This window comes from Lynx rufus, unplaced genomic scaffold (genome assembly GCF_022079265.1).
Source record: "Lynx rufus isolate CCGP_SWC_20201006 ecotype Redwood Valley unplaced genomic scaffold, mLynRuf1.p SCAF_5, whole genome shotgun sequence".
NCBI lineage: Eukaryota > Metazoa > Chordata > Mammalia > Carnivora > Felidae > Lynx > Lynx rufus.
Window position 1 is genome coordinate 53877717 of NW_025814867.1, and position 144179 is coordinate 54021895.

Consider the following 144179-nt stretch of genomic DNA (forward strand, 5'->3'; position numbering starts at 1 on the left):
CGGTTCTAGCTAGCATAATGTGGCTTCCTAGTTTAAGACAAAATACGTTACAATATCGCCACAGACTGAATGTTTGTGTCCCCTTAAAAATCCTATGTTGAAGCCCTGCTCCCCAATGCAATGATATTTAGAGATGAGGCATTAGGAGGTGAATTAGGTCAGGAGCATGGAGCCCTGATGATGGGATTAGTGCCTTTGTAAGAAGAGACTGGAAGAGGAGTGCCTTGGTGGCTCAGTTGGTTAAGCATCTGACTCTTGCTTTTGGCAGAGGTAATGGTCTCATAGTTAGTGGGATCAAGCCTCGTGTGAGGCTCTGTGCTGACAGCAGGGAGCTTTCTTGGGAGTCTCTCCCTCTCCCTGCCCCTTCCCCCACTTGCATGCACATGTGCTCTCTCTCTCTCTCTCTCCCTCTCAAAATCAATCCATAAAAAAATTAATAAAAAATTTTAATTAAAGAAAAAAGAGACTGGGAGAGACCCTCTGACCCCCACATGAGGACACAGTGACGGGTGGCTGTGTACAAAGCAGGATGAGAGCCCTCACCAGATACCAAATCTGCCGGCATCCTGATCTCAAACTTCCCAGCCTCCAGAACTGTGAGAAATGAATGTCTGCTGTTGAAGCCACCCAGTCTGTGGTATTTTGGTGTAACAGTCTGAGCTGACCGAGAAATCTATTTTAAATAAAAAAAAAAAAAAAAAACCAACCACATTTTCAAAAATTGATTTGTATCCATTTTTTTGGTTGAAATGTATTTGGTGAGAACAAGTCAAAAACTCTAGTTGTATTTATGTTATCTTTCAATATGGTATTAAAAATACAAATGTGGAGAAGCATATGGTTGGTGCAGTCAGTAGAGCATGCAACTCTTGATCTCAGGGTCATAAGTTCAAGCCCCATTTTGGGCACAGAGCTTACTTAAATATATGAATGTGAATTAGGACATCAGTATAACATCAGAGCCAATATATTCATGTAACCTTTTTAAGAAGCAATATTAATGCTTTCTGGGTGCTAACTAAATGCCAGGTGTGTTTCTAAGTGTTTACCACAAAATGTATAAAATTCCCCCAATAATCCTACAAGGAGAAACTACTATCTGCCCCCCAACCCTTTTTTTTAAAAGTTTATTTACTTATTTTGAGAGAGGGAGTGCAAGTGGGGAAGGGGCAGAGAGAGAGAGAGAGAGAGAGAGGAAAAGAGAGAATCCCTAGCAGGCTTTGTGCTGCCTGCACAGACCCCAACTCAAGGCTCGAACTCACAAACCATGAGATCATGACCCAAGCTGAAGTCAGACACTTAACTGACTGAGACACCCAGGCATCCCTACCTTCCCCTTTTTATCTTTTTTATTTTTATTTTTTACATTTTTTTAACGTTTATTTATTTTTGAGACAAAGAGAGAGCATGAACGGGGGAGGGTCAGAGAGAGAGGGAGACACAGAATCTGAAACAGGCTCCAGGCTGTGAGCTGTCAGCACAGAGCCCAATGCGGGGCTCGAACTCACCACTGCGATATCATGACCTGAGCCGAAGTCAGACACTTAACCGACTGGGCCATCCAGGCGCCCCCTACCTTCCCCTTTTTATAGACGAGGAAACTAAGGTAAGAAACCATATAATCCCGCATGATGAGTAAGTGGCAGGCGTTGTGATTTAACACCAGGAGGCCTGGTTCCAGCCTGTGCAACCGTTGTACCCTTTGCCTTTGGTTATATTAAGGGCCCAGTGAGTCAAGGGACATCGTTGTCATAACCATACAAACATCACCAGGGTTATTTATGTATCTTCGCTTCCCCTCACTATACCATGCAAACCTCAAGTATGGAAAATGTCACGTTACTCATGTCTATATGTTCTCAGGCCCAGGCACTTAAAAGTGGTAGAAAGAGAGAGAATGGCCAATCTTCATGGGTTCCCATATGTTTCTCATTTCTTTTGCTAATCTAGGAATAAAGAGAAAGTCTTCTGTCTTTAAAAATCATAGCATTTCCAATTACCAAAAATTTTTTTTTCTCCTTTAATTATAAAATGCATATGTTTGCTTGGTTCAAGACAATCGTACATGCTTAGACTGGGGAAAAATCCAAAATTCATAAGCCTGTTGATTTATGCAATTCACGTATCTATGGTTTGGCATGATGTGGTCACTATCCATTAGAAGCCATATGCCAACACTTCACACTGGTGAACCAAAGAGTGGTCTACTTCCCCTTGCACGTGACTTCCACACAAACCCGTCAATGGTAGTTCCAAGAGGCCCAGGCAATCATCTCATCGGCTGGTTCTCACACTGCCCCTGACAGGAGTGGGCCACAGGTCCAGCCAGGCTCCTCAACACCCCCTCCAAATCCCTTGGTAAACCCCTCCTGGAGAAACTCCACTTCTGAATGCTTTATCGATGCAGGTTACAGATAAGATCTCACAAATGACCTCTATAGATCAGGGAAAGTTAAAAACTCACCAAACTAGTCCAAGTCCTGCCTGCAGTTAAGTTTTTATTAAGTAACAAAACCATCTCTTAGACTTCCCAACTTGCTTGAACATAAAACGGTCCTATAAATGCACAGAGCATACCCTAATCTAAAACTGAACGCAAGCTAGAGGTTCCAGCAGACAGCAGGAGTGGACGGCCACAGGATAAAGATGTCTGACTAACTCCAGGCTGTCTTGTCTAACCAGGAATCTACATCACCCTGGAAAAGACTGGATCTAAATCCTCCAGCAGGCTTCAGGGCAGAGCTGGAGGTCCCCAGGACCTGAGGAAAAACCTCAGAACCCCATGCTCAGAAATAAACCCCAGGGCCTCTGTGTTAATATCAGCAGCTTACAGAGCCCTTATTGTAAACACTCAAACCTCGGGATGTGGGCTGGAAAAGACACAATCCCGGCAGTAAATCCCTGGTCACCCAGTTGGGATCACACCCTCCAGCAAGCAGTATGCTGCTTTACCTCAAGAAGGACTTCCAGTAACAGGCAAAGGGCTGGGCCAACGGCCTCACCGAGGACACCTTATCAGCAAATATGATGTCCTCTTCAGGAAATGGAGTGAAAATGTGTTTCCACATGACAATGCAGGGGAGGAAAATTTGCCCCTAAAGCAATTCAATAACATTAAAAAATGAGCCTCAAATGTGCAGGAAAACCCCTTTAGAGAGATGCACATGTGAAGAACTAAGAGGAACCCACCTCGTTTTAAAATAAAAATGCACCTTCCAATAACAAGATGCGGAGGGATGTAGTCATACACTCAGTCATTCCTGGAGTGAGGACAGTTAAGGGCACGAGGGGATGAGCAGGTTCTTCCAAATTTCCGCCAACTCCTGGGTGAACCAGCCTGCCCTGCTTTACACTCAGCCCCCGTCCATGACGTGGAGAGCTGGGAACAAAACCCACTAATGCCCAAATGGCCAAGGTAACAGAAATCAAGAAATAAGATGCTTTAAAAAATAATTGATAAGTAAATAACAATACAAAGGACACATATTAGTACTGTACAAATGCAGATTTATTTTTCTTCCTTTCATTCATACTATGAAAAATTGTTAGGAAACCGGCTTACATACAAAGCACCTCTGGAATTATGTGTTTCTTCGGAAAACTTATAAAAAATAATGAACATTTAAAAATTCAAGTCCTTTAAGTATTTTACATTCCTGAATGTTAAAACTCCATGTGTTTCCTAGTGTATAGTACAATTTAAAAAAAAACTCATAAAGTGACACTGACTTGAATTCCACAGGATCCCTGACAATTAAAAATATGTTCATCCCTATAAAGTGAATTTGTTCTTCACAGGCAAAACAATAGTTAAAGTGTATTTCTCTGATTAATTCATTGAGATTTATTTTATTCTCCAGCTAATTCCTACAGAAGACCAATGGTAATTTATAGTTAGTTCAAATAAGTTAACAAAACATATCCGAAATGTTAATCGCCACGTGCATGATTCTAGGAGAGTGACAATATCTATACATACCCAAAAAACCATTTCACCAATTAACAAGAGCCAATGTGGCTCATTATTCCCTGGGGCAAGTCTTCTTCAAGAAGACATGACATTTTTCCCTTGGTCCTGCTCTGGCTATTTCTGAGTAGCATCTCTCCCCCCACCAGAAAGTAAACGATTCCAGGCTGAGAGTCAAGAAATGTAGTGCTTAGCCTTATGATTTTTGGAAGGTTAATGAAATTTGAAGGGACTCTCTGACCATCCATCCAGTTGAACTTCCCCACTGAGATGAGATCACCTCTGAGCGTGCACCTCAACATGGGATGGGGACTGGATTATATTCCTTTCTCATCACTCAAGGACAAGGTAACACGATTGGTTTAACGGTTTAACAGACCACTAGCCAGACAGGTTGGTAATGTGATCTATAGAAATCATCCCACATAAAAAGATACATTGTACCCAGGGGCATGTATGCCTGAGTGGGGGCTAAAAGAACAGGAAGGTATCTCTCATTATTAATGTCAGTATGAGAAAAGCTCAACTACATTGGCGCAAGTTTAAGCACACTACCACTGAGTTGCTAAAAAGGTTTCAAATACTTGATATGAATTTCATAGTTCACAGACTCCAAAAGGAAAATTACCACATTTCTCACCTGACTGAGTCCTTTTAAGCACCTTTGTTAAGGACAGATGTTGGGTGGGGAAGCAGGGCAGGATGGTGTGAGTAGGAGGTGCAAAAAATTTTTTTAAATCTAGAGGTTTTTTAAGTTTTCCAAATATTTTACATTTTCTCTACCCCTGAATAATGCGAGCTGCAGAATGGCCCCCAGTGAAAGGAGCTGCCTCCACAGACTGTGAAGTTCAAGATCTCATTAAGTCCATACCCAATTACCAGTTGAAGTTGGTCTTTACAGGTAAAAGTTCCTGAGGCTTTCTTTTTCAGTCCATCTTCCAAACTTCACCTTTCCTGTAAGAAACCTAACAAAAGAGAGAACACAAACAAATTCAGGGATTCACTGTTAGGGGAAGACAGAGGCATGCTTTTAGAGAAAAATCACCCATCCATTTCAAAAAGGAACTTCTCCAAGTGGCTGGGTTTTCCTGAGCTGAAGATAAGCCACTGTAATTTAAAGACTAGTTGCAAGATGCTAAAACATCCTGATAAAAATACAAAATTCCACCAATTTCTGGCCACAAACGGCACAAAATATTGGTAAATTTTGCTTTTTTTTTGCTTGTTTTTTTTTAACTCACAGAAGAATTTTGTTTTCCTATTTAATGAGGGAATTGGACTAATAAGCTAGCTTTCATGATTTTTTTCAAGGCTAAAAAAAAATTTCACAAACCCCTTTATGGTTCTAACATATCAACAAGTCAAGTGTCTAGTGAGATCAGGAGCAGACACAAACAGAAAACAAAATAACCCATTATATAGAGTTTGTGAGAGACATTTTTTTCAAGGTTGTTTTGATAGAAGAGGCTCTGATTATTTGGTTATCATAGCACAGAGGCCATTATTGTCAATAGGCAGAAGCGTCTATATGCAAATAAGCAGATTTCCACATGTAAGCCTTAGTAATTTACAAAATTTCAACATTTCCAGGAATATGAATGAAAAATTGGCACTAAAACTAGATATTCTATTTACTTGAGGCTTCTGCACCCAAAATCTACAGGGGAGATATGCCCACAAGATCTCAAAAGCATTCTGAGTGATCACAGAGTGATTTTACTTTTCATACAAACCTGTGGGGCATATACACATTTTTACATTCTTTTTGGAATAAAAAGTCCAACTAGAATTCCAAATAAAAACCTCTCTCTGACTTACTGAGGCTTTTGAGAAGTAACACTACATTTGTGAACTATGGTAAGAATGTATAATAAAGTTTACAGTTGGTTTCACTGATGTGCTAGATCAAACCATACACACAAAAAAAGACGAGCTTACACACAAAGGAAGGAACCTACAGTTTTCTGGATTGAGACTAGAAACTTGAGCCCTCCTCTGGGCTCCACTTTTGCCACTTGAGGTTCACTGGTGCCACCCAGTGGCCTCCCCCGGCACTGCTTCAGTGCCACGGGAGGCCTAGAAAGCTGAATGTCTCAAGTACCATAATGACATTTTTAACTACCCCTTAGAGAGCCTTACTACCTGCCTGGAGCTTTCCACGCATTATCTTTTCTCATTCTCACAATAAACTTAGGACACAGGGGTTTTTGCATCCATCTGCCAAAGCGGAACAGAGAGGCTTAAAGTTAGGTTGAGCATTTGCTCCGTCACAAAGCCAGCCAGCACTTGAGATGGGATCTCAACCGTTCCTCTGATCCCACACACAAACCACTCACCTTTACTTAGATTGTGGCAGCCCACGTGCTTACCCTACATTAACATAATTCTCTGAATCCAAGCTCACAAATAAGCAAGCAACACATTCTATCATAGAAACTGGCTCTTTGAAAGACAGAGCTTGATTCGAAGTAAAACGACTAAGAGAATTTCTTGCTCACCTTTCAGCACTTCTTGGACTTCAACGGAGATGCTTTTCAAGCAGTTGTATAAATTCTGGGCTGTGGCATTACTCTGCTCCTTTTCTTGCCACTTCTTCAGCACCCTAAAGTTATAGATCGTAACATCTTCTTTCTTCTCCTGGATATCTTCAATATCGCTCCTCTCCAACTCCAAGTTGGCAATGGCCATTTTCATCCACTCCTTCCCCAACTTCGCAGCAAGGATAATCAGCTGTGTGTCTGTTAGCAGGTTTCTGGTCTTCGCTCCGTCTAAAAGCAGACAAGGAAGTCTGCAGTTGCTCTCAACACATCATTTATAGCAATTTATAATGAAAATGCATTCTCCTTATATCTGTGATTTGTAACTTCAAAATATATTTAAGTGTCAAAAACTCTCTCCTTTCCAAACTATTATATGGACTAAAGGGAACTATTTCATATAATAACATTAAACCAGGGTACAACGTTCACAATGTTAATTCAGTAATTCAGGGAATGAAGCTGTTTTACAAAGCAGCACAGATTGGGTTGGAATAAAAAGATCGGACACCAAAAATAATTTATATGGCTCAAAAAGAAAAATACATAGTTTTGCCCTCGCCCAGCTCGTGCCTTTACCTGAATGTTAGTGCCACATATAAATGCTATCTTAGTGGTCACTAAAGACACAGCAAGACATCTGAATCCCAATTTCTATTACGCCATCTCCTGGCATTATGGAAAAAAGCACAACTTACAGAAAAGTCATGAGATGGTCTGTAATGTCTATTAATCTCTATGAAACAGAATCATAATCTTGGAGGGACATGTGTTTGCCAACGTAAACTACTGGCCCCATGAAAAATATTAGCCCTATCACTAATCTAGATTTGCTACTTTTATGTTTTGTAGTTAGTTGCACAATAGTGTTGCAAAGCTCACTGGTTGCCTAGATTCAGTCAAGGATCATAAAGGCATTACAAAATACTGGAGGCAAAATTAGAAGGGAGTGACAGGCAGAATACTTTCTGCCCCTTCTTCAGGATCACAGAACTCTACAGCCAACAATTTACTAATATGAATCTAATCTCTGTACTAACCCTTCCCCACTTCACAGATCCCTTCCAGATTGAAGAAAACGTCTAAACAATGGCCCGCGCTCTCTAGTGGTTTCTTGAGATGTGGTACCCTGCTCCCAGCTCTCAACAGCAGCAGCAATGAAAGCTGCACAGGCAGCCTATGAAAACTGCCAGTTGTCAGGACCATCATAAAACTTATTGCTTCCGATCCCGAACCTAAATTTTAACAAGACCACAAGGTGATTCTATTAAGACTGAGTACTGGCTATATTTAAAAAGCATCACACTGATGCACTGAGTCTAAAACTACCAGGACAGTGACTCAGTATCTCAAAGAATGTTGTGAAAATACCTTAACAGAAGTAAATCTTTATTAACTTATTTTTTTTATTTAAAAAAAAATTTTTAACGTTTATTTATTTTTGAGACAGAGACAGACAGAGCATGAATGGGGGAGGGTCAGAGAGAGAAGAAGAATCTGAAACAGGCTCCAGGTTCTGAGCTGTCAGCACAGAGCCTGATGCGGGGCTCAAACTCAGGGACCGTGAGATCATGACCTGAGCCGAAGTCGGACGCTTAACTGAATGAGCCACCCACGCGCCCCTTTATTAACTTATTTAGACACCACACTGTCAACTCCAAAAAGGTTGGAAATCCTTAATCTTTCTAGGTGGCATTTAATAATTTTATTTCTATTTCTAGCTGCTTGCTATCGGAGCTCATTTTAAATAGCCAAAAGTAACTGCATGTAACTAGAGAAACTTTTCCTATATATCAATTTAATATAAAAGTGTGGCCCCGTTATAAGATGAATACGGTCTGAGGATCTAATGTACCGCATGGTGACTACAGTTAATAATACTATGTTGTATATACTTGGAATTTGCTGAGAGTAGATCTTATGTACCATCACCACCAAAAAAAAAAAAAAAGTGAGGGGATGGATGTGTTACTTGACTTTATTGGTAAATATTTTACAATGTGTAAGTAGATCAAGTCATCACATTATATAAACAATTTTATTTTTCAATTATATCTCAATAAAACTAGAAAAAATTATATTCCAGTTATGTTTTAAAAGTAATTCTAGAACCTCATTTATTTTGCTGTTTACTTAGCAAAAACAATATGCGTTTCTGTAGTGATATACAGTAAAGGCATCCACATGTCGTCCTCACAGTCTCCTGCTCTAGAAAGTAGAGAGAATCTTACATCACTTTATAGAGGGCTTATCTGCTTTCAGAGATTCATATCTTACAATAATAGTAAAAGAAAAGGTATTCTGAAGAAACAGCTAATTTAGGGAGTTATATGAGGCCCTTGAAGCCTTGAGACCTTGAGTCTCATATAATTTGAGTCTGTTTTTAAACTTAGGTTTGTAAATTCTGCCTGGGCTTGAATTTTGAGCTACATACTCCATCTTCTGGTGCCTTGGAGTACTGTTGTTAGACATTTTCAGTATCTATTGTATTTTCACAATGATCAAGCCTTGGTCTATGCCATTTATTTGGAAGAAATTGAGACTCGCCTCCAATAATTGAGCTGGAGGCTCTTTTCCCCAGATGTAGCTAGTGACCATGACACCAATGAAGGCATACACGGACATTCACAATTTTATTCATTCAATCAGCATCCATGATCTTCTACATAGATGGCTCCATGGTCACTGCTACAGAAAATGTAAAGATGGACAGTTCATGGCCCCTATCCTTATAGACTGTAAGGGAGCTCCCCCTGGTGCCCCCTTCTATTTAGAGTGAGTGAAGGGGTGGAGTGGGGACTCAAGCTGGAAACAGGGTGGGGCAGACCCAGGAGGACCCTTATCCGGGCCTGAGGAGGAGTTGGGACACAGAGGGAAGATATCTGGGAGGGCAGGCTCAACTAATGTGGCTCCAGAAGACTGGCCCAACAGCACGGGCTTGGATAAATATTAACGGGGGGAAGCAGGGAAAATAATTTACAGCCACTGATGACATTTTTACAAACCTGAAGTATCAACCTGCTTCATTCTTTTGTCATAGACTTCCTCATCAGATAAGCTGCTATTCATTTTTCGCCGCCTGTTACCTTAAAAAAAAAATCAACAAATTTGCTTTCCTTATATTATTTTCTACCCACCCTTAATCTGGATTTTAAAAAAAAATCATCATCCAGGTACGAACAAATTGAGAATGAATTCAAAGTTTGTTCAGATGATTAAGAGAATTACAGAACACTTAGATCTTTTTATAAAAAATTTTTTTATAGTTTATTTTTGAGAGAGAGAAAGCAGGGGAGGGGCAGAGAGAGAGGGAGAGAAAGAGAGAATCCCAAGCAGGCTCCAAACCGTCAGTGAAGAACCCGATGTGGGGCTCGAACTCACGAACCAAACTGTGAGATCATGACCAGAGCCAAGATTAAGAGTCAGACACTTAACTGACTGAGCCCCCAGGTGCCCCAGCAGATAATGAAGCCACATTTGCACAGTAAAATAAAAATTCTAGTAGGTAGAAGGAATAAAGGAATAGATTAAAACTCGTTTAATGTCCAGTTAACTAGTACTTACCACTTGTGCTGCTTTTCGAAATGTTCTGATTCTGATCATGCTGAACCCAGTCACCTGTTAAAGTATAATACGCATCAACTGGAAATAGTACAAAATTTGACTTAAGTCAATTTTTTGAGATAAATAACAAGTACTCTTTTCAACAGGTCCTACAGGGCAAATGTTTCCTACCCTCCAGTCATCCACTGCAACTGTCCTGATTTTTGCCAAACCCATATGCCAGGTGAAATGTTACTTACTCAGTATTTCTTTACATCTCTAACCGCTGTAAACAGACCACTGGTATCACTTGTGGTATGGATAAGGAAGACATAAAGATAAATATTTCTTATTTTAAATGTATTTATATGTACTCCACCGAAAACAATCTCATATATTATCATTCTGCACTTTGGGAACACCATACATGGGGAGTTCCTTCTGAACATATCATTGTGACTTTATGCCACCTTCCCTGTTTGAAATGCAATCCCTGCTCCACGAAGAGTCTATGCCTCATGCAGGCCTTCTTTGGGTCCCTTTAGTGAAGATGCCTTAATAGTGACGAGCAATCTCAATTAACCATTAGTTTAGCCATTCCTCCCCCCCAAATACAGTGGAGACCAGAAACATCTTACAACAAGAGTATCTTATAAAGTTTTTTAAAAATGTTTATTTTTGACAGAGAGAGAGAGAGAGCACGAGTAGAGCAGGGGCAGAGAGAGAGACACACACACAGACTGTGAAGCAGGCTCCAGGCTCTGAGCTGTCAGCGCAGAGCCTGATGCAGGGCTTGAACCCACAAACCGTGAGATCATGACCTAAGCCAAGGTCAGATGCTCAACCAAGTCACCCAGACACCCCATAATGCAGAGCACTATTAAATATGTTTTTAAAAACCAACATGAGAGGTCTTATAAAGTGGTCTTTAAAACTACCAAGAGATCTATTCTTAGTCCAGAGAATATGGTATTCAGATTGCTACATGTTAAATACCTCTCTTACAGTGGCATTAGCGGTGACTAAAAAGTAACATTTTTCAGGTTCATTTATCTGAACAAATAACGAATACCAAGAAAAACAACACAATCCCCCCCGCCCACAGTCCCAGCTAAGACTATTTACAGGTAAATAGTTTTTGCTCAGATAAAAGGGCCTGTTTCAACTACTAACTTAAGAGTATAATATTGAGGAGGGAGTTAAGATGGCAAACAAGTAGGGGGACCAGGATTTTCCTCATCCCTCAAACACAGCTGTACGGAGGTCAGATCACTTGGAACACCCAGGAAATCAGTCTGCAGAGTAACAGAAGGATCTCCACAGCAGAGGGAGACAGTTTGGCAGGATCAAGGTCTACCTCAACAAACAAATCAAAGCACACGTGTTTGAAGGTTCAAACACTCCACCACCTCAAGCAAGGAGGAGCTCTGCAGAGGACTGACCAGCGAGACAGAGCAGCCAAATACGCAATAACAGAGTGTGCTCAACCCACTCCACAAACACTTCCTGAAGTGCCAGGACCTGGGCAGTGTTTGACGCCTTTTTAATATAGTAGTACTCACAAGTGCAGGACACATAACAAGCTTTAAAACACGCAAAAGACAGAAACTTAGCCAAAATGACAAAACGGAGGAATTCTCTCCAAAAGAAAGGTCAAGAAGAAATCACAGAGGATTGCTCAAAACAGATATAAACAATATGCCTGAACAAGAATTTAGAATAACAGTCATAAGACTAATAGCTTGGCTTAAAAAAAGCATAGAGGACACCAGGGAAACTCTTGCTGCAGAGATCAAAGACTAACTAGTTAGGATGAATTTAAAAATGCTGTACCTGAGATGCAAAATAAACTAGATACAGTGACAGTGAGGACGGAAGAAGCAGAGGAGAGAATATGTGAAATAAAAGATAAAATCATGGAAAATGATGAAGCTGAAAAAAGAGGGAGAGAAAATTACTAGATCACGAAGGGAGAATTAGAGAACTAAGTGATTCCATAAAACAAAACAATATCCGGACCACAGGAGTCCCAGAAGAAGAAGAGTGAGAGAAAGGGGCAAAAGGTTTATTTGAACAAATTAAAGCTGAGAATTTCCCTAATCTGGGGAAGGAAACAGGCATCTACGTCCAAGAGGCAGAGCGAACTCCCTTCAACGTCAACAAAAACAGGTCAACACCATGACATATCATAGTGAAACTGGAAAAATACAAAGACAGAGAATTCTGAAAGCAGCTAGGGACAAAAAAGGGTAGACATATAACAGTAGTAGCAGACCTGTCCACTGAAACTTGGCAGGCCAGAAGGGAGTGACAGGAAATATTCAATGTGCTGAATAGGAAAAATATGCAGGCAAGAATCCTTTATCCAGTAAGGCTGTCATTCAGAATAGAAGGGGAGATAAAGACTTTCCCAGACAAACAAAAACTAAAGGAGTTCACAACTGCTAAACCAGCCCTGCAAGAGATCCTAAGGACTCTGTGAGTGGGAAGCAGCAGCAGAGATTACAAAGGACCAGGGAACATCACAACAAACATGAAATCCACGGATAACACAATGGCGCTAAATTCGTATCTTTCAATAATCACTCTGAATGTAAATGGACTAAATGCCCCTATCAAAAGACAAATGGTATCATAATGGATAAAAATAAAAATAAATAAATAAATAAAAAACAAACACCAAGATCCATCTATATGCTGCCTAAAAGAGATACCTGCAGATTGAAAGTGAGGGGATGGAGAACAATCTATCATGCTAGCGGACATCAAAAGAAAGCTGGAGTATCCATACTTATATTAGACAAACTAGATTTTAAAACAAAGATTGTAACAAGAAATAAAGGGCACTATATCATAACTAAGGGGTCTATCCATCAAGAAGAACTAACAGTTGTAAATATTTATGTCCCCAATGTGAAAGCACCCAAATATATAAATCAATTAATCACAAACATAAACAAACTCATTGATAACAATACCATGATCGTAGGAGACTTCAACACTCCACTTATAGCAAAGGACAGATCATCTAAACAGAAAATCAACAAGCAAACAACAGCTCTGAATGACACACTGGATGAGAGGGACTTAACATAGATATTCAGAACATTTCATCCGAAAGCAGCAGAATACACATTCTTCTTGAGTGTACATGGAACATTCTCCAAAACAGATCACATACTGGGTCACAAAACAGCCCTCAACAGGTACAAAAAGGTTGATTTCACACCATGCATATTTTCAGATCACAATGCTATGAAACTTAAAATCAACCACAAGAAAAAATTTGGAAAGCCCCCAAATACATGGAGGTTAAAGAACATCCTACTAAAGAATGAATGGTTAACCAGGAAATTAAAGAATAAATTTAAAAAATACATGGAAGCAAGTAAAAATGAAAACATGACAGTCCAAGCCCTTTGGGATGACTCAAAGGCAGTCCTAAGAAGAAAATACATTTCAACTCAGGCCTATTTCAAGAAGCAAGAAAGGTCCCAAATACACAACCTAGCCTTACACCTAAAGAAGCTAGAAAAGAAGCACCAAATAAAGTCCAAAGCCAACAGAAGGGAAATAATAAAGATTAGAAAAGAAACAATAAAGAATCCAAAAACAAAACCCAATAGAACAGATCAATGAAACTAAGAGCTGGATTTCTGAAAGAATAAACAAAATTGATAAACTCCCAGCCAGACTCCTCACAAAGAAAAGAGGACCTAAACAGATAAAATCATGAATGAAAGAGATCACAACTAACACCACAGAAATACAATTGTAAGAGAATAATATGAAAAATTATATGCCAACAAACTGGACAACCTGGAAGAAATGGACAAATTCCTAGACACTCACTCACTACCAAAATTCAAACGGGAATAAATAGAAACTTTGAACACACCCATAACCAGCAAAGAAATTGAATCGGGAGGTGCCTGGGTGGTTTAGTCGGTTAAGCGTCTGACTTTGGCTCAGGTCATGATCTCACAGTTGGTGGATTCAAGCCCCACGTTGGGCTCTGTGCTGACAGCTCAGAGCCTGGAGCCTGCTTCAGATTCTGTGTCTCCCACCCTCTCTGCCCCTCCCCTGCTCATGCTCTCTCTCTCTCAAAAATAAATAAACATTAAAAAAATTTTAAAAGAAGAAAAAAAAGAAATTGAAACAGTTATCAGAAATCTCCCAACAAATAAGACTCCTAGGCCATATGGCTTCCAGGTGAATTCTATCAGACATTTAAAGCAGAGTTAATACATACTCTTTCAAACTGCTCCAAAAAGTCAAATGGACGGAAAGCTTCCAAACTCATCCTATGAACCCAGCATTACCTTGATTCCAAAACAGACAAAGACCCCACTGAAAAGGAGAATTACAGATCAATATGCCTGATGAAGCTGGATGCAAAAATTCTCAACGAGGGGCACCTGGGTAGCTCAGTTGGTTAAGCATCTGACTCTTGATTTTGGCTTAGGTCATGATCTCAAGATTCGTGAATTCGAGCCCCTCATCAGGCTCTGCACTGACATGTGGAGCCTGCTTGGGATTCTCTCTCTCTCCCTCCCTCTCTGTTCCTCCTCAACTTGTGCTCTCTCTCCCTCTCTCAAAACAAATAAATAAAAAATTAATAAAACAAATTCTCAACAAGATACTAGCAAATTGAATTCAACAGTACATTAAAAGAATTATTCATGGGGCACCTGGGTGGCTCAGTTGGTTGAGCGGCTGATTTCAGCTCAGGTCATGAACTCACAATCTGTAAGTTCACGGCCTACATGGGGCTTGCTGCTGTCAGCAGAGTCTACTTAGATCCTCTGTCCCTCTCTCTCTGTGCCCCTCCCCTGCTCATTCTCTCTCTCTCTCTCTCTCAAAAAAGAAATAAAAACATTAAAAAAATTAATTGAAAAGAATTATTCACCGTGATCAAGTGAAATTCATTCCTGGACTGCAGGGCTGGTTCAATATACAAAAATCAATCGATGTGATATAAGACATTAATAGAAGAAAGGATAAGAACCATATGATCCTGTCAATATATGGAGAAAAGGCATTTGACAAAATACAGCAAATCGTTTCTTGATAAAAACCCTCAAGAGTATCAGGATAGAAGGAATATACCTTAACATCATAAGAGCCATATATGAAAGGCCCACAGCTAATATCATCTTCAATGGGGAAAAACTGAGAACTTGCCCCCTAAGATCAGGAACGCTAGAGGGATGTCCACTCTCACCACTGTTGCTCAACATAGTGTTGGAAGTCCTCAGCAATCAGACAACACAAAGAAATAAAAGGCATCCAAAGTGTCAAAGAAAAAGTCAAAACTTTCACTCTTCACAGATGATTTGATACTCTACATGGAAAACATGAAGACTCCACCAAAAAACTGCTAGAGCTGATACATAAATTCGGCAAAGTGCCAGGATATAAAATCAATGTACAGAAGTCAGTTATTTCTATACACCAATAATGCAGCAACAGAAAGAGATATCAAGGAATCAATGCCATTTACAATTGCACCAAAAATGACAAGTTACCTAGGAATAAACCTAACCAAAGAGATAAAAGATCTGTATGCTGAAAACTATAGAAAGCTTATAAAAGAAATTGAAGGAGACGCAAAGAAATGGAGAAACATTCCATGCTCATGGATTGGAAGAACAAATGTTAAAATGTCGATACTACCCAAAGCAATCTACACATTCAATGCAATCCCTATCAAAATAACACCAGCATTCTTCACAGAGATAGAACAAACAATCCTAAAATTTTTATGGAAACACAAAAGACCCCAAATAGCCAAAGCAATGTTGAAAAAAGAAAACCAAAGCTGGAAGCATCACAATCCGAACTTTAACCTGTATTACAAAGCTGTAATCATCAAGATAGTGTGGCACTGGCACAAAAACAGACACGTAGAACAATGGAATAGAATAGAGAGCCCAGGAATGGACCCACAAATATATGGGCAACTAATCTTTGACAAAGCAGGAAAGACTATCCAATGGAATAAAGACAATCTCTTTAGCAAATGGTGCTGGGAGAACTGGACAACAACATGCAGAAAAATGAAACTGGACCACTTTCTTACAACATACACAAAAATAAATTCAAAATGGATGAAACACCTAAACGTAAGACAAGAATGAATCAAAATCCCACAGGAGAAAACAGGCAGCAGCCTCTCTGACCTCAGCCACAGCAACTTCTTACTTGATATGTCTCTGGAGACAAGGGAGATAAAAACAAAAATGAACTACTGGAGGGGGGCAGGGTGCCTGGGTAGCTCAGTCAGTTAAGCGTCTGACTCTTGGTTTTGGCTCAGGTCATGATCTCACAGTTTCATGAGTTCAAGCCCCACATCAGGCTCTGTACTGGCAACGTATAGCCTGCTTGGGATTCTCTCTCTCCCTCCCTGCTCCCCCCCATTCAACGCTGTCTCTGTCTCTCTAGAAATAAATAAACTTAAAAAAAATGAACTATTGGGACCCCATTAAGATAAAAAGCTTTACACAGCAAAGGAAACACTCAACAAAACTAAAAGACAACGGAAAGAATGGGAGAAGATATTTGCAAATGACATATCAGATAAACAGTTATTATCTAAAATCTATAAATAACTTACCAAACTCAACACCCAAAAAAGAAATAATCCAGTGAAGAAATGGGAAAAGACATGAACAGACATTTTTTCAAAGGCAACATCCAGATGGCTAACATAAACATGAAAAATGCTCAACATCACTCATCATCAGGGAAATATAAATCAAACCACAATGAGATACCACCTCACATCTGTCAGAATGGCTAAAATTAACAACTCAGGAAACAACAGATGTTGGTGAGGATGCAGAGAAAGGGGAACCCTTTTGCACTGTTGAATGCAAATTGGTGTGGCCACTCTGGAAAACAATATGGAGGTTCCTCAAAAAATTAAAAATAGACCCTAAGTAAGTACAAAAAGATGGAGATCATACCGTGCATATTTTCAGACCACAACACTATGAAACTCAAAATCAACCACAAGAAAAAATTTGGAAAGGTAACAAATACTTGGAGACTAAAGAACATCCTACTAAAGAATGAATAGGCTAACCAAGCAATTCAAGAGGAAACTAAAAAGTATATGGAAGTCAATGAAAATGATAACACCACAACCCAAAACCTCTGACACGCAGCAAAGGCAGTCATAAGAGGAAAGTATATAGCAATCCAAGACTTCCTAAAGAAGGAAGAAAGATGTCAGATATACAACCTAACCTTACACCTTAAGGAGCTGGAAAAAGAACAGCAAATAAAACCAAAGCCAGCAGAAGACAGGAAATAATAAAGATTAGAGCAGAAATCAATGCTATCAAAACCAAAAAAAAACAGTAGAACAGATCAATGAAACCAGAAGCTGGCTCTTTGAAAGAATGAACAAAATTGATAAAACACTAGCCAGTTTGATCAAGAAGAAAAAGGAAAGGACCCAAATAAATAAAATCAGGAATGAAAGAGGAGAGATCACAACCAACACAACAGAAACAAAAATAATAGGAAATTATTATGAGCAATTATATGCCAATAAAATGGGTAATCTGGAAGAAATGGACAACTTCCTAGAAACATATACACTACCAAAACTGAAACAGGAAGAAATAGAAAATTTGAACAGACCCATAACCAGTAAGGAAATCGAATTAGTAATAAAAAATCTGCCAAAAAACAAGAGTCCAGGACCAGATGGCTTTCCAGGGGAATTCTACCAAACATTTAAGGAAGAGTTCACACCTATTCTCTTGAAACTGTTCCAAAAAATAGAAATGGAAGGAAAACTTACAAACTCTTTGTATGAAGCCAGCATTACCTTGATTCCAAAACCAGAGAGAGACCCCACTAAAAAGGAGAACTATAGACCAATTTCCCTGATGAACATGGATGCAAAAATCCTCAACAAGATATTAGCCAACCAGATCCAACAATATATTTAAAAAACTATTCACCACGACCAAGTGGGATTTATACCTGGGATGCAGGGCTGGTTCAATGTCCACAAAACAATTAACGTGATTCATCACATTAATAAAACAAAGGACAAGAACCATATGATCCGCTCAATAGATGCAGAGAAAGCATTTGACAAAATACAGCATCCTTTCTTGAAAAAAACCCTCAAGAAAGTAGGGATAGAAGGATCACACCTCGAGATCATAAAAGCCATATTGAACGACCCAATGCTAATATCATCCTCAATGGGGAAAAACTGAGAGCTTTCCCCCTAAGGTCTGGAAAAAGACAGGGATGTCCACTCTCGCCACTGTTATTCAACATAGTATCGGAAGTCTTAGCCTCTGCAATCACACAACACAAAGAAATAAAAGACATCCAAATTGGCCAGGAGGAGGTCAAACTTTTACTCTTCGCAGATGACATGATACTCTGTATGGAAAACCCAAAAGATTCACCAAAAAACTTCTAGAATTGATTCATGATTCAGCAAAGTTGCAGGATATAAAATCAATGCACAGAAATTGGTTGCATTCCTATACACCAACAATGAAGCAACAGAAAGAGAAATCAAGGAATCAATCCCATTTACAGTTGCACAAAAAAACACAAAATACCTAGGAATAAACCTAACCAAAGAGGTAAAAAATCTATACACTGAAAACTATAGAAAGCTTATGAAAGAAATTGAAGAAGACACAAAAAGATAGAAAAAGATTCCATGCTCCTGGATAGGAAGAACAAATATTGTTTAAATGTCGATACTACCGAAAGCAATCTACATATCCAATGCAATCCCTATCAAAGTAATACCAGCATTCTTCACAGAGCTAAAAAAAATAATCCTAAAATTTGTATGGAACCAGGAAAGACCCCAATAGCCAAAACAATCTTGAAAAAGAAAACCAAAGCAGGAGGCATCACAATCCTGGACTTCAAGCTATACTACAAAGCTGTAATGATCAAGACAGTATGGTACTGGCACAAAAACAGACACTCAGATCAATGGAACAGAATAGAGAACCCAGAAATGGACCCACAAACATATGGCCAACTAATCTTTGACAAAGCAGGAAAGAATATCCAATGGAATAAAGACAGTCTCTTCAGCAAGTGGGGCTGGGAAAACTGGACAGCAACATGCAGAAAAATGAACCTGGACCACTTTCTTACACCATACACAAAAATAAACTCAAAATGGATGAAAGACTTAAATGTAAGACAGGAAGCCATCAAAATCCTGAGGAGAAAGCAGGGAAAAACCTCTTTGATCTTGGCCACAGCAACTTCTTACTCAACACGTCTCCAGAGGCAAGGGAAACAAAAGCAAAAATGAACTACTGGGACCTCATCAAAATAAAAAGCTTCTGCACAGCTAAGGAAACAATAAGCAAAACTAAAAGGCAACCTACAGAATGGGAGAAGATATTTGCAAATGATCTATCAGATAAAGGGTTAGTATCCAAAATCTATAAAGAAATTATCAAACTCAACACCCAAAAAACAAATAATCCAGTGAAGAAATGGGCAAAAGACATGAATAGACACTTCTCCAAGGAAGACATCCAGATTTTCAACCGACACATGAAAAAATGCTCCACGTCACTCATCATCAGGGAAATACAAATCAAAGCCACAATGAGATACCACCTTACACCTGTCAGAATGGTTAACATTAACAACTCAGGCAACAACAGATGTTGGCGAGGATGCGGAGAAAGAGGGTCTCTTTTGCATTGTTGGTGGCAATGCAAGCTGGTGCAGCCACTCTGAAAAAAAGTATGGAGGTTTCTCAAAAAACTAAAAATAGAACTACCCTACGACCCAGCAATTGCACTACTAGGCATTTATCCACGGGATACAGGTGTGCTATTTCGAAGGGACACATGTACCCCAATGTTTATAGCAGCACTATCAACAATAGCCAAAGTATAGAAAGAGCCCAAATGCCCATCGATGGATGAATGGATAAAGAAGATGTGGTATATATATACAATGGAGTATTACTCGGCAATCAAAAAGAATGAAATCTTGACATTTGCAGCTATGTGGATGGAAATGGAGGGTGTTATACTAAGTGAAATTAGTCAGTCAGAGAAAGACAAAAATCATATGACTTCACTCATATGAGGACTTTAAGAGACAAAACAGATGAACCTAAGGGAAGGGAAACAAAAATAATATAAAAACAGGGAGGGGGACAAAACAGAAGAGACTCATAAATCTGGAGAACAAACTGAGGGTTGCTGGAGGGTTGTGGGAGGGGGGATAGGCTAAATGGGTAAGGGGCATTAAGGAATCTACTCCTGAAATCATTGTTGCACTATATGCTAACTAATTTGGATGTAAATTTTAAAAAATAAAATTAAAAAAAAAAGCAAAAAAAAAAAATTAAAAATAGAACTACCCTACAACCCAGCAATTGCACTACTAGGAATTGATCCAAAGGATACAAAAATGCTCATTCGAACGGGGCACATGCACCCCAATGTTTATAGCAGCACTATCAATAATAGCCAAATTATGAAAGAACCTAAATGTCCATCAACTGATAAACGAATTAAGAAGATGTGGTGTTTATATACAATGGAATACTACTTGGCAACGAAAAAGAATGAAATCTTGCAATTTGCAATGATATGGATGGAACTAGAAGGTATTATGCTAAGTGAAATAAGTCAGAGTAAGACAGATATCATATGATTTCATATGTGGAATTTAAGAAACACAACAGATGAACATAGGGGAAGGGAAGGAAAAATAAGATAAAAACAGAGAAGGAGGCAAACCATAGAGACTCTTAAGTATAGAGAACAAACTGAGGGTTGCTGGAGGGGGGAGAGGGTGGAAGGATGGGTTAAATGGGTGACAGGCATTAAGGAGGGCACTTTTCAGGATAAGCACTGGGTGTCACTATGTAAGAGATGAATCACTGGATTCTATTCCTAAAGCTAAGACTACACTGTATGGTAACTAACTTGAATATAAATAAAAAAAGAAACAAACAAACAAAGAGTATAATATTGAGAGTAAGAATCAATCCCATCTACCAAAAAAGGTTCACGCTTAAACTAGGACTGAGAATTCCAAAATGCTTAAATCAGGTTTCATTTCTAGAGTATAAAACATGACAAGAAATACAGACTCTAACAGACAGAAATCTGTATTTTGGAAAGACATGAATATATGACCCACACACAGCACTCATTCTGTTACCATTAGCAGTTACCAAATTCCTTTGTCTACACATAACCCAGTGGATACAAAAGAAAGTAGCTGAAAATTGATTCAAATGTTGTTCAGATGATAAAGAGATTTATAGAATACTTAACAGATCCTCATTGTTATTACATTTGTACAACAAAATTAAAATTCTGGAGAATGAAATTAATAGGAGAGTGGGTTAAAATCCAGCTAGTGGCACTTACCAACTTGTGCTGCTTTTTTGAAATGACACTGTATTACATATACCAGGACAGAATTAAGGTATCATAATCCAAAATGCAAATGATGCAAAAATAATTTCTACTACAAACACATGGCGGTGGCAGGAGGGACCTCAGTGCCATTTGCAGATGAGGATACAGCCACAAGGGGGTTGGGAGACTTGCCCACACTCCCACGTACAGCTGGTCAATTCCAGGGCTGGAACTAGAACCCATAGGACCTCACTCCCAACCCACTGTTTTGCCTCCCTTCTGGGTCCAAAATGTGCTCACTATACACATTTCTGCTGTTTTAATAACTCCCTTCAATAGAATTGGAGTTAAAGCTCAGACCTGCCTGAGGAGGAGGCCAGGGGCAGATCTGGGGTATCCCCCTGAGTCTCCCCTCTCCCAGAGGCGGTCCTCATCAGCAGCAGTCCTCTTCAACTCCTCCCAGAGCAGGAGAGCATGTTGAAAAGGTGGTTGTCAGAGGACTTCCCAGCACCAAAATATCAGAACAGGGAAATGCATTCCCACAGCACAGCTGTGATCACACCCAGCAGGAGCCGCCACCTCGTGAGGCAAACGAGACAGGCGGTCGGACAAAATATCGATGTACCTCCAGGTCACGAGAGAGACTTTGTCAGGGTACCCCTAATTCACATTAAAATATCTGAGACCCATGGGGCGCCGGGGGTGCTCAGTTGGTTAAGCATCTGACTTCAGCTCAGGTCATGATCCCGTGGTTCATGAGTTTGAGCCTCGCTTCGGACTCCATGCTGACAGTTCAGAGCCTGGGGCCTGCTTCAGATTCTGTGTCTCCCTCACTCTCTGCCCCTCCCCACCTCTTTCTCTCTCTCTCTCAAAAATAAATAAACATTAAAAAAATATATATATATATATCTGAGACTCAAAATATATATATATATATATATATATATATATATATATATATATATATATATCTGAGACTCAAACCTCAGAATGGTAAGGGGGAAAAAAACAACACTCTATTGGCTACGCCTACCCACTGCCTGAAGTTTCCACATACTCACTGAACTATACCCACTGACCGAGGGGTCTGGACATTGGTGCCTGAGAATCAGAGCCTAGCTGGGGTTTTTGTGTCTCTTAATCACATTTTTAAATGTTATGGTAATGAAACAATTACTCTATTTGTCTTCCCACCCCAACCAACCCACAAACCAGAGTTTTCATTCAAGACACAAAACACTTACATTCTCTCAGCTTTGCTTTCCATACAATTTCCTCAGAATCCATTTCAACCAAAAGTAATTTAAACTCCACTGGTTGCTCCAAATACACTTCAATGTAACTTTTCAATTTTAAAAGTGAACCGTCAACAAATTCGATTTCCTTAAAAAAAGGGGGGGGATTTTTAAAAATAAAAGTTGCATTAGTTGACAATAACAAATGTCAAATAAGGAATACTAGAAGGGTTAGTGCTGACCTGAATGCTTACTGAAACTCTGATGCTCAAAATGCCACTCCTTAATCACAGACCCTCTTATTCTCTTGCTTCTAGACCCTCATTACTCCAACCTGCTTTTCTACTTCATTGAGGCTTCCAGTATGTTGGCCCTATTTTTTTTAAGATGTAACTGTTCAGCCCTTTCTTGGTTTCAGTGTTTCACGTTCCCAAACTAATCACCCTTTTGTAGGTGCTTTTAAACTTCCTCACCATCTTTTGCTTCGATCATTCCACAGCCTGGAATTGATTTAAAACATTGACAGAACTACACTGAGTGTTTCAGCCACACTCTGTCACTGAATACCACCTTTCCCCCAACAAACCCTTTCTTTGCTATTTTATGGATAAAGAATCTCAGAGAAGCTAATAAACTTGCCTAAATCCACATCTAGGAAATGGTGGAAGTGAATTTGAATCCACACCTTCTGACTCCTCATTTTTTTTTTTAAGTTTATTTATTTATTTTGAAAGAGAGAGAGAGAGAGCACGTGCGCATGCTCTCACGAGTGGGGGAGGGGCTGAGAAGGAGAGAGAAAATTCCAAGCAGGTTCTGTGCCATCAGCACAGAGCCCAATGAGAGGCTCAAACTCACAAACTATGAGATCGTGACCTGAGCCAAAATCCAAGAGTCAGATGCTTAACCAACTGAGCCACCCAGGTGCCCCACCTTCTGACTCCTCTTAACTACTACAGAGACTGATTCCTGTCCTGGACCTCCTCTGCTCCTCTGCAGACTGACTCACAAGCCTAGAGGGAGAAGTCTACTTAAAAAAAAAAAAAAAAAAAAAAAATCACTGGAATGTACTAGGCACCACCTTTAAAAACCAGGGATCTTAACCTGCCCCTCTCCCTTCCCATTACAAATCACTAGCATTATCCTCACAACCTTTAATAGGTCACCAAGGCCTACAAAGTGAAGATCTCTCTCTCTCTCTCTCTCTCTCTCTCTCTCTCTCTCTCTCTCGTGGCCCCACTTTTCCCAAAGCCCTTTGCATTCCCATTTCCTGGAACTATTCTGGTGCCCTGAGCCCAGCTGCACATCCCATCACCTCACTTAGGCACTTATGGTTTCCTCTTCCGGGAGAGCTGTCTCCCCGGTGAATCTCTCTCCCTTCAAACCCAGAATAAATGTCACCACATGGGAACCCTTCCTGAAATTCACCACACCCATCTCTATGGTAATACCACATGACATGTTAAAATTATTTCTTTACATGAATATAATCTGTCTCTTTCTATACTGGCATCTTTTGAAGGAAAAGATCATGACACTCTTAGCTCTTATCCCAGACTGACTTTTAATAGGCAATTTTGATAAATGACAGTTAAACACATCATTAATGGTATAAAATCAGCAAGAATACCTTAGATTTACAGAGAACTCTCAGAGAACTCTCAGAGAACTCCAAAACCATTACCTTTCTATGATCCTTTGGGCAATACTAGGAGATTATCCCCCATTTTATAGCCCAGAAATTTGGTTGAGAGAGAGCACACAACTGGTGGCAGAATTAGACTATTTAAAGCCCTCCCACCATCATCTTGTGTAAACGAGAGCTCTGGGGACCATCTCAGTCCTTTCCTAGACAGATTTACCCACTGAATGTGTACTATTCCCTCTCCTAGTAGCTCTTAATCCTGGCAGCACATTATAGTCACCCTGGGAGCTTTAACAAGCCCGATGCCGAAGCCACTCCCAAACCAATTATGTCAGTATCTCTGGAGATGGAACCCAGGCCACAGACTTTTTTAAAGCTCCCCTGGGAATTCCATTTTGCAGCAAAGGCCAGGAATCACACTGTTCTAAGCAAGCCCTTCACATTTAATTCCACCTCTCAGGCAAGACCGCAGTTGGCTTCTTGTGATCATCTTGAGGTAGCATCTGCCAGGGCTTGATCAGCTTGCAAGGGCTGAGAATCTCTCAGATCCCAGTGGAAAGACTGTGGAATTAGGACCCAAGGGCAGACGGGGCTCAGGGCCAGGCTCTCCCACCGCCTGGCCGTGGGACTCAGTGGCTCACTGGCCCACTTTGCACATTAGTTTCTTCAGCCATGCTACTGTAAGGCTCAAAACACACCAGGTGGAAAGAGACCCTTTGAAACTGGAAAGGAAGGTCATAGAAGGCCATCTGATCAACCTGACTACTTCTCCAGGGCACCAGGCCCCTGATAATATAATAAAATAATGCAACATGGGCCACTGCGATCAGCTCTCTCTTGCTTCGTATTTTAATGTAATGGAATCAAAACGTTGTTTTCAACTTTTCATAAACTATAAAACAAACATAAAAAGGTGTACAAAAAGAATTTCCACACAGATGTCTAGTTAGATAAGGTACGGCACACAATCAGAGCACATAATGAAAATAAGTTTTAAAAATAACTTAGTCATTTACAGGAAACCAAAATCACTTACAAATGTCATGTGTACAGTGAATAGTTGAAACCTAGTGACAATTTGTTCTCATAACTATTTTTCAAATGCCTTCCAGTAAGAAAAGCCAGTATCCTTGTTAGCAACTCTTTTCCATTAACCTTCAGTGCTCTGTGACTTAAAATCAAGCTTAAGGTTTTTATTCCTTTGAAGCTAACATTGAATTTAATTAAAAAAAAAACTCGAGAACATTTAAAACCTTTTTAAAGGGAAAGAGATTATATAAGTCGATTTTTCAGATTAATTCTGAAATTCAACAGCATCTCTGGAATAAGCTTCAAGTTTAGCAAAACAATTGCTTTCTTTTAAATTAAAAATGAGAACAAAACACATTATTTTAATACCTTCAGAATACATATCTACAAAATATACATCCTGCTGCTACTCCAAGTGGTTTTCAAAATATATATACCTCTGGGGTAATTTCGGCTTCTGGTTCGCTGATCAGTCTGTATTTCTTCCCATTCTGCAATAACTTCTGGCAAACAGGAGGCTTGTCAATTTTCATGAATTTCTTGGAGGAGTGCTTTACAGACTTGGAAATATCCTGAAGGTAGAAATAGGTTTTGGTTTTGAAATGCATCAGCAACAACTGTAAGGACTCTAAGCATCTGAGCAGTGTATGTGCCACCCTGCATTATCTTCATTTCCCTGTACAAAATGACAGCAAGGGAGAAACTTTCACGGTGCTCTGAAGAGAAATGCCATAGAGGCGAATAAGGCACCTTTGATCTGCACTTCAGGCTTCTAGGTCCCCAAACATCTTTCTGCCAAAGCACTACAGCCAAAGCACCCACTCTGCATGGCACCTAAAATTTGCTTCTGAAGGATTTGAGAAAATTAAATTAGGGCTAGTGTTACACATTCGTATTGATTATATGCCGATGATGTGAACAGAGAGCAGCTACTTTATTGTCAACAGTTCTGCTTTACCCGAAGTTTGTTTCTACCCAGCACCTTACATGTTCCCATCCTTATTTTCACAACTGTCCCAGAGGGGTCCCTGATTTTATATGTATAGCTTGAATGCCCCAAAGAGGTTAAAGGAAACTTTGGCCCAGGCTCACTTGTAAAGCAGCTGAGTAGCTGAACATGAAATTTAGGTTTCCTGAAGGCAAAGTTCAAGGAGTTCTTCCTATGTAGGGAAAAAAACAACCCAGGAAGGTGTAAAAATCAAACATCAACAGGAAGCACATCCTGCCTTTTAACCATGCTATGCTCCCTATCGTTCTAGTGGTGTCTTCTTCTACATTTGTTGATACAATCAGCCCCTCACCCCAGCTTCCCAGGAAGTACAGATAATACCCTTTTAATTACTTGTATTTACTTTCCTGAAATATGAACTTCATTAAATAGTAGTACTTTATTCTGGGGTGCCTGGGTAGCTCAGTTGGTTAAGAGCTCGACTCTTGGTTTCGGCTCAGGCCATGATCTCATGGTTCATGGGTTCGAGTCCCAAGTCAGTGGGAAGTCTGTTTAGGATTCTCTCCTCCTCTCTCTCTGCCCTCCTCACCCCCCACCCCCACCGGCTCTCTCTTGTTGTCAAAAAATATATATATATATATTTATTCCAAATCCATGGTAATTCTACTTTAGATGGGGTTATTTTTATACTATTTTGAAGACTAGCTTCCCAACTGAAAGTATTAACTTTAGTAAGATTAAAGGAAGCCTATTTTACCTTAGGAAGAAACTAAAAACCTATTACTTAATAGAATTTTAAAATTTTAATATATATTGCCAATTATAATCAATATAACTTACGTTTCTAAAGCTGTGCAAACACTACAACCTAAAAACACTGGAAATAGGTAGTTTCATGTTGTAGGGGGCCAAGGGAAGGCTACCCCAAGATAGACTACTTTGGCATGAAGGCTATTTTGATTTAAAAAGCAATCAAGGGTGGGTAGGTGGGTGAAATAGGTGAAGGGGATTAAAGAGTACACTTATCATGAAGAGCCCTGGGTAATGTACAAAATTGTTGAATCGTATTGTACACCTGAAACTAATATAATACCGTATATTAATTATACTTGAATTTTTAAAAAAATTAATTTAAACAAATTTTTTGAAAAAGCAATCAAAACCCAGCAGATTCAGGAAACACTCTTTACCTCCCCTACAATTGCCTAGAAGAAGTTGGGTAGAGGACCTCCTCCAGGAAGAGAACTATCACCAGAGAAAACTACATTACGTGACATGAACCAGGTATGGTGACAGAGAGGAACCCTGCAAGGCCTGTTTCATCAAAGTCCTCTATGTTCCATTGCTTTTGAGTGGCCCAGCAAGCACTTGTTTACTAAGCATTTACTCTTTTTCATTTTCTTCCAAAGTATATTCCTTCCCTTTGAAGTCCCAGAATGTTGCCCCCTTCTCCTTAGTTCACAATGACATATATACCTCATTTTGCCAGTGTCTTTGGAATTTCCACATCTGTGTGGATTCCCGATACATACAAAATTAAATTAGATTTTCTCCTGTTAATCTGTCTCATGTCAACCTGATTCTTGAAGGGCAGCCAGAAGGATCTTGTAGGGCAGAGGAAATTCTTCTTCCTTGTCAATGTAAATTCTGTAACTCAAACTACAACTCATCATTTTGTACACTTTATCACAGATCTTATGTTTATTTTCTTAACTTCTGTCAAACTCTCATTTCAAATCTGAAAGGACAATTTTGAGTCATGGTTTTTTCTGTCTACTTTATTTATTTCAGTTCTCCATCCACCTCTAAACCATTACAACTGTACAGACAATGGCTAAAGGTATAACAGGAGATCTAACTGCCACAGCTCTAACTATGTAAGCATTCAGAAAGCGGGATAATCATCACATCCTGATTCTGGAAAACTGGTTCCATTATGAACACCCAAACCCCCACCCCTCAGGCCTCGCTGCCTTAAACACAGTTAAGTGGTTCATGAATATCTGCTCTACAAAACTCAGAATGTGAGCCACAGGCCAATTTTTATCCAAACATTTCCTCTGCAGTGAGTTAACCTGGGAGGTGGATCTTATGTGAGGAACTTTAGGCAAAGAGAAACCTCAAGTCATCCTCATTTGACCCAAAGGCCTCAAATGGCTCCCCCGTGTGTTCCAGAACAGGTGCTCCTCAAACTCTTAATGTGCACGCAAATCACCTGGGAATCCTGCCCAGTTCAGGCTCGGATTCTAGAGGTTTGGAGTGGGCTAGAGCTTTTGCATTTTACCAAGCTCCCTGCTGATGTCAACACTCCTGGCCCCCTGGGTCCCAGACCACATTTTGAGTAGCACGGCTATAGAAAATAAATGGCCTAGACTGTACATCAGCCAACCCTCTCCAAAGCCAGGCCTACTTGTCTGGGCCATCCTCATCTATGGAGAGCTACTTCCCCATCTGTCATCTTCTTGACACTATTTACACATACAGACAACCATACCCCATAAACCTGAGGACTTGGCACACACCAAGACACTGACCTTAGAACCTTATGCCAAATTAGACCCACAGTGGGGGGACACTTAAATGAACAGGGACAGGACCCACATAAACATGGCATAACGTTTGAACACAGAGTATTCAACATTTATTATTCATTTTCATTAACTTTACCTTGATGAAGGACTCATTATTGGTTGCTATGTACACTCGAAAAGACAAGGATGGATTATGGTCAATGGCTTTGTAGAGAATCACGGCCCCGTGGTGGTATACTGTTTCTTCACTTTGAATAACAGGTCCCACCGGAGAAAGAGAGCTCACATGCCACTTGACATGGGTTGCAGAATGATCCACAGTGGATTCTAACGAGGCCCCAGAACTTTTAACATGTAAGACTTTGAACGTCATATTGGCATCATGGTCTGTTAAAGCATGAAGGTAAATTAGTGTTCCAGGCAGTATACGGATGGCACACATACTCTTATATACGCACATGCACACACTAATGAGACTTTTAGAAAACGAGTACTTACGACCCAAGCAGAGGGAATGTGGAAACTGAATGGAAGTAAGACAGTTTGGGTCACATTTAACATCAAACAAGGGTCCACCAACAATCCAGGGCTTAACAACCAGGTCTGCGTATTTGCTCCAGGACAAAACGCAATACTTGATGTCAACTTTTCTGTTAACCTCAAATATCAGGCCAGTTTCTGTGCACTGGTAAGTTCCCTCCGCGTCCAACTTTAGCCTGCATTGGACAGATAAGAACACCTGTTTAGGCCTAACATTTGGTTAGCAAAGGACTTTTTAAAATTATTTAGGTTTTTAATTTCATTCAAAAGCACTAATGAAATTCTACCACATTTTGAAGAAGCATCACTATCAAAGAAAACAATCCAAGTAGTTACATAAAATGTGTGAAATTAGTGATATTGCTTTGTGTTTCCCCTATTTGGGGTCATTTTTATGTACAAAGTTAAATTACTAACGATATTAAGTCTTCTGTATTCACAACTACTTACAAAAACTGTTCCCGGGAAAGGAGCCTGGGGGTCACTTGCTCATTCTGTTTCTGAAGAAAAAGTATACACACATACGCACATAAGCGAGTAATATATAAGTAAATGTTGTTTTCTTAAAGCAAACTAGGAAATCATATTTTATAATTAAAAGATACTTACATTTTCAGCATTACAGTGTTCACAGGAAGATTGGATTTTATTAAGTTCTAAATAATAGAAAAAAGGTTTTACTTATATGAATGTGATTGGCATTTTCAAATAAAATTTTTTTATTTAATTTTTTTGTTATTTTAGAGAGAGCAGGGGTGAGAGGCAGAGGGAGAGAGAATCTTAAGCAGGCTCCATGCTCAGTTCAGAGCCCAACGCAGGGCTTGATCCCACAACCAAGATCATGACCTGAGCTGAAGTCAAGAGTTGGATGCTCAACTAACTGAGCCACCCAGGTGCCCCTCAAAGATAAATTTTTAGTAAATATATGTGATATGACCAGATCACAAAATTCAAAAGTACATGCCCCTCAGCGATAACAAGATCTAAAAGAATATTTTGGAACATGTAAGTTTATACCTGAATGTAAATGATCCTTGGGCAAGTCTTTATCCTCCCACTCTTGCACTGTGAAAGAGATCATCACACATGTATTGGCATAAGTCATCCACAGGGTAAGTCATGTACTACTTAAGTACCCACCTTCAACTTCCCAACTGACAGGAGTTTAAACATGTATTTAAACACTTGCAGGAGTTAATCCAATGACACATGATACATCATGTTTGTCAATCCCACTGCAGGTCTAAGGTGTGAAAATTAGCTTGAATGTGACTTCAGTGCACCCCATCTTGGCACATAAATCTTTATGTGATCTTTTTATGCAGCAGTGAAGGCTCTGTCCCCATCCTGCAAACCTGACCCACATGTCATGGGAGAGAAACAGAGGAAACTGGCAGGGTAAGCATATTGCCTGGTTCTTACCCTGAGCAGAAGCTTCCTCAGTGGAAGACTCTCCTGGCTCCCCATCTGTGGAGACAAGAGGGACATGAGCAATCTCTTCATTAGTTATTCCTCACCTAGGCCGGTGTCTCTCCTGGAGGGCTGCAGCCCCACTGAAGACTCCTTCGTGGCCCATCATAAATGCTTGGCTGGCGTCAGCCCTCAAGCTGTTAGAGTTAGAGATTAGCTTGGGAGAAAGGAATCAACATCCTATTTTAAGCATATTTAAACTGGAACTATTGTAAGACTCTCTGATATAGCATGCAGACTCCTTCCATATAGGGCTCAAGGCCCTATATGATCTAGCTCCCCATTACCTCATTTCCTGCCTGCCTCCCCACGCCTACTGCCCTCCCGTCACTGCTTGCCATTTCTCCATCCCCAAAGCACACTCCTAACTCAGGGCCTTTGCCCATACTGTCTCCTCTTACAAAGGCTCATGCTACTCCTCCCCTCACTTCCTTGTGGTCTCTGCTCAAACATCCTTGTATCTGAAAGTCTTTCCTGACAAACACACACACACACACACACACACACACACACACACACACACTCCCCTGCAAGAGGGCCTGCCTGACATACTCACTCTTCGCCCTTCATTTTCCTTGAGGGCATCTCCCCAACCAGGTACACTGTACAGTTTAGTGTTTCCTGCTTCCTGTCTCTCTCCTTGCTAGAATGTGAGCTTCATGAGGACTGTATCTCTAGGGCCTGGTAAGCGCTCAGTGACTTTTTTCTGAATGATTAGAATTCCATAATACAAAAATAATATTAAGAAAGGGAACAGAGAAAGAAAAGAGAGAGAGAGAGAGAAAGAAGGAGAGAGAGAGAGAAAGAAAGAAAGAAAGAAAGAAAGAAAGAAAGAAAGAAAGAAAGAAAGAAAGGGCAATAAGTTCTTCTATTATTTACACTGGCCACTAGTTGCATGAGCTTAGACTCTGCGGTTGTATTACTAAGTCTCCCCATGCTTTGCCTTCCACATCTGTCAAATGGGGATTAGAATAATATCACCCCCAAAACTTAGGAACACAAATTACCATTCCCTAAGTGCTCCGTAAGTGTTAGAAACTATTATTAACTAGTATTTTGCTCTGGTGATAAGCGGGACTCATTAAAAAATTCAAGAATTCTAGACAACATTGTCACTTATATTTTAAAGGTCTGAACAACCTTTGGGAGGGTCACCCCATGGGTAAGGCGCTCCTCAGCACATATGCAAGGTCCTATGCCATCACCAATGCCCAGAAGGTACAGACACTCCCCAGAAGAGCACTCCAGCCCAAGACACACAAGTTGCCTGATTCCTGGCTTACTGGGGCAGTATCCAGGGACCAGGGTTTATAAGACAGAATCAGCTTTAAAAGAAAGCATTAAGGGGCCCCTGGGTAGCTCAGTCGGCTGAGTGTCCGACTTTAGCTCAGGTCATGATCTCACAGTTTGTGAGTTCAAGCCCCACATTAGGCTTTGTGCTGACAGTGCAGAGCCTGCTTGAGATTCTCTCTCTCCCTTTCTCTCTGCCCTTACCCGTTTGCACGCTCTCTCTCTCAAAAATAAATAAAAACACACAAAAAAAAATTTAAAAAAACAGCATTAAGATAAAGTGGCAAACAGAGACTATAAGTATTCAGAGTCCTGGACTCAGAATACTACAGATGTGAAATACCCAAACCCTACATCACACAATCCTCCAATCATATTTCCTCAGCTACTGTCCTATGAAGGATCATAAAATTATAAATTATTTATGGGCTGTATATCTACATTGTGTCTCATCCACACCCCATGTTTTTCTACCTTGGGAGCAGAGAAAGGGAAAGAGATTCGAGAATCCTAACCAGCCTGCAAATACAGTCTCTGACCACATCTTCCCAGCCAAAGCAGAGAAAAGTGATGTAATTCTCCCCAACTTGTAAATCGCAGCTTCCCTTCAATCCATATAACGAGGGTGGCCCCAGAGTTCATGCCCATGAGTAGAAAGCATATCCACTCATGAGGAGGGTGAGTGGGCCTGCGCTGCCTGCTAGCCCACAGAGGAGCAAATACTCCAAGGTGGCCTACCTAGTCTTTCCGCCTGACCTGAGAATGGAGGTGAATGGGTGGGTACCTCTCTGATCTCTCCTCTAATGGGAAGGATAAAAACTCTCTTTTAACAAAGAGAATACTTTTGCGGGGAGGCAGGACCCCTTACATGACCTGGGGCTCACTCCTAGGACAAGCATCCTCAGCCAGCCCACAGAAGATGCGAGACCACTTTCACTGCCAAAGAATACCAAGAAGTCTAATCCAGCCAAGGGCCAGGGCTTGTGTCTTGCTCCACACACACCCTGCTGAGAACGACCGCACCCTCCCACCCAATTCTGAGCCTATCTTGAGCCTCACCGACTCCAAATGCCTTCCTCCTAGGTTGCCTGCCCTGGTGAGGCCCTGGGCCAGGCCTAGCTTCTGCAGCCTGAGCGTCCTGCCTCCAGACTCCGTATCCCTATGGCCCTTTACCCAGTTATTACCAGGGATAACATCAGAGACCTGATCCCAACGCACAGCTCTCTAATTTCGTTTCTATCTTAAACCATTCTATAGAGGCTAGACTTTTGACTGCATTTTTAAAGGATGAAAATCATCCATAATGTATAGAGACCTGAGGCACACATTTTTTCTTTATAGGTATCAGCATATGACATCTCTGCAAGGGTGATACACAGATTATTACAGTTCTTATCAATGCATAACACGATTGCAAGAAACTTACAGTTACTATCACAGGTTCCCCACTGGGAAGCTGCAGAGAGAATCAGGTTCTACACAGGACTTCCGAGTGAAGTGATTTCATTTATTTAATAGTATTACAAAGGAGCCCTCTGACTGCCTTGCTACAGTGTTCATGGGCAGATCCCAGTCTAAGAACTGGGAAAAAAATCCTACAGTAAAATAAAATCACTTAAAATAAAAGCTTAGTCACTTACAAAACTTTTGACCAAAACCGTATTTTATATTTAGAATCCATGCCCCTAAAGTGGTTTCATACTCAAGTTGCTCACAAATAACTAGAATGGCATGCCAGGAGACTCTAAACCACAAATGGTACATTTGCAGCAGCAAAGAGTTCACTCTGCTGTAATCTGTGAGCAGCGACCACCACAGAAGGAAGCCAGGCCCGCTTGTGGCCGCACTGTAGATTGCGGTCAACGCAGATCAAGAACATATGCCACGTACTGTTAGTGCAGGGAGCTCAAATCTGCAAAACGCTTACAGAAATTTCCCAATGTTTACCTTAATTTTGCATATTAAAAGATAAAGAACAAGCAGTTGGTAACAAAGGCGATCCTTCCCTTTCTTCCTTTCAACAACAAAAAATAAAATTCAGAGGAAGGATATACTTACTTGTTTTTTCTGGTTCTGGTTCCTCATTATCTACAAAAAAAAAAAAAAAAAGTCTAAATCAAATTCTCTTGACAACCAAGAGGAAACCGGGGCTAATGGGAGAATAGGTAAAATGTTTGCCTTTCGCCAATAGCAACCACTTCCTGTCTTTCTTCTTCGGCTCATCCTGTTCGGCCGCTTTGCTTGCCAGCTCGAAAGTATTTACCATGTAAGTATTTTTTTTCAGGACTTCACCAAACCACACTAGTAATGTGTCCTCACACCGTATAAGGGATGTATGCATTAGTTTAAAATACAAATAAAGGTTCATATGTTTAACTAGAATTCTATAACTTAAAAAAGACATATGTGACTCACCAGATTCACTTTCAGAGCTGTCCTCAGAACTGCTGTCCTCAGAACTGCTGTCCTCTCCTGAATAGAGGCATATGCCAGGGGAAGTACACAGTGAACAAAAAATAGGAACTATTTTTTTAAAGTCTGGTTCTGTAAAATAATTTCTACATATTATTTTTTTTAATTTGAGAGAGAGAGAGAGAGAAAGAGAGAGAGAGAGAGAGAGAACCCCAAGCAGGCTCCATGTTCAGCATGGAGCCCGACAAGGGGCTTGATCCCACGACCCAGGGATCATGACCAGAGCTGAAATCAAGAGTTGTACACTCAACTGACTGAGCCACCCTGGTGCCCCGTAATTATATATATTATAAAACAGATTCAAACTCAACTAATTTCTTCTTAATTTAATAAATTCTTACTGAGTCCAAAACTACAGTTCATATAAAAGGGGGCTGATTTTCCTTTGGAAATGGATAAAATATACTTTGATTGTTTAAGTGGGAGCTCAAATCACACTTTGCCTGCAGTAATCATTTTATTTGGTTGTCACTCAAGTCCTACCCAGCCTTGACTTGCCCTTACTGCTCCTGTCTTCCTCCTGTACTTGCACCTCTGGACAGCTCACATGCACGAGTTCAATGACACAACAGTGCAGAATTCTGGAGAGTAAATGCCACTGACTGAAGCACAGGACAAACTCAGTCCACACTATGCAACTACTTCTGGAAAGAGTGGTCCCCAAGAATGGGGACCTTGTGTCCTTGGTCTCCTTCCACTTCCTCACCCCCAACTCAGTGTCTCAGCCCATTGCAATCAGGCTTCTGTTCCCACCACTAGTTAGGAATCCTCTCCGTGATATCCCTAAAGGACCATGAACCCCCAGAAAATGACTCCCACAGGTAGACACCTACCTCCCCCTCTCGCATGGTGCTCCCGTGAGGTCGGTCCTGGCTCTCCTACCTCTCTGCGTGCCCTCCGCCCACCCTGCATGTCCTCTCTGCCACCCCCCAATTGCTAACGCCCCAGCCTCCACTCCCCATTCCCAGCCTCCTTTCCACCTTAAGAGCCCTCAGAGGGCATTGCACCCGCTTCCCAATTGGATTCCAACCTCCACCTCCAGGGGCACCCTGACTCTCCCAGCAGATCCCAGAAGCGCCCGAGGCCTAATCTGTTGGCCAGGTTCAGCCCCCCACTACCAATCCGCATTCTCTCCTCCTCCCAGTTTGCAGACACTGCCCCAGCCCCCATGCAGGATCAGGATTCAGCAAGCACATACACGGAAAGTTATTAGCATCACTCTCAAATCCTCCCTCCCTCCATCCAGAACAAAGGATTGGCAGCAGTTACATGGAGGAAAGAAAATATTTGAGAATAATGATGAGAACAATAATGATAGTAGCTAAGAGCGGCTTTGAGTGTTCCATGTGCCAGGCACATCGATATATATATTCATGTATTTACATGTATTTACTCATTTTGTGTATATATACTTTACATATACTTATATAAAATGCTTTACGTATATTTACACATTAATCTCACAACTGTCCGGTGATGTAAGCTGAGGCCAGTTAATTTACTTAAGCAAGACCACCACCTCCATACCATCCTCCCCTTCACCCACCCACCCCCCCCCCCCCCAACTCCAGGCCAGGAAGTCTGGAGTTAAGATTTCAACTCAGGCAGTCTGGTGGGAACCTGCACTCTCAACCATGTTGTTAGACTTACAAACATGCTCATTATTACTTCAGCAGATCAACCCCCAGGAGCTGGTGACTAACTGGATGTGGGTGTAGAGGGGGAGTAGGAGGCAGGTTCCTGCATGAGAGGATGCCTGAGTGGAGGGTGAGGCACTGACTGTGTAGGAACAGGTGCTAGGAAATCAAGTGATGGGACATGGCCTTGGTCCTCCAGGGCTGGAAGCATAGAAGAGTGATTTTCAACCTTGGCTGCACCATGGAATCACCTGGAGAGCTTTCCCAACACATCCAAGCCCAGGACTCAGACACTCCCTAGACCCTCTAATTTAGCTGGTCTGAGGTGGGGCCTGAACAGCAGTATTGATCTTTAAAGTCCCCAGATGACTGCAATGTGTAGCCAGGGTTGAGAACCACTGGGCTAGAATCAATCTATTTTAATTACTCCCCTGCTCCCCAAATTTGAATGTTCCCCAAATAGGATGATTGCCACTCCTTCTCCAAGCCTTTACAGATACCTCCCCATTGCATGGAAGTCTCTTTCCCAGGCCTCAGGTCCAGAGTTCCCAGGGATCCATTAAGACCTAGCCCCAAGTCACTTCTGCTGAAAGTCTCCCTCACCCCGCCAAGTTAGCCATGCCTCCTCTGTGATCTACCCTATCACATTTATCCGACGGGCAAACCGAGGTCTGGAGGTCCTCCAAGGTCCCTGGAGGACCACGGCTGTGTCTTATCACCTTGATTCGCCAGTGCCCATCCTGACACAGACGCTCAATGCATGAATGCACATATGCCCAGCTTCAAAGTACCAAGCAGACGGAGACAAGCCTCATAAGTCAGTTCTCTTGCTTATTAAAACTGCCACCTACCAATCTTGAGTGGTTTGGCTCCTTCTTCGGTTTCTTCTTGACCCCCATGGAAGGAGGCTGGCTTGCAGGCCAACAGCCAGTGAACGCCTAAATGGAACAAAGTGGCTGCAGTCAATAAATAATCATTTTCTGGGGCGCCTGGGTGGCGCAGTCGGTTAAGCGTCCGACTTCAGCCAGGTCACGATCTCGCAGTCCGTGAGTTCGAGCCCCGCATCGGGCTCTGGGCTGATGGCTCAGAGCCTGGAGCCTGTTTCCGATTCTGTGTCTCCCTCTCTCTCTGCCCCTCCCCCGTTCATGCTCTGTCTCTCTCTGTCCCAAAAATAAATAAACGTTGAAAAAAAAAATTTTTAATAAAAAAAAAATAAATAAATAATCATTTTCTAAAACTTCAAATGTTTTATACAGTACAGATTAAGTTTTTTAATAACTCAACAATGACTTAGAATACCATACCTTTCTCTTCTGAAGAGGCATTGTGATGATCATCACTAGAGCAAGAAAAGAAAAAGACTTTTAAAAACAGATACTAGAAGCGCCTGGGTGGCTCAGTTTGTTAAGCACCTGACTCTTGATTTCAGCTCAAGTCATGATCTCATGGTTCGTGAGGTTGAGCCCTACGTCAGGCTCTGTACTGAGCATGCAGCTTGTTTGGGATTCTCTTTCTCCCTCTTTCCTGCTCGTGCACTTGAGTCCTCTCTTTCTCAAAATAAATGAATAAACTTAAAAACAGGATACTAATTTTACATAAAATAATTATGAAAATCTTCAAAATGATTCAAAATCTTCATTATACTATGCTTCTCCAGAAATGTTGCAAATTAAAGAACTCTCTCCTTCCCCAATAGATTTCCTGGCCCTCTCACTCTCCACCTATGGCCTGACTCCATGCCAAACACTCAATGGAGCTTATCAGGTGTGCACCTGATGGACTTCTTGTCCTGTCACACCCTGGGGAGACATCACAGCACCTTTAAGATTCACAGTATTGCCCATCCACGCCCAGCCATCTGGCCTTCCTCTGTCACCTCTCCAGGAACACAATCCTAACTCCAATCCTGCACTGGCCTCTAGATCCTCCATCCAGTTCGGTGAGTCACCCTCCTTCTCCCAGGTCGTCTCGCTCTGCTTCTCTGGACTCCTCCCTCAGATATGGCACTCTGAGTACTGAGGGTGCACATAGCTCCCCCGTAAGTAGGTCTCTCCTTTGTCCTCACCACTGCTGAACTCTCTGTGCCCTACATGCAGCAGTCTCACAAGAGAACACATGATCTCCACTCTCCTCCCTATTTTCTCCTAGACTCAAAGCCACCTGGCTGCTGCTCTCCCACGTTACCAGTGACTCCTGCCCAAAAGACCCAGTGGGCCTCCTCAGTCCTTAGTGACCACTGTCTCATTAGACCAAGGTGACAGGCTTCTCCACAGCTTCCACGTCCCTTCTTACCTGGTCTGCCACCACTTCCCACCTCCCCTGTTGCAGTGACCTCTCTTCTCTGTGTGCTTCATCCTCTGGCCCCATCTGCTCCAGCCTCTGGAGCATCGACGTAACCCGGAAGCACATCTGTGCACCCTCCTCTTCCCACTCCTCACACTGCCTCGGGGCTCACCTTCATGCCAACATTTCAGATCCTAAATCTGCACCTCCTTCCCAGACCTCTCCTTGGAGTTTTAGGTGCCTGGGACCTGGTGGTCACTTCAGCACTTTAAATTAAATACGGTCAGCACTTAACTAATCGTTGCTTTCCCTCTTCATGAAAACCTGCTCCTCCTGATCTGCCTTTGCAGAGAATTCCATCCCTGGATCACCCACCTGGAACCAGCCAGCACCAGCTCCTGCCCCCTTTTCCTCATCGGGCAGCTAGTCCTTGTCCTCCTGAGCCTCCCTCTATATATCTCTCCAATCTGCCCCCTCCTCAACACACGCTGTCTCTATCTCAGTTCATGTGTGTACTCACTCACTGGGGCACTCTCTCTCTCTCTCTCATTGATTCTCACCACCTGGTTAGCTGATTGTAATTTCCTCATAAATATTATATATAACTACAGTCTCACTCTCTTGGCTTACCCATCATGTGACCGTCAGTGAGGTCTAATCATGTCCTTGTTTACACCCTTCTGTGCTTCTCACTGCTTTGTGGCTAAAGCCTAAGTTCCTTAGCAGGGCACACAAGAACCTCCACCCTGCTCCCTGGTCTCCCACCCTAAGTGGTCCCCCAGAGTGAAAGATCTTCAGTGTCCCAAGCACACCCTGGCTAACACACACACACACACACACACACACACACACCTCACTCTATCATTATCCCCCCACACAGGGTCACTGCCTCTGGCCTTCCAAGTCATGTACCCCAACTCTGGGTGCTCCATGGACATGTGCTATGATGTTAGGTCACCCCCTGGAGTTGTGAGTGCATGTAAATGACACCCTGCCCTCCCCTTGATGTCAAAACTCCTACTCATCCTTTAAGAAGAGCACTTCTCGAAGTATGGTCTGAGGAACATTAGAACTATGGGAGGTGACTTCCAAAAACAGTTTTTCTGTGCCCACTGAATCAGAATCTTTGATGATTCTGAAGAAAACAATGATGCTATTTGCACTTAGAATGTTTAAAATCTTTATTTTCTCATTTAATCACCCCAATAAGCCTGTGAAGGCCATTTTACAAATGCAGAGAGTGAGGCTCAGACAGGTTACTTAACTCCCTCAGGGCCACAGAGCTAACAGCTAGAAAAGCAGCACTTGACTCTAGGCCATTAGAACTTCTAAGCCCATGTACTTGCCTGCTACCAGGCCTTCCGTCACTGCCCATCACTCCACCCCCAACCCTCAACCCTCAATTGAGGGTGACGATGGCTAAAGCAGTAGCAGACCAACCGCTTTCCCTTCCCTCCTCTTCACCCCCAAGTTATTTGGGACCCCAGACGTTGTAAACCTCTTCGACTCAAGATTTTACACTGGTAAGCTTCCCCAAGTATTTGCTATTTCCCAAATTCCACGACTCTAGGAGATACACACATTCTCATTTTCAGACTTAAATCCTCTCATTTTTTAATACTCAACTCCTGCTCAAAAGGTCAGGTGGTGGTGGTGATCCTGTAATTGGGAAATGCTTCAAGAAACTAAGAATGGCTAAAATATGGTCTTTAGTGAGACGCATAAGAGAACAAGTCAACCATTACATCTTTTTTCCTCTAGCCTCATGCCTCTTATAATGCAGTCGCTATGCTTTTTAATTTGAAAATAATTATGAGAACATGGATTGAAAGTTAGCCATTCATATTGCACAAAATATGCCTGGTTAAAACCCACTTCTGTGTCCTCAACAAAACCATGCTTTCCTCTTCACTAGCGCTTTCATTTTCCCCTTTCTACAGCTGCTTATCTCTGTTTCCAGACATATATACATCTACTTAGATATTAGAACTTTTGCTAAAACCCAGAAAGCCTCTGTATAAAATCCTTTATTTTCTCCATGAAGTGGATGGGAGTGAGTGGTGTCTGAGATGAGATTAGTGGCCAGACACTCAGGGGGAGCAGCTCAGGGGGAAGGGCTTAGACCCGACGAGGAGGAACCCGCCCGCAAGGCAGCGCACCTGCCCAGTCCAGCCACGTGGAGGAGGCAGACCCTAGTGGACCCACAGGGCTCCTTACCACTACATGAATGCTAGGCCCCCACACTCTCTTTTGCCATGTGCATTGCTCTAACGTAAAACCACAGCAACCATCGAGAGATAGCACCCATTCCATATATTCTCAGTGTAATTCAGGGACTGAAGATAAGTTGGAAAGGGGCATAGACATTTACTTAGCATTTAAAGCTCCTTAAATTTTGATCTGGACTTAATCATTATTATTAGGTAAAATTTTATTGCAGTTCCAACATCAACATCAAATATAAATGCTGCCTCATACCTATGAGCTTCCCAGGATTAGTACAGCCCCTTTCCCTTACAGGAGGGGGGAAACAAACAAAAACACCCGGCATCTTGGCACAGTAAAATCCCCGAGCTGCTACAGGACTGAAAGAACAGGCTTGAAACCTCAAAGCGCTGATATTCAATGAGGGTATTTATTGCATGTTTGTTGGGAAATGTGGATAATATTAAAATATGTGTGGCCACCCACGTGGCTCAGTCAGTTAAGCGTCCAACTTCGGCTCAGGTCATGTTTCATGTTTCATGAGTTTAAGTTCGAGCCCCACATTGGGCTTGCTGCTGTTGGCACAGAGCCCGCTTTGCATCTTCTGTCCCCCTCACTCTCTGCCCCTCCCCAGCTCATCCTCTCTCAAAGATAAATAAATCTTTAAAGATAAAATAAAATAGTAAAATATGTACAAATGGATAAAACCAATTACTGTTGGAATTAAGTCACAGCTGCAACGAAATGAAACCTGAGAGCAACACCAAATTCTCACATGGGTGCAGTTACCTTAAAAGTTTCAAAGCGCTTTCAAACTCATGAGAGCACCAGCTCCTCATACCAGCTCTGCCAGGAAGCAGGAAGCAGGGCCAGTACTGCCATCCACACCTGAGGATGAGGACACTGCCGCTCGGGAGGTATTGAGTCACTTGGCTGAGCCGGCACCGGCTGGTGAAGGGTGAGATGCAACTAGAATTCAAGAATCCTAACCTCTGAGGAAGCCCGTTCTCCAGCCTCAGCACCCGGCTTGACTCTGTGCCGCCCGGACAGGTTGATATCAGGCATCGGAATGATTTCACCCAAATCTGGCTCAAGAAGTAATAATTCTCCACTTAATTTTTTTTAACAATCCTTAAGGTAAAAATAAAACCTTAATATGACAATGGCCTGTATTTATTAGATGTTTACCGTGTACTGGAAATTCAGCCAAAGACTTGGCATGCGTCGATCAGAGCTTATTTAATCATCACGACAATCTTTCAAGTGCCAGACACTGGACTAGCAGTATCTCCATTTCACAGGTGAGGAAATAACACTCAGAGATCTTGAGTAACTTACCCAAGAATCTGGGTCCATCTGATTGCAGAGCCCAAGCTTTTATCAGTACCTTTTTACAACTAAAAGCAAAAAATTCTGCCAAGCAGATGACAGCACCAGTCTCTCTTCCTACTAAGGTTCCTACTACCTGTGAAGGTAATTTTCAAATATAGGAAAGACTTTTTTGGTATAATTAAATCCATAATAAGCCCCAAATCCTCCTCTAACTAACTTTTCACTAGAATGAAACCAACCAGTATCTTACCCCTTTCAGCCCCTATTAACCTTCTGGAAAACGGACCATAAAAAGCAAAGTAAAACCTATAAGCAAATGGGTTAAGGAAAGTGGAAAAGAGTTTATGTTAGCCACAAACTAGAGTTAATCATGAAATAACTATATTTCCCAGGGAATAACCCCAATGCAATCAATATTCTCTGTAATACAGATCTCTTTTTCATCAACTCAAATTAACAAACATCTAATTATTTACCGTACGACAGGTGCTGTGCTAGGCAGAGGGGATATAAAAGTAACACAAGACACGTGAACTTTGTCCCCATGGAGCACCCTAATGGAGAAGGGACATTAATCAGAAAACAAATACATATGTATATGATGCCAGAAGAGCAAAATAAAAACAAACATAAGCTATAGGTTAGCCCAGAGCAGGCTATGAGAACAGGAAGAACTGAGCTCTGATGCTAAGATCACAAGCATGTGACTAACAAAACAGCCAATTAAACCATGATGCTAAGGCCATCTTGCATTTTCAAAGAGTGCTGCCTCCCCACAAACAGAATCCTCTAGTTGTTAGGCTCAGAAAAAGCTGCAAATGAAAGGAACCCACAAGATCTTCCAATCCAATGCATCATTTTACAAGAGGAGATGGGAACCTAGGAGAGGGTATGTGGATAAATAACCAAAATCACACAACAAGTTATAAGCAGAGACAATCTCCCAACTTGTCTCAGGTCTTGGTTTTCTCATCAATTCACTCATTCAACTAACACATGTGGAGTATGTGCCAGATACGAGTAAACAAAGCAACAAAACCCATCAGCCTGATGGGGAAGCCTGACTTCCTGTATCTGAGACAAGAAGTGCTTTGAGAGAATGACAAGAGAGCTCCTCTAAGATTGAGGAATTAGGGAGGGCTCCCTGGGGAAGTGACATGTAAGCTGGGCCACAAAGGACATGCAGAAATGGACAAGAGGGAAGAAATGGGAGTAGTGGGGGCAGCTCCTGTCTGAGACAGGAAGGAGTTGATCAAGGTCCAGGAACAGGAGGAGAGCAAGTGTGGTCAGAGGGAGAGAAGCAGGAGATGGGGAAGGTCAGGGAGGTGGACAAATCCTGACTCTATAACCAAACTGATAGCAACTGCCAGGATGCAAAGTGGCAATTATTCAGTCTGCTGAGCAGTCTCTGCATTTCCACCCTGGGAAGATTTAAAACTTGAAAGCAGAGGAAGACGTCAATAGTACAGGTCCCCGAACCCACTGTCCTCAGCATCTCACATGGGACTTGCCTAAACTTATCAGAACCGACCCCCTGACAACTTGCAGGTTCACACACTGCTTGTATTGAGCCCAGAAGCCTAAGACTCTCTCTAAAGAAAACCTCAGTCCCCCAGACCACAAGAGCCAGCCAAGCCCAAGGCCTTGTAGTACTAGGTGACAAAAACCTTCCAGGGGGTTACTTATTCTTAAAGCACACTCCAGGGAAACTGCCTTCATTCAGAACTGTGCTCTAGAAGCCAACAGTCCCCCTCCATACAAGCCAGGACAGAAAGACTTCCTCTGAGGCAAGCCCTCCACGACTAGCCCTGGGGTAGATGAGAGACTCAACAAAGGGAAGGTAGAGAGAGGAGGGCAGGAGAGATGTGGGTACCCTGGGCCACCAGCTGTCCATCCCTTTGCAGATACTTCCCAAACCAAGCTGGTTTCCCATCATGACCTAGTTTCTTTTCTTCTTTCTTTTCCAAAGATCACCACTTCCAATCAGCTCACTCACGAAAGAAGCCATCCCACGTTTTTTTTTTCTTCTATGTTTAGGTCACTGAATGAGAACACAGTCTTCAGTCCCTCCAAAGGTACTTAGCGCTAGCAAAGATGAAAAATCCACAGGGCTGGCTCACCCAGCCAGCTCCTTCACCTACCCCATCCCTTTTTAGGTTACTCCAATAGGAAAAAATAATGGTGAAACTGGTAGGCCTTTGGGTATGGAAAGGCTGAAGGATTGATTGCACAATTTTTGTAGTAGGCAACAACTGGAAACTACCATGCTCATCAAGAGTAGAATGGATCAAAAAACCCGATACAATCGTAAAATGGAATACTGTAAACAATGAAAAGGAAGGAACTACTTACACACAACAATGTGGATCACTCCCACAAATGTAGTGTCACACAAAATAAGCCAGGCATGAAGATTATATGCCGTATGATTCTATGTTTATAAAGTTTACAAACAAGCAAAATTAATCTCTCTTTCCTTTAGAGAGGAGAAATACGACTATGAGAGACTGGAGAGTGAGAGGGGCTTTGGGGTGCCATGTTTTAGTTCTTGACCTGGGTTGTGTTTACATAGACGTGTTCACTTTGTGATATGTCACTTAAGAAGCTTGTGTTTTCTACATGATTGTGTACACGCACCCACCCACCCACGCACCCACACACACACAAAGGATTTTCATCATCTTCGGAAAGGAAAGGTAAAGTATTTAGAACTTCAGCTTTACAGGCCACAGTTGTGAATGGAGGATGACCCCGGCTGGTGGCAGAGCAAGGTAAAGCAATGCTAAACTGCATTGGGGATATGGCCTAAAAGGCAGCTATGGGGTGACAGGAATTGGGGGGAACAGTTTTGAGGTTTATTCCCTTCTTCCTTCTTATAACTATCAATGAGAACTTTGCATAATATACTCCAAAGGGAAGTGGGGCCAGCAGAGAAAAGGACTGGAACCAAGCTAGAACATTTCTAACAGTGAGAAGACAAGGAGGGTAGGTGGAAGAGAAAAGAGAAAGAAATCGTAAGTGCCCGGGGTGGACAAGAAGGACAGCTTTCCTGAGCTGACGATGTATGCGGTAGGGGAATTCCCATGAGTCAGCCCTGGAGAAGGAATCACTTCTCTGTTCCCCTCCCTGAGCCAACAACATCTGATATACACCTGGATTAATGGGGTTATTGCACTGCTCTGCTGTAATTTATTTACAAGTCTGGGAACTGAAAAGAAACAAAAAGAGTGTGAGTTAGGGCATGTGTATAGCCAAGGATTCCACATCCCCAGCATCCAACACATGGTTTGGCATATAATTTGCACTGAAAAAAAAAAGTTCACTGACAAAGAAATGAAAGAATATGGTAGACATAGAGATTCTCTATTCCTCAGTATTTAACAAATCTATAACAAACAGCTTACAATGCCAAAAATGTGAGAATGGAATCCTGTGCAGCTACTAAAAATTACAAGCAACAATAGCCATCATCTGTAGGGTGCTTTACATAAATTTACAGAGACAATTTGCACTTCACCCTTGTCTGATACAGAATTATACCGACTTTGTTGCCATACTGAAACATGAAAATGACACATTAGCAACAATCTCCTTGAGAGGCCAGAAAGATCAGAGATGGTGAACTAACAGGTTTTCATGGAAAGAGGTGGGGTGGGTCCATATCTCACAGAAATACCAGGAAGGGCTCGTATTTCTGGGTGGCCAGCAGAAAAGTTCAGTTAGCTCTGTTTGTGTAAATAACTGTGTTAATTTCACATACTATATTTCATTTCACTTCCTCTCTTTATTGTTTTTTTTTGGGGGGGGGGCTTTACTTTTAGCCATAATTTAATTCAAAAGTTCTCTTTAACAATTATTCCCAAGACTTACTGTTGGGTGAAGTCCTCTAAAGAAGTGTTTTTGATGTTCAATGTGGACTCAGTCTGTGTCCCACTGTGGTTTTATTCATGAGCCTTACGTCAAGAAATCAAATAGTAAAACCTATCTGCACACAGACTTTTCCGGGCTGCCTTGCTGATTGCAACAGTGTTTTAAAGAAAGGACAGTGGCAGAAAAACAAACCTCTCTCCACCCTGTGAGAAACTGGGCCTAATGTTTAATGATTCACAAAAAACTGAAGTCGTGGACACTTTAAACCTTGGCAGTCTCTCCTTGCTCTAGTTGTTCGTGCAGAAACTTTGTTGTGCAGCAGTGACTGTCCTAAAAGAAAATTTTCTGCAGGCTGAATCTTTGCTGAGCGTTTCTGCCTACTTGGGGTCACTTCCTACAAGCACTTAACTGCAATTGAGAGGATTACCTAAAGTATGTATTTCACAAACCGCCCATGACATGCCTTACTGAAACACTACATCCAATGCTAAAAGCCTCCTTTTGCAGATGACAGTAACTCTGGAGAACACAACCACAATACCGTTAGAGCGTCCCAAAACTAGCTCTTAATAAACATTCCCATGTAAAAAGCAGCTGCTTTTAAAGGTCTGTGGAACGCTGGTGACAAACAGAGGCACTGGCTACCTTTACAATAATAGAAATCCTTCAGGCTTATACTGATTTGAGCCTTCTGTGCGTGAGGCATTGTTTTAGTGCCACATTGGGCATGATGGACTGCCTGCCGAGGGGGTAGAGCCTCCACACAAGGGCAAAGGGGGGCGTTAAGGGAACTAATCCTTCCCTCGATTCAAGCCATTTTAAAGCTAGGGAGCCCAAGCGCAGACAGTGCTCAGCAAAACCTCGGACATCCGCCCGGAGCGACCGCCCAAGTCCTCCTCCAGGTGCAGAGGGTGCAGGGGCTCCCGAGAGCGGAAGCCCAGGAGCTAGGGGCAGATGAGGACAGCAGAAACCCAACCTCGGGGGGCGGAGAGTCACCCGCGGAGGCGGGAAGAGCGCGAATCCGCCCGCGGGGAGCAAGGGGGCGCTGCAGCGCCACCTGCCCTCCGCACCCGCAGGCCTCCCGCAGCCGCCTCCACCAGGAGGATGTGAATAAATCGGGACCACCTGACACCGCCGCAGCGCCGAGTAGCTAGGTGCCGGGGAAAACGCGGCAACAGAGAGCTGCAGCGCCGCCTGTAGGCCCCGCCTCCGGGCCTGGAGCGCGGGGCCTCCGGAGCTGCGCGCCGCCGCCTCTCGCGCGGGCACCTGCGCGCGACCCCGGCGCCGTCTTCCTTACGCAGGTGCGGTGCAGTGCACCCAGACCCCCGGCCAGGGATAGAGGGTTGGGGTAGAGCATGGGGGGAGCCAACGCGCCCCCCATGCTCTGTGCCCGCGCGGGGCAGGCGGCGCCACCGAAGTGCGCTTTGTTTGTGTGGCCGGAGCGGGGGTGCCTGGACGGGAGTGGAGCCCTCGCCCCCTCCCCCGCAAGGGCAAGGACAGAGCCCCGGGAGGGGTGGGGGTGCTCAAGGGGGCAGAGCTTCTGTTGCAACGCGTCGTTATTGGGCCCAGCCGGCCCCCATCCCGCTCTGCCCTTTCTCCTTCCGAATCCCCCGACCTCCGCAGATGCGCTCACCTGCTCTCCACGACCCCCACGCCGCGGCTCATCGTCTCTCTGCCGCTGGGAGGGGGCGCCACGCGCGCTCCAGGCTCCGCGCTCAGTGCAAGCCGGGGCGGCTGCAGGAGGGGCTCGCGTGCTGAGCGCTGCCCGGCACACTCCGAGGCTGCCGACGCTGCGGGGGGAGGGAAGAGGGCGAGCGAGAGCCACCGGGGGAGGGGACTGACTGGGAGGGGGTGCCGGGCGCGCATCCGCAGCTGCAGCCGCAGTCTGAGGCTGCCGGGGCTCCGGTAACGGAAACGCACGCTTGCCAGCGGCCCGCGCGTGCACACTGGCGTGCACACCAGCGTGCACACTCGCACACGTGCGCAAATCCTCCTAGCCTTTGCTGCATGTCGGCGCCCTTGCCCTAAGGGAACTCGGCTTGATGAGACTAAGCTGAGGCTTCTGTGAAGGAGAAGGACAAGGGCCATTCTTTCTGGAGGGATCAGAGAATTCATGGCACCATGATTAGGGTTAGCTGCTCCTGTATCTGGGAATTTTCACTGGGGACCACGAGATACCCTCCCAAGGTGTTCCCCGATTTGCTTCTTAAGACCTATAACCCCGCTGAAATTCTAGGTCAAGTTTTGTATCCAAAGTACAGGTGCCTGGAGTGAGGTGCCACAGCTTTCAGCCGATTAACAGCTGCGTGACCCGTCCCCCGCCCCAAACCGTGAAGGTGTATTGATTAAATCAGCGGTTCCCAAACTTTGCAATGCATTAAATCACCAAGGGAGTTTTTGGTTTTTTTTTTAAATCGCAATGCCCCAAGTAGTATCCAGCACCAATTAATTCGGTGAAGTGGGACTCAGGCATCAATAGTTTTAAAGTTCCCACGTGATTCCAAAGCTCAGGAAAGTGGTGACCCTCACCACACTGTTCTCTTTCATTCCATTTTTCAGCATGGTTGCTCATCTGTCTTACATAAAGTGGTGGGTGTCACAGCCTCTAGCCCAGGTCTGGCTCTCAGTAGTGCTCACTACAGGGTTATTCAGGAAGGCAGCAAAGGCAGAATCCAGGATGGGCCGTCTAACTTGCAGCCTTCTCTTTGTTGTTTCTGGAATTCTCCACAGACTGAAATACCCCTGACCTCATGGAAATGGCCTCATGTAATGCCTGAAGCTGGGGGAAATGGCTCATTGCAGCTTGAAGAGACCTCTGTCTTTTAGATTCTCCAAAAGCCTCAGCCCCCACCTGCCTCACTGTGACTCAAAGGTCCTGTGCTAGCAGTGTGGGTGAGTACAATGAAAGTCCTAGCCCCTACAGGTGGAGCACCCATGAATCCAACACCATAGTAGGTACTTATATATTCTAAGAAAGAACTGACCTGGGGCACTGTTATTGGGCCTTGATGTTCTCTTTGTGGAACATAAACAATTTCACAGAACATCAGCATCAGATCTGGCCTCTCTGTGACCATGATGGATCAAGACAAGAACAAGACCACTATGTAATCTTGTCTGAACACAGACAAAATGTGAACATTGTCCAAGCCACAAAATACCAAACATAACTATCCTGGCTAATAAAAATGACTGCTGCTTCTTGGCCAGTCACAACCTTAGCCTCACTCTAGTCTGCCCTCTCTATGGATAACATTTATGAAGATACATATTCGTAGAACTACCCCTGCTTTCTTAAGCCTGCCCCCTAGTCAGTTAATAAAAGCCCAAATCCTTTAATAATATTTTCTAACACCCTCTCACTGAGACACCTCCAAGGTTTCCCATGGCGTGCATTTCCCTGACTGCAGTGAGTAACCCAGCTTGTATAACTATAGGTGCATTCCAAGTGGTCTCTGGGCAAAAGGATGTTAAAAACAAATTATCTTATTTAATCATCACAGTAACAGCACAAGGTAAATATTATACTCTCTTTACATATAAGCTACCTTCTTATAGATCATATAACTGGAACTCACACAGGGCTACCAGCTGTTAGTGGAGAGCTTGTTCATGTTCACATGGGCTTGTGGGGAACCAGGCTAGTATGTTGCTTACCCACACAAACTTTGGCGTCCAGATATGCCTGAGCTCTAACCCCAGCTCTGCCCTCTTCTAGCTATGGGAATTTGAGCAAGTTATTTAACTTATCTCAACCTCAGCTTCCTTGCCTACCTCCCAAAAAGCAGGGTGGGGGGGGGGTATCTAGGAACTGGTATTTTTTGAGATATAATTGTTATATAAAATTGTATTGATTTCAGGCATACAATGTAATGATTCAATATTTGTATATATTGTGAAATGATCACCACAATAACCCTAGTTAACATCCATCACCACACATAGTTACAAATTTTTTTCTTGTGATAAGACACTTTAAGATCTACTCTCTTAGCAGTTTTCAAATATATAATATTTGAATCAAATATATAGTACATTATAATTAACCACAAGAAATACGCATATTTTTTATAGGCTCCCCAGGTGGCTCAACCCAACACCAGACCCTAGTTTGGGATCTCCTGGCCCTATCTCCTTTTCCCTTCTTCCCATTCACTTCTCAACCAATTGTAACATCGTTTTTGACCCACTCCCTACTCTTGCTAAGGTCACCAGTTACCTTACAGATGCTAGATCTGAGGTACCCTTTTCCATATGCCATTGACTCACTTGACTATTTTCCCCTTCCTGAAATTCTCCCTCTTTGGTTTCCAGGAGGCCTACATGGTATGATAAGCAACTGAGGCCCAGAGAACGGAAACCCTTTTTTTCTTCTTTTAATGTTTATTTGTTTTTGAGAGAGAGACCCAGGGAAGGGCAAAGAGAGAGGGAGACAGAGGATCCAAAGCAGGCTCTGCACTGTCAGCAGAAAGGTGGATGTAGGGCTCTAACCCACCAACCGTGAGATCATGACCTGAGCCGAGGTCAGACACTTAACCAACCGAACCATCCAGGCGCCCCAAGAACTGAAACTCTTGATCCAAGCCTGTAAGGCACTGGAGACTGAAAACAACCATGTGAGTGAGCTTGGAAGTGGATCCTTCACCCCAGTTGAATCTTTTCATGACTGCTAAGCCACTTCCAGATTCCTGACCCACACAAACTATGAAATAATAAGTGTTTGTTGTTTTAAGCTGATAAATTTGGGGGGAATTTATTATCCAGCAATAACTAATACAAACAGGAAACAAGATCCTATGGTTAGTGCAGTAGAATCACATCATCTGCACTTCAACTTGGGTAAGTTGAGCCTTACTTGGTCTGCAAAAGAGGGACAGAGAACAATTCTGCCTGCTATGCCAGTGAAATAAGATGACGAAATGAAAGAGGTGAGTCTGGTTTCGTTAATCAGTCTCTGTTCCAGTCCTGGGCATCTCTCACAGAGGAGAAAGCCTTTTTTTTTTTTTTTTTAATATAATTTATTGTCAAGTTGCCTAACATACAGTGTATACATTGTGCTCTTGGTTTTCGGGGTAGATTCCCATGATTCATTGCTTACATACAACACCCAGTGCTCATCCCAACAAGTGCCCTCCTCAATGCCCATCACCCATTTTCCCCTCTCCCTTGCCCCCCTCCCCCCATCAACCCTCAGTTTGTTCTCTGTATTTAAGAGTCTCTTATGGTTTACCTCCCTCTCTGTTGAAAACTATTTTTTCCCCTTCCCTTCCCCCATGGTCTTATGTTAAGTTTCTCAAGTTCCACATATGAGTGAAAACATATGATATCTTTCTCTGACTGACTATAGAGGAGAAAGTCTTTGATGTGTTGTTCATATTTTTAACTATCCATGTTTTGTACAAAGTGGGAAAAATGAGGCTAATTCACTGACTTGGATGTATAATGTAGTCAAAATGACCCCTGAAATCCCTTAACTCCTCAGGACCTGAACCCAAGAGTTCCCCAAGCAAAGAATAGTACTGACCTTAGGCCAGTGCCAGCCCTGGGAACTTGCTTCAGAGGGCCCTACCATGGCCCTCCCCTATTTGCACCTTCCACAGGAGGAGCAGTCAGTGAGGCCCAAGGGATGTGTCCTTCTGGAGACTGTTCCTCCCCCACCCCAACTTGTAGACCAAACTCAAAGGATGAGAGACCCTGAGTTCCCTGTCCAAACGGCATTAAGCCCACTTCTAGGCCCTACATAGGCCTTTTCCCCAAGTCCAACTTTCTGTGGGTGGAATATACCACCAGAATGCACATGCCAGGGCAAGGGGACACGAAAGACAGCTGCTTAAAGGGATATGGATGGAGCTTGGGGGGTCCACATGGGAGCTGAGTGGTCCACTTATGTGTACAAAGCCCCTCACCATGTGGACAAAGCAAGCAGTGGAAAAACAAGAGGGTGGCCTATGGACTCTGAGCCAGCTCACCTAATGCTGTCTTATACTGGTGTTGGACTCCGAGAAGGCTAACTTTACCTGACCTTCAATGTCATTTTACAGGAATATCTGTCAAGTCAGGAAGACAGAATATATTTCTTTTTAAATTTTTTTTTAATTTTTTTTTCAACGTTTATTTATTTTTGGGACAGAGAGAGAGACAGAGCATGAACGGGGGAGGGGCAGAGAGAGAGGGAGACACAGAATCGGAAACAGGCTCCAGGCTCTGAGCCATCAGCCCAGAGCCCGACACGGGGCTCGAACTCCCGGACCGCGAGATCGTGACCTGGCTGAAGTTGGACGCTTAACCAACTGCGCCACCCAGGCGCCCCTAAATTTTTTTAATGTTTATTCATTTTTGAGAGGGAGACAGAGCATGAATGGGGGAGGGGCAGAGAGAGAGGGAGACACAGAATGTGAAGCAGGCTCCAGGCTCCGAGCTGTCAGCACAGAGCCCAGCGCGGAGCTCGAACTCACAGACCGCGAGATCATGACCTGAGCCAAAGTCGGATGCTTAACCAACTGAGCCACCCAGGCACCCCAGGAAGACAGAATATATTTCTTACTTGCTTTATATCTTCTATATTTGGACATATTACATATTGATATTCATTAGTACTGCAGCCCTGAGTCCTGCAAATGATTAGGAAGCCCTGGCCAAGAACTAAATTGCTTGCATTCACTTCAATTTGCTCTAGTTTTGGTTTCTCTTTGCCATAGGAAGTGGAGGCCAAGGCATCATTTGAATGGGCAAGGACAGCAATGGGATGAAGTGATTACTTTTCCATCCCCTTTTATTTAAATGTATTTGTTTATTATTTTCCCCAACACAGGTGTGTCTTCTCTCTCTGAGGTCCAAATGGAACTTGTCCTTGGGAACCCCTGTTGTTAAAGCACACGCTTGGATTCTTTGTATTTTGTGGAGGTTGTTTAACCCTTTCCTCAAGTAAGTACTCATCCCAGTTGGCAGTGTTCATTCCAGACCATTTTCCCCAAATCTTTGTATATGTTATAGAAAATACCATTTTTATGCATTTGTCTCAAAAATTGGGTGATATGTGCGCTGTTTTTCAGTTTGTTTTTACTCTACAGTATATCTCAAAGGTCTGTCCATCTTAAGAACAAATTCTGCTATTTATATATTTATTTTTTTAATATATTTATTTATATTTCTATTTGATTTATATAATTTTGTTTATCTCATTTGGATACTAAAGATACTATATGAAACTTGTATGTGAGTCATGCAGGCTTTTAGATTAAACAGTAAGTTTATTTATCTTAATTTTTGGAGTATAGAGTGTTAGTGGACAGAGATTTGAAGAGCGAGAATTTCCTGAAGACATCTTGGAGAATTCCTTAAATATTGTAATATCGGGGTGAGAATCACTTATTGAAGCTGTGAACAGGAGAATACCAGCCATTTCCTGATTTAAATATGGCAAAGACTACTCAGTTTTCTCTCCATATCTGGTTTCTCTATGTCATAGACTCTTACCTTCTGTATCAGGCCTGGAAAAGCAGATGTGGCCAAGATATCAACACTAAGAAGTTCTTTGGCTGCTGACATTAGCCAGTGGAAATCTTTAATTATATATTCAAACAACTCTTGGTTTTTTTTCTGAAGGCCATCGATACCTTGGGGTTCGCAATGTTTGTTTTCTAAAGTGAGGGCGTCTAATTTTTTGCTGAAGGTACCTTTCATGGCCTCTTAGGGCTTGCTATGAATCTTTCCTCCAAATGACAAAACATGCAGTCCTCTAGGTTCCAGGGAGAAGGGTGTTGGCCACTGCTCTGCTATCAGTCAGAACCCACCATGGTACATGTTCATTCCAGTGAAACATACCACAACAGGGACCTTTCCCCAAAACTGACAGACTTCCAGCATTCAAGTTAAATCATTTATCTAGAAGAATCATTATTTAGTTGTAATGGACTTCATCTTTGTGTCCCCCATCCACACACAAAATTCAGATGTAGAAATCCTACCCCCTGATGTGGTGGTAATAAACGTAGGGTTTTTAGGAGGTAATTAGATTTACATGAGGCCCCCCCAAAATGAGAGAAGTGTCCTCGTAAGAAGAGGAAGACACCAGAGTTCCCTTTACATCTTGTGAGGAAATAGCAAAAATGACTATCTGCAAGCTAGGAAGAGAACTCTCACCCAATCTGCTGGCACCTTGGACTTTCCCAGCCTCCAGAACTGTGAGAAATAAATGTCTGCTGTTTAAGCCACCCAGGCTGTGGTATTTTCTTATGGCCGCCCAAGCTGACTCAGACACTAGTCTTTAGGCTTCTATTGTCAACAAATGTTCTTATATTTTGGTGAACACTAATCTGTTTCTGCCTTTATCCAGTTAGCCTTTATCTCTTTGTTTCATTTACTTAGAGACAGAAAATGTGTGAGAAGGGATTTAAGGAAAGTTAACTTCAGCTAGGAAGTTACCATTCTTCCCTCCTACAACCACTTACACCCCAATTCTAATCATGCACCTGAAGCAGTAACTACTCAAAGTGTGATTTCCAGATCTAGTTTTATGACAGATACGTCACTGTGTCTCCCATTAATTCTAGGGCTGTTACAGAACAGTAAAACATTGCTCAACACTATTTTAACTCACCTTAATGTCTTTTTTTTTTTTTACACCTTCACAACTCTGTATTAGCTTCTTCCTCACTCAGCAATGATTTTCCCTTTTAGAATAACCAGTTCAGATTTCAAAGTAAGGAAAATATGACCCCTCTGATACGCCCAGGAAGATTGCACACTTGGTCCACTGTGTACTTGTGGATATCTTTTAAAAAAATTTTTTTTTCAACGTTTATTTATTTTTGGGACAGAGAGAGACAGAGCATGAACAGGGGAGGGGCAGAGAAAGAGGGAGACACAGAATCGGACACAGGCTCCAGGCTCTGAGCCATCAGCCCAGAGCCCGACGCGGGGCTCGAACTCACGGACCGCGAGATCGTGACCTGGCTGAAGTCGGACGCTTAACCGACTGCGCCACCCAGGCACCCCTTTGTGGATATCTTTAAGAGGTACAGACAAGCTCTTGTCACTCTCTCATTGACTTTGAGCTTCTTTTTTTTTTTTTTTTTTTTTTAATTTACATCCAAGTTAGGTAGCATATAGTAGAGTAATGATTTCAGGAGTAGATTCCAGTGATTCATCCCTTACATATAACTCCCAGTGCTCATCCCAACAAGTGTCCTCCTTAATGCCTCTTGCCCATTTAGCCCATCTCCCACCCACAACCCTCCAGCACCCCTCAGTTTGTTCTCTGTATTTAAGAGTCTCTTATGTTTTGTCCCCCTCCCTGTTTTTATATTATTTTTGCTTCCCTTCCCATATGTTCATCTGTTTTGTATATTAAATTCCATCTATGAGTGAAATCATACGATATTTGTCTTTTTCTGCCTGGTTAATTTCTCTTAGTATAATACACTCTAGTTCCATCCATGTTGTTGCAAATGGCAAGATTTAATTCTTTTTGATTGCTGAGTAATACTCAGATATATATATATACATATATATATACATATATATATATATACAGATGTAGACACAGATATAGATATAGATGTAGATACAGATATAGATATAGATATAGATATAGATATAGATATAGATATAGATATAGATACCACATCTTCTTTATCCATTCATCTGTCAATGGACATTTGGGCTCTTTCCATAATTTGGCTATTATCGATAGCGCTGCTATAAACATTGGGGTGCATGTGCCCCTTCAAAACAGCACACCTGTATACTTTGGATAAATACCTAGTAGTGCAATTGCTGGGTTGTAAGTCAGTTATATTTTTAATTTTTTGAGGAATCTCCACACTGTTTTCCAGAGTGGCTGCACCAGTTTGCATTCCTACCAGCAGTGCAAAAGAGTTCCTTTTTCTCCACATCCTCGCCAACATCTGTTATCACCTGAGTAGTTAATATTAGCCATTCTGACTGGTGTGAGGTGGTATCTCATTGTGGTTTCGATTTGTATTCCCCTGATGATGAGTGATGTTGAGCATTTTTTCATGTGTCTATAGCCATCCGGATGTCTTCCTTGGAAAAGTGTCTATTCATGTCTTCTGCCCATTTCTTCATTGGGTTATTTGTTTTTTATGTGTTGAGTTTGATACATTCTTTGTAGATTTTGGATACTAACCCTTTATCTGATATGTCATTTGCAAATATCTTCTCCCATTCTGTCAGTTGCCTTTTAGTTTTGCTGATTGTTTCCTTTGCTGTGCAGAAGATTTTTATCTTGATGAGGTCTCAATAGTTCATTTTTGCTTTCGTTTCTCTTGCCTCCAGAGATGTGTTGAGTAAGAAGTTGCTGTAGCTGAGGTCAAAGAAGTTTTTGCCTGCTTTCTCCCCGAGGATTTTGATGGCTTCCTGTCTTACATTTAGGTCTTTCATCCATTTTGAGTTTATAACTCACCTTAATTTCTAAAATTAGATATCACTTGGGGTTTTTTTTAGAAGACAATAGGATAATTGTAATTCCAGAAAAATTGGAAATTTTCCTTTTAGTGTGTTTCAGTATCATTTTATGTATAAATCCTTCCTCCCCATTTTATTTTTTACAGAATCTGTAAGTGTAGGTCAGGGTGTCAGTTTGAGCTGAAAACAAATTTAGGACAGCCTTGCCACACAATGTGGGATCCAGAGGCCAGCAGCATCAGCATCACCTGGAAACTTGTCAGAAATGCAGAATCCCAGGCCCACCCAGACCTACTGAGTCCCAATCTACATTTTCATACATCCTTCTTGGGATTGTAAACATGCGCAGTTTTGAGAAGCACTGCTTTCAAGATACTGGATAGTTCACAGACTCTCCAGGAGGGCCAGAGAGCCATGTTTGGAATATTGCTGTCTGGAACAACACCCAAATCACTCCCCAAAAGGGCTCATTGAGGGCAGCAGCCTGGAAAGCTACCACTGGCAGCAGGCTTCATTCACCTTTGGAGCCCATGTGGGCCCAGACCCTTTCTTCTAGCTTCCAAGCCCAGGCATGAGGCAGATGGAGAAGCTTGCTGGGGCCCAGGTGACAGCCTACCCCCTAGCTTAGGGGAGGCCAGGAAAAGGAGCAGCATTTGCAGTTTAAGTAATGACCGGAGGGCTGTGTCCCTGAAGGGGAGGGAGTCTTCAAAACATAAGCAAGGAGGTTCGGTTGCCAGGTGGCCACAAAGAACGGCAGATCTCCACTCCCTACATATTTTTTTTTGAGGAATGGTGGAGCCCAGCTCTGCCATTACCTGCACGGTCACCTTTACCAGTTTTTTGTGGGTTGTTATTTGCCTTTTTTGGGGAGAGAAGGGTTCTTTGCTATTCTGAATATATATGTATTTATACATATATAATAATTATATATGGCAATAATAATTGCCATTCTGGTGTGCCTGCTATATGCAAAAGATTAGGCTAAACGTTCTTTAAATAATTTTTAAAAAACTTTTTAAATTAAAAAAATATTTTTAATGTTTATTTTTGAGAGAGAGCGAGCGAGAGAGGCAGAGCACAAGCAAGAGAGGGGCAGAGAGAGAGGGAGACACATAATCTGAAGCAGGCTCCAGGCTCTGAGCTCTCAGCACAGAGCCGGACATGGGGCTCGAACCTATGAACCGGGAGATCGTGACCTGAGCCAAAGTCAGACGCTTAACCGAATGAGCCACGCAGGTGCCCCCAAAACTTTTATTTATTAAGTAATCTCTACCCCCAATGTAAGGTTCAAACGCACAACCCCAAGACCAAGAGTCACATGTTCTACCCACTAAGCCAACCAGGTGTCCCATGACTACGCTAAACATTTTTAATATATTATCTCAAATCACCTTTGGTACTATCAACAATGTTATCAACATTATACAGTTGATTATAGGGTTGGATAATCATCATCATCATCATCATCACTAATTTTTACTGCCTTTTTACAAGCAATTGTGTTTGAGTTAGGCTCTTTCACATGTATTGTCTTGCTTAGACCTTGCATCTGCCCTGTGAGGTAGCTACTATCATCATTCCCATTCTACAGATAATTAAGCATTGCAGTCTATAACCATGCCCATATACGTTCATTGCCAAAGCCTTTCTTCTTCCTAAGAGCAGGTTACCTATGAGTTCTGTGAAATTCTCATATACACAGTTGCCTTTGAAAGACATTGGAAAGCCCAACTTAGCACAGGCTCTAGCATCAAACAGACTTGGCTTCAAATCCAGTGAATCAGATTGGCAATAACCATCAAGATAGTTTTTCCCACTTCTACCACCAAGTCTACTTTCCATCCAGTGGGGAAGGAAGAAAGAACAAAAGCATAGGCCCCTTCCTTTCATGAATGACTTCTGCCCTGTGCCATTGGTCGGAACTTAGTCTTATGGCTGGATCCAAGGGAACTGGGGAATTCAGACTTTATACTGGGCAGCCATGCACTCAACTAAAATTTAGAGACTTCACTAATAAAGAAAGAAAGAAGGATAAAGAAAGAAAGGAAGGAAGAATGAAGGACTATTAGGATAACCAGTAGTCTCTTCCTCCTTGAGCTTAAGCACTCTGTGACCTTGGACAAGTTACTTATCCTCTCTGAGCCTCAGTTTTGTTCTTTGTAAAATTAGGATAGTAGTATCATAAGCATATTGTTAGGATTTAGCTAGTGCATGTAAAGTAACTAGCTCAGGGCCCAGGACAAATTAAGTGCTCAATAAATGTTAACTAATACTCAAAAGGATTATATAATTGAAATACTAGAGTGGAGCCACAAAGAGGAGAATTGTATAGTGACTGAAAAACTTGAATTATAGTGTCAACATATAACAAGGATTATTTGCTAGGTTTTGTATTGTTGCTGAGCTTTTTCCTACCTATGTTTCAAGGAATGCTGGGAACTGTATGGAATATTAAAATGAGATAGTTTCAGATTCTTGGACAACTGAGGCTTAATTTCCCCCAATAGAAATGATGACCACACTAGAGCTGTATTTGTGCTAACCTGCATCATCTAGATATATCTAGACACAATATCTAGATAGTAGCCTAGAACAATGACATTCAGCCTCTGTTTTATAAAACTTGGGTTTGTCTCCAATTATTTGTAAGGGTACAACAAATTCTTCAAAACAAACTTAACTAAGATAAATTTTATGCATGCAGTATGCACAGTGTTCTGACACTATTTTTATGAAACATTTATTGACTATGTACCAAACATCCTGGTAGGTGCTGGAGATACAGTGACAAGTGGGCCCTACCTTCCTGGAGTGGGCAATCACTTAGCAGAGATAGACTTTAATCACATAATTGCACAAGTCAATGTTAAAATTGCAACTCCAGGATTATGAATAGGAGGTACATGGTGCTCTGAAAATGCACAATAGGGAGAAAAAGCAACACGGGAAGATGGGGAAGGTTTCCTTGAGGAAAGTCATGCCCTTTTGCAATCTGAGTCATGAGGAGCACAGTGGACATGTTCTGGTGCAATCTGGAATCAATTCAGGTTTTGTGAGGGCTGAAGGGTATATAATTTGGGAAGCCCTTTTTTAGAAAAAGAATACAGGGGCGCCTGGGTGGCGCAGTCGGTTAAGCGTCCGACTTCAGCCAGGTCACGATCTCGCGGTCCGTGAGTTCGAGCCCCGCGTCAGGCTCTGGGCTGATGGCTCAGAGCCTGGAGCCTGTTTCCGATTCTGTGTCTCCCTCTCTCTCTGCCCCTCCCCCGTTCATGCTCTGTCTCTCTCTGTCCCAAAAATAAATAAACGTTGAAAAAAAAAATTAAAAAAAAAAAAAAAGAAAAAGAATACAAACATATCTTACTTCAGAAATTTTACAAAACCACATTGACCATGCAAAGGGCCCCATGTAAGTGAAAGGCTCTAAGTCTCAAGCTTCATCAGCTGTAGGTAACCCCCTCAGGATGGGATAGACTAACTCAATGATGGCTTTGGAGTGAGCAAGGGAAGTTCCCAGACCCTGCCAGGGGAGGCAAGTACTCAGATTCTCTCTCAGAGCTGGGCACCAGTGAGAACTTTTAAAGCAGTCTCTATAGTAACCTCAATTTTTAATTAAAAGGCTCAAAAGGGTTTGCCGGGTTACTCCAGGACCTGGACTAGCACTTTCGAATTTTCTGAAAGGAGTATTCATGGGCAAAGAGATCCCCCCATTCTCCATGCCCATGATGTGCAACCCAAGGCAAAAACAAACTAGGCTGACCAACTATCACAATTGGCCTGAAACTCTCCCAGTTTTAGCACTAAATGTGCCTCATTCTGAAGAAACCCCTCAGGCAAAACAGGACAGATGGTCACCCTCATCCAGCAGAGGGCAGCTTGTGAGTGCTTACCAGTGTGATGCCTCTTCTGGTGAAAGTGGGTGTGACAAGCACTATTGAGCACCCTCTTCCTGTTCCCCTCTATTTCCCAACAGGAGGGAGGTTTATGCTTCTCTGCTCTTTTGAAGTGAGGTGATGTCATGTGACTTTGGAAAAGATGCTTGTGACTTCTGGGTAAAAGCATTTAAGAACCAGTATGTGTAAGTCTCCATCTTTTCTTCCTCACTGGCAATGTCTTACATGGTAGAAACTTTGTCAACCTGAATCCCTAAGAATGACATGGAGCAAAGCCCCCCACCAACCCTCAAAGTCATGTACTGTGTGTGATAAACTATTGCTCTTGGGGCACTTGGGTGACTCAGTCAGTTGTGTATGACTTTGGCTCAGGTTATGATCTCACAATTCATGGGTTCGAGCCCCGCATGGGGCCCTGTGCTAAGAGCTCAGAGCCTGGAGTCTGCTTCAGATTCTGTGTCTCCCTCTCTCTCTTCCCCTCTCCAACTTGTGCTCTGTCAGTCTCTCCAAAAAAATAAATATTTAAAAATAATAATATTTTTTAAAAAACTATTGTTCTTTTAAGCCATTGTGATTTGGATGTCTTTTGTTACTGCAGCATAACCCAGTTCATCCTGACTGATATGGGAGGTAAAACCAAGACCCTACATAGAGTCTATAGTAGTAACATGGCTTTAATGATTTTCTTGTGGATGACTATAATAAAACTGTTGTATATATCCTAGCATGGTTGCTGAAAGGAGAGAAAACCAGTGTCACTTTTCCAAACTATCTGGCAGGAGAAAGGCCCTGGACTAACCTGAAGACCTAGTGAGAAAAACTCACGGGGCCGGGGATTACTCTAGCAGGCGTTGCCCTCTTGACCTCACAGGATTAGACAGGTGCCTGTCAGAGAAAATGAGGCTTTGCCACAAGCATGTTATACTAGGGATTACACAATTTAACATGCACTCAGATAGTAACAGGGTTAAAGTGTATACACACACACACACACACACACGCATTTATGGAGCTATAATTTACATATTGTAAAGTGATTTAAGTGTACAATTCCATGATTTTTAGTAAACTTACAGGTTGTGCAACCATCACATTTTCATCCATTAGAACATTTCTAACACTCCAAGAAGATCCCTCTTGTCTAATCACAGTTAATACCCAGTCTCACCTCCAATTCCAGGCAACCACCAGTCTACTTTCTATCTTTACAGATTTGCCTTTTCTGGACATTTTATATAAATAGAATCATACATTATATATTCTTTTATGTCTGGCTTCTTTCAATTTACATAATGTTTTTAAGGGTCATCCACATTGTGGAATGTATATACATATAAATATATATCTATATAAATACATATATATACGTGAGTACATATATAAGTACATCAGTATCAGTATATATATTTTTACACATACATATATATTGTTGAAGAGACAGGGTATGGTGGAGAAATCTAGGCTTTGGAGACTATTAAACTTGTATTGAACCCCAACTTCCTGGAAGCTCTCAAACTGTCAGTTCAATTATTCCCAAGTCCTTAAAAGAGTAACCAAGTCTCTGTACCTGAATACAAGTACCCCTATCATTCCCCAAGACCTTCTTTCTCAAGGTTTATATCAAAAGATGAATTTACATCAGAAACAGTATTTCCCTGTGCAGCGATATGGAGACAGGACAAAACACCAGAAACCTCCCAGTGGCCATTTCCTCCTGGCCTATACATTTCCTCAGCCCTGCAGAGAAGCTGCAGGTACGCACCTGGCATAGTCCTTTCTTCTTCCTCAGGCCAGAGGTGCTGAGGAGCCCTAGAATAAACTGCCCAGAGACAGGCAGCAGGAGGAGGTCAGGAAGGCAGGAGAATAAAGGGGCAGGATAACTCATGAAAACAACAAAGAAGCAACAAACACTGCAGATACAGCCCAAACGGCCTCGGAGGAAAAAAATTCTGGGCACAGGGGTGTGTACTTCAGATGCAAATACAAGGGACACCTGGGTGGCTCAGTCAGTTAAGCATCCAACTCTTGATCTCAGCTCAGGTCATGATCTCACAATTCATGAGATGGAGCCCCGAGTGGGGCTCTGTGCTGTCAGCAGAGCCTGCTTGGGATTCTTTCTTTCCCCTCTCTCTCTGCCCCTCACCCACTTGTGCACACTCGCTCTCTTGCTCAAAATAAATAAACTGTAAAAAAAAAAAGAAAGATACAGGGGTACCTGGGTGGTCTTCAAGCCCTGCATTGGGCTCTGCACTGACAGTACAGAGCCTGCTTGGGATTCTCTCTCTTTCTGTCCTCATCCTGCTCACTCTCTCTCTCTCCCTCAAGATAAATAGAAATGTTTAAAAAAATAAGAGAGAGAGAGAGAGAGAGATACCAAAATATCTGTACATAAATCTTTTTATTTCCTTACTATAAATTCCATATACCCTGGTTGCTCCCACAGTGCATCAAATATATACTTTGCTAAAAGATAATAAAATGTAATTAAGAAGACATCCTATATTGCAGAAAGCATTTAAGCCCCAAGCTGAGGAAAACTGCCAGGAGAGATACTTTCGAAACGCCCTATTCCAGTGGTTCCCAGCCCTGGCTGCACATCAGAATCACCCAGGGAACTCTTAAAAATATACACAATGCCCAGGCCACACCCCACCTGTGTTAGTTTCCTGTGACCGACAAACAAATTACCACAAGCGCGGTGGCTCACACAACAGAAATTTCTTCTCTCACATTGCTGGAGGCTAGAGGTTTGAAATCGAAGTATCAGCAGGGCTGTGCTTCCTCTGAAGGCTCTAGGGGAGAATTCTTCCTTGTCTTTTCCAGCTTCTGGTGCCTCAAGGTATTCCCTGGCTTGTGGCACATGGATGCAATCTCTACTCCATCCTCCCATGGCCTTCTCCTCTTCTCCATGTGTCTCTCCCCTGGTGTCTCTTGTAAGGGCATTTATCATTGGATTTAGGGCCAACTGGGATAATCTAGGATGATCTCAGCTCAATATCCTTAACTTAGTTACATCTGCAAAGACCCGTTTCCAAATGAGGTTACATTCACAGTTTCTGGGAAGTAAACATATCCTTTTGGGAGCAATCATTCAACCCACAAAAAACTGCTAGAGGATGAATGTATGACCCCCAAATTCCTATGCTGAAGCCTTGTCCTCAGTGTGATGGTATGGGAATGGGGTCTTGGGGAGATGATTAAGTCATAAGGTTGGAGCCCTCATAAATGGGATTAGTGCCCTTAATGAAAGAGGTCCCAGAGAGCTACTGTACCCTTTCCACCATGTGAGGACACAGCAAAAACTCAGCCATCTATAAATCAGGAAGCAGGTTCTCACCACACACCAAATCTTCTGGTGTCTTGATCTTGGACTTCCCAGGCTTCAGAACAGTAAAAAATAGATGTCTGTTCTTTACAAAGAACAGAAGATAGCTACCCAGTCTATGGCATTCTATTTAGCAGCCTGAATAAACGACGACAGAAATCAACCAATTGAATCAGACTCTTCGGGGTGGGACTAGCCATTAGCATTTTTTAAATTTCCCCCAAATAAATCCAACCTGCAGCTAAGTTTAAAAACCACTGGTCTATTTAAACTGCCACTTCCTGCCCAGCAGAGACCCTGGGGTGGAAACAGAAGAGGCCCAAAGATAGCCCAGACGATGTTCCTGTTCCCCAACACACATCTGAAGTTGCACAAGATTGAGTGGACCGCCCACTGCAAAAAGAGGAGAAAAAGAGATTGGTTGGAAAGAGGGAATCCCTCTGGAAGAAGGTAAGAAATGCCCGATGGAATATAAGCTTCTAGCTTTTAAGGTTTAGAATCTCTTCACAGGAGGGAGTTCTGCTAAAGGTTAAGGGCACGGCCATGAAGTTTCAATACTGGCTGGTTTCAAATACTGGCTGTTATTCTTTTGCTGTGTGACCTTAGGCAAGCAACCTAACCTCTCTGACCTTTGTCTCATCCTCAGAATGGAAATGAGATAGAAGCTACACTGCTGTCAGTTACTGGAGGTAAAAGTTACCAATGGAATTTAGAAATGATAGACCAAATTCCCAAAGAGGTGGCTCTCTGGGTACAGAAAAGAAAAAAAAAAAAAAAGGCAAAGTGACAAGAAAGAAGTTTAATATACTATCCCTTGGCTATTTTTATCTGGAATAACTAAAGTAAAAGTAAAAGGGAACATTGTGGCAAATCCTGGTGCTGTGCCATACTCAAATCTGGCTGGTCAAAACTATGGAGAAAGCAGTCCAAATGGTGGAGGGAAGGGGGTGTTAAGGGTGTGCAAAACCAAGAAACTACTAAACCAGAGGACATAGTGTGAGGAGTGGTCTCATTTTGTAGATTGATATCATCAGCTTCCTGAAGAACTTTTACTTCAGTAGATTGTAAGAATGACTAACTGAGGAACAGTGTCTTGATTTTGAATACAGCAGAGTACAAGAGCATGTTTGGTTTTTTTTTTTTAATTTTTTTTTCAATGTTTATTTATTTTTGGGACAGAGAGAGACAGAGCATGAGCGGGGGAGGGGCAGAGAGAGAGGGAGACACAGAATCGGAAACAGGCTCCAGGCTCCGAGCCATCAGCCCAGAGCCTGACGCGGGGCTCGAACCCACGGACCGCGAGATCGTGACCTGGCTGAAGTCGGACGCTTAACCGACTGCGCCACCCAGGCGCCCCAAGAGCATGTTTGGTTGATGCAGCACCCACAACTTAGCCATTGAATAGTCAAACATGGCGGTACGTGATCCAAACACACAGCAGGTTGTTCCAAAAGGGACAGCTAGCCTGGTAGATGGGCCAAAAGCCACTGTAAAGTTTGTTTACCCTGAGAAGGTAAGTTGGTGGTTCCCATCCCTAAATGCCTGATGGAGCTGCCCAAATGAGGCAGCTCATAGGCTGCATATGCAATTCATGCTAAATTAGCTTTATGATGATCAAGATGTTCATCCACTTAATATCAGGTCATAGCAAATGCTGTGATTTAAGGGAGCCCCTTTTGCATAGACACCCCATATAAACATATTGTTGCAAAGTCAAGCAACAGTCTAATAAACCATATCAGAATTGTTTTCTCAGTTTTCCTGTAGTCTAAGAAAATTAGATCCATTCACAAAGGAATGGGGGAAAAGAGGATAGTCAAGGGAGTAGTCCCAGCAGGGTAGAGTCTTTAAATAGTTATTAGGAAATAAAATTAACATGGAGGACACTGATGAGGTTGAAACACAGATCTCAATCCACCACGATGGGAGGCTGAGTGGATTGATAGCAACTCCTGCTATCCCCAACATTGAAGGGCTCTAAACAAATCCACTCTGTTTACCTTAGTTTGGGAGAAGTTTGAAAGCTGGAAGGCAAAGATGACAATGAAAAACATGACATCATATCACTGGTGGAAATGATCAGTCAAATTAATCAGGATGAAGACTGATAAAAGCACCAGGGTGTCTTGACCTGATCCCTAGCTGAGGACCCAACGCCATGTGCACATGTGTGGCTAAAATGACCAGGGGGTGAACAAAACTTTTTTTGGGACTCCTTGATGCAGGATCCCAATGTGTAATTTCAAAACCTACTGGTGAGGTCCTGAAGGAGGCCACAATTAGCTTGGGATCATATGGAGATGCAACAGTGATGGGAGTAAGGTGAAATTTTGGATGAAAATTAGATTGTTTGAACAGATTTTGTGTGAGATAGCTGTGACTCCTTTACCTGAATGTATCACTGAGATGGGTATTATGTCTGACTGGGGAACACTTCTGATATCTTGTATTGTAAAACTGAAGGCATGTCAGTGTGCCCTTTAGCTATTATTAATTAGACATGCTAAATGAGAGCCTATAGATTTGCTGGTGCCCAAATAGTTGTTAGTTGTCAGTATTGGATACCTAGTGGATGGAAGAGATTTCCACTTTAATTAATGACACTTCTATGCTAGCACTGTGTGCCCCATGAGAAAGAGATATGCTCATAGAGACAAAGAGTAGATTATCAAGGCTTGAATAAAGTAGTATCACCTATAGCATTAGCAATCCCCGGTATGATTTCAACACTGCAAAAAATACAAGCCGAAGATATTGGTACTCCTTGATTATTCTTGCAAATGCTGTTTTCTTGATCACGATCTCAGAAAAGAGCCAACCACAGTTTTGCTTTCATATGAGAAGGATTCCATATGCATTGTCACAGGATTATTTGAATTCACTAGCTTACTGCCATAATTTGGTTTGATAATACACTACATTGATGATACGATAGTGTTAGAAACAGAGGAACAAGCCAAGACCACTTAAGTGCAATAGTGGCACACATCACTAACAGATGCTGGTTGACAAATCCAGCAGAGATCCCAGAGCCCACCCAAAACCGTGACATTGTTAGGAGTAACGTGGGAAGGAGCCACATCTGACATTCCACAGACAACTAAAAACCACCAGAGTCATGGCCTACCCCTGGGACTAAGTGAGGAGCACAGTGCCTGTTGCAGTGCTTGGGTTTGGAGGGCACAGATTCCACGTTTGGGAGCCCTGCTTGCTCCTATCGTGAAACTACCTGAAAGAAGGCTGTATTTGAACGGGAGACTTAACAGTAGCCAAAAGTGATGGCCTGATCAATATGGGGCCCTTATGATTCACACTCAGATATGATTTTGGAAGTATCTGCAAACTCACACTTAACACAGACTAGAGCTTATGGCAATAGCCCACAAATACCACCCAGGGGTGACTGCTGGAATTGGGGGCCAGAAAATTTCCAGGGGCAGCAGCACAGTACGTGCCACACGAAAGACAATTACTGGTCTGCTATGACCGAGCGTTAATTGAAACTGACTCTGTGACTGAGGGACATAAAATAACCTTGAAACCTGAAACATGCATATTATCTCGGGCAATGTCAGAAAACTTTCCAATAAGGAAATCAGTATCAAGAAAAGAGCTCCATAATAAAATGGAAATGGTTAATTCAAGAACGTTCTCCAGAAGGAATGAAAGGAGGTTCTCATTGTCCTCAGGGATGGGTAGCCCCGTTTCTAGAGGGCCAGCTTTGGAATTGTCTGAAGAGCTGCCAGATCCTATTGACACATTGGTGATGTCATACGAGCGTCTCTTGACTGACCTAGAAAAACTGCGTGGTTCAAGGTTGGCAGTTCTAAAGTACAAGCAACATCCTGTTTGGAAGACTGTGCACCATAACCAGCTGATGAAAAACTATAATTGAAGGAGGTGAGAACCAGTCTGCTCAGTGGGCTCGATTACATCTATTTTCCTTGCAGTGTTGGAGGAATTGAACAACAACGAGAACCCTAAAGTCAGAGTGTATCTGGCTCATGGGCAGTGGCCAATGGCTCGGCCATAAGGTCAGGCAGATTAACATGGACAATGAAAAATTAGATTATTAAGTGGATATCCATATGGGACACGGCCCTGTGGAAATTTAAGGGGTGCATTAAATAGAACATGTCAATGCCCATTAGAAGAATCTCTTTCTCAGATTTGAAGGTGATTGGAATCAAGTGGTTATCTTGATGCATTCGCCTGGTTCCAAGGTGGGAAACTGCAGCAACACAGAGATGGGCTGATCATCAACATATTCCTCTGGCACCCCCAGAGGTACAAAATGCCAACCAGAACTGTCCTGTCTGCCAGGTAGGAAGACAGAAACTACAGGTGGCTGTGGGGCATATTCCCAGGGAGAAGACTCCCGTGCACAGCTAGCCAGTAGACGACATTGGGTCACTGCCAGTAGTGCCAGGAGGCTATAATTGGTCCTGATGGAATAGACACATAATTTGGACTGGGCTTTGCATACCCATGGCAACGCAAATGCTCAAAACCATAAAAGGGTTAGATCAGAAGAACTATACCAATTTGGACCTCTGAGTTACATTTCTTCAGAGCAAAGAATGCCCCTTACAGCCCATAGTGTCTAAGCGTAGGCAAACTGATTTCACACAAATGGACACGTCATGTTGATTATCATCCTCAGAGTAGTGGTTTCATAGAGTCAGCTGGGGCAATTGAACATGTACTGTCCAAAACTGGGGAAATAAAGGCATGAAAGGCTAATTCATACACCTTCATGAGTGTGTGCTCACAATCAATGTGTGAGGAGTCAAGGAGGGGTCTCCACTCATTAGATTCTTCTGCTTCTCTGGAGGACTTGGGGGACAAGGGATGGGGAGGATGCTAGTATGACTATACAATTATTCCCACATCACCTCAACTTTTCTTTTTTCCTAACTGATGGTGGTTATTCAGGGACCAGGACTGCACCTGTGGGTACCAAAAGCAGGAGGAAGTACGGATGATCCTTGTTAAGAAACTCTAGGGGCGCCTGGGTGGCACAGTCGGTTAAGCGTCCGACTTCAGCCAGGTCACGATCTCGCGGTCCGTGAGTTCGAGCCCCGCGTCAGGCTCTGGGCTGATGGCTCGGAGCCTGGAGCCTGTTTCCGATTCTGTGTCTCCCTCTCTCTCTGCCCCTCCCCCGTTCATGCTCTGTCTCTCTCTGTCCCAAAAATAAATAAACGTTGAAAAAAAAATTAAAAAAAAAAAAAAAAAAAAGAAACTCTATACCATTAAATCTGTATGCCAGAATTACTAAGGGCCTATGGGTTGCATCGTGCCTTCAGTCTATCCGGCAAAATTCATACTGACCATGCATGCAGCTGTGCTCCTCAGTGTTCTACAAAACCCAGTAGTTCTGTCCCTGTGTAACCCCACTGTGTAGAACAGGAGTGGATTGAGGGGGAAGCACTCTGGACCAGCACAGTAGTTGAACCTAACATCCCTTCAAATGGTGGGCAAGTTTGGGCAAAAAATCACTGACACATGGAGAGAAGGAGAAATAGTAGCTAGGGGTAAAGGAATGAATAAATGTGTTATGCAACAGAAGAAATCCAACATTGCACTGATGCCCTAGTGATGCTCAGAGAAACAGAAGGATATTGTCTTCTAGCATAGTTGTATCAGGAGACTGAAAGGGTAAAGCCATACATTTGCCAAAGACCATCTCTGCTTTTGGAATCTGATAAGGACAAGTGGGAATCTGCAGATCAGAGTGGTATTGCTCTGAGTGACATTTTAGTCACCTGATATATAATGAACTGAACCAAGTATTAAGAACCAGATAGGACTCTAGTAATGTTCCCACATCTTTCGGCTCTTATTTTTCAGGTTGCATCTACTATCAAAGAATATGATTAAGTTAGGAATTTAGGGCCACTGAATTGTGTAGTGTACAGCTTCTGGCCAAGTGATTACTGTGTAAACCTTGATGATCAAATGCTTATGAAGGTCTCCAGTTATAAGGGTCAAAATACAGCAGTGGCATACCCAATATGCCACAGTATACTGTGCATAAATACATACTATCCTTGTTTTTGTGGGTGGCAAGGTATTAAACAGAATAGGAAAAGACGATGACTTTCTGGGGAATAAAGCAGTGGGCAACACATGCTAGAGTGGAGTTCCCCTGGGGAACAGCCTCACAGCAAGATGATGAAGGCTATGGTGGTCCTGATGGCAGACTCAGACTAAACTACATCTAGGCATGACAACCATGTATCTCACCCCAGTATGGGGGACTCAGTGTTCCTGAGCATAAAACATGTGTCCTAACAACACCCAGGCCATTAGTATACAATGACAATATGCATGGTGGATTCACACATTGACCCTCAGACAGAAAAGGGCCTTACGGTAGATAGGTATTAGTTTAAGCATCAGAGGACAAGCTGAGGGGTGCCTGGGGCACTCAGTTGGTTAAGTGTCTGGCTCTTAATCTCAGCTCAGGTCATGATCTTACGGTTTGTAGGATCGAGTCCCACATCGGGCTCTGTGCTGACAGCAAAGAGCCTGCTTTGGCGTGGGCTCTCTCTCTCTCTCTCTCTCTCTCTCAAAATAAATAAATAAACTTAAAAAATAGTTTAAAATAGAAAAGGACAAGCTGAATTTGCTCTTAATGAGGAGCTCTATTCAGAGGATGACAATAGAGTTTTCTTATGACCAGCATGAAAGGTAGCCCATCAAGGCCTACTGTGTAGTGCATAGCAACAAAAGCCATCCAAGTCAGTGATAATTAAAGACACTTTTACTGGATGCACAAGGCAATTTCAGAATAAAAATCTCACTTTTTATTGGGCTAATAGCCAAAGAAATGTACCCTGTAAATGTATAAAACTAGTTTCCAATTAAACTCACTTATTGTTTTAGAGTCCATGTCAAGAGCATTCTTATAAATTCTTAAACATATTTTCACGCAGTTTGATTTTCTAAGGGTCACAGTTTTATGTCAGAAACACTGAGGTTCCAAGTGAATCAGGGAAGATTCTTTTCATAAAATGCATGGTCTCCTGTATTTCAACTCCAACTCTCAAAGCACTCTTTTGTGGCCCAGAGTCCTAAAGGTTCATTTTACACCTTTAGGTTTAGACTCCTTTTCCAGTGCCTCCGTTTCAGAAGGCCCAAACCAACCTCACCTGCCTCATTCCCCAAAGCTGCTGCTAGAACTACAGTTTTACTGAGTTGGGAGGATAGGAAACGTGCCAAACCATGAAGCAAATGGTAAACAATGAAATATTGATGGCACCAAAAAGAACCTGAGGGAATCACGGAGGCTCACATTACTCAAAAGCCTTGTGGGTTTGATAAAGTTGCTTAGCCATATGTGTAAAGATAATAAAACGCAAATACACTGTATTAACTCCAATTATGAGGGAGAGTAAGGCTTTCAAACAATAAAGAAAACATTAAATTCTGGATTTTAAGGTATTTATTGTCACTTTCATCTGTTAGGCCCTAGAGGCAGATCAATGGAAGACATAATTAGATTTAAAAATAAATGCCTAAAAAATCCAAACTCAGAGCTGCACACTGTAAGACAAAGCCTCCAGTACGCTATTATTTTTGAAGACACTCATCAGCTTCTAATAAAAGAAAGAAAAAAGACTTGAAACTTTTGGAATATATGTTTTGAAAGAACTTTAAAATACATTTTTGGGGGATACTAAGTAGCTGGGTTGAGAATAAAACACTGTGACATTTCGCTTCTGGTAGAGAATGCAAAAAGCATTTTTATCTCTTTAGAAAGTTCAAAGCGAAATAATTTGGGGTAATTGCTTGAGCATCTGGAAATAACAACTCTCGTTACTTTGGTCTGATCTCAGAGAAATGCAAACATACATTGGAGAGCCCATCAACTTTTCCATTGTTTATGTGTCCATGCTTACACAGATAGAAAAAGCCATGAGCAAAAATGAAAGTAGTTGGATTTATGGCGGTGGATGGGAGGTTTATGGGTACTTTTTTCCTTTTCTTCTGATTTATGTTAATGTTGCTACTCTTACCATGATTTCACAATCACATTTTCACAAATGTTTCCTGCATGATGCTTCCTCTGGTGCCAAAAAGATCCAGTGTTACACAAAAACAGCTGTGGGGCAAGTAGGTTCTTGTCCAGGTTTGTGTGAATTCTCCCTAGAGACCAAGATGAGAACCCAAGATGAGAGACAGTTCTATATATGATTTAAGTAGAGTAAGATATGGGGAGTCTAGAATAAAAACAAATTAGAGGGGAGCCTGGGTGGCTCAAGTTGGTTAAGCATCTGACTCTTCAGCTTGGCTCAGATCTTGATCTCAGAGTCATGAGTTTGGGCTCTGAGTTGGGCTCTGTGCTAGGCGTGAAGTCCACTTAAAATACATACATACATACATACATACATACATAAGAAAAAGTCCAGGATAGGTTTGCAAAATCCCAGAGAATTTATACAAATTGAACATGAAAGGTATTTAATTATTTAAAGACCTAGTAAATCCATTCACAATGGTAATATATAAACATGTCACAAGATAGCATCAAAGCTTAGAAGAATATCTTTAAGCCAATATTTTAAAGACATGTTTGCTTATTAGATGTATTTACATCTATATTGATGCAAATCTTCAAACAAGATCCATGAAAAAAAAATATGTTTGAAAGTAACACTTAGATGACATTTACTTTTGTTTTTGAAAGGAAGATCCCTCCCTCTTTTTTAAACTATTTGGTTCCCACTAACATCTTTTCTTTCAGATTCACTCACTTGGTTTAATTTTTCTAAGTGCCTTTCTCCACTAGCTTTCAAATAAATTATTTACCCCTCTGAAAATGTTTTAAACATCAACTCAGCCAAAGCTGATGTAAGTGAACCCAGAGGAATTGACAACACACAAAATAAAAGGTTTTTTTCTTAAATGGGGCTACAGAAAAACAAGGAAAAATTGATAGAAGAATAACCTTAATTCTCCATTTCCAAGGAGGGGAAATGAGTGCAAGACAAACTGGGGCATGATGACATTTTCCTAGATTTTTCCTTTTCTATCTGTAGGCAAAATGTGGCATATTTGGTGCCCATGACAAATGGGCAAGTTGTGAACTTAGAAAAGTTAATAGTTATATAGGAGAGTGTTGGGGTACTTGGTTGAAAAAGGAAATATTGCAACAGTATACAGTAAATATTTAGTGTGATTGAGCCAGCATATAGGGTTTAAGTACAGAAACTTTAAAAAACAAAAGGCATACATTCCTCAAGATTTTGTTTTGTGGCAGGACACACACAAAAAAAGTGAACTGTGATTTTTCCTCAGGTTCACAAAGAGAGAATGAAAATTTTCAGACTTTGATTTTGACCCTAAAATAAATTCAGAAATGGGAACAGCTTTGGCCAGAAAGGGGATTATGTACCAGGTGTGTTTCCGCCTCAATTTAGAAAAATGCTCCTGGAGGATAAATAATAAACCTTTTAAGTCTCTCACCACAGCTGTATGCAAAGGAGCAAGAAAGATGTAGAAACACAGCAGAGGCTGAGTGAGAAGAAGCAGGGCTGAGCTTCTTCGTGGAAGCAAGTGTGGGCGAAGTAACGAGCTGGGATCTGTTCCCACAAGAATGTTTATATCTTCATTAAACCAGAGACTCCAGCCAAAGAAATACCTCCAGGGACTAGGAATCAGGATTCTTTTTAATGCTTTAGCTTGTAATGAACTACTAAAGAAATAAAGTTGATACAGGAAAAGAGAACCTACCTTATTTTCCTGCCCTCTGACCCCAGATCCCTGGTTTCAGAGTGAGAAGGGGACTTGGAACTCACAGAATCTGTCTCCTCCACCTTATTTCACAAACCCACGGGAAGTTTTTTTCTTTCTAAACTTCGCATCTCCCCTTAAAGCCCCAGCATGGTCACTTGCTAAGTCCCCTCAGCTTGTTACTGCTCAAACACTGGTCTGGAGCCCTCTTAGAACTCTTAGATTCTGGTCAGCAGAGTCCTTGGGTGAATTAACAAACCACCAACAAGCCACCTACCCCCTCCACACACACACACACACACACACACACACACACACACGTGCACACACATGCACATGCAAGCACAAAAACTCGCTCACAAAGGACAAAAGCAAGAACAAGTCCCTCCCCTTAGTAACAGAATGACATGCAGTTACTACATGGTACAGCCAGCTGCACAGTAGAGTTCTCGTAAAAGCACAGGATTGGAGACTGCTGCTGTACAGAAACGTGAGAATGAATTGATACCCAGGAGGAAAAGGCAGTTAAAAAATTATCTTTATTTGCAGAAGCCTGACATACATCAACAGTGATAAGTCATGTTGATAGTACATACTTCTGATATGATGTGATGAAAATGATGCTCTTTCTCTGTGGCCTTTTCCCAAAACCTAACCCCAGTCTAATCGCAAAGAAAATATCAGACAAATCCCAACTGAGAGACATTCTACAAAATACTTGACCTGTACTCTTAGAAACTGTCCAGGCCATCAAAAACAAGCGAAGTCTGAGAGACTGATACAGCCAAGTGGAGTCTAAGGAGACATGATGACCAATCGCAATGTGGCATCCTGGATGGGATCATTGAACAGAAAAAAAAAGACATTAGATAAAAACTAAGGAAATCTGAATAAAGTATGGACTTTAGTTAATAATAATAACCTACCTAGAGGTGCCTGAGTGTCTCAGTCAGTTAAGGGTCTGACTCTTGGTTTTGGCTTAGGTCATGGTCTCATGGTTCATGAGTTCAAGCCCCACATCAGGTTCTGTGCTGGTGGCACAGAGCCTGCTTGGGATTCTCTCTCTCCCTCACTCTCTGCCCCTCCCTGACTCTCTCTCTCTCTCTCTCTCTCTCAAGATAAATAAATAAGCTTTTTTTAAAACTTTAAAAAAATAATGTATCAATACTGATTTGTCATCTGTAACAAATGTACCACACTAATGTAAGATGTTCATAAGAGGGGAATCTAGGTACAGAGTATATGAAAGCTCTCTATACAATCTTTGCAATTTTTTTTGTAAATCTAAAACTGTTCTGAAATAAAACATTTATTTAAAAAATTCTAGTTACATAGTACGTATACTGGTACTTCAGAAGTCAAAAAGATCAGCTTACAGTCTAGTTTCTGCTTATTAACTTTATAACCCTGGACAACTCTAGCCTTCATTTTCCTTTCTTATCTCTAAAGATTGTAAGAACTGAAGGGGATCCAAATATTTCATCCCAAAGTATGCCAATTTTGGCACAAGGATTACTTTTATTATTTTAAGCTGAAGGCAATTGAGAAACAGCAGACGTAGGAGAAGCTCTCTGCCCTCCCCCTTTCTGCCTAAAAGCAGGGCATAAATTCCCCTTCACAGAAGTGACATGAATTTCCATTTGTAAAGGTGTTCCTCTCTCCCATACTAGGAAGAGAACCAGCTTTATCATTGGAGAGGGCACCTGGAGTTGGAGTCAGCATAGCAAATCTTACTAAACAACTCTTATCTACCACACATTTCCTAGTCAACTTCCCACACCTTACTGTCCTTTGGAGCCCCAACACCATTTTCCTTTATCTAATCACTTTGCCACAATTTATCATTCTTTGTTAAAATAATATATAAACCCCCAAATCTAACCGTTTCTTTGGGTTTTCACTTCTTTACTGTGAAGTCCCCATCCCTATAAAAATATTAATAAGGGGCTCCTGGGTGGCTCAGTCAGCTGAACGTCCAACTCTTGATTTTGGCTCAGGTCATGATCTCATGGTTCGTGGGATCAAGACCCACGGCAGGCTTCACACTGAGCATGGATCCTGCTTAGGATTCTCTCTCTCCCTCTTTCTCTGCCCCTCCCTGCTCATTCTCTCTCTCAAAATAAATAAATAAAGGTTAAAAATGTTTTCTCCTGTTAATCTGGGGTGTTTTTTGTCAGTTTAAATCATAGGCCCTAGTTACAGAACATAAGATGATAGAGGAACAGTTTTTGCTCCCTCTAAAATCAAGTGACATCAATAAACTATATGTGGGGTTGTAGCTAAGAGCATTGGAGGCTTCAAATTATTTCCTATTCGTATGACTAATGAGTATCTTCTTTAGAATTCAATTTCCTTGTCTTTAATCTAGAGGTGATAATAGTACCTTTATCTCAAGGAGATGTTGCAAGCAATAGATGAGATGATGGTAATGTAAAATGCCCAATGCAGGTAAGGACATATGAGGTGTTATGATACATAGTCCCTGCTGCATAGTTGACCCTCAGTCAAAGATCATTCCTTTTTCTTGGCTCTCCTGCTAGAGGCACAGCAGGGGCAATATCTGGCCCCCAGCTCTGTTAGTTTAAAAAATACATTTATCCATCCAGTTAGGTGTGATCAGGTCCAGGGAAACTGAATCATCTTGATCAGACTTTCAAGAGATTAGCTCATAAACCAGCAGGCTAATGTATTAAGTTTCTTGGGAAATATAATGATCCAAGAGGCTATGTCTGGCTGTGAGGCTGGTTCCTCCCAATTGGAACATCCTCTGGGGTTCATCTCAGGTTCAAAAGCCAGCTCATAGAGGACTGGGATGGGGTGCAAAGAATGCTACAGTCTCAATGGAATATGTAGCCAGCTCTTGGTAACTTATATTCCTAGTCCACTGGTATGAGCTGAATTGTGTCCCCTCAAAATTCACATGTTGAAGTCCTAACCCTCAGTACTTCAGAGTGTGACTATATTCGGAGGGAGGCCTGTAAAGAGGTAAGTAAGGTAAAAGGAAGTGATTAGGGTGGGCTGTGTTCCAATATGCCTGGTGTCTTTATAAAAGGAGCAGATTAGTACACAAACAAGCGCAGAGGGAGGACCACATGAGGACACAGGGAGAAGGAGGCCATCTGCAAGCCAAGGAAGAAGAAACCAGCCCTACTCATACCTTGGTCTTGGACTTCTAGCTTCCAGAACTAGGAAAAAATGGATTTCTGTTCTTTAAGCTGCCCAGTCTGTGGTACTTTGTTATGGAGGCCCTTATAAACTAGCACCCACCCACTACAGAGAAACAACTAGTCGGCCTGGCACAAATTCTGCCTCTTATCCAATTCTCTTTTTCAACTTTCCTTCTCAAACTGAAAGCACAGCACATATTGAGACATGCTACAATTCATTTGTATAAATAACTTTTTGTATAGACTTACTCGCATAAGTATTTATTTTATAAAGAAACTTATTTATAGAAATACATACAAGCAGATAATCAGAATCCCTTGTTGAAATTAAGAAAATACCTCAGTAGATTTGTCTACAAAAAAATGATTCCACTGTAAAACACTTTTGGAAAATACTACATACTAAAGCTTCTCTTAGAAGTTCACAATGTATGGACACCTGGGTGGCCCAATCCATCAAGCGTCCAACTTCGTCTCAGGTCATGATCTCGCTATCTGTGAGTTTGAGCTCCGCATCTGGCTCTGTGCTGACAGCTCAGAGCCTGGAGCCTGCTTCCGATTCTCTGCCTCTCCCTCACTTGCGTTCTGCCCCTCTCTCAAAAATAAACATTTAAAAAAAATTTTTTTTAAAAGAGTTCACAATGTATCAATATATTAAAGGTTCTGAGAAATCCTACAACAATAAATGTGTTTCAACATTATTTAATCCAATACTTGCAGAAATGATTCAGCCATGCAACTCTTTCTAGTAGGTTTCTATTTACAATTCACTTTGAGAAACTTTGCTCTGGTGGAATGCTTCCCACTTAACCATCATCATTTAAATGTGTTATTTCCTCAGGAGTCAGTTAATGTCATTCATTTCATTCCCACAGTTTTTGTTTTTCAGAGGGTGACTTTTCTTGGCTATCTTCCCAGATTCTCAAAGTTAAAGTCTTTTGTTCACACAGGATGGAAAAATAAAATTCTCCTTGCAAAGCAAGGTAAAGAGAAAACAGAAATCATTTGAGCTCATGTCATTATCTTGTCCCATCAATTAACTCTAAAAGTTCTGACAGGGCCCTAGAGAATACAAGAAGCTCCCACTTGGGGCGCTTAGCTGGCTTGAATGGTGTGACTCTTGATCTGAGTGGTAAGTTTGAGCCCCACATTGAGGGGGGAGATTACTTAAAAATAAAATCTTAAAAAAAGAAGTTCCCACTTGGTGAAATGTACTTTTTAAAAGGCCATCTTTTTTGAGGACCTCTCGTTGCAGCTGATATTTTTAAAAGCCAGATAAATAAGATAACTATCTGGGAAGCTGTTAACCTATGTGATGGCTGAAGGGGACTTTCTGGAAATTAAAATGTATCCTATCTCTAGACATCTTCAATCTGAGTTTTATCTTGATCATAAGAAACAAGTTAACTCAATGAGTTAAAAGTCATTGTTATTCATAACTGATTTTTTGTCCTGCTCCTTGGTCAGCTGACCAATAAAATAATTATTCCTTTTTTGGTCTATTCTTCACCTTCATCTCTCTTAAGATCCTGATTGTCATTTCAGATTCTGCACATGGGGAGACAGAAGCTTCTGAAGAAACAGATGACCAGCTTGAGAGTAAATAATGAAACATTTATTTTCTAAAATGAGTGAGTTAGGATGTAACTTACAAGCCTACTAAATTGCTCAGTGGAGTTGCAAACAGAATTAGAGGAGGTGCCCAGAATTTTAGAATTGGAAGAGAAAATGATGGCTATGCCATGTAACACCCACCCCCTTCCCATTTTTCTATTAATAGAAGAGGAGGGGACTTGGGATTGGACTGTAAGGGACCACGTGTGGTACCCAGCAAGAGCAGGCACAGTCATGGAGAGCTGGCTTCCAACTCAAGGAGGCTACTTACCAGCTGGGTAACCCCAAGCCATCAGTCAACCCCTCTGCAGAACCTGCAGTCATTGCTGCTGTGCTCTCCTTTGTGGGTGGTTACAAAAAGTAAAGTAAGATCAAGTGAGTTTGTAACTGGGTGACCTCCACAAGGGAGGTTGCAAACTTGATGGTCTGTCATTTTCCTGATGTGTTTTCCTGGAATTTATTATGCTTTCAACTCTTAAATTAGGAGATTTTATTTGAAAATCTTGCCACTTGCCACAACATGGATGGCCCTAAGGGAACTTTCACTTATACTAAGTGAAATAAAACAGACACAGAAAGACAAATACCATATGATTTCATTTATATGTGGAATCCAAAAAACAAAACAAACAAATCAAATAGAAACAGACTCGTAAAAACAAAGAACAAACTGGTGGTTGCCAGAGGGGACTGAGGTGGGAAGATGGGTAAAAGGTGAAGGGGACTGAGGTACAAACTTGCAGTTAGAAAATCAGTAAGTCACAGGGATGAAAAGTACAGCAGAGGGAATACAGTCACTGATATTATAATAATGTATGACAGATGGTAACAGCGCATATCACAGTGAGCACTTCCTAATGCGTATAAATGTCAAATCACTATGTTGTACACCTGTTACGGAACCTGGTCTGGATTACCCAGTGGAAGAACCAAGTGGCACTGGCAGATCTTGGAAGGCAGGAGATTAATTTCACACGGGTGGGCTCAGAGGAGATCACTCCCCAGAGGTCTGAGCCCCCAGCATAAGCAGAAGGAACAATTTATAGTCTGTTACATCCGAATTAGTAGTGATTTGGGGCACATGGCAAGTGGGGCAGTAAGAAGAACCTGAAGTGGAGTCTTCCGGCAGGGACTGGAATTCCCCTGTCAGTCCTGTCGGCCATCTTATAACATAATTTTTCCCTATCACACCTAAAGCTAATATAATGTTGTATGTCAACTATACTTCAATTACAATAATTGGTTTTCCATCAGATTTTAAAAAAAATTTTTTTTAATGTTTATTTATTTTTGAGACAGAGAGAGACAGAGCATGAATGGGGGAGGGTCAGAGAGAGGGAGACACAGAATCCGAAACAGGCTCCAGGCTCTGAGCTGTCAGCACAGAGCCCGACGCGGGGCTCGAACTCACAGACCGCGAGATCATGACCTGAGCCGAAGTCGGCCGCTTAACCGACTGAGCCACCCAGGCGCCCCTAGATTTTTAGATATTTTGTCTAAATAAATGTCTTTATAGAAATATAAACAAGCAGATAATCAGAAACCCTTGTTGAAATTAAGAAAACAATGTCTTTCAACATTGGGCCCCTATTCCCAACATGGGAATTGGGAGCTCAGGAGCATTTCTCCCCTTTGGTGGGACACATGCTAGCCAGGTTATATCAGTGCTCACTCCCACCCATTTGTTAATGAGACTTGCGAGATACTGAGAGGCTTTGGATTTCCTAACCTCTGTAAAAAAGAGTGAGTTGCAATACTAGGGGTCAGGATATTAGCACTTCAACTTCTTCTTGGATGTAATGTGTGATTTCTTTACACTAAGATTGGAGATTTGATTTCTCTATAAATCCATAATCACTGACAACATTGAACTTTACCTGGTCCCTGTTCTTCTGGAAAACAGAGAGGATTAATCTTCCCAACCTTTTGTTTTCTGAAATCCTCCACCTTTTTGTGTTACTAGAAAGGAATCCTGTAAAGACCTACCCCTTTCCCTTTGGAAAGACTTGCAATACCCCCTTGTTTACCATGAAAGGGCCAGACACAGACCCTCCGAATTCCTATTCTTTGTCTTGTTAAAAGACAAAACTCAACTGAGTAAATTTGAAGATCTAATAGGTTTTATTCAATGATTCATGAATTGGGCAGCATCCCATCAAGCAAATAGAAAATTACCCCAAAAAGCTGTACAAAATGGGAGATTTTATTGGCAGCAGGGGTCAGGTCAAGGATGTTACTAGTAAAAAATGGATTGCTTTAGTCAAGGTCACCTTCCTTTGGGGATAGCAGTGGTCTATCAGGCGGGTTTCCTCATTAGTGCTGACCAGGAAATTCCAAACTGACTTGTTAAGATTATTTTCCTGGGAAAGGCTGAAACTGCAGTTAGGTTAGGTATGAAGCCTTAGTTTGGTGATGTGGTCTTACACAAGTGACTTCATTTTGGGCTTGTTGTCTCTTTAAATAGTCTCAAACATGATTGGATGAATTGACCCCTCCCAATAGGAGAGGAAGAATTTCCCCTGCCCTTCAAGGTCCTTTACGCTGGACTAAGAATCCAATTGACATGAGACAGATTAACAGGAGAAAATCTAACTTAATTTTGTATGTATGGGGAATCCACACAGACATGGAAATTCCAAAGACACTCGGAACTAAGGAGAAGGGGGCAGGGGTCTGGGACTTCAAAGGGAAGGAATACAATTTGCAGGATAATGAAAAAGAGTAAATGCTTGGTAAATGAGTGCTTGCTGGGCCACTCAGAAGCAATGGGACATAGAGGACTTTGATGAAACAGGCCTTGCAGGGTTCCTCTCCATCACCATACCTGGTTCATGTCACATAATGGAGTTCTCTATGGTCATAGTTCTCTTCCTGGAGCAGGTCCTCTATCCAAATTCTTCTAGGCAATTGTAAGGGAGCAAAAAGTTTCTTCCTGAGTCTTTTGGGTCTTGATTGTTTTCAGTTGAGCATAATCTGTATGCCAAAGTGGCCCATCTTGAGGCAGATTGCCCTTGACCCCTATACCACCACTCCTCCAAAAAAAAAAAAAAAAAAAGCAACTAACTAGACACAGATATAAATATTTTTTTTTTGGATCAGCTGGCTGACTGGGGCTTCTCCTGATGAAGGAAGCAACTCCAACTGTAAGATCACTCCATCTATAACTTGTCTGCTTCTCCCTACAAAAGTCTTAGGGAAACCTCTCTGCAGAGACACTCTGATTTTGACATCTAGAAGCTCTTTCTATTGCAATTCTGAGTAAAATCAATTTCCTTACCTTCCTTGTTCAGGTTCATTTGCCTTTGACACCCTGGTTCCTGAAAACTGTATAGGACCCTTGCACAAAGCATGAATCCTGTTAAGCATTTCAGACATGACTGAGTCACAGTGTTGGACAGAGGTTGGTGGCCGAGTGTTCTCCTAGCTTAGGGGCTGATGAAGAAAGGGAAGCTTCAAGAAGGCAGGAAGGGGAGAGCAGGACAAATTTGGAGATAAAATGAAGACAAGAGTGGAAGGTAGGTCTTTGTGATGAGCAGAAAATTCTCTAAAAGTCATTTCTGTTCACTCAAGACAATTCCATAAGCTAAGACTTACCACCTCCATTTCATCTCACCCCTCCCACCCCCTGAATTATCTTTGGTTTCCTCACTACGGTGTGTCCTTCATGCCACCTCCAGTTATCTAATCAAAACCAAGCCATGATCATCACACTGATCTATTATAAGACTATGGCTATTCTCCACTGCCTTTAGGGTCAAGACCAAAACCTGTAGTGTGGCACAGAAGATGCTTCACATCTTGGTCCCAACGTGTCTTTCCAGCAGTTTTCCCCCACCAATCCTCAAGCCACACCCTCCCCCAATAGAGCAATACAAACAAAGCTTCTGACTCAACAGCTAGCGCCCCAGAGGAGTCCTGATCTCTATACCCGTATTAGAGTTCTGGCAGACCTCCAGGAGCACTGTTTACATAAGGAACAAGTGGCCCCAAGAGAAACAGGAAAAAAAAAAAAGTGTTGGAGCTCATGTTAATCCCAGGAACCCTGGCATTAAGGCTGCCCCAATGTGAATGGTACATGGAATTTGCTGGCCATCAAGGGAGAGAGATGCTGTGAGGGTTGTAGAAAGAGCATCCTGCTTCCTGGAAAACCAGGAACTGACAGAGCACAGCCTCAGGTTATCTGATTCTAATCTCTCAGTTGTCTTTGGGCTATTTTGGAAACTTTTCAGTTGTAAGTGGTTGATAGTAATGCAAAATGATTCTCATGAACATGTAAATTTTCTCCTGACTGATAGAGGTCCAGTTGATCCCCCCCCCCCATGGAAAAACCTGTGGAAAAACCAGTTTGCTTCCGTTTACATATGAATTTCAATATTTCTGATCTATAAATACATCTGTTCTTAGAGTTATAATGCCTGCCTGATTTCTTCATTGGTTAATAAGTAAAATTAAATCTTTAATATATATATATATATATACAATTGACCCTTGAACAACCCCGGGGGTTAGGGCCACTAATACAAAATTCCATGTGTAACTTTTGACTCGCACCAAAACTTTACTGTTTACCAGAAGCCTTATGATAACAGTTGAGCAACACATATTTTGTATGTTATGTGTATTACCTACGTGATTCTAAAAATAAAGTAAGTAGAGAAAAGAATGTTTTTTTTTAATTTTTTTTTAACGTTTATTTATTTTTGAGACAGAGAGAGAGACAGAGCATGAACGGGGGAGGAGCAGAGAAAGGGAGACACAGAATTGGAAGCAGGCTCCAGGCCCTGAGCCATCAGCCCAGAGCCCGACGCGGGGCTCGAACTCACGGACCGCGGGATCGCGAGATCGTGACCTGAGCTGAAGTCGGACGCTTAACCGACTGAGCCACCCAGGCGCCCCTAGAAAAGAATGTTATTAAGAAAATCATAAGGGGGCGCCTGGGTGGCTCAGTCAGTTAAGCACTGACTTCAGCTCAGGTCATGATCTTGCAGTTTGTGGGTTTGAGCCGTTTTGGGCTCTGTGCTGATGGTCCAGAGCCTGGATCCTGCTTTGGGTTCTCTGTCTCCTTCTCTCTTTCTGTCCCTCCCCCGCTCATGCGCGCTCTCTCTCTCTCTCTCTCTCTCTTTCTCGAAAATAAAATAAACATTAAAAAATTTTAAAGAAAGAAAGAAAATCATAAGGAAGAGACAATACAATTACATTTACAGTACTCTACTGTATTTATTGAAAAAAATCCACGTGATGAGGTTTTGGAATGGTAGTGGGGGGCGGGTCTGGACATCACAACAGAAAGAATTCTCAAAGATGTCTTCGATGCAAAAAGGGGATCTTATTAAAGGATGGGGACAAGATCTGTGGGCAGAAAGAGCTGCACTGGGGTTGTGAAGAGTGGCTGGTTATACCCTATGGGGGGGGGGGATAAAGACAAAAGGGAGGGAGGCCTCCAGAGGGACTTTGATATGTGAAAGAGGCCTCCTAAAATACTGGAGGCCTTGCTGTTGTCAACCTAAGGTTGTTTTCCCCCTAGTAAGGCATTAACATTAAGACAAATATACTCTGTATTTGCCTCATGTATTTGTCCAGGGGCTGCAGGTTAAAAGGAAATTTAATTTTACCTGCCATTTCCTTCTTGCATTTGTTCCCCACATCACTGTGGAGGGGACGGTGATATTAGGGCTCCAGGAAACTGAGTCTATAGGTTTCTGGAGATCAGGCTATTGATAAGATTGCCTTTTTCTTGTAATTTACTAAGATATTTGTAAACTGATGGACACTCATGTTCTGTATGACTGTGATCTCTGTCAGTTAACCATTTGTTTTCTTCCTTCCCTTTCCTTTGTTCTTGAGCAGCCAGGAGTGCCTGAGGAATATCACACATATCCCACCTGGACTGGCAGGTGGGGGCTTGTGCTAGCTTGTGCTTGATGCTCAACCTGCCTTATGCTCCCTCATCACATGTATAAGTGGACCCAAGCAGCTCAAACCCATGTTGTTCAAGAAAGAACTATATGTGTGTGTGTGTTTGCCATGATTTTAATTTTTTTAAGTTTATTTATTTATTTTTGAGAGATAGTGTACACTCTTCGAGTGGGGAAGGGAGAGAGAGAGAGAGAGACAGAGAGAGAGGGAGAATCCCAAGCAGGCTCAATGCTGTCAACACAGAGACTGACTTGCTGCTTGATCTCACAAAGTGTGAGATCATGACCTGAACCAAAATCAAGAGTCGGACACATAACTGACTGAGCCAACAAGGTGATGAGGGAGCATGGGGCAAGTGGAGGGCAAAGTACAGGCTAAAAGCACCCCCCCCACACACACACACGCACCCAAGTGGAATATATATGATATTCCTCAGATACTCCTGGCTACTCAAGAACAAAGGAAAAGGGTTTAAGTGCTTGCCATGGTGATGTGGGAAACTAAGGCAAATGAAAAACTAAATTTCCTTACTGCCTACAGCCCATTGACAAGTCCTTGAAACTGGCAGAGTGACCTCCCTCTAGGAGCTCAGCTGCCTTCATGATGACACTTTGCTAGGGGCAAAAGAGAATCTTAGCTTAAGGTTATACTGACCTCCCAGGATCCTGTAAGTCTATTTTAACATATAAAAATTCCTTTGGAAACTCCCTTTATCTCAACTGCCCCAAGATATATACTGGCAATCATACTCCAAGCTTATGGCCGCCTGATATACATCTGAAAGTGTCTCATGACTAAGGCTTTACTAGACGGTAATAAATGGCATTTTCCAAAAACAACTAGCCCCTGAAGGCCCTGGAAACCTTGCTTCCCAAATACCTTAGGGACTTAACTCTATCCCTAACCTCTTCCAAACCTGAGGATGTATAATCAGTTACCCATCACAACCCCAGGACAACTCTTTCTGCCTATAGGTCCTGTCCCTGTGCTTTCATAAAATCACTTTTTTGCACCAAAGACATCTTCAAGAATTCCTTCTTGGCCGTTGGCTCCAGAGCACCCCACCATCACCCCAGAACTTCATCAAAGGCACCCCTGCCATGATTTTAATTTTAATTATCTTTTAATAGAGGATAAAATGCTGTCTGGTCCTACCCAAAATTCTCCCAAAGCTGCCCAGAGACAAGTTGTCTCAGCCTCTCCAGGGAGTTGTCACAGGAGACTGAGGGAGTGATGTCACTATTCTAGTATTTTAAAAAATGAGTTGTGAAACATCATGTAAGGAGACGTTCTTCACCTTGAGAGAGCACTCCAGTGGCTCAGCAGATACCAGCATCAACAGGTAAGTCAGCAGTGGGGCTGCAATGGCGGTCAGGTTCTGTGCCACAGCAGCAGAGGGTTAAGGAAAGCTGTAGGTAAGGATGCTGACAGGGAGACAGAAGGGAAACCAGGAGGACTGAGGAGTGGATGAGCCTGGGAGCTCAGTGGGCCTCAAGCCTATAGACTTTTCTTGTCATTGTTAAGGTTCCCCACATTCTTTGAATATCCATCCTCCTTAAGGCAGACATAGCACTGGGGAGGGAAGAAAGTATTAAGTTACATTGGTGCTATATTCAGTGAGTTCTTGTGCTCCTAGTATTCACTGTTCAGGAACCTAGGATACCAGGTTATGTAAGAAAGCAAATATGATACAGAAAATACGCTGAGATGCCCATTTGCTGACATCATCCCTTACTCAAATATCCCTCCCCAAGCACTCTAGTATCCATACCAGTTATCAGTCAAAGACTGTGGTCAGTCTCTCTTCAGCTGTCAGAGACTGTAAATGTATCTGCCATTTTCAGATGACATCTGCGACTGTGAAGACTACAATGCAATCAATTTCAAAATGAAATTGCAAGTCTTTTAAAAGATGTGGGTGTGTGAAGCAATGAGTCTGACACTGGAGATGTGTTTGAATCATGTGTAAAGCTATGACAGGCAGGAAGAAACAGTTAATAACAGAGGAAAAAAAAACAAAAAGTAACCAGATTTGGCAGACATTGTAGGTGACTCATTCAACATCTCCCACCCCCTTCTTTTCCTGCCTGTCTTTACTTTAGAAGCTGGAAACGCTGAAATATCTTTCTCCCTGTGTTTTCTGCAGCCAGCAAGAACTGACTGCCAAGTTCAAATCTCTTCCTAACTATGTGATCCTGAGCAAGTCATTTAACTCTCTTTTCCTCAGTTTGCTCATCTGTAAAATGTACCTGCCTCATGGAGATGTTCTGAGAATTAAATGAATTAATATATGTGAACCCTTAAGAATAGTTCCTGGTGAAAAAAACAAAAACACTAACTCAGGGGCACCGGGCTGGCTCAGTCGGTAGAGCATACAACTCTTGATCTTGGGGTTGTGTGTTTAAGCCTCATGTTGGGCATAGAGCCTACTTAAAAAAAAAAAAAAAAAAGAAGCACTAACTCAAAAAGGTATCTGCACCCCCATGTTCACTGCAGTATTATTTACAATAGCCAAGATATGGAAACAACCTAAGTGTCTATTGATGGATGAATGGATAAAAAAGATATGATAGATATACATGTGATACATACACAGAATGGAATACTACTCAGCCATAAAAAAGAATGAAATCTCACCATTTTCAACAAAAATGGATGGACCTTGAGGGCATTATGCTAAGTGAAATGAGTTAGATACAGACAAATACTCTCTGGTCTTACTTATACGTGGATTTTACAACAACAACAACAAAGAGTCCAAGCTCATAGATACAGAGAACAGATTGATGGCTGCTAGAGGTAGGGGGTGGGCAAAATGGGTGAAGGAAGTCCAATGTTACAAACTTCCAGTTATAAAATAAATAAGTCATGGAGATGTAATTTATGGTGTGGCAAATATAGTTCATAATACTGTATTCTATATTTGAAAGTTGCTGAGAGAGTAAATCTTAAAAATCTCATTACAAGAAAAAAAATTCTATAACTATGTGTGGTGATGGACGTTAACTAGATTTATTGTGGTGACCATTTCTCAATATATACAAATATTGAATCATTATCTGTACACCTGAAACTAATATAATGTTATTTGTCAATTATACCTTAATTAAAAACAAACAACGAAAAAGAATCGTTTCTGGCAACTAGCAAGAGCTCAGTAAGTGTGACCAGGAGTCTAACTGATCTAGAAGTAGGGTCACATGCATGCACACCTCTTGGTGTGGAGGTGGGGAGACATGACTAACAGTCCCACAGACTGCATATTTTGGAAGAGGCGTGGTTTACTGAAGCAAATTCTGGATGCTGAGCTAGCCAAAGTTTCACCAGCTCTGCTAACATAGCAGGGACAGCCCAGGGCAATTGTCATAAGTCACCAGGGGCCCAAGGAGAAGGTATCTAACACCTGGAATGTTGAGTTCCTGAGTCTTCACCACTGCACGTTTGGAAGGCTAGTCCAGAGCCCAACAAGTTTGGAAAGTTCTTTTCTTCCTGCCCTGATATTCCTCCTACGTTTTTCTGTGCTTAATTTTCTCATGCTTAATTTTCTCAGCCCTGTATCTATTCACACAAAATTGTGATAAACACTCCTCTCCCATCTGTAATGTTAATCTGGAACTATTTGGAATGCATAATCCTGCCAACACTTGGTTGGCTATACATCATCGTTAGCAGAACAATCCTGCCCTCCCCCCGTCAGCCACATTTGTCAAGTTCCTACTGTTTTCTTGGCTGGAACTTTTCTCCCTTAGTAATTCTTCTCAGTAAGCCCCTCAATTTATCCCATCTTGCTGATCGTGTTTCTTTAATAGTCCCTCAGTTTTCCTTGCCCCTACCCCCAGACTCTTCAGGGATTCAAACTGGCTTTTGCTCACCAGGGCAGCCTGGCTGAATGCACGTGTCCTGTTTCTTGGCTATTCTCGATCCCTTGGCTGTTGAGTTTTTCTCTAGAGCATCGTGATGAGTAATTGCACCTAAATCTCTAGCAAAGCAGTGCCAAGAACTAACAGGAGGCCCTCTGAGCATAAAATTACAATTTCAAACTGAAATGTTTCTCTAATCATTTCCTGCCTTTCTCAATTCCTTCCATCCCATCTTATAATCATCCTCCATAAAGATAAAAATAAAATGAAATCTGGTTATAGAATTTCTGAACTTTAAACAGATTCACTGAAACACGGGTTGTAAACTTCCATTTTGTACAAATGCTCAATTTGAAGAGAATAGATATGTAATCCATCTGTGAAATTAATAAAAACAAAACATTATTTCATTAATAGGCAAGCTAATTCAATGTAGACATATGAAAAAGACCATAAGGAGTAACCAGCGAAATATATGGAGGATGAAATAGTGAAGTAGTGTTAGCCTCACTCTAAAGTTGAGTCTCTAGAAGCAGCATAAACAAGAAAGGCATGTTGGGAATTTAGAGAAGGGATATCTCAAAGTTGTCATTTTGTGTGGTCATTGATACTTTGATATTACTGTTCAAAGCATAATTTTTAACTCAAAATATTATGGACAAGCAAACATTTCACAAAAGAAGATGTACCAAAGGCTTAAGCACATGGAAAAAATGTTCAACATCATTAGTCATTAGGGCAAAGCAAATAAAAACGACAATGAGATATACTAGATATAGCCAAAAATAAGAAGACTGACAATCCAAAGTATTGGCAAAAACATAGAGCAACTGGAACTCTAGTTTTCATCTCTGTTGGAGATGAACAATGGTACAGCTATTTTGGAATATAATTTGACAATTTCTTAAGAAACATACTCTTACCTTATAACCCAGTCATTCAACTCCTAGATATTTATGAAGAGAAATGAAATCAAATGTCCACACAAGGATTTATACACAAATGGTCTTAGCAGTTTTATTCAAAATAGCCACTGATTGTAAAGAACCCAACTGTCCATCAGCAGGTGTATGGATAAACAAAATATGGTATATATCCATACAAGGGATCAGTAAAAAAGGGATGAACTACTGATATATGCAACAAGGATTAATCTCAAAATCATCATGTTGAATGAAAGAAGCCAAACACAAAAGAGTTTATGCTGTATAATTCCAAGTATTTATTTTTGAGACAGAGAGAGACAGAGCATGAACAGGGGAGGGGCAGAGACAGAGGGAGACACAGAATCTGAAACAGGCTCCAGGCTCTGAGCTGTCAGCACAGAGCCCGACGCGGGGCTCGAACTCACCAGCCGTTAGATCATAACCTGAGTCGAAGTCAGACGCTTAACCGACTGAGCCACCCAGGCGGCCCTGTATAATTCCAAGTATATAAAATTCTAAACAATGCAAACTAATCTATAGTGAAAGTAAAGCAATGGTTGCCTGGACACAGGGACGAAGAGAGAATAGATTGCAAAGAGGCATATGGAAACCTTTTTAGGTGAGGAAATACTCTTTTATCTTAATTGTGGCAGTAGTCTTACAAGTGTGTCAAATCTGTCAAAACTTATTGGACTGTGCACTTATTTATTTTTTAACTTTTTAATGTTTATTTATATTTGAAAGAGAGATTTAAAATAGTTCTTCAACCTGAGTGCCTTATGTTTGATACTCTTTGAATGGGATTTGAGTAGGGAGCTGAAGTTCCTCCAATACCTTTTAAGTATTTCCAACACCTTTTGGGTATTTCTGGAAAGGTCCTTGTCTCTCCGGGAACTGAGCTTCTAGATTCAGGAGTAATATCCAGGAAGCTGAGAAAGAGTGAAAGTGCCCATCACTCACACTCTCTAACCCTGTCCTCTCTGCTGTCCCTCTCCCCTAGACAGCCAAGTAAACCCGTATCTATAACTGTCATTGGGCACGTATTATAGCCAAACACTTCGCATGTGTTATTTCACTCAATTTACTATAACAGCTACATAAGGCAGATACTGTTGAGATGCCTCTCATATAGATGAGAAAACTAGGGCTCAGAGAATTTATGTGATGAACCCAACTACATTGCTAGTAATTAGCAGAGCTGGGATTATAAATCAGACATTCTGACTCCAGAGCCATCTTTAACCACCCTATTCCCTAACATGGAAATCCACCTAGTTGACAATAGTTCAGTCAAAAGGACCCTCACTGGGGTGCCTGGGTGGTTCAGTCGGCTAAGTGTTTGACTTTGGTTCAGGTCATGATCCCATAGTTCGTGGGTTCGAGCCCCGTGTCGGGCTGTGCTGACAGCCTGGAGCCTGGAGCCTGCTTCGGATTCTGTGTCTCCCTCTCTCTCGGCCCCTCTCTGGCTTATACTCTGTCTCTCTCAAAAATAAATAAACATTAAAAAAAATTTTTTTAATTAAAAAAAAAGGACCCTCACCTTTGCTAACTATAATTCAGGCACCACCTATAAGTCCAAGTCTGGAGTTCTGGCATCGCAGGTGCTTTGGTCTCTGGAGGGAGGGGAATTGGTCAAAGGAAGGGAGGCACATGCTTCCACAGAGGATTTCCTGGCTGCCTGAGTCTCCACACCGGGAACAGCCCACAACTTCCTTAACAAAGCCAGATCTGAAAAGGGGCTGATTGTCCCAGTGACACCCCAGGAAGAAAGCATTTCAGGTTTAAAATCTCCTTCTTTGGGAGCATGTTTCTCACTCTTTGTAGAAGACATAGCCACTATAGCATGAACATCTTTTTAAGAGACATTGTCTAGATACTCTTGCAGAGTCCAGCTCCAGGCCAAATTCTATGTGTGATTTTTCAAGCCCAACATAGGCAACTATAAAGGGTTTCCCTGGCAGGCCATATGGGGGAAGCTGCCGTCCCTGGCCAGCCTTGCTCTTATGCACACCTGCATTCCTAGCACAGGGGCCTCCATTTGGAAGTCTGCTTATCAAAGAACTGGAGAACTGTAAAGACACTTGTTCATTCTGGCTCAGTACTCAATGCTTTTCCACTCCTACCTCTTTCCTCCTTACACGGTTCCCTGACTCCGCCCTCAGGTCCATAAAACCGCCCAGACATTTTACCTGGGGCTCCTCAGCAGTGACATGACCCTTCTAATGTGCCGCACCTGTGCTGATCCACCTGCCCTTCAACTGATGCACTGTTCCACGGGAAAAAAAAATGGATCATCAGGGACTTGGCACTTTCTATGGTTTATACTCTTGCTTCTACTATTGCAGTAAGTGACACTGGCTTGACCATTGCTTCCATTTTGCTTTAACGGGCTATCCAGGCATCCAGCAGCTCAGCTCTCTCAAGCTCAGCCAAGCTGCTACGACTTTAGTCTCTAAAGAAACTGCCCCAAAGACACATTGGTCTGTGGCATGCCTTTCTTCTGATCAGTCTTCTTACCCACATCCAGTTCTTCTTTTCTCTTTAATATAAGGCTTTGCATGCATCTTTCTTTTTAATTCCTGCCTCTCAGGGCAGTACATGTGGCTATCTTGATGTCCAGATACTGTCACTGCTCAGCTTTCAGACCTGACATTTACATAAATAACTCTCCATGGGTGGTGACAGGCATCCATCCACTTCACCTTGGATGAATTGGGTTGACAGTGACCTCCCACTGGGAGAGTATAACACAGCAAGTAGAGAGGTCACTCATGATAAGTCACAGAATCAGACAATGATGACTAGAGGTGTGTCCCGTGATGGCTCATTCTTGAGCTAGGGTGTACCCGAGAACTTTGGGGAGAGTGAGGCCCTGTGGGTTGCCTGTCTGATTTGGCATTATGTGAGACTGCTTAGTAGAGGTAGTGGTAAGTGACTCAAGACTCTGAATCTCACTGCAAAGACCACGTCCACTTAGTCTCTGATAAGACGAAGTTCCTCAGAGTCAGGAACACTGGTTAGTTCACCTCTGCATCCCTGGTGCTAGATACAACTCAACAAACGTATACTGACTACATGAAAGAAGCCATAAACATACGTTACCGGCACACTGAAGAAATGGGACTTCTGGAATGTTGTCAGATAGCAGTTTAATTTTGCTTATCTTGTGGCACTAGTTCTCACCCTGCCTGGTATAAAAAGTCAGGCAGGTCCTATGACTCCTCTGTCCACTTCTTAAGTCACCAACCTAGTCTCAAATTCAGCATTTAGTATGTCTAAGCCAAATTAAAGTTCAAAACTTCAACCGTGGTTTATAATTGAATTGTTCCTCGTGGGTATGTGGCGCCCAGGGCCAACTGCAAACAGGAAGACTCAGTTTGGGGAAGAGGCTGTGCTTGCTCTCTCTCTTGTTCCTACTCTGCTGATTTCTGCCTCTTCCATTTTCCCTGCTGTGGTTTCTTACATCTCCAGGGTCTGAGGGTCACCAGAAAGTTCTGAATTGACCGATTCTGTCATTTGCTGGCTCCAAGTTTTCTCATTTTGTGGGTTCCTTGGAAGGCTCTGCTCCCCCTCAAAAGAAAACAAGATTATCCATTTTGCAGCTATGTTGCCCTAGGTGAATTCCATTTTATTGCACTGGTACCTGATCTAGGATTCCAGCCCCTAGGAATCTAGGCAGACCTTTATCTTCTATCAGCTCTGTCTGCCCATGTGTGGATCTCTGGGGTAGAACCTAAGAGAAGCTTATGCCAGCTCCTTGTTGTGTTATGACCTACATTTGGTGCACAGGATATATGTGCTCCTAGCCTCACAAAGTCTGCAAGTAACATCCGGTCCCAACAGACCTCAACACTGAGGTTTGCTTCCCAGGCCAGAATTGACCTCAGATTACTGTGAGACCCTCTGTGGAGACCCTCCTCTGGCTCTCCTGGGGGCCTTTGCATTGGGTTTGAGAGAAGGGCATTCCTTGCCCATTGGCTATGATCAGACTCCCAGCGAACCCATGATATTTTTTGCAAAAATCCACTTCCCCATCTCTCTCTTGCCTCTCCTCCCTTCAATCCTTTATATGCCCTTGATGTGGGCAAAGAGTTCAAGGGTCTATAACACTTTTCTGCTAAATACTTTGGAAGCTTGCACATTGGAATGCGCTATCTATTATATCTCTGGTGCCTCAGCAGTTACACACACATCTGAAGGAACTGAAGCATAAATGCTATTAACTTTAATGTAAAACTAATTTGCCTGCTCAGTGAGGAGAAAAGTGGTTGAAGAGCTGTCATGACTGAATGCTCTCAGATGATTCATATGTGTACCCTGACACCTTCAGGGGTGCAGAAAGGGCCCCACAAACATGAGGTCAAGCTAAATGGAAAATCAGAAGAGTTTCTTCCTAGGGGAGTCTCTAATGGCCACGGCCTAATGAGAACAGCTAGAATGAAGTGATGAACCCCTGCAGGCTGCCATGGCCATGCCATGGCCACAGAGAACTTGGGGTCTGCTGATAGTGTTTCCTGACAGGCCCTGTGGGAATGGTAGTAATACCCATATTGAATGGAAGTGAAAAGTCCAAAATAAAGTCCCCTCAGGAGGTCAGGGGGTTGAGGGAGTCTGTAGGCAGCTGGGGCTGGCATTAAGATTGATAATTGATAACAGAATTGATAATTCTGCAGACCATTGGGCAACAAAAGTCATCACTGCTGCTGGGGTTCAGAATATGCTACCCCAAAATATAGCACCTTGGCATGTTGAATATTTTCAGCTGAAGGAGTTTGAGAAAACGGCAGAAGCAGGAAGGCCAATCTGACAGTACCTCCACCCCACCTCATCCCCCTAACCCCCATTGCCTTTCTTCCCTGAAACAGGTCCTAAAACCCTCCCACAAGTGTTTTCTCTATCCTGGGAGAAAAGGAGCAGCATCATCTCTAAAGATATAGGGACACTGAGAAGAATCCTGACAAACAGGCCTTGCTAAGTTTCTTCCAGTTCATTACAATTACCTCATACTCCTAGACTGTTATATTTTTATGTGACTGTTTGCTCTTCATCAAATGTATCATAAAAATACTCAAGTCTAACTGTTTCTTTGGATCTTCATTTCCTTATGAAGGTTGCTGTGTCCCATAAAAACCTATATTAAATAAATATGTATGCTTTTCTCCTGTTAATCTTCCTTTGTCAGTTCAATTTTCAGACCTGGCCAGGAACCCCAGGAGGGTCAGGGAAAACTTTTCCTCCCTTAAGCTGCTTAGGATTTCTTTCTCTCTAGCACTGCATGTAACACAGGATCCTGAAAAATAAAACCCATAAGAAGACCCAGGGCCTGGCTTTTCCTGGGATCCTTGCCCCTCCTCTAGGCTTAGGGAGTGGGTGAGGCCATTTAGAAGGAAACGAGGAGGCTCTCTTTATTTCTGGAGTCCAGGACCTAAGGAGCCTGTTCTTGGCTTCTTCCCGTCTGAGCCACCAGTCAGAGACATCATCCCCAAGCTCCCCATGCAATAACAATCTCCCATGATCTTTTGCCAAGAAGACTCCAAATGGATCACCAAAAATGCTTCCCAAGCTTTCATATTTTTCCAAAATTCCTACCCACCCACAAACTCTCTTTTCTTCCTTTTCTGGGGATGAAAAAAGAAGGAAGGCTACATCTGCCAGTACTTCTGAGCCCAAAAGGGCTATTCTTTCTTCTCTCCATCTTAACATATAGCAGGGTTCCCAAGATCTTATTTGTGAAGGTTGAGATAAAGGGCAGCAAAGACTTCTGAGAGACAAAACTAAGAAGTCCAAGAACTGATAGAAGTGAAAGTTCAGTCTGGGAAAACTCTGAAGACCCAGAAGTTCAAGACACAGGTGTGGGACATGGGCATAGGTGTCAGGGGTTGCAGACAGGTACTTTGGATTTGGACCAGAAGTTGCCACTCAGCCCTCAGGTTAAAAGGCCTGTCTTCCCCCACAGATTAGAGCTGGGACAATGTGTGGAACATTTCAGACTGGTATGCTATGCTGCCTAGCTGAATTCTATGACTCTACCGAGTTGCTGCATATGACATCCAGAGATTCTTCGCCCTGAGTAGATGGATTTGGATGACTCAGCCAGAAGCAAAGTAAAGAATAGGGCTGTGGGACTATGTGAGATCTCAGCAAGCAGTATAGAGTAGAAACTCTTTAATGTGTGTGATCAAAGGGGAGCCAGGAGGACTTGATATGTGTCTGAGTCAGACACATCAGACCTTTTTGTGACAGATGTTAAAAAAAAAAAAAAAGACATATGAGTGCCTGGGTAGCTCAGTTAGTTGAGCATCCAACTCTTGATTTCAGCTCAGGTCATGATCCCAGGGTCATGGGATTGAGCCCCACATCAGGCTCTGAGCTGAGCATGGAGCCTGCTTGAGATTCTCTCTCTTCCTTTCCCTCTGCACCTCCTGAACTCACACTCTCTCATTCTCTCTCTCACTCTTAAAAAACTGAAAATAAAAAGACACACATTTGGACCTCATGGAAAAATGAAGGAACCATATCATTTTTTTCTTTTACTAAGACATAAATATTGTATAAAAATAGAAGATTAAATGACACAGAATGGCAAGCGATAGCATAATTCATAAGGGTTTTGTTTCAGACTAAAATTCAAGTTTGCCAATGTTTATACTAGGATAATAAACTCCTAATGAAAATCTTAACCTTTCACTTTCTTTGTTACAATACACTTTTAATTATTATTATTATTTTTTTGCCAAAATCTCCAGCTGTTTGGAATCTAACAATCATCCCTTAGACTGTTTATTACCTTAGCATGTTCATAAACCTAAGCCACTTGCTAGGAGGGAAAAGGGAAGCTCTGAAATTAGACTTTCATGCTCAGAGGGCTTCTAATTCACAATAGGATAAATGCAAGGGCCTAACAACTAATCAGTTTCATAATGTAAATATTTTAAAGTGTAACTCATCTTGTGTGTGTGCCTGCATCTGTCACATGAGACTTGGTATCCCTTGGGGTTTCAATGGCAGATTTCAAGCATGTTGTGTGCTAGGTATTCTTAACAGGCTAGCTCTGGTAGGAAATTGAGCTCCTTTCATTCAAATGAAAAATGAATCCAATGTCTTTTAATGGGATCTATATTCAATTAGTCGACAAATGGAAGGAAGAGTCTACCAGTGACCACATTCCAGACATCGGAATTAAGCTAATTTACCTCAAACTGATACTATTTTTTCCCTCCTAGAACACAGTATAAAGTATAGAAAATTCTCAAGTTTCCTTCAGTCTTCACAGTTCTTCCCAATTTTGTCTGTCCCTAGAAACATAGATGCCCCTTGTACGATTGTGTTACCAAATGTGATTCTTCTTTCTTAAATTAGAAGAGAACTTAATGTAAGTAACTCATTATTTAACATTAACTCCCAGCCACAACAGTAAGCCTTACTGCATCTGCACAGAGCTCTGTCATCGAAAGGTCAATTTATTGCTCAAGGTGACCTATAACAGTCGCCATGGACCGAACTAGGTATTTCTTCTTATAATAACTGAGGTTTCACAGTATAAATGAACGTGCACAAAACACACAAGGTCAAATAAGTAATAAAATTTGGCTAAAGCACCATAAAACCCCCATTTAAATAATTTTTAATATTTTAATTTATTTTTGAGAGCGAGAGAGTAAGTGTATGTGCACAAGCGGAGAAGGGGCAGAGAGTGAGGGGGACAGAGGATCTGAAGAGGGCTCTGTGCTGACAGCTGAGAGCCCAACATGGGGCTCAAACTCAAGAACTGTGAGGTCATGATCATGACCTGAGCCAAAGTCAGACACCGAACTGACTGAGCCACTCAGGCACCTCTTAAAACCTCCATTTAAAAAAAAAAACAACTTGGGGTGCCTGGGTGGCTCAGTTGGCTAAGCGTCCAACTTTGGCTCAGGTCATAATCTTACAGTTTGTGAATATGAGCCCTGCGTTGGGCTCTGTGCTGACAGCTCAGAGCCTGGAGCCTGCTTTGAATTCTGTGCCTCCCTCTCTCTCTGTGCCCATCCCCTGCTCATGTTCTGTCTCTCTCTCAAAAATAAATAAACAATTGGCACAAAAACAGACACATAGACCAGTGGAATAGAATAGAAACCCCAGAACTAGACCCACAAACGTATGGCCAACTCATCTTTGACAAAGCAGGAAAGAATATCCAATGGAAAAAAGACAGTCTCTTTAACAAATGGTGCTGGGAGAGCTGGACAGCAACATGCAGAAGAATGAAACTAGACCACTTCCTTACACCATTCACAAAAATAAACTCAAAATGGTTAAAGGACCTGAATGTGAGACAGGAAACCATCAAATCAAAACACTAGAGGAGAAAGCAGGAAAAGACCTCTCTGACCTCAGCCACAACAATTTCTTACTTGACACATCCCCAAAGGCAAGGGAATTAAAAGCAAAAATGAACTATTGGGACCTCATGAAGATAAAAAGCTTCTGCACAGCAAAGGAAACAATCAACAAAACTAAAAGGCAACCAACGGAATGGGAAAAGATATTTGCAAATGACATATCGGACAAAGGGCTAGTATCCAAAATCTATAAAGAGCTCACCAAACTCCACACCCAAAAAACAAATAATCCAGTGAAGAAATGGGCAGAAAACATGAATAGACACTTCTCTAAAGAAGACATCCAGATGGCCAACAGGCACATGAAAAGATGCTCAACGTCGCTCCTCACCAGGGAAATACAAATCAAAACCACACTCAGATAACACCTCACACCAGTCAGAGTGGCCAAAATGAATAAATCAGGAGACAATAGATGCTGGAGAGGATGTGGAGAAATGGGAACCCTCTTGCACTGTTGGTGGGAATGCAAACTGGTGCAGCCACTCTGGAAAACAGTGTGGAGGTTCCTCAAAAAATTAAAAATAGACCTACCTTATGACCCAGCAGTAGCACTGCTAGGAATTCACCCAAGGGATACAGGAGTACTGATGCATAGGGGCACTTGTACCCCAATGTTTATAGCAGCACTATCAACAATAGCCAAATTGAGGAAAAAGCCTAAATGTCCATCAACTGATGAATGGATAAAGAAATTGTGGTTTATATACACAATGGAGTACTACATGGCAATGAGAAAGAATGAAATATGGCCCTTTGTAGCAACGTGGATGGAACTGGAGAGTGTGATGCTAAGTGAAATAAGCCATGCAGAGAAAGACAGATACCATATGTTTTCACTTTTATGTGGATCCTGAGAAACTTAACAGGAACCCATGGGGGAGGGGAAGGAAAAAAAAATGAGGTTAGATTGGGAGACAGCCAAAGCATAAGAGACTCTTAAAAACTGAGAACAAACTGAGGGTTGATGGGGGGGGGGGGGCGGGTGGGAGGGAGGGAAGGGCAGGTGATGGGCATTGCAGAAGGCATCTTTTGGGATGAGCACTGGGTGTTGTATGGAAACCAATTTGACAATAAATTTCATATATTAAAAAAATAAATAAATAAAATAAATAAATAAACATTAAAAATTTTTTAAATAAATATATAAATACATAAATAATCAAAACAAAACAACTGTATCCTACCCCTGCATAGATGAGCCATATGCCAGCAAAACAGGGACTGCTGTGGACAATCCATCTCTGCAGGTGGCCTCTTGTTGAACTTCCAGAATTTGGAGCTTTGCAATGGATTCAGAAATCCATTTGAAAATGGAACCAAATAACACCAAATAATGAGTAAAGACATTGCCCACCAACTATGATTGTGACTAACTATATTTGAAAATGCAGGCTTGTTCAAATGACTATCGTTCCAGGTTACCTTGTCAAGGGTCATAGCCTTGACCCTGTGGCTTTACTGAAACAATAGCAACATCAATAGCAACTAAAATCACAGAGATGCTTAAGCCTCTGGAGAGCAAGGGCAAAGCTTGATTTTTCTCCAGGTCTTCCTCCCAGTGTTTGTTGTTAGGTTCAGGGGTTTGAAGAAAGTGGGTTTGTCACTCACCCCGACCCAGGTTGCCCTTTTCCTTGGCGATTTACAATGGTCCAGGGTCTTGCCCCAGGCCTTGGTGGGTCTTGCCCCAGGCCTTACTAAATCTTAGGAGGGTCCCAGACTTGCCTGAAGGCAGACTCATGGTCACAGGAGCCACATGCTCATTGATTCTTTCCAGTGAGAAATAGATCAGATGCACATCTCAAGTAGGCCATTCTTCCGTAGAGGACAGGAAAGATAGGTTAGCTGGTGTTTATCTGGCAGCATGGCATCAGAGCAAGGGCAGGAGGTACATGACTCAAGGGCGTGGTCCCAGCAAATTTGGGTGGCCCATTAGACCATTTCTACAATAGTCATTCCTGTGTCACACACTGGCTGGGCACTCCTTTCCCAGGATGGTGTTTGAATAGGCACCAACAGCTTTTGCTTCAGGGATTATCCTTTCTCTAATTTCCATAACCAACCAACCCCCTCTTAATGATGCTTTCTTTCTTTAGAAAATTTAGTACATTTGATCAAGTTTTCAGCAGTTGGGCTACCTGGGAGCCACTCTGTATCTTTAAGGTGACTTTGTACACCTCTGCTCTGAGCCCCTTTGGGCTCAGAGAATAATTTATTTTCCTCTGCGTGAGGAGGGACCTACTCAGGTCATCATTGCCTTTATTATTTTTTTAATTTTTTAAAATCTGTATTCATTTTTTTGAGAGACAGAGTGTGAGCAGAGGAGGGGAAGAGAGAGAGGGAGACACAGAACCCGAAGCAGGTTCCAGGCTCTAAAGCTGTCAGCACAGAGCCTAATGCAGGGCTTGAACTCACAAACTGTGAGATCAGGACCTGAGCCGAAGTTGGCCGCTTAACCGACTGAGCCACCCAGGCACCCCCAAAGTCAGACACTTAACCAACTGAGCCATCCAGGTTGCCCCTTGCCTATACTTAAAAGCTACATGTGACACCAAAGGAAAGTTGAAAAAGCTCTCTAGAGGTTATGTACTATCAGGAAGTTGTGTTATCCTAGGGAGCAAGTCTTCAAAGGTTAGGTAGTCATTGACCTGGTGGAGAGGACAAAGAAGTCATAGTAGTAGCAGTAGTGGGGGATGGTGGGCCGGAGCCTAGAGGTAGTGCAGACACTATTTGAGCACAGATAAGAAGTAGGCAGGTCTACCTTGTCGGATAGTCTGTAGGGTGGGGCCTTATCTTCTTCCTCAAGTGTATCTCTAGTACTTAGCAGTATCTGACACATAGTAGTTGCTCAATCAACACAGTGAAAGGGTAGCAATCAAAGAAATGAATTTATATGGAGTAAAAGGATTCATCCTAAAGTGGGATTTCTTGTTGGGTAGTCCCGAATCAATGGAAAGAATACTGGAGCTTGGGGCACTTGGGTGGCTCGGTTGGTTAAGCGTCTGACTCTTGGTTTTGGCTCAGCTCATAATCTGAGAGCCCTGTGTTGGGTTCTGCGCTGACAGTGCAGAGCCTGCTTGAGATTCTCTCTCTCCTTCTCTCTCTGCCCTCCCCTGCTCCTGTTCACTCTCTCTCAAAATAAATAAATAAACTTAAAATAATAATAATAATACTGGAGCTAGAATCAGAAGATCTGAGTTGTGTGATCCAATATGTGACTTGGAGCACGGCAGTTAACCTCTTGAGGCTCAATTTCCTCATCTGTAAAACAGGGATGATAATACCCACCGTATCCACTTTACAGGATTGCTGAACAATAATGAGTATAATCGTGAGCGGGAACGTACAATAGTGAGTGGGAACGCTGTTTTGGAAAGCGCAATGCTCACAGAAGGTGGTGGCAGTGATGATAAATAATCTAGTTCCTTCGTGCAAGGGAAAGCCACTGAGGAAGAGGGCGCGAGTCCATCTCTGTTGAATTCCCTGTCCCTTATGCAAGATCACAGGCAGCCTGCTGATGAGGTTTCAAGGGGCTGGAGAAGGAAGTGGGATTTCTCACCCAAGGCTGGCAGAGTCGCCAAAATTAAGAGAACAAGCAGAGCTTCAGAGCCAACTGAAAAGCTGGGCTCAATTAAAAAAAAGGAGATTCCAAATAGGACAACAAGAGGGAAGCATCAAAGACAGAAGCATGAAGCCAGGAATCTGAAAGCCGCAGAGAGGAGATAAAAGCAGTGCCCCGAGTATAAGCACATGCCTGGAAAAGAGGGACTTGCCTGTGGTTGCCTTTCTCTTTTTTTTTTTTTTTTTTTAACGGCTTTATTGAGATACCATTCATATGCCACACAATTCAACCATTCATAAAGGTACAATCCAATGGCTTTTAATGTGTTTGCACGGTTAGGCACTCATCACCACAATCAATTTTGAAACACTTCATTAGCCTTAAGGAGATAACCCACAGCCTCAGCCATACCTCCCCAATCTCCTTACCTTCATGCCTAGGCAACTCACCCTCTGTCTTTACAGATTTGCCTATCCTGACATTTCATCTAAATGGTATCCTACAATATGTGGTCCTTTGTTGCTGGCTTCTTTCACTTAGCATGTTTTCAAGGTCTCAAGCAATATTGTAGCATATAGAAGTACTTCATTTCTTTTCACTGCCAAATAATAGTCCATTTTATGTATTTGCCATATTTTGAATATCCAGTCATCAGTCAATGGACAGAATTCTATACACAGACTAATTATTTTTAAAGGTGAGGGCACAATAAGGACTCTTGGACTTTGCACCATGCCAGTATTTTCAACTCTGTTAGGATATGCCTAAACTTATGCTGAAGACAAAGACTGAAATTGTTACTGATTGGATTCATATCCAAGTATGAAAAACACATCCAAGTATGTATTCATCCAATACACGAAAAGTGTGAAAAAATCCATTCACTTGAAAATATCAATCTCTCTGCATCCTCCAAGGGTCAGCCTTCCATAGAGCAAATGCTCATTTGGGAAGTGCAAGGGAGTACTTAAGTGCGTAATGCTGTTCTCGTTGATAACCAGGAGAAAATCAAATGTCCCCTTAAATGCACTTAAAAGAAAACTGTGAACTACTAGACAGTCCTGCAGTAAAGGACCCTTCCCTTTCCTTACAGGCCTGGAAGAGCAAGTGATTCAAGCTGTTTTATCACTTGGGAGAGTTGCACTGAGCCCCAGTCTAGGGGCCAGAATACCTGATGACCAGCCACTGAAGTCAGGACTTCCCAAGGACAGTAGGTCTGGAGCTTCTACTGCACAAAAGTCACAGACTCATCCTGGCATCACACCTCCAACCTTTCCCTCATCAGCCACATGAGCTCACGGCCCCAGACTCCTGGCTCTAGCCACAGTTATGCAAGAGGATTCCAGAATTAAACACTACAAGTTTGGCTCTCCTCTTGCCAGGAGCTCCCATCCATGAGATGAGGGAGATCATACATCGACTGAGACAAAGTCTGCTTGGGAGGAGGACCCCAGGCAGCAGAACTGGCTCTGCTTTTCCCCAGATGTGACAGGAATCTGGAAGCAAACCAATGAACGTACGATACTCTCTCCCAGCTGATGCTCTCCTTTGGTTGAAAATGACAGCCATGCTTGTTTATTCCCGGCCTTCAGCCTGAGATCCTTTCTAGACCTAGAAGATTTTCTCTACAAAAGATGAAGAAAAGCCGCTAAACAGATTTTCTTGCCGGAATTGTGTGCTTGTTGTAGTTTATGGTTTTCTGAATTTCTAAGTAGCACATTCCATGAACATTTGAAGGAAATGAAAGCAAACCAAAAAGTATGAAGAAAAGAACAGTAACTTTCCACTCAGATTTCATCACTACATCTGCTGTTTTCTCACTGTGGAAGTCTCTATATATCTGGATTCACTGGATTTGTGCATCATGTTTTCTCTCTCCTCTGCCTCACTTTTGTCTCTATTCAACTATGAGAAAACGTTTCAGTGGTCTTTGTGCCCTAATTTAGTACCAGCTGTGTCCACTGGCCTCCATGCATTGCCAGATGTGGCTCTTCTGTCTTAAATAGTATTCCTGCATCCATCGTTCCCTTTTCCTGTCCACCTGCTCCTGTGTCTTTTGGTGCAGTGTGCCCTTAAACTCCCCGAGGCACAAATGAGAGATGGTTTAAGGTTTCCTACTGGGCTGGAAGTAATACTTTCAGAAGGGAACATTTTTGCTCTGATTTCTCAGGTTAGGTCTCTTGTCTTTAAAAAAAAAAAAAAAAAAGTCTTTTTTTTTTTAATTAAAAAAAATTTTTTTTAAGTTTATTTATTTTTGAAAGAGACAGAAAGAGACAGAGCAGGAGCAGGGGAGGGGCAGAGAGAAAGGGAGACACGGAATCGGAAGTAGGCTCCAGGCTCTGAGCTGTCAGCACAGAGCCTGACGCTGGGCTGGAACTCACGAACCATGAGATAATGACCTGAACAGAAGTTGAACGTTTAACTTACTGAGCCACCCGGGCGTCCCGCCCCACCCCCAAATCTTTTCATATGTCTGGTGATTTTTCTCCATATAGATGGGCTGTCCCTATGTGTCCAGTATAGGGTCATGAGATCTATTCTAACAGCAACCATGTGGGTCCCTGGTTAAAATCCCACAGGCCAAGTAAGGAAAACAATTTCAGATTTTCTGTAGTTCTGCTTTTATCAGATTAGAGGTCTGCTTGCAAGAGGGAATTAGGTGGGGCCCCCCAGCTGCTGGCAGATCTGTAGCAGTGCCGCCCTGTGCAGAAGGTCCCTCTCGAGTTTTGCTGTGCAGCCAGAGGTTCACGGGGGTCATCTTCTCCTGCCTCAGCCACCACTGCCCTCCGTCAGACCCGCTTCATACTGATGCTGTCTGCTCCTATGGGGAGCTAGGACTGAGTGCTGAAGATGCCTCTCATTGTGCCAGGCACTGGTGGGGATGAGATTTCACGCTTTACCCCGGCTCGCTCCCCCCACCCCTATTAGGCCTCTGACTTCCCCGCCCAACTTCTCTGATTCCGTGATAAGGGGCTTTATAGGGGAACTGCTTGGGCTCTCTTCCACCCCCTGTGGCAGACAAGACATCGCTCTTTGCCTGCCCAGTGTCTGTCCCCCTTCCGCTTTGCCTAGAGCACCCTGATATCATGCAGCCTAAGGTGGCCCATGATTGATTCACCTAAGCCTGTGGTTGTCCAGGTAGGTGGCTGACCACACCAGAGGGTGCTTTGGAAGTGGGGGGGGGGGCGGGGGGGACGGCGTGGAATGGGATGTAAATGTCACAAGGATTGAATGGCACCAGACAACGGGCCAAGGGGGCTGGGAGCCCTGCAACGTGCGGCAGAAGTGCGTGGAGCTGGCCCTGCACATCCTTCTACTGCCCACTGGGAATTTGTGTAGATGAGAAAACCGTCATCTGCGCCTCATGATCTGACTCCATTTTACACGTAAACACAAAATACACATTTCATCGCTTTAACAAATGCTGAAATTTTCCGGAAGTACAGCTATTGCATGAATTGAGGAAAGATTGTGCTACACTTTGTTATGTTTGCGCCATGTTTTGAAATTTACCGGGAGCTATTCACTATTACAGAAAATTACATCACTGCTGGGCATTGCTCCCTGTGTCAGAGTTGCCACACCCAACATTGTAGCTATCACATGTAATTATGTGACTGTGACACAGTCTCTGTTAACACGATCAAAGGTTATTACATAAGGGGAGATGCATGAAACACAGAAATCTGAGTTAAATGCATTATTAAAAGTTTTCAAGGTAATTTCGTGTTCGTCGTCCCATATTACAAATTTTTTGTTTAGCATAATGACAAGAAATCTATGTTGTGAGAACAATGACATTTATTCTTTTAGGGGTTACCTATTGTTTTTCAACTTTATTTTGATCCTCTCACCAGAATAGTTCCAAACACCTTCTCTAGAGCCTCTTCTATCATGATTTTTTTCTAGAACATTTTCTGTTTCATTGCTTATTAAAGCACAAGGCCTCCAAGGGTTTTTGTTTTATTTTGTTTTGTCTTATCTTGTTTTGTTTTGTTTTTAGGTCCTCAAGGCTGGAGTGTTTGTCTTGACATGCATTAAATCTTCAAAATGGGAGATGGGTTTTCTGTGGTACTTCCCCACTTTCCTGTCCCACATCATAACAATTATTTTTGACACTGCACTTAGCAATGGTACTCAGCTCACTTGAGAGAATACCATTGTCTTCACTGTCTCCACTTCAACAGCCTGTAATTTGCCTGGACAATTAAGGGTTTTCTCCCTCTTTCTTTTATCCCCAGCAAACAAGTCTGGTTTGTTACCACTTACACTGGTTTTTATTCTAGTGAGCATTTAAATCTCTGCTCTTTCATCTTCCTGTACTTCTTGTATGGAATATCTTTTGATCTTTTTTCTCTTTTCTTCTCAATTATTCCTTACAAATAGGTACAACATCTGACTATGACATTAATGCGTCTCCTAATGGAGGCCTACAGAGGCAATTCTATATTAAAATGCATATATTTTATTACAAATTACTTTCCTCTTATTTCTTATTTTTATGTTACATTTAGGGCATTATTCTGAGATTATGCATCTAGACTGGTTATATGGTCTATTTACTGCTTCTCTGGATAAAGGAGTATTATAAAATATTTGTTTACTCAAAGGAGGGAGTAAAAGGGGAAATTTTTTCTGGTAGGGTTGAGTCTAGGGCAAATGCAAAAGTCTTGTTACCTCATGTCCCCGCCTCCCCAGAGCCAGGGTGGGGGTGCATGTGACCCAGTTCTAGTCGATGAGATCCAAGCAGATGTCCGCTGTGTAGAAGGGTTGGAAAAGCCTTGTTGGAAAAGGGGACACAGTGATTTGCCTGCCTCGTCCTCCCTTTTGCTACCTGGAATGCTGATGCCTGGCTGGGACTGCAGTTTATGACCATGAGATGACGAGTCCAAGGAGAAAGCCAACATACTAAGGATACTCTGGAAAGAGAAAGGAGCTGAGCGCCCTCATGACATCTTTACCTACTGAACCGATACAAATCCTCTGCTTCTGGATATGTAGTTATACGGTGGAAACTTTTGTTTAAGCCATTGTTTTACAGTGTTCCTTCGCCTACACTGAATCCTAAGTTTGCTGGTCTCACTTGCAGCTGTCACCCCAATGACTCTGCAGCATCCTAAATCAGTAGCAGTTTGGGAATCACTATCTAGAAAGATCCGTGAATGACTGTTCCAGTAGGCACCACTACGCTTACAGAAAACTGCCCATATTCTCTCCAGAATGCTCCATTTTGAATGCTTATTCAATCTTTTGAACAATCCATAAGGGAAAACTTGATCCAGTGATTACTGCTCTTTGATGCCTTCTTAGGGAGGCAGCTGGGCAGTACTAGCATGGCTTGGAACCCTAGATTGCTGAACTGGATGTTTCGTGGAATAGCATGTTGCCAGAGTCCTGTTGTTGGCTAATGCCAGTAGCAAAGATGAAATAAAAGCAAATCTGTTAACTCTGCTACTGTAACCACTTCAAGCTAATTATTTAAGTGAAGTGGTTTTGCCTTAATATGGAACATTAGTCAATTAAATTACATTTGACTATCCATAACTTTTGTTCAAGGAGCACTTCATATACCGACACCTCTAATCAGAGCACAAAGTACTTAAATACTTAATCTGGTTAAATGGAAGTGAAAACCGTAATGTATGACATTCTCCCTACCAAGGGAAATCTTTAGCCATTGTGTCTGTGCAAGACAAGGTTTTAGAAACAATGAGAAACTACCAGAAATCACTTAGAGTATCTTGAGGAGTTTAGGAAAGGTGCCCAGACTATATTTGTTCTCCAAAATCCCAAAAAAATCCTTGAAATTATTCTTGTACCAAAATAGAAAATGATGGGAATTATAGGACAATTGATTTACTCCCTCATCAACCAGCAGACAATATGACAGGGACTTTAAGAGATACTTTGTGATAGGATGTGGAAGTTATTTTGTCCAGAAAATAGGTCATTTGCCATAATTTTATGGAAAAGTTTTTTCATTGTGCTCATCAACTGCTCTTTTATTCAGTGCCTGGTTTGCACCAGGCCATGTGCTGGGTGTCAGTCCACATCAACGTCAGGAGAGACGCTGTCCCTGCCACTCCTGAATTGGTGGTCCAGAGGCTGGGGAGAGCGATCAAAAAAGAAGGTGCAAAGGTTTACCAGGTCAAGATGAGCCTTGGGGACAGACATGTCAGGGGTTTGTAATTTGTTCAAAAAGCATAGAGAAATCAGTGGAAGGTTTGCACAACATTCTCCACGTCATTTTTGCACCGTAAAACCATCTCTCTGGCTGCAGAGTAGAGACCCGATGGAGAACAAGCAAGACTAGAAGACAGGAGTCTAGTTGACAGGTGAAGAGGTAGGACAATGAAGAGGAAACAATGAATGGTTAGGAGAGATATTTTGGAAGATGATTTGGAAGGACTTGGTGAATTGCTAGACACTGGGTTGGGATGGTTATGAATCAGTGGGTCTGAGTTGGTGTCCAGGAAGCTAAGTATCTTTAAGAAACACCAGCCAAAAGTTTTAGAAAAACACAGCAGTTCCCTGAAGAACTGGAGACCTAAAGCTGGTGAATGATGGTCCCTAAGGTCATTTAGCCTGGCTTCTCTCTTGCTTAGCCAGCACTCCATACTTATTTCTGTATGAATGTTCTGCTTTTCTTTCCCCTCCACAAACCTCTGGGCAAAGCAGAAGTGACAGACCTGTCATATAGGGCACTAAGTTGAGCAGTCTTTGAAGGAAACTTTCCATTGCCTCTGTGCTAGTAGAAAAAGAGGTTAACAACATTTGTGGAAGGTCTGCCCTCATGTCTGACTCTGGCTAGATACTCTACTTTATCTCATTTACTACCATGGTATTATTATCCCATTCTGATGATAAAAAACTGAGATTCAGAGAGGTTAAGTGAGCTGTCTGAAGTCATGTGGTTAGGAGTTTATGGGGTGTCAATTCAGGTCTGTCTAGTTCCAAAGAACATGCATGACTTCATGCCATTGCCTGGTGTTTCTGCTGAGAAACAGCCATAGTGGAGTGTAAATAATGGGGCCACGATAAAACTACATAAAACTACAAGATGGTGTGTGGCTGAGCCCAGTTCAACAAAAGTCCCATCTTAAGCCTATGACTTGAGATTACTCCCTGTTGATGGGCCCACTGATTAACACATCTCCTGAAATTTAATACTTTAGTCAATCCTTGGCTAGTGTTGTAGATCCGACCTTCCACCCACTTAAAGAAAGTGTGGAAATTTTTTCTACTGTCAGATACAAATGAGATCCAGCTGCCTGTGACTTCAACTCTAGGCCAGATGTTTTGAATGTTAAGTTTCCTGCCCAATGTATCTTTCCATTAACCAAAATTTTTTAACTGCAGGCTGCAACCCATTAGTGATCCTGAAATCAATTTAGTGGATCACAACAGTCTTTTAAAATTTTGGAAGAGAATGCACTAGAATGGAACAGAACAGAAAATTTCAGAACATACCGCACTGAGTAAAGGGTGTTATTCTGTGAAACTTACATGTCAGTTGCATTTGTATGTGATAATAAAAAGTGTATTTCTTACTCTGAGTTGTGGTTTTTTTTTAAAAAAAAAAAAAAGAAAAGAAAAGAAACTGCTGCTTTGGAGGGCTCTGTCATTTTTTTTTTTTATAGTTCCTGAAAGAGCAGTTCCCTCTGCCCATGGGAGAAAGTTAACTTACAAGAAAAAAAAAGAAAAAGAAAAGAAAAAAAAATGGGAAGGAAAAGACAAGTGGAAGGTGGAGTCTTACTGCAGGCAGGAAAATAACAGCAAACAATAAATGGAGATGCTCTTGTCAACGAGTCATCCAAGGCCAGTGTCCTCAGAGAGACTCTACGGTAAATTATTTTGTTGTATCAACTTTACTGTTTTCCCACATCTCAGGATCCTCAAGATGGCTTTGGGATACTCCCTGTGTCTACTCAACAGTTTGGCTTTCTGGATGCTGCAGCATGAAACAAAGAAGTGTGTGTGTTTCCCTTTTTAAATTTTTATTAATGGAAACGTTTAAAAAATTTACAAAAGTAGTCAGGGGGCACCTGGGTGGCTCAGTCGATTAAGCATCTGGCTCTTGATTTCAGTTCAGGTCATGATCTCATGGTTCATGAGACTGAACCCCCACAGGGGGCTCTGGGATGACAGTGCAGAGCCTGCTTCGGATTCTCTCTCCCTCTGCCCCTCCCCTGCATTCTCTCTTTCTCTCTCTCTCTGTCTCTCAAAAAAAAAAAAAAAAAAAAAAAGGATAGTTTAATGAAACCCCACATTCCATCACCCAGTTTCAACGATGATCAGGTTCTCGTCAATCTGGTTTCATCTATAGCTTATCCACTTTCCAGATGTCCTATAATTTCATACGTAAATATTTGAGTGTGTATTCCAAAGAGATAATTTTTGAACACTGATGTCTACTAGGATCTTCACATCTGCACTTGAAGAGAACTTCATTCCTTGAGACATGAGGCTTTGACCAAAACACAAGAACAGGGAGTTAGGTCCCATAAGAAACATATCAGACGGCTTATGTTCCCTCCAACCAAAGACCCCAGAGAGGAAAGCTGATCACATATCCCAAGACAATCTCCAAGAAAAAAAAGGCGGGGGGGGGGAGTTGGAGGAGAGAATGACTTTATGAAAAGTAGGACAAAAATTAAGAGCTCATAGTCACCACATCTGACTACTAGACACTCACTGTCATTTTGTAGATGAAGTAACTGAGGCCAGAGAAAGTGACTTTGAGCCAAGGACCAGAGGACAGCTCTGTTTGATCTTTAGTCCACAGAATAGAAATAGTACATGAGTACGATTCTTATTCAAAGTTAGAGATGGAAAGTTATTAAAAGATGGCCTGCTAGTCGGGATGAAGAACTAACTGCAACCATGGCATGTCTTCTAAATTGACATTCTAGATTGTCACCTTTCCTGAGCCAAATCCCTGTGCCTTTAACTGCCTGAGACCAATTCCATCTTTAAAGAAAATTCAACATTCTAAAATCTTCCTCAGATTACCTGCTTCCTCAAACAACTGATTCCTTCCTTTCCCTTGGTTCTGCCCTTCCTCAGAGTCAAGTCCAAACTCCTCAGTCAGGCCTTTCATGGCCTCCTGTCCCAAGACCTCTACCCCACTCATCTCCACAGAGCAGATTGGTTTTCCCTGTGATCCCTGAATGCCCCAGACTGGGTCCCCTTCCAGGCCCTGCAAAGGTGTTCTGTCTCACACAGAACTTTCCTTCCTCCTTTTTCTCCATAATTTATTCATCCTTCTTGGCCTCATTCAACTCTCTAAGCTTTGGGAAGCCTGGTACGCACAGACACTCATGCCTCTATTTCCCCCCTTGTCTGGATGCCCGCAGTATTTCACATCTGTTACATTCATACTGGTGCTTTTTAATATTGCCTTTTAACTTTCTTACCTTGGTTTACCTAGTGATCTCACCTGGCCTCTAATCTCCTTGAGGTTAATAACCGAGTATTCTCCTTTTGTAGACTGTCCCCCATAGTTAGTTAAATAGGAACAACTTGTCAGTCAGGGCAGCAGGGCACTATGGAATGACTTTGGAATCAGAATTCCCTGGGTTAGAACCCCAGCTCCACTGCTCAGTGGCCATGTGACCATGGCCAAGTTCATTGATTGTCTGGAGCCTCATTCTCTTCTTGTAACATTCTCCTCTTTGTAGCATATACAAAAAATATGAAATTAGCTACCTACTTACCCAGATCATATTTAGAGTTTCTAGGTATATGTTACTAGAAGCTACTGAGTAGTTTTGTGCCACATCACTGAGGGGACAGAAGCACAGATTTAATTCTATCTTTACTTTCTCACAAGCAACTCCAGGATAAAATTGTGCCACAAGACAAGCCCACAGAAGGTGAAGTCAAACACTGCTAATACTGCAAGGGTATGACAGATACGATTACCAGTGATTAGTACACATTCAGCAAGAAATGCCGAGTGCATTAGGGAGACGAATACGTACAGCAATTAACAGGGGGCCGCTGCAACAAACCAACCTGAAATCTCAGTGGTTCAACTTAATAAAAACCCATTGCTGTTGCTGCTGCTGCCAGGTAAAGTTGGGCATGAGTCAGGAGGCTGTCCTCCAGCTTGCAGCTACGAACTTGAAAATGTGCCGCCTAAAACGCTGTGGCAGAAGAGAGGAGTGCATGTGAGAAGCGGCTCATTTCCTGTACCAGGAACGACAAGGAAGCCTGCAGCTGCACACTTGGTGTGCCTTAACTACCCCTACACGTGGCACAAGCGCGGTAGCCAGCGGCTCCGGTCCCAGTTTCTCTGTGAGCGCGGTGGTATTGTTTGTATCAGCCATCACCCAAGATGACATTCCAATTTTGCTGCTGGGCCGGTGAAATCACCTCCAGGGAGAATTCTGCCTGCTGCTGGCCCAGGCCAGCCACCCTCAAAGCTGACACCACTTAGAAGGGTGAGCAGGGAGCTTGCCCTTTGGACCACAGCAGCTGTGCAAGGACCCAGGCTCTCTCTGCTTGTTCCCTGGGCTTCTGTAAACGCCCTCCGTGCTGCCTGTTTGCCCAGCACTCCCCCTCCGCCTCTGCCTTTCTCCCATCTTTCTGTTTGTTCGGACTTTGCCCCACCACCTGTTAGAGCCAAAATGGTAGAGGGAGAAGAGGCCAGCTGGCCATGCCAGGGGCTTTGTGGACTCAAAGTCCTCAGCCTTCCTATGAGATCTATAATTCTCTGATGGTGGAGATCGTTTTATTTTTTGTGCACACAGTAGGTGCCCTATACATATTTACGAGTAGAACAACAGGTACTCCTACAGTGGGATTAGGAGAATGTGCACTGAAGTCAGCCACACCTTCATTCAAATTCTGACTCTGCCATTTCCTGGGTCTCAGACCTTTGCAACGTTGTTTAATATGTCTGAGTTCCAGTTCATGGTACTTAGATAGGTCCGTGTCTAGAATACATGCTGCTAAATATGTTTACATTAAATATCACCCTTAGTTATCAAAGATAAAATAACACAGTATAAATAAAGTACCAAGCAGAGAATAAATCCTTCTCTAAAACTATTATAGTTATTAGTTTCTCAAGGGAAAAATTCATACCTGACTTATCTTTTATTGCTAGTATTGTCTATAGCACACATTAGGGGCTTCATAAACATTAAATGGTTGAATTCATTCTCCCAAATTGTATTTACTGGGTGCCTCCTCCATGCCAGGAGAACCGGAGCTACAAAGTGACAGGCACAGTCCCTGCCTTTGTGAAGTTACTAGCTAATGGGGAGAGAATGATAGTATATAAATGACCATGTAACACTCCATGTAGAGATGTGTTGAAGAAAAATGCAGTGGATCAGAGCTAGAGGGAGAGCACTGTTTTAGACTGTGTGATCCCGGAGGTACAGAGAGCAGACACCTGGGAAGACAAAGCATGGAGATACACCATGTCACTGACAAAAATGCTAACAATCACATTCACTTCGACATCAACACTGCAGTAGGTTTCAGTGCTTAGATTAGAGTGACAGCAACATTTCTAGTTTTTAAGCAGCCCTTAATTTGAAGGTTTCCATCCTTGTTCTTGTCCTGTCTCCCTTCTTAGCTCTAAATACCGAACAAAGCCATCTCCCTTCTCCTGCTTTTTTTTTTTCCAGGCACTTCATTCAAATTTTATAGTCCCTCCTTCCCTCTTCTGTTCCAAAACCACTTTGATCCTTTTGTCCTTTTCCTCTCTAAGTGTTCTGTGGCCCTTTTCTGCAGAAGATGCACATTTTCAGCAAAGCTCTCATCTCCATGCCCTTTGAGACTATCACAGAACAGTGAAAAGTGCTGAGCGCATTAGGGAGGCAAGAGCTGCAGACAAGGGGAAGGTCAGAGAGAGCTGAGCTGACAGAACTGCTTGGGCAGGAGTCCCGGGCAGCTGCGGTGGCTCACGGGCAGGCATGGCTCTCAACACAGGGCTCCGATACCGAGAGGCCAATGCCTGCACTCTAGGAGCTGTGTGTTAGAGCGTTAACCATGAAGCTGGCATCCCTCCTGCCATCCCAGGCTGACCCCTCTGGGTTTGGCAAACTATGGCGAGCACAAGCCGCAGAGGGACAGCACACCCATGCAGTGGGTTTGTCAGCTTTGCTTGACTGGGACAACCCAGAGCAGGGCCCGCTGGGGACAGATGTGGGGACGTTCGCTGCGGTGGCCTTTGTGTCAGTTGCCTGTGTACCTTCATGCCACATCTTGTACCACATGTGCCATTTCTTATCTCACTCGCTTTAAACTGACTTACCTCTTTCCCTTTATCTCCAAGGAAATCTTCATGTCAAGGTTGTGTGGGGTGGAAAGGAAGCTAGTAATGGGCCGAGAACTAAGTACAATGAAACTGAACAATGATATCAAGCAATGTTAGTCTGAGATATTGCAGCCTGCCAAACACGCTACACATAAGGTTCTATGCTTCATGATGCTCTCTCTGCTAAAATGAAACCAAAAAAGGCAGGAAGGTAGGTTAGCAAGTGTAAGAGAGAGATGTTAAAGCCATAGTAGCACTCATGCTTTGACTTTAGCAGAAGGATAAAAGGAAAACTGAAAGGAAAAAAATGTTCTCAATACCGATTCAGTGTTGAAAGACTGTGTCCACATAACACCTTAACATATAAGGGAATCTGCCAGTCATCTCAGGTTACACCCCTGCTCCTGCTGCCATATACACTGTGATTTCACACGGACTCTGGCAGGGACAGGGCACTGGCCGCACCGGGTAGGCTTCCCAACCCAGCAGCCTGCTGTAAGCCCCCATGGGAAGGGCCCTGAAGACCGCACAATAGTTACAATTTTTTGAGCTCTTATCATGTGCCAAGGTCTTACCACAGAGTGTCTGACTTTAAGTCTCCAAGGCATGTATCGTTATTTGCATTTTAGAAATGAAGAAGCAAAGAATCAAAATTACAACACGATTCGATCTCAAGACCATCTTACCCCAAAGTTCTTGCCCTGTCCATTACACTCCACTAACTCCTCCCTTAGTTGTGAGATATAAGCTCTCTGAGTTCTTTGTAAGACCACTGATTTTGCTTGGTGGAGTAGTTTTCAAACTCTTTGTTTAAAGCTTTGCTTCAGTGTTCTATTGCTGTGTTACAAACTACCAGTAAATAAAATGGCGTTTTATTTTGAACACAATTCTAGGGTCCACATCAAGGCAAGTGGTATTGGCTGGGCTCTGCTCCACGTGATGTCTGCTGGAGACAGAGTGTCTGAGACAGCATCTTCATGTGCCCTAGGATGGCTCAGAGGGCTGGGGGCTGGCTGGAGCAGCTCCGCTGGAAGCATATGTCCGTGCCTCAGGTCTCCTCTTTGGCTGGTTCCTTGGCTTATTGCCACATGATCTCTTCAGCAGAGGAGGGCTTCTTAGATGGTAGCTGAGGCCCCAAGAGCCCACTTGTCAAAGGAGAAGTGGAAGCTGCCAGTCCTCTCAAAGGCTAGTGCAGCATCACTTCTGCCACATTCTCTGGTCAAAGCAGTCACAGGAGTAGCCTAGATTGAAAGCAGGGTAAATACACTCCACTTCTTGATGGGGAAGTGAAAGAACTTCTGGCCATCTTTCATCTGCCACAACTTTGAAGCTTTAGAGAACGAAACCATACACAGAATTTGAATGTGCAAAATTGATAAGGGGAGGGAGACATACTGGTTTGAAATGGGGACACAGGGGAGGGAGCAGAGCCTTGTATACCCTTATTTTGAGAAAGAGAGAGAGAGAGAGAGGACTTGCGCATGCCCGTGTGCAGGCATGTGGGAGAGTGGGGAGGGGCAGAGAGAGAGAGAGAGAGAGGGAATTCCAAGCAGGCTCCAAGCTGTCAGTGCAGAGCCCTATGTGATGCTCGATCCCACAGCCCTGGGATCATGACCTGAGCTAACATCAAAGAGTTGGACACTCAACCGAATGAGCCACCCAGGTACACTCCCTAAGCTCCTAGCACTTTCTACTGAATTAACCTCTCTTACTTCATTTATAACACTTAATATCTAGAATGTATCTTATTGAAACGTTCCCCAAGGGCAGGAGCCTGATCTGTCTTGTTCACTGCTGTCATTCTTGGCACCTAGTACAGAGCTTACTACTTACTAGGCCCTGGATGAATACTCATTGAACAACAGCATGATTAGTTGAATGGATGAATGAATAACATTCAGTGAAAGGCTATTTAGCCCTATCTTCTCTTCCTGATGTGCTCCCAGGGCATTCCAGAAGAGAATGGATCTTTTGGGATTGTGTAACTAATGGTTCCTACACAGGAAACAATAATATTAATACAGCTAATAAAAATGGCCTCAACAGGGACTCATTCACTACCCCTCCTTGCATCCCAGGTCTCTGAGTGCTCTTCAAGTGCCTTTCCAAATCAAGTAGCCCCAAGGTGAGGCCAGGTCTGTAGAGAGATCTGACTGCTAAAATTCACACAGGTCCTGAGCAAAACGTTTCCCTGCAGCACTGTGAGAATCCCCACCAATCAATTCTCTGGGATACGGCTTTTGTGTAGAATTGTGCCCCCGAGCGTACAGTGCTCGGTGATGGATGAGGATATGACTTCTTCATCCTCCTCCCCCCACTACAAGTGCCCAGCCAAGTATCCCATCTGTGCCCTGCTTATTTCAAGTTCTCTGTGCCCAGCAGTGATATGTATGTCCAAGTATCCCCTGTGGCCTCTCTCTCAGAGAACCCAGCTGGGCAAAGCCAAGTCTTAAAGGGACCCTGTCAGCTTGCAGCTCAGGGCTGTGAAATAAGACAATTGTCCCAGAGACCTGATTAGGGAACAAGAGAAAGACGGCTTCATTCCTAGACAGTGCCATCCCTTTGGACATAACTCTTCTCAGAAAGGGCATCTTTAACTGCTGACCAGAGGGACGTATGAGTTACCAAGGACTAAACTCAGTCCTGTGGCTCTAAAGAAGGCCTCTGTTTAGAATATGATTCTCATGACAAACAGCTTTTGTGCTACAGCAGAGTATTTCAGCCGTTCATTCTTAAAGGGTTCTGAAAAATTCACTCGGGACTGCCACTTGAACATAAAGATTTTCCTGTTCCCACCCTAGGGAAGATTATTTTTTTCTTCCAGATTTCAAAAGATACCATGATTGGTATTAAGGAATTCCAAAACCGAAGAAATGGCTCTTGCTTTTAATTTATTCATGAATGTAACTTTTGTTTCTCTGGGCTGTACCAGTTGTGGGGGGAAATCACAGACATGGGTTCTAATCACAGCAGGAATTAATTTCCAGTCTCTACCCCATTTGTGACTGAATCTAACTCTTCCTGATTTCCATAAATGTCACCCTGGGGCTGCTGCCAGCCCCTGCCACATCATCCATGGGTTCCAGATGACACACACCATCCTTAGCTGCTGCCAACAGTGCTCTCACACAGAAGAAAGCCAGAGGGATAACTGGTCCCCCAAGTGCCACATGTCTTTCAGCCAAACTCTGGCTTTGTGGTCTTGTTTACTCCCCTTTATAATTCCTTGGCATGAAGGACAGGGGGATTTTAATGAAGAGATTCCTTCGCTGACCCTGGAACTACATCTAGAAACGGGGCCATATTTTTGATTGTCTCTTGCTTCAATGGAGTTCTCCACTCTCTCCACTGGCTTAAAGACCCCAGGTCCTGAGGTAGCCATTATCTTTGTCTTCATTTCAATCCCAACTGGAAATCCCAGTGCCCACTTCCTTGTTTATCCCAATGAGTCTTCATGCAACCAACAATATTTGGTGGTCTGTAAAAAAGGTCTTTGCAGTCCTGTAAAAGTTCATAGATTTGCACCACCTTGACCTCTCTAGCTAGAGAATAATTAGCCTAAGTTTGGTCACACTGAACACTAACTCTCACACACATGGAAAAGAAAGATTTTCTCTCTTCAGACACTGTCTATGGTTCTGATTTTTTTTTTCTAGATAATAAACATGCTATATTTAAGGAACTAATGGAACCTAACAGGCATACTATGAAAGGTCCACAGTGTTAGTGCTTCTCAATTTCATGCAACCTTCAGCTCCTCCCCCAAACTCAGTAACTCTGGCTGGATGTTTTAGCAAAGATCTCCAAGGTCATCAATTTCATGACACAGCTCAGGATGGATTGGGAAGTATTTCTCTCAAAGACTGTAGGTCTTGGTTTATTATATGCTACCTTGATATTAGTCTATGCTGCTGTCCTTTAAGACAGTGGTTCTAAAAATGAGCCAAGGATCTTTTGGCCTAGAGCATTAATCTTCACAGTATGTACTTTAGGGGCATGAATTAATAATTAAGTTGTGATCAATTTACTTGTGATAGCCCTCCTTGGTGTCTCATCAGGAACACTACCACCCATCAGGACAGCCTATTTGTATCTACAAATAGGAGATTTGAAGGGGGGCGTGGGTAGAGAAAAGGGAAAGGAACAGTCCATAGACCAAAGCTGTGCAGAGATCAATGGCTCCAACTGCTCTGTTAAATGTTCTGGCTGACTTGGAGAATGCTTTAGAGTCACTTCTGGGGTTAGGTACTGGAGGATTCACTACAGGCAAACCATTTTACCTGGTCCTACTTAAAACTTTGGAAATAGAAAGTACCATTTGTAAAATACCACAATAATGATTATGGTAGTCCAGAATCATCAAAGGACACTAAAATCAGTGAACGGACAGTAGTATAATGAGAACCAGCATATTTACATTTTCCTACATGATACTTATTAATTACAAAGGACAAACAAAAGCCTTAGAGTGGAGAAACCCACCAGAACCACCTTAGCCAAGTGATCAAAGTTTATACCATCAGCAATGGCACACGCGCCTCACGCACCCTCTGATATGATACACCAAGAAGGGGATTCTTGGAAAAATTTAAATCCCAAAGGTAAGCAGGAGGAAACATTACACAAACGCACTTTGCAGATCATCCTACAAAATAACTGGCCAATGCCCTTCAACATTTTAAGGTTGTGAAAGACAAAGAAAGACTGAGGAATTCTCCCAGATGAAAGGAGATTAAGGAGATATGGCAACCTAGTGTCACTATGATCCTAGACTCAGAAAAAAAGGGCATTAATGGGACAATTGACAAAATTTGAATAAGCTCTGTAGATTAATTGTATACTATCAATATTGTTTTCCTCATTTGGAACATTGTACTATGATTATATAAGATCTATTGTGGTTATGTAACATTTGGGGAATGTAATTGAAGAGTGTATGGGAATTTTTTGGTACTGGTTTTACAACTTTTTTGAAAGTCTAAAAGTACTTTGAAATGAAAAAGTTTAAAGGGTCTTTAGACATGGATGAAATAGGGGGAAAATAAACACCAGAGCAAACTTGGTCAACAAGTACGATTTGAAATAACAGAACTACTCATCCATTCAGCAAACTGAGTGCTTACTATGTGCCAGGGGCTATACTTGGAGATGGGGATACAATGAGGAAGACCCTGCTATCTAGGATACCTCAGTCTGGACTAGAAGGATACAGACCCATAAATGATGGCATGCTGTGATGTGAGCTATGTTAGAAACTTGATCGAAGTATTATAATATCATAGAGGGAAAAGAAGTAATAGAAAGTTAGGATGTGTCATAAGTGGACAAAAAAGCAGCCTGAGCATACTACAGATGCATGGGAAAGAGACCCTGCAGAGGGAAGGAAGGAGGGAAGGGTTGACCATGGAGGTACAGAGGGTGGGATAGAGCAGAAAGACATACAGCGGGTTGGCAAGGGAATAGCAGAGGGACTTGGGAGAGGTCGGAGAGGAGCTTGTGAGAGGGTTGATAGGTGTCAGGAGAAGGCTGTGATTGGAGGTGAGAGTGATAATGAGGACATGAGAGGGACTCCTCAGAAAGGAGTCCCTCGGGAGTACACACGCAGTGAGGCCACAGTGAATGTGAGTGTGGGAAATGGGAAATGGTATTTTCCTGGATGACCAAGGAAGGTGGTGCCCTCCCAGTCTGTTCAGAATGAGTCCAGTGTTGCCTTGCTACAAGAAGGGCAGATCAGCTGACACCGATTACCTAGAAACCCCAAAGGCAGGATCTCAGGTCTTTCTGAGCATCAGCTGCTAGGGCGGCTCTTTGCTCCTCCTCCTGAGCCCCTGCACTAAGCCAGCCCCCTGTGACCCACAGCAATGGGAGCCCCTAGAGTGCAGAGTCTGAATGGCCACTTTCCTGTACCTCAAGGAAAGCTCTGATGAAATGTATTGATCTCAGAAGGTTCCAGATTCAAATGCCAAATCCTAGCTTGGCCTTCCTGATTCAGTATGAAATGGCTTTGTTCCAAGGAGAACTTAACTAGAATTCTCCCCAGCAGCTCATTTATCAGCTCTTCTTATGGCATCTTCAACCAATTAAAAATATAATGGCCAATTAAGAGATATTTTCTTTTGGGGTGCCTGGGTGGCTTAGTTGGTTAAGGTCTGACTCTTGATTTCTGCTCAGGTCATGACCTCACAGTTCCTGGGAGTGAGCCTGCATAGGGCTCTGAGCTGGCACATGGAGCCTGCTTTGGATTCTCTCTCTCTCTCTCTCTCTCTCTCTCTCTCTCTCATCCTCCCACCCCCAAATAAATAAATAAACTTTAAAAGAGAGAGAGAGAGAGAGAGAGAGATTTTCTTTCCTGTTTAACATTGATGGTAGTTAGTAATACAATGTGTGTTAGTTATATACCACACCTATTGTTTCTTTTTTTTTTTTTTTAATTTTTTTTTCAACGTTTATTTATTTTTGGGACAGAGAGAGACAGAGCATGAACGGGGGAGGGGCAGAGAGAGAGGGAGACACAGAATCGGAAACAGGCTCCAGGCTCTGAGCCATCAGCCCAGAGCCTGACACGGGGCTCGAACTCACGGACCGCGAGATCGTGACCTGGCTGAAGACGGACGCTTAACCGACTGCGCCACCCAGGCGCCCCACACCTATTGTTTCTGAGGGTTACTTCGTGAATCTTAAGAAGGAAAAGAGAAAAATATTAGGTGTAATCCTCTTCTTAGGGTAAAGATTCAAGACTTGGAAGGCCAACTCTATGAAACAACCAAGCCAGCAAGAAGGAAAACATGTCCAGGTTGCATCTAAATTCCAAACTGAAAAGAAATGTTTGCCTCAACTAAATAAATGTATCAACAATTAGCCAGTACTGCGTGTTGAGATGCTAGTTTGTCGGAGAGTGTGTGGGAGTATGTAAGCAAGAAAAACTGGGGTGAAAAGACTGCTACAAGTCACAGTAGCTACAAAAGGAAAGACTTCCTCAACAACCACATTTGGACTGACCTTTATTTTTAATTTGTGAGTATGGCCAGCAGGTGGGGATAGTTCTTTATTGGTAGATAACTATCACAAACACCCTGTTTTGTAAGTTTCTAGGATGAATCAAAAAGAGAAATCAATTTAGAATTGTTAGGTCTGTATATTCCTTAGATAACATCAAAAGGATGAAGATGGGTATCATTATGCCTCTACTGGAGTAGGAATCAAAATGGTCTTTCTCAAATATTTACTGGGTACTATGTAACAGGCTCTATACTAGGCACTTGAATCCTTACAACAGCCCTATGAATAGGTAATACACAAGTTTAGTTGGCCAAGGCCATAGAGCTAGTGCGTGCTAGAGCTGAGCTCTCATCCAAGCCTATGTAGCTCCAGTCTTCACTCACCCATTCTATGAGATCCTGCTGCAGAGTAGACTCTAGAAAAGCTGTGCAAAGTTATGTCCATATAGTATAATCTCTAGAGCCATTGCTGAAAAAAGGGGGGGTAGGGCGTGACTGCAAAGAGCTATACCTACAAAGCTCAACAAAGGTTTTTTACAAAACTTGGCAAATTGACCCTACATCCTTTTGGAAGAGCAGATAACAGAGAAGAATCAGGACAGACTTGAAGGGCAGGTTATTCATAAAGAAGGAAATACAAGTGACCAAGAAACATAGGAGGAAAATGAAAATAAAGCAATGCAATACCATTTCCTACCTAGCAGACTCTCAAGACCAAAGTCTGAAAATACCATGTGTTGCTAAAGATGTGCGGAAATGGGAATGCTTATAATCGCTGGTGAGAGTATAAATTAGCACAACTTCTTTGAAGAGCAAGGTGGGGATACCTAGTAAAGTTGATTTAAAGCAATTATGGTAAAACATTAACATGTATTTAGTCCCAGTAGTGTGCACATAGTTATGTATTGTAGCTGTTCTGTAATTTCAAACAAAACTGGAAGTAAAACAAAGATTTATGTTCAAGGATGTTCATGGAAGCAATTGTTTATAAGGCACAAAACAAAACAAAACACCAGAAACTGGACATCTCCTACATGTCCAGCATTAGGGGACTGGTTACACAGATTGTGTAGAATAAAATAGTATGCAGCTGAATGATAAAATTTACCTATGTATGAAAAACGTTATCAAGTGTATTGCTAAGGAATGAAGCCAAGCTGTAAAGCAGTAATGCTCCCATCTATTCATTTGAAAACTACATGTTGGGGGTGCCTGGGTGGCTCAGTTGGTTAAGTGTCCGACCTCTTTCCAGGCTATGATCTCATGGTTTGTGAATTTGAACCTTCTGTCAGGCTCTGCACTGACAGCTCAGAGCCTGGAACCTGCTTTAGATTCTGTGTCTCTGTCTCTCTCTGCCCCTCACCACTCACGCTGCGTCTTTTTCTCTCTCTCAAAATGAATACACATTGGGGAATCTGGGTGGCTCAGTTGGTTGGGTGTCCAACTTCGGCTTAGGTCATGATCTCGTGATTTGTGGGTTCAAGCCCTGCATTGGGCTCTGTGCTGACAGCTCAGAGCCCGGAGCCTGCTTCTGATTCTGTGCCTCCTTCTCTCTCTGCCCTTCCCCGCCTCCTCTCAAAAATAAGTAAACATTTAAATTTTTTTTTCTAAGGGGCACCTGGATGGCTCAGTCGGTTGAGTGTTGGACTTCGGCTCAGGTCATGATCTCACAGTCTGTGAGTTCAAGCCCCACATCCGGCTCTGTGCTGAAAGCTCGGAGCCTGGAGCCAGCTTCAGATTCTGTGTCTCCCTCTCTCTGACCCTCCCCTGTTCATGCTCTGTCTCTTTCTGTCTCAAAAATAAATAAACATTGGAAAAAAAATTTTTTCAATGGATGAACATTAAAAAACGCTTTATAAAAATAAAATAAAATTAAAATAAAATAAAATATAAAATAAAATAAAATAAAATAAAATAAAATAAAATAAAATAAAATAAAAGCTACATGTTGTATATGCTTTCATGTGCATAGAAAATGCCTGAAAGGAGGCCTGAGAAACTGTTAATAGTACTTACCACTCAGAGTAGAACTGGGAGAGTGAGGGGCAAGTCTTACTTTTTGACTTATGTTTTTCTAAATTATTTGAATTATTTTTTAGCTTGAGCACACATTTTTAAATTCTTAAAAAGGCAAACTTTAAAAAGTTATTTTTGTTCATAATAGCTGTCTACTAGTTGATTTGCTGACTCATGCCAGCTGTAAAATTTTTAAAAATCTTTTTCTCAAGTTTCAACTAGTGGAAAGAACTTAGGTTTCGCACCATTGCTCATCTCATTATGTCCTTTATCCCTGTTTACGTGGCTTCCACAAGCACCCAGGACTCCAGGTCACCTCCCTTTCCCCCGCTCTTGGTGGCCCTGGCCCACCATTGCCAAACTCCTGAAGCCTTCAGGAAACTCGCAGTCACCAGCAGAACCTCCCACAGTCCCAGCCTCTTCTCTAGGGGAAGCCTTCACCTTGCTCTCTAGGAACCCTGCTGGCCCCTGAAGACACTGCTCCCCTACAGCCCTCTTTCCTGGCAACTACTCTCCTTCTCATAGCCGTGCCCCTGGGCAGAGGGAGGTGGCTTCTCTCACCTCCCTCCTTCCTCACTATCTGCACCTGCCTGCATCTTTGGGTCTCAGGTCACCAGGTAGGAACACCCATATGTCTCCTCGTTCTGTCATCTACCAGTTCTGGGACATGCCCTCAGACCTGGTTCCATGTCACTCTCTCCAACTCTGCTCCTGCCTTAATTCTTGATGATTTCAGTATTTTCTCAGATGATCCTCCCAAAGCTGGCCTCTCAGTTTCTTTCTTCTCATCCAGTGCTCCTGCCCTCCCCCCTACTTTGGCTACTCATATCCAGAGACATATTCTAGTCATGTAATTAGCAACAGCCACAACCTCCCTAGTCTAGTCTCTGACCCCTCCCCTCATCTTTCCATTTCACTCTTTCTGGTACCTCAGCTAGACTGATAATCCATCTGTCCTATTACCTCTTAATGGTTCCATAGCTCCCACTTGTCTGTTTACCCAGTTTAAATTCCATGATCAATCTCAACTCTGTCTACTCTGCCTGTGCCTGTACAGCTGAACAAGTCTAGAGAAAACACATAAGACTTCAAGGAGTTGAGTGGGTGAACCATACAATACCTGGGAGAAGAGTAACCCAGAGAGTAGCCAACATTTAGGGTTTTGTAGGCCATGGTAAAGACTGCCCTTTCTCCGAGTGACAGGGAGCCATCAGAAGGGTTTGAGAAAGGAGTGACATTAATGGATTTCTATGTGTAGTGGTTACTCTGGCTGTGGTGTTGAGAATAGACTACAGGGAACAAGGGAAGGAGCAAGGAGACCATCTAAGAGGCCTTTGTAATAACACAGGCAAGAGATGGTGGTGGCCTGGGTCAGTCTGGTAGCTGTGCGGATGCGGAAGAATGGTCTGATTCCGGATATATTTTAAAGGTAAACAGGATATGGTAACTGATTAAATGTGGGGTGTGAGCAAATGAGAGGGATTATTCCAAGCTGCTGTTCCTTTTTAAAAAAATGTTTATTTATTTATTTTGACAGAGAGAGAGAGAGAGAGAGAGAGAGAGAGAGAGAGAGAGAATAAGTGGGGGAGGGGCAGAGAGAGAGAGGGAGAGAGAAAAACTCGAGCCCAACTCGGGACTCGAACTCACGAAATTGTGAGATCATGACCTCAGCCTAAATAAAGAGTTAGACATTGATTGAGCTCAATCAGTTGATTGAGCTACACAGGCGCCCCACTGTTGTTCATTTTTATTTGTTTGTTTGCTTTCTGCCTGCACAACTGAAAGGACGCAGATGCCATCAACTGAGATGGGAAATAGTGGGTGGGTGGGACAGGGTTTACTTGGAGACAGAGCCTCAGGCAAAGCTTAAATCTCAGGGAGGTCATTCTTGACCATCCTATTTTAGAATGTACTCCCACCCCAGCTCAATCTGTCCCCTACCCCGCTGCATTTTTCACAACATGGGTGAAGGAGAGTCTGCCTGACTGACTAACCGCCACCGCCATCCTTGGCCAGGGAGAACAGGGGACCTCATTACGGTCTCTCTGAGGATGCATTCAATGGCAACTCCAAAGAAATGAAGGTGAATGGGAGGGAGTGGAACCTGAGTGAGTAAATAAAAATAGATGTCCATTACACAAACTATAAACAGAAAATAAATCATTTCCTTTCCACTTATTTCTTTTTAAAATCTGGTACATCTAGAGGAACAATAAATAGTTTTCCTTCCCCATCAGAGATTTAAACCAGAACTTCATAAGTTAAGGTTCATGTATGCTGCCACTACATCCTTTTCCTGCTTTCTACTGAAACAGGTGACCTTAGCAAACTGGCATATTCCAGAAAAGCAGGATCCCTGCCTGAGGTGTGATTTGGCAAGAGGCCATCAGTGTGGTCTGGCCATAATTTCATTTTGACTTTAAGCACTTCAATTGGACCAAATAAATACCTTGCTCCATTAAGAATAGTCTCAGGTAATGTATCTGTTCATTCTTTTAGACATTTCTCTCTCCCGAGACTTCAGACAATGTTTTTCCACAGTTAATATCCAAGTAAGTACCTGCCTTTTGCAAACTTAGGCAACAAGTTACTCACAACACCAGCTTACCCTTTTGACTATGTGTGCCTACCCTTCAACATACCCACAGCTGAAGGAGAAAGGACCCAAAAGGCAAATAGCATTCTAGGATATTAAGCCAATACATTCTCACTCCTGTTCATATCTACATAGTACATCTGATTGACTCAGAGCACAGGTTTGCCACAATCCCTGGCAGAAGCTGGGATTGGGACAAAAGCCACAATGTTTTGGGACTTCAAAACCAGAGGCAAATGGCTAAACCAGAGGCTTCAAGCATGTGCCAGCATCGTGCCCAGAAGACTCAACGGGGCTAGTTGCTCCTCTGCATGTATCAGCTTAGGGCTTGTCCTGAGCAGACAACCAGCAACAGAGACCACCAAGGATACAGAGGAAAGAAATTTATTATAAAGAATTGGATCACATGATTATTGAAGCTGACAAGTTCCAAGATCTGCAGTCTGCAAGGTGGAGACACCACCAAAAAACTGATGGTGTAGTTCCAGTCTGACAGCCAGCAAGCTCGACACCCAGGAAGGGCTGATTTCAGTTTGAGTGTGAAGGCAGGAAAATACCAAATATCCCAGCTCAAAGGCAGTCAGACCAGAGGAAATCCCTTTTACTTGTCGGAGAGTTGGCCTTTGTGTTCTCTTAAGGCCTTCAACTAATTCAACGAGGCCCACACAGAGTAGGAAGATCAATCTGCTTCACTCAATCTACCTAGTCAAATGTTCATCTCATCTGGAAACACCCCCACAGACATATCCAAAATGATGTTTGACCAAATATCTGGCCATCTCCTGGCCCAATCATAAAACTAAATCCCATAAAACTAAGCATCACATTTATGGGTGGGGTTTTTTGTTTGTTTTGTTTTGTTTTGTTTTGTTTTGTTTTGTTTTGTTTTGTTTTGTTTTTTTATGCTTTGACACTGTGGGGTCTTGTTAATCTTCGAACAGACTGCACCTCCCAGGACTAGTGAATTCCTAGAGATAGTAAACAGCTTGCCTCCAAGTGTACCTTTCATATGCAAACCAACCAATCCAGAGCCCATATCTTCACCCATCTCCTTCATCTAATCTTCACCCCCCCACCCAATACCTCCTCAGTCCTGAACCACCCCAAGCCAGGTACCAGACAACTAGGGACCACCTCCATAGCCCGGGCCTCCCATCATTATTCAAACTATCCAATCCTAACCTTGCTCAGTGAATCTACCCTACCTTGCCCATTCCTTCCCATGAAACCATAGTAAAGCCTCTGGCCTGTGGGTTCCTCTCATTGCTCCTGCTCCTGACTAGCCCTGGTGCTTCCCCCATGTGACCCGACTACTTCAGCATGCCCCCTCCTCTTGGGAATTGAAAGTGATAAATTCTTCTGCCCAGGAAGTTGTCTCTGTGTCTATTGTATTACTATACCTGATTAAAACAAATCTCAGGTACATTTTAAAACAGGAGGTAATCAGAAGGAGACAGAGTCTTCCCAAGGAGATTATCATAAATGGGAGAGATCACAATGCTCTTAATTGGCAAGGTAAAAATTTAAGTTGAGTTGTGGTGTGTGAAAGAATTTTCCATGCCTCAGTGAAATTTCTCAGAAGAAATATAAGCTTGCAAGGGGTCCATTGCTCACGTATTTGGTCAAATATTACAGCAGATTGAAAGCTATAAACAGAAAAACAAAATGGCTGCTGTTTATCCTTCTGTTAATGCCTTAGTCAGTTTGGGGTATCATAACAACATACCACAGACTGGGTGGTTGAAACAACAGAAATGTATTCTCTCACAGTTCTGGAGTCTGGACATCTGAGATCAGGGTTGGGTTGGGTTCTGATAAGGGCTCTCTTCCTGGCTTGCAGACTGCTGCCTTTTCTCCATGTGTCATGTGGTCTTTCCTCAGCATGTGTGTATGGGGAGAGGGAGATACCCTCCCTTCCTCTTCTTATAAGGCCTCCGCTATTATTGGATTAGGACCCCATCCTTATGACCTCATTTAATCCTAATTACCTCCTAAAAGCCCGGTCTCCAAATACAGTTACATTGGGAATTCAAGCTTCAATATATGAATGGGCAGAGGGACACAATCAGTCCATAGTCATTAGAATTTAACACTGATGACTGTGACCATGGTCTTTTATCTGTTGATGGTCTTCTTCAGCACTTTCATATACCCTATTTCATCTGAATAACACAGACCTGCTTCATAGCACAGCTGCACAAGAAGATTTTATCATTTGGGGTCAGAAATTATTTTTTTTTAAAGCAGGTTTTACACCCAGCATGGAGCCTAGTGTGGGGCTTGAACTCACAACCCTGAGATCAAGACCTGAACTGAGATCAAGAGTCGGACTGAGCCACCCAGGTGCCCCTGGGATCAGAAATTCTTAACTGAGATTATTTGGCTGATATAACAGGGAGTTCATAGGAAAGAATAAATTTGGATTTCTCCAAATTTCCTTGCCCATATTTTTATATTCCTGAGGTTTCTATGCCAAAAAAAAAAAAAATGCTTATTAGTTAACAAGAGTATGCTTTTTCAGAGCAGCTGGGTTTCAAGATGTTCCCACATTTACAAATGGAAGCCAAGATTTATCAAACCTTGCCCCTCTTTCAAAGCCAGCTCAAATCCAATTTCTTCTCTTAAACTTCTCTTGACTGTCCTACCAAAGGACTGGCCTCTCCTATCTCCAAAATTCTGAAGCAGTTACAGTGTGAACCCTGGAATTTAACACATAATCACATAATACACAGATGACATTGAGACCGCTCTCACTCAGTGAGAATTCCTGCCCAGTCTCCATTGGCCAGTCCTATCTCCATGGGATCATAAACAGGTCAAGAACTATGTGATCTCATGGTTCAAGATGTCAGCTTCCTGATTTGCCACCTATTTCCTGTTTCAAGTGAGGTAATTCCCTAGCTATCCCCTGCACATGAATTTGATCATTCTTGCTCCTGTCACTCAAGGTTCTTAGCTGCAAGCAGCAGAAACGAAGTCTGGGTGGCTTAAAATGAAAAGTAATTCATTAAAAGGAGAATTTCAGGAATTTTGTGAGCCAGGTATTAATCACAGTCATTATTTAAAAATTAGATTATACAGGGGAGCCTGGGTGGCTCAGTTGGTTAAGTGACCAAATCTTGATTTCCGTTCAGGTCATGATCTCATAATTCGTAAGATTGAGCCCCGCGTCAGGCTGTGCACTGATAGCATGGAGCCTGCTTGGGATTCTCTCTCTCCCTCCCTCTCTCTCTCTGTCCTTCCCCCACTTGTGTGCACTCTCAAAATAAATAAATAAGCTTAACCAAAATAATTTTTAAAAAATTATATCAACTTACAATGAAATAACTTATATCAAGAACAAAGGTCAAAGCTCAACTCAAAACACAACACCTCCTAATTATTTTACATGATATTAACATCTATACTTTTGAAGTCATTACATGTATCATATCTGTATGATAGAAATACCATAGAGCAATACGATTGTATATCTCTTTCCACTTCCATGTTCAGGGATATCATGTTGGTAGCTTGAACTCAGCAATGGTGAGTACATTTATTCCATGGGAATTGGCAAACACTATAAGGCAGGTGACTTGTTTGTTTGTTTGTTTGTTTTTACTCAAAGAACTGGTTGTTAAATGTTTACTGGCACACCATTAGTATTAAGTAACACCAAACTTCCAGATTTGGCTGAAGGAGTAGGTTTATATTAGTCAGGATCAACAGTCAAATTTTCAGTATGATCAATGCTCTAGGTCCAGTTACATAATTTGCCGATCCCTTGTTCACAATTATTAAGAGTTTTAAGACAGCAATGGCCAAGTATTGAACCAAGTGTGGGGCCCTTTTAAGTGCAGCCACTTGTGACTATATAGCCCACATGCCCACGAAGCCAGCCCTGCAACACCCAAAGCTATACTAAGTCCAGAGACCCCACTGCCTTAGCTGCTGACAACAACTCTGCAGACTCTGCCACTGACCCCATGTCCATTCTTCACGGACACTGCATTAGAACCACTGCTCCTGCTGCTAATGGCACCTCACAGAATTTCATCAACCGCAGTCATGAAGGAAAAGGTTGAAAATACCTCCAAGGGAAAGAAGCAGAGATGGAGCCTACATAGTTTCAAGTCCAGGCTCAGGACACCATTCCTGAACAGCACTGCCAGCCCTGACCAGTGACAGGTAACAAAGGGGGACTTAGAAAATTTTGAGTAAGGCACTCCAAAATGTGGGCGCTCTGAGGCACAAGGTTGGGGGAGGGGCTGGGCCTGGGTCTAAGAGAAGTGCCAAGAGGTGTGTCTGATGGGCAACACCCACCACATGTCCCTATGTCCTGGTTGCAAGGATGGCTAGGGAATAGGCCAGCTTCTAACATTTCTTCCTAACACCCCCTGGGAACGAGCCTCTGCTTTCATCCTCTGTATCTCCAAACATATCTTTAATCATCCTTTCTGCTTCTGCTTCCTGCCTCAAAAGAAGACACTTCTCAATTCGTCAGGTAAATAACTCCCCTAGCTTTCTTGATTTCATCCCTCCTGCCTCTTTCAGAATTTCAAGGCATCGATTGTATTCCCTCTTGTATCTTTCTTCTCCACTCTGTACTCTTGCTTAAAGCTTCCTCATCCTAAGAAGGAAAGAAGGAAGGGAGGGAGGAAGAGAAAGGAGTCTCCTCACTCCCTTGTTGTGCTCCATACTCAGGCTTTCTCCATTTCATTGTCACCCTCTTAAAAAGCAATTTACCACTTATTAACACCTTCACCATTCAGCCCATTACAATCTTGCTTCTGTTTCCACCAACCCTTTGAAACTGCCTCTTCTCAACCCCTCTCATTCCCTCCCACTTAACAAATGCAGTGGCTTATTTTCAGCCCCCATTCTCCTTGGCACAAGTTAACAGCCAAAATGACTGATCATTCCCTCACAAAACTCCTCTTCTTTGGCTTCTGCAATACTGTTTCCCTGGGTTTATTTCTCTTTTGACTGTTTTCTTGGCTTCCTTTGTTGGCTCCTCTTTTACCCATTCCTTTACCTCTCAGAGTTGCCCTCAGGGCTTCAGCCTTGGACTTCTTCTCTTTCCCCCCCTCCGCACCCCCCCTTTCCCACCCTCACCCTGCACAAGCGCCTAGTCTTCACCTCTTGAATACAGATGAGCCCTAAATCTAAATCTCCAGCTCAGACTCCCTTCATAAGCTTAAGATAAGCAGCCACCTATTAGACTTTCATATGTCCTAAACTCAAAAAGTACAAAATGAATTTACTTCACTTTAACAACTCATTCTTCCCCAGACCAATGCTTCCTCTAATGTCTTCTTTTTCAGGAAATGGCACTGATGTGGAAATGTTGGAGTTCCAAACGAAATGTCAAGAAATAATTCTTGAGATGTCTTGGGTGCAAGATGTTTTATTAAAGCACGGGGACAGGACCCGTGGGGAGAAAGAGCTGCATTGGGGTTGAGGACTAGCTGATTATATACTTTCAAGTTGGGAGGGCGTTAAGGGTAGTGTTAATTCTTAAGGAATTTTGGAAGCAAGGTTTTCAGGACCTTGAGGGGACAAGCTATTGTTAGGAAAAGGTCATTTATTACTATCTAGTAAAACCTCAGTCACGAGACCCTTCAGATGTGTATCAGTGGGCCATATGCTTGGAGGATGATTGCTAACATAATTTGGTGGGTAGGCATAAAAGAAGGCTCCGAAGGAATTTTTATGTGTTAAACGAAACTTACAGGATCCTAGAGGTTAGGATAATGTTAAGCTAAGATTCCCTTTTGCCCTTGGCAAAACGTCAACTTTAAGACAATTGAATAAATGGGGTGTAAGTTGTAAGAAAATTTAATTTTTTTCTCTTGCCCACATCAGCACCACAGTAGTGAGTTTGTGTACAGCTCAAGTGAGCAACTCAGTGCTCACGTATAGTCTAATAAATACCATCTTCTCCAACAAGCGTGTTTTACAAGCTTTGTGGATACCACAGGCTCATGGTTAAAGGTTATATTGCTGGGAGATTCATGAAAACCTTTCGTAGTCTAGCTGAATACCTTAAAGATTTTCTTAACCTTCTCAGAAAATGTTAGAGATCAGAATTATAATTTATCATAACAAGAGACAGAACATACACAAATTGAACCTTAAGTAAATCACTGCCCCACCGAACTAATGCTCTTTATTCTTTGTTTGCCTAACGTCAATGGAATACAAAGTGTTCCTCAACCCAGGCTAGACCCTAGCAATTATGGAGCAAGGATCAATATTACAAATGGCAGCTCATATATCGCTGTCTAAATAATGAGAATTTATAATTTAAGATGACAACTATAAAATAAGATATATTCTATCTACCAACCTTGACAAATAAAACGCCACAATGACAGGATAAAAATATATATGTGTAAAGCTATGTTTTTAATATGACTGAAAATTGGCCAAGCATCAAAGATAACTGAATTTAATTATTATTGCATAAGTCTGGAGGTTCTGTGGATGTGCCACAAATATTTGGATGAATAAAGTAAAGAGTTAATTTGTAGGGTATTATATGTTTATTCCATAAAGTTTATTTGTGACTTTATTTTAGCTAAATCACTAATTGTGTTTAATACTTAAGAGTTCATATAATTCATTTTCCATCAACAGTAAAGACTTAATGAATTAAAAAATAAAATGTCACTATATTCAAAGTAGCCAAAATTTGAACATATTTTCATCAAAATGTGAAGTAAATGTAAAACACAAAAAATCAAAATTCTTTTTCATATTACCGCAAATAAATCATTCTCATTAATTACCTATTAAAGGTACATGCAAGGTACCTATAAGGCTACATGCAAATTATAGTTAACAAATATCAATTTTTAGATAATAAGATCTGAATGATACTACATTTTATTTAATTTTCTGAAGAACCAATGAAATATTATTTAATATTTTTTAAATCATAATTTGCGATGCTAGCATTCAAATACATCTAGCTGCCACTGCAGGGAATCAATATCATGTTTCGTGTATTTTAAATCTAAAGTTTTACATACATGTATACAAATACACATATATACACACAAATAAATATATATGTATACAAATTTAAGAGTAATATGAATTATATGAAGTTGAAAAATGTTCTGCTACTCTGAGCAACTGCTGCAACCCACACTAATTCGTAAGTACTTTTGTGACCAAAAATTGGAACTCGAAGAGAAGCCAGAAAATGCGTGTTCTGTGCATACGAAAATATTTTGTCACACACCAGTCTATCGTATGCATGCTATCTGTAAGGAAGTTAATGTGTTTTTTTCCGACCAAAGTTTTTCCACCACTCTAATCTTCCTCCACTCCAAAAGCAGTGTCCATCTCTAAGACTGGCCCTGGTAAAATTCCTGAAACTTTCCACCACATGTCCTATGTTTCAAGGACACAGAAGGCTGGAACTTCAAAAGCTCACTGACACCAAATTCAAATTTTTATACATCCAGTTCTTTTCAGCATAGCCCCAAATAAGCGGGGTCTTAGCTATCGGACTCTGCCTACTTTGCATACCCTGTGAAATTATACCCAACATCTTCCAGTCATAAATAAGATGAACTCTGTAAATATAAAAGACCCCAGACCACTGCTGTTCTTCAGAGCTTTCTGGCCCAGTGGTACCCAATCATGCAGCATCACCTAGACACTAAGCCCCCCTCTCTTCCCCAGAGTTCCCTTGTCCTCTTCCCCCTCTAGATAGTGGCCACAGGGTAGCCTGTGGACAGTGTAATTCTGTGAGGGACTTCCCCTACATGAAAATCTGTCAACATGTTATCCAATAAGCTTGTGTGCTATGACACCCTGTGAGCATATCTTTTTCCTCAATCAACCCCCAAATCCCTCAAACTCACTCTTAGTGTCCTTCTCTTGGGTTTGTCTAATGTTTCCTCATGTTTACACCCAAATTATAAATCTTCAGCAGGAATATCACAGGAGTGATGCTGTGTTTTCCTCAATGCATTCTATCAGGTGGCAAATCATGTCCATGTATCTTATTACTTGTGATATTAATGTTGATTAAGATAGTACCGCAGATTTCTCACTGTAAAGATACTCTCTCCCCTTTGTGATTAATTTTATATGGAACTACTCTGCAACTATTTAAATAATCTATTCCTCATCTTTCTTTAAGGCACTATCTTTAGCATCTATTGATGTTTCTTGCCTGAATTAATAATTACTATGATGGATGAACATAGGGGAAGGGAAAGAAAAGTAAGATAAAAACAGGGAGGCAAACCATAAGAGACTCTTAAATACTGGAATTTGATAAAGGGGCGATAGGTGGGGGGATGGGCTAAATGGGTGATGGGCATTAAGGAGGGCACTTGTTGGGATGAGCACTACATGTTAGAAATAAGTGATCAATCACTAGGTTCTACTCCTGAAACCAAGACTACACTATACGTTAACTAACTTGAATTTAAATAATTAAGTTTAAAAAAATAATAATAATTACTCTGATGGTGGCCACATTGAGATTTTTAACTCCATTACTCCCTCTGTGTTTATTAGTTGACATTCTATTGTGATGAAGAGCTTTCTCTTCTCCCTGCTTATTTATTCATTTGTTTATTTAGATGCAGAGGTAGGCAAACTGTGACCCATGGGCCATATCCAACTTGCTGTCTATTTTTGTAAATAAAGTTTTATTGGAACACAGCCATTCATTCATTTATGTATTGTCTATGGCTCCTTTTATGCTATAGTTGCAGAACTGAACAGTTGTGTCAGAGATTGCATGACTCATCAAGCCTAAAATATTTATAATCAGGCCCTTTATAGGAAAGGCCGATTCCTGATTTGTATCATGTAGGCTCATGTATTGTTATTTTATTCCATTACTATCATTATATACTTGATGCTCTAATTGTCCTGGAATTGGCCATTGGAAACACCTTCAAACTGGCTCCTGTGTCTTTTCAACAAATTTCCATTCTTTTTTTTTTTTTAATGTTTATTTATTTTTGAGAGAGAGAGAGAGAGAGAGAGAGAGAGACAGAGTGTGAGCAGGGAAGGGGCAGAGAGAGAGGGGGACACAGGATCTGAAGCAGGATCCAGGCTCTGAGCTGGATCACAGCTGGATACATAGGCCCTGAGCTGTCGGCACAGAGACCAATGTAGGGCTCAAACCCACGAGCTGTGAGATCATGACCTGAGCCGAAGTCTGCCACCCAACAGACTGAGCCACCCAGGCGCCCCAGATTTCCGAACCCTTCCTTGCTTTTGGATACAAGATTTTCTAGGCTTTCCCTACTTTTTCCATTGAATCAGCCATTTCTCCAAGGAACCTTGGAGAAACCAAGGAACCTTGGTTTCTTTTAGCCAGGAGTGGTAGTAAGAAACCAATGTCTGGTATTGCCTCTGGGGTGTGCTGGAAAACATGAGGGAGGTCATGGTTATAGATCTAAAATTAGAAATCATTAGCATATAGATGACCCATATAGCTTTGGGACTAAGTAAGATTACTCAGGGAAAAGTGCAGAGAGACCCAGGATCTCCAACATTAAAGAAAAATAGCCTGAGAAAAAGATATTTGTAGTAATATGGCTCAGGGTTTTTAATATCTATATCCATAAAGTGCTTATGTAAGTAGGTAAGAAATAATTAAGACCCCACTGAAGAATAAAGGGTCATATCAGACCTGTCATGTAACTAAAATGAGAATTAGTGTGTCAACATGAGGAAAGATATTTAACCTGACTTACAAAAGAAATGCAAATTAAAACAGGATGTAGTTTGGGGTAACTGCCTTGTTTTTTTCCAAATATTTAGCTGGACATTTTTCAAATTTATAGAAAAGCGGACAGAGGAGAATAACAAACATCTGTATACCCATCATCTAGATTCAACATTTGTTAACATTTTGCTGCTTACTCATCTTTCAACACACATAACCACAACACCCACACTTTTTTCCCTGCTAAACCACTTGAAAGAAAAGTTGCAGATAGCCTGACATTTGATTCCTAAATATTTCAACATGTATTTCCTTATATATGTCCTTATGTAGGCCATTTAAGGATTTAAAATGGTTTTTCAATTGTAGTAAGAGACACATAACATAAAATTTGCCATCTCAACCATTTTTAAGTGCACAGTTCAGTAGTGTTGACTATATGCACATTGTTGGGCAACAGATCTCCAAAACTTTTTCATCTTGCAAAAGGAAGCAACTCTCTATTTCCCCTTCCTCACAGAAAATTAATTTTAATTCAATAATATAGCTAACATATAGTCCATATTCGAATTCCCCCAATTGTCTCTGAAAAAACATTTACAGCAGTCTCTTTAACTGCCAAGTCTCTCCAGACTCGTTTATTCTAGAAGAGTCTCCCTGCCTTATTTTTGCTTTTCAAGATATTGCTTTTCTTTAAGAGGCCAGCTGTCTTGTGGAAGGTCTCATGTTCTGGATTAGTCCAATTTTTCCTTCTGATTACATCCAGACTAAACATTTTTGGCAAGAACATTCTGTAGGTAACACTGTGTACTTCTTGTTGCCCCATATCAGGCAGAACGTAAGGCTGGGTTTATGCCGGGTTCTTCACTATTCCCTGGACTATGTTTGATCATTTGGTTAAGGTTGTTGGCCAGATCTCTCATAGAGATACTTCTTCCCTTTGGAATTAATAAGTAACCTGTGGTGATATTGTGAGACCATGTCTACATTCTGTTTCCCAACACCCTTTCACACAATTATTAAATCACAGGTTGCAAAATGATTTTATAATTGGTTTTAAATTTATTATCTGGCATTCTACTGTAAAGAAACCTTTTTCTTCCTCGTCCTCTTTCTCTTTCTTATTTATTCATTATCATAATGCCCTTATAAATTTCTGTATTCAATCATTACCATCCACTACTGCCATTATTCTTTTTGATGCTTATATTGTCAGATTTGGCCTGTGGGACACCCGTCAAGCTGTGGTTTTTGACATGACCTCATTAGTCTTTGAGCATTTTCTTACTTTCTGACACAACAGAATTTTCCAGACTGATGTTGTATTTTCTCTGTCCTTGACATACAATCACTCATTTCCCCAAGGTACCCTGTTCCTTTTCAGGAGGAATGGTATTCAGAAATCATCATCTGAGCTCTAGGTGTGTTCATTTCTGCAAGTGCATGTCCTTGTTTCTAAACACACAGATATATTTATTATTTCCCATTCAAATCCAGCAGCACAAGGTTTTCCCTTCGCCTCCCCCCATTCCATGTTTGTGTCTCTCTCTTACACATGGTGAAAACTCTGACTCATAAAAACACTAGTGTATTCATTAATTCTTTTTTTTTTTTTAAGTATGTGTTTACACCCATCATGGGGCTTGAACTCACCACCCTGAGATCAAGAGCTGCATGCTCTACTGAGTGAACCAGCCAGGCACCCGTATTCATTAATCCGATCTAACTCGTAATATACACAAAATTGTTTCAAAATTACATCACCAATACCACTACTTACCACAAACCTACTGTAAGTCTAAAATTTCTTTGCCATTCCTTTTGTTCTCAGAATATACCCCACTAAAAAATATGAAGAGTGCTGTGTTCAAAAGTTAGTTGAATTTATTTTTTCTTTCCCAAGCTATTCATTTGTTATACACTTATATTCAGTTGTTTCTGTTTTTATCTAATCTTAGGGTTTATTGGGGAGCTTGGCTGGCTGGCTGCCTCAGTCTGTTGAGCGTTTGACTTTCGGTTTCAGCTCAGGTCATGATCTCAGGGTTGTGGGATCAAGACCCACCTTGGGCTCTATGTTGAGCATGGAGCCTGCTTAAGATTCTTTCTCTCTCTCTCTCTCTCCGCCCCTCTCCCCCATGCTCTCTCTCTCTCTCTCAAATTAAAAAAATGATGTAATCTTAGGGTTTGTTTATTATACACTTGCTTATTTTTTGAATATGTAAAACATTTAGGAAATTCAAAAGTTAAAACTACAGAAAAGGTATACTTAGAGAAATCTTTCTTCATTCCTTTTTCCTCCACTCTATTTGCTCCTACACTCTTGATGGAACAATTTTAAATACATTTTTAAAATTTTTTCAATTAAAACAATTTTTAAATACATCTGCATTTTTAATGTATATATGAAGTAACTCCATATAAATTCATAAGATCTTCCTCATACAAGAGGCAGTTGGGTGGCTCAGTCAGTTGTGTGTGTGACTTCAGCTCATGTCCTGGTCTCACAGATCATGGGTTTGAGTCCCACATTGGGCTTTGTGCTGACAGTGCAGAGCCTGCTTCAGATTCTCTGTCTCCCTCTTCTCTGCCTCTCCCCTGCTCTCTCTCTCTCTCAAAAATAAATAAGCATTAAAAAAAAGAAAAAAAGATCTTCCTCATACTAGACGTTGTGCTCTAGGACCAAAAAGAATATAAAGATGAATGATATGCGAACTGTGGGAGAGCAGGGAACCAATGTGAAAAGATGGGACATGTATAACTTTTATAAAAATGAAAACTTTCTGATAAGAAAGCAGATGGACTTGTAAAAATTCAGAGAAATCTTTCACGAAGGAAGAAGTGGTAAAGCCGTGTCCAATGAGACTGAGAGGTCACAGAATAGGAGGGTCAAGAACTGACCAAGAGGCAGCCATTGGTGACTTCACCAGAGGGGTCACAGGGAATGATGGCAATGGAAGAATAATTGAACTGGAATGGATTATAGAGGGACTGGGAGGTCAGGAAGTAAGACATCAGCACAAGCATGTCTTCTAAGGGGCATTTCACAAAGCAGAATAGAGAAATGGGGCTACAGATAGAGGCAAACTTGATGCAAGACCCTTTTTTGGTAACATGAGAGATACTATCTACCACATGCTTGGGTGCTGATGAGAGTGATCCAGGTATGAGAGAGAAAAAAGACAATTGCAAGAGCAAAGTCCTGAACATATAGAAGGGGATAGAATCTAGTGCACAAATGGACTAGCATTTAGTAGAAGCTTAAAAAAATATATGTTGAATGAAAAAGACATGGTAAGTAATGGGCTCTTTCCTCAAGTCGATCAAGTCCAAAGATGGAAGACAGCTGCGTGAACCACACACCAGAGCGCAAACACCACCACCTGAACTGTTGCTTCATGAGAGCGCGGAACTTTTAGGGACAAGCAGCACCTTCTCAATGATGAGGCTTCTCAGAGTAGGGGGTATCTGCTGACTGTCAAAGACAAGAAAGTGAAGCAGAGGATTCTGAGAGAGAGAAAGGATGTCAGTTCAGCCTGAAGAAACAACAGGAACAAAAACAGTTGACATATATGGCTTGTGCTTTCACTTCATAAAACTTATTTTTACTACAGCCAACATCAGACACAAATGGGGTTTTCTTACAAATACTTGTGGCTAAGGTGTATCGATGCCACTCTTAATCCACAGCTACTGTAGGAAGACCACGGTTTCAGATCCTGTCTCTGAGCATACTATTGGTTGGTCCTAAAGAATTTCATGTGGAATCCTTTCCGGCCACTCTCATACACAAGCCGTAGATTTCTTGAACACACTACATGCAAGGAGTGTTCTCATCTACCAGAGAGAGGCAGCATCTTTATTGACTAGTGGACAGAAACGAGCAGATTATTTAAACTTTTAGTCTCCGTTTCTCATCTGCAAATAGGGATGGTCATACCCAGCTTGCAGAGTTTTGTGAGGATTAAAGTAGACAATCTAACTGAAGTGCCTACCCCATGTGTGGAACAGACTATGTGGTCAATAAATGGTCATTTTTGGTTTCAAAAATATTGATAGTTACCATGTACTGAGTACTTAGGATTATGTCCACTATAGCTCTAAGTGCTTAGTAGGTATTAATTCACTGAATCCCCACAGCATCTTATGAAGTAGACATTATCACTGCTTCTAGTTCTAAAAACACCATCAGCAAGGTAGGCAAGCAGTAGAGCAGAGATGTGAGATGAGTCAGTTTGGCCTTAGAGCTTTGCCTCTCCTCTGCTGGGCTGTACTGACTCTCTAATAATTAATGGCATCACACCAGTTCCAGAACCAGATCAATCTGTTATCCCAGATCCATTTCCCTTTTTAAAAAAATTTTTAATGTTTATTTATTTTTGAGAGAGAGAGAGAAAGAGAGAGCAAGCCAGGGAGAGGCAGAGAGAGAGGGAGATACAGAATCCGAAGCAGCCTCCAGGCTCTGAGCTGTCAGCACACAGCCTGACACGGGGCTCAAACCCACGATCCACGAGATCATGACCTGAACTGAAGTCGGATGCCCAACTGTCTGAGCCACCCAGGTGCCCCCCATTTCTCTATTTAACAAGGAATCCAGGAAGTAAGCCAGTGGGGTTAGGAATTGTTATGTTTTTCACAACCACAAGAGCTGGCAAGAAATGTGGAAAATGATCCACACATTTCATTCACATGCTTTAGTTTGAACAAACTGCCTTCGCTCACCAGTCATTACTCCAATAATAAAATGCAACACACTTTGTCCTTTTTGCAGTTAAAAATTTAACATTATTCGAGAATAGGCAGAAATGTCTAGGGACTTATCCAGCCAAACACTTACCCAGGCCTGCAAAGAAATATAAACAAAAATAGTCATTGCAGTACATTTTATAATATTGAAATATTAGAAGCCACCCACATATCCTTCAGTAGGGGCCTAACTAAAGTGTAGTATGTCCACAGCTTTCAACACAGTTGAGGTCAATTTAAAGATAAAAAGTTTTCATCTGTAATGTGAAGTGAAACAGCAAGGTATAGAACCGTGTGTCTAATTTGATTCCACTTTTAAAAACGAACGCATATGTTAGTATATACGCCTTAAAACCTGGAGCAATGCTCAACAAACCCTTCGCGGTAGTTATGAGGAAGGAGTTATAGATGACTTTTGACTTCCTAAATTATACATTTCTGGATTGTTTGAATTATTTACAAGCACCTATTCACTTCTGGTATGAGAAGAAAACAATACATGTTTAAATAAGCAGAAATGGCAAAGTCCATCAGAAGTGGAGCAGGGAAGAATACAGCCTGGAGCGCGGCTCTAATCTCTCAGTCTGTGAACTGCTGCCTCATTTCCTGGCAGCAGAGTTTTATGACTGGCTGGCTCTCAACACATCCTTTTGCCAACAGGACACTGGCAAGCAGGGTCGTTAGAAACCTTCCTTGAGAGAACTCTAACAAAAGTGTAAGCGGCATTACAACTTGGAAATATGGCCAAAGGGAAAAATCCATAAAAAATACCCATCCCCTTTGTCTCTATCCATGGTAGGAAATGTGGCTGTTAAGCCAATGAAAGGAATTAGGATCCTGATGAAATCACACCGGTTTGGCTGTGGAAAAAAACGAGAGACGTTAAGTGCAATTCATCTTTAGAGAACTCCAGCCTTCCCATCAGGCCTCGGAAACTACAGAGCCATAAAAGCAACAGAGATAAGATAAATAATCACTAAAGTAGCTGACTTTTTTACACTGAGGCACCAATTTCAGAGTCTTTCGCATCCATTTTATGCCACATTGGGTATCTGCTCCATCCAGAAACTCTGGGAAACGGGTTTTTCAAGAGGAGGCCCTTAGGAAGAGACACAGCAGGACCAGACCCCAGAATGACCCACTGGGGCCAGTGCCATGTCCACTAGCAAAGAGGGTCATCCTAGAATTAGGTGGTATAATAATGAGTACAATTCATTTTTAGGCAAATATACCCCTTCCCGAAAAGTCAGATAAACAATGCATCCATCAAAGAAGAAAGACTAATAGCAGGTGAACAATGAAGAAAATGCAAAGGAAACTGAGTCTCTGAATGAAGCCATGAATGAGGGGAATCATTGGTCAGCCCAGCTTTCCCCAGATCTTACAGAGGGGCATGGGGCCCATATGGGTGTGGTGACAATGCTCTGGAGGGTCTCCGGCCTATAGGCACATGGTACGGTCCCCTCTCCATTCCATCACCATGTCGGCTGGACCACCACCAAAGTAGTCCTGATACGCAGAGGGGAGAATGGGGGCACTGGGAAAGCAGCCCCTCCCCTGACAGCCAGTCTCATCTGAGGACTGCAACCCCTCCCCTGGAAGCTAAAAAGGCCACCACCAGGGCCTCTGGGATGGCAAATGTTTGTTTCACAAAGGCAAAAAATGAGATGCAAAATCATTATGTAAATTCCTCATAATTCCTTTGTGATTGAGTGACAAAAACAGGAATAAAATTTACCATTTCTCAACTCCAACTTCAGTGTCAGGGCTCAATATGGAGAAGTCTTGGGGTGCCTGGGTGGCTCAGTCAGTTGAGCATCCGACTTCAGTTCAGGTCATGATCTCATGGTTCGTGGGTTCAAGCCTTGCATCAGGCTCTGTGCTGACAGCTCAGAGCCTGGGGCCTGCTTCAGATTCTGTCTCCCTCTCTCTCTCCGCCCCTACCCTGCTTGCGGTCTGTCTGTCTCTCTCAAAGATAAACAAACATTAAAAAAAAATTTTTTTTTCAAATGGAGAAGTCTGAGGACTTGAGTGCAGCCCACACCTCATTTTAATTCTCTTTGAATATACAGGCATAAATTTTACCATTGTTCTTTTTCTTATCGGCTACTCTTGCTTCCTTCCTACTCTCACACTGAGCGGAGTTCATGACTATTAAGCGAAAGAAGGGAAAGGGAATAAATTGATAAAATTAAAGTAGATAAAAATATGATGGGGGGTGGGAGGGAGGGGAGGGTGGGTGATGGGTATTGAGGAGGGCACCTTTTGGGATGGGCACTGGGTGTTGTATGGAAACCAATTTGTCAATAAATTTCATATAAAAAAAAAGTAGATAAAAATATGATTTAAATAGTTTCTAAAATGGGGGTGTATCATTTTTTAATATGGCATTGTTCCAATAGTTTTGATGCTGCATTATAGGTACAAAACTTTAGTTTTTAAAAATTAGAAAAATAAAAAAAAATTAGAAGGATATGTTTTCTTCTCAGTCCTCAGCAGGCCCTCTATAAAGGAAAGCCTCTCCCAAGCCAACATTCCCAATTAAGGCTTTCATAAATAGACAGACAGTTTGGAAATAAGAATAAAAATTACCCTGAGTCTACTTCCCCAAAGCAAACCCAGGTTTTCTTAATGTTTTCTTTCCACTAGCAAATGGCACAGCCTGAAAACAGACACGCAGAGACATGCTGTCTTTACAAATGAGGACCAGAACCCACAATAGGCAAAATCCATTATTCTTCTCTTAACCATGCAGGAACCACAGATCCACAAAATGCGTGTGTACATTTATACCATGGAATACTATTCAGCAATAAAAAGGAACCAAAATACTAATAAGGAAGGTTACAGCAGGAATCAACCTCAAAAACATTATGGTAAGTGAAAGAAGCCAGTCACAAAAGAGCACACCACACTATAATTCCATTTATATTAAATGTCTAAAATAGATCTCTAGGGACAGGCAAAGGATTAATGGCTGCCTAGGGCTGGGGTGGGATGGAAATGAACCGTAAGCAGGCACAAGAGATCTTGCTGAGGTGATGAAAATGGTCCAAAACTGGATTATGGTGATGGTCACACACTCACTAAATTTACTAACAGTCATTAAAATGTTCACTTTGAGTAGATTTTACAGTATGTAAATCACATCTCAATAAAGTTGCTTTAAGAAATGCAAGAGTCCCTTGCAACTGTAAGGTTGCCAGATTTAACTTCACATTCCTGCTAGTGTTTGAACCACAAAATGACACACTTCGTATCTTTTTTGTAAAATTATATTATGTCTTGAGACTTGCCACAGAAAAGCCCCAGAGGCAAGTCCAAATAACAAAATCCCATTTTTTTTTTTCATTTAGCAAAGCTATTATCTTCTCACACACTTCCCCTCTGCTTGCTGGAGATAACTTTGGCTTGTTTACTTTTTATGAGAAGTTCACAATTGTCTGAACACTAGTTTCACTTAACTTGGCTGCAGAATAATTTACTTTTGGGTGGTCAGATGTGACATCCAAGTGTTACTGAGTATGGGGTCAAATTTCTTTAAACTATGGCATTCAATCCTGTTTTTCTCATTTGGCTTAAAAGCAATTCAGAGGCTTTGCCAGTCTTAAAAATATTTAGGGATGATTCTTCATTTGTATTTTATTTTGTAAAGTATTTATATTTTATGAAATCTGAGGATATTAATTCATTCGTTTAAAATATGCAGATAAATGTATGTACAGGATTTCAGCCTTGTTGGTAGCAGTAAAATATTATTCATAAATAGGGAACTAGTTAAATTAGTATACATCCAGGGGCGCCTGAGTGGCGCAGTCGGTTAAGCGTCCGACTTCAGCCAGGTCACGATCTCGCGGTCCGTGAGTTCGAGCCCCGCGTCGGGCTCTGGGCTGATGGCTCAGAGCCTGGAGCCTGTTTCCGATTCTGTGTCTCCCTCTCTCTCTGCCCCTCCCCCGTTCATGCTCTGTCTCTCTCTGTCCCAAAAATAAAATAAACGTTGAAAAAAAAAAATTTTAAATTAGTATACATCCAAACATGTAGCTATTAAAAATATGGAGCAAAATCTATAGGCATTGGTATGGAACTACCTCCAACATGTATTGTTAAGTAAAGAAAGATGTGGAACAGCATACTTGGTATGCTACCGTTTGTATTTTATTTTTAAAATAATATATCTAAGCATAGATACATCAGATTAGTAAAAGTATGTTCTTATAAGAAAGGGAACTCAGTATTTGGGAGTTTGCCCTGTTAGGGCCGCTAACTTTTCAGTACATATTCTTTAGTACTGTTATAATATTTACCATGTATGTTATCATCCACTGAAAAAATTTTTCATGTTTTACGCCTTTACCCCTACATTTGATAAACCATAACAAAATGTATTTTAAATACTCTAACAACTTCTGTCCAAATACGATAATAATGACATACAATAAGAACTCTAATCAAATTTTAATACATGGATTAATAAGAAAGTTATTTGAAGACTTCAGTTTCTCTATCTTGAAAACAGAGATATTATTATGAAGATTGATGGAATAACATTTGTAAGATTTTATAAGATGCACAATCATTGAGACGGAGTTTTGCAGGGGCAGCTCACTCTTGGAATGTAAGTAAATTGAGTTCATCTATAGAAGCAATAGATCTCTCTGTACTGGACATTTGTTACTTACTCATCATTGGATCCTTCAGGTTGAATTGGACTTGACTTATGGTGATCAATTATGTCTTTTTGTGTTACAGGACCAAATTCATTATCAGATCCTTGGGGACTAAGTTTAGCATTAAATATGTTTGTAGTAGCGGACAAATTCATAATCTTCCTGTCAATTCACTCCACTACCTAGTCATTCTTCTGTCTATACAGTTAATTTAGCTGAAGAAAACAGTAATAAACACATCTTAAAATTATGATGGCACGTTATAGTTCGTAAAGTCACTTTTACATATTTTACTGCATTCGAGCATCTTGACAACCCCATGGAGGAGGCAAGACAGACATTGTTATGTCTGCCTCACAGATGGTCATAGATTACCTAATCAATCAGGAAGCAGAGAGCTAAGATTAGAATCAGAAATGGTATGTTTGTGTGTGTATAAAATCTGTTTTTTGTATTAGAACT

General features: G+C 42.0%; 1 protein-coding gene across 1 annotated transcript; it reads right to left on the reverse strand.

The window, feature by feature from the left end:
* Positions 1 to 3473: 3473 nt before the first annotated feature.
* On the reverse strand, positions 3474 to 48046 carry LOC124527162 (uncharacterized). Its single transcript, XM_047100412.1, has 17 exons — positions 47565 to 48046; positions 37546 to 37580; positions 37093 to 37179; positions 34548 to 34604; positions 34191 to 34220; positions 30795 to 30839; positions 30390 to 30437; positions 29982 to 30028; positions 29823 to 29872; positions 29331 to 29548; positions 28969 to 29219; positions 25790 to 25924; positions 22691 to 22829; positions 10069 to 10122; positions 9510 to 9590; positions 6466 to 6735; positions 3474 to 4932 (listed from the first exon to the last, which is right to left on the reverse strand). Exons 1-17 carry the CDS (start codon positions 48044 to 48046, stop codon positions 4913 to 4915), a joined length of 2049 nt encoding a protein of 682 aa, XP_046956368.1. The 3' UTR covers positions 3474 to 4912.
* Positions 48047 to 144179: the final 96133 nt, after the last annotated feature.

Bases quoted from the DNA above. Each gene is read 5' to 3' on its own strand.
- LOC124527162 (XM_047100412.1), bottom strand. From the start codon at position 48,046: ATGAATTCTCTGATCCCTCCAGAAAGAATGGCCCTTGTCCTTCTCCTT. The intron at 34,221-34,547 runs GTGAGTCACATA...TTTTTTTTGTAG, and splicing joins CAGCTCTGAAAGTGAATCTG to ATAATGAGGAACCAGAACCA. The intron at 9,591-10,068 runs GTAAGTACTAGT...TTTTTTTTTAAG, and splicing joins TTCGAAAAGCAGCACAAGTG to GTAACAGGCGGCGAAAAATG.